Here is a 110,757-nt window from a genome sequence, read left to right on the forward strand (position 1 = left end):
GTTGCTTTAAAATTCAAACTTCAAAGAGCTTTTTTTTCCACACCAGGAACAGATGTGGGCAATCATGCATCATTACAGTACAGTCTTTTTCTCAAGAAGCACAGCATCTGTGTTCACAGCCTTGTGAGGTGAAGACAGTCTTTGTTTGACTTGATGAAAAGTAGGACTGTTTCTGTGTTAAACCCCAAACTGCTCGTTATTCAGCTAACCCAATCACACTTTTTCTCTATGTTCACCGCCACCACCATTAACCAGAAGTGAATCCAAACTGTAGTTTTGCCAAGTGGCCCAAAGTAACAGTAAATCTTCCAGGCAACAGTTTATGGATCCTTACAGGAAATTAGTTTAGCAGACCCAGAATTTGCTGATTCTGGTGCTGCTAATTAAAAACATGTCCTAACTCCGCTGCGTCTCACTGCACTCACAGCTCGCTGCCTCCACGGGAGCCTGCCGAAACCCCTCCTCACACCAGCCCGATGACTCAAATTCAAAGGAAAGTCATTCCCGTAAAACCAGTGTTTTAGCACTAAAGCGCTGAGCAGATCCATGTGTTCGGTCAGAGCAGCTTCGCTCTTTGTTCTCAGTGTTACCGTACATGTAACAGCAAAATGCTTCGTGTTTCGGCTGTAGGGTGTGTTTCTGTTTTCACAATCAGTTATGTCATTTCAATTGTCTCAGTATGTGACAACGACACATTTAGACTGAATTAATTTCCATCAAATGATTTACTCTGCAGTATGCAAACTATCACAGTGGTTTGGTTAGCAATTTGCAGGCAGCATGTGGGGAGAATTCGGCCCTCCAGCAAAAATACTGGCCCCTTGACTAAAGCTGAAGTTTTCGGTGAGATAGTTTACAGTTTTTATAGTTTAAATCATTTTTCAACGCTCGTGTACATCCTTGTAGCACCCACATTTGAATATGCTAGCTGCGCTAAGTCAATTACAATAACGTTCATTCAGCCATTACTGAAGCAGGCCAGTCTTTATCATGTGTGGATATTCTGCCAGCTACAGTTCTAAGCTTGTACTTAAACAATTTTTGCATATATAAGTTGTATTTTGTGCAAACATAAGCGGCTAACTCTGTTAGTCCAAACTTTCTGATGGAAGCAGTCTTTGTCAGGCTTGGAGCTAAATGCTAGCATCGTCATGCTAACATGTTCACAGTGACAACTATAACATGCAGGTGTTTACCAGGTATAATGTTCACCATCTTAATTTAGTTTGTTAGCATGCTAGCATTTTGCAAATTGTGCTAAACACAAAGTACAGCTGAGGTGATGGAATTATCCTTAGCTTTTGCAGGTATTTGGTCATAAATCAAAATGACACATTAGTAAAGATTTTGACCTGATGATGGCGCTAGATTAAATGTTCAGGAACCACCAAAAGTATTTGTTCATGTGAGGGGAACAAGAGCATTTGTACAAATCCATCCAAAAGCTGTCAAGATATTACACTCACAACTAGAGGAAAAGTCGGATCTGTAAAATCAACCATGAATGTCTGCACAAAGTGGTGGATGATAGACTGGCCGACAGACGCTACGATCAAATGATTGCCTTCTAAGACAAACAAATTTTATTTTGAATTCAAACGTTTCACGTGTCTGTGTTTCCACTGCACTGCCGAGAAACTGGTGCATGTTTGAACATTATTGCTGACCCCTGTATTACACAAAACAAAGTCCTGCTCCAAGGCTTCACCCTGTTTGTGTTCTGTTTTCTCTTCTCCCACAGAGATTAGACTCGATGGACCGTGAGCTCACGCTGGTACGCCATCTCCACTCCTGGCGCGGCTCCGGTCCATTCGGGGTCGCTGCTGCACGATAACAGCGAAAACATGTTTGCATTGGCCTGAATTCAAAGGAGCTGCGAGATGTAACCAGCTCAAGTTTGGCTTCCTTGCCAAGAAGATATTAAGACCTCTTGCTTTATCAACTTAACACTGCTGCTGAAGGATTACAGAGCAAAGAGGATTACTGTCAGACAGCGCTGCCTGAGTGGAAGACTGTTATAAGTAGATGCTGTCTGGATGGAGCATCATCTTGGAGGCAGATAATGAAACTCACAGAGAGGAGAATATATTAATGTGTTTGTCTTTATGTTAGTTGATACCTGTATTTGTCTCTCTCCACTTTTCTTTCTTGGCTTTGCGGTGTTTTAGTGTAATAAAGTGAGGAGGACTCTTTTTCAGCTGCAGTGACACTTGCCTTTTCGGGCCACAGCCCTCTGAACTCTCTGTGGTTGTATCTTGGAGAGTTTCCCAAAAACTGTTATGCAATCGCCCAAACATTCCTCCATTTGTCATCCTCCCCATAACTTTTCTCTTCCTTTTCAAAATCCCCATCCCTCATATCGATTTTGTCACAGTTTTGTCTCGCAGTTGGATATTTCTCTTTTATTTGTGCTGGATAAACATCAAATATTTTCCTCTGTATCCTCCCTGTTCTCTCTCTCTTCCACCCTCGTCTCCTCCTCTCCCACCCACCCCAGTTTCTAATTGGATTTCATTACCACTTCCTCTCAGTTTTTCCCAGCCAGACTCTCTGGTTGGGAGGAACGGCTTTCACTGGATTCCCATCGACACAGAGCAGCAGCTCTCAGAGACTGCACCACCATCATCTGGTAGGTTTTGTTTTCCTTCGTGAACTGTGAGTAAAAGCTGCTGTTCAGGGCTTCAGGCCACTCAGGTGAAACCTACACATGCATTGTCTGTGTGCAGGGCGGAGGTGCGTCTGATGGCTTCGGCGTTGAGAACAGAAGTACTGGCGTGCTTTTTTCCTTCAGACCACCAAAGTGCATCATTGTGTGTGGTGTAGATATGACTGTTGAGCTGGATTACATAAAGAACTTTAAAGCAGTGGAGGAGGAAGTACTCAGATCCTGTATTTACAGTTAAAGCCCTGCATTCAAAATCTTACTTAAGTAAAAGTACAGAAGTATTTTCAGCAAAATGTGATCATTATGTAACAGAGCTATTATATATCAAATGGACAGATTATCATCACTGATGCATTCAAGTTTAAGCAGTATTTTAATGTGGTGGCTGTTCAATGTGGAGCCGATTTTAACTACTAATAATCCTAATTTACTAATACTTTTAACTGATAAAGAAAATCTTAATCTGTGAAGTAAGGGGTAAAGATATGAGATTAGTGTAGTTGGGTAAAAAGTACAATAATTACCACAGACATGTAGAAGACTATATATTTATAATATATATACAAGCATCTCAAAATTGTACTTAAAACATGACTTTAGGAAATGTACATGGCTACAGTACTTTCCACCGTCTGGTAAGCGTATTATTGAGCAGTACAGGGTTAAAGTAAATGGGCAGCTTTGCCTTTAACAGCCTGATATTGAGTTACAGTAAATGCGGATGATATCAGTGAACTCCAGCCGGTCTCTAGGCTAAATACCAAACTTCTCCAAGTGGCTGCCGGGGCTCTTTGATTTATGTCTTACAGAGAAATCAGATCTTTGAACGACCTGTAAGAGCTCATCCAGGTGCCACAGAGTCTGCTGGTTGAATCAAAATCACTGAATTAATCCCAAAACTCCAGCCTGGTGATTGGGTTCATTTGTTATTTTAACAGTGGACTCATCTTATTTTGCGGCCATCGAAAACATGTTTCTAATCATCGGAGGGCTACTGAGGAGTGGTGGCGGACAGCTGTTCAGACTCAGTGTTTGTCCTCTTGTCTGCTCTCCTCTTCTGCCAGGAATGCTGACATGCATTTCTTTCTCCCTCCTCTTTTTTTCTCACTGTTTCTTTCTTTCTGTTGCTACTCTCCCCTCCTTCTCCCCCTCCTCTTCCTCCTCCTCCATCTCTCACTCTCTCTTTTTTGTGGATGTGAGCACTCAGATCCAATTAGAGGACCTGCACATAAATGACAATAACTCATTCTCACCTCTTTCATGCACCACAAACAGCAAGTTTTCATTAGTAAACCAGGAAGCTGGAGTCCCACAAGAAGCTGGTATCCTGCTCAGCTCATCAGCTCAGTTTATGGTCCTGTGACGCCTGTCCGGCTCTCAGACAGACGGCCAAACAGGCGAGACGAGCTGGTGTCTCCCGACCAAAAGCCCTGCAGGGGCTGCAAAACAAACATACTCGATTTTATGCAGGTTGCACAGCAGAAGTCTACAATTTGAAACCTTTCATACAGTTCAAGCAGGCTCAACTGAGGATTAAGGCTCTTGATTTGGGTTCACACACAAACAGCAAACAGACGTGGACAGAAAGAGACAGTGAGTTTGAGGAGGAACTTTTAACTTTTAGGTGTGACTGTTCGGGGTCGTAGTTCTGGTATTCAGCGTCTCCTCAAGCTTTTATTGGACACACCTGTTTAGAAACCAAGAGGGCCGTGTTTTGTTTTGAAGAAATGATTCATCATTAATTCAGGAATTTGTCTTATTTTCAGCCTCCTGAATTGAGTTTTTTTTTTCCTCGCAGAGAAACTTGAAACCATCATAAGTGTGTGTTAGAAACAGATGCTTGTGTACACGGATTTCTGATGTTTGGCAGAAAAGAGCCAAACCCTTTCGTGCTTGCCGCTGGTTGTTCATAGAATTTTCTTTTATTTATGGTCACTTTTTCCCATCACGTGTCTTCCCCGAAACAGAGCATGCTGTTCTTTGTACCACGACTCTCAACCCATTATTTCAGGACGCTGAATCACCGGCTGGAACCAAAAACTGCACCTGTGTTAATAAAACATAAGCTCCACGTTGGCGTTTACATTACAGTCAAATCTCAGTAAAAATCTTTGCTCAGGCATGTTTATAATATTTGTAAAGCCAGTGGATTTGAGACAGATATCTACCTTTCAAACACTACGTTCTTAATCTCTCCTAAATTGCTGGTTCTTTTCTTCCACTTCTGGCAGTGCTGACATCTAATGCGCAGTGCCAACTCAGTCATGTAATATGGATATTTCCAAGTGAGGAATTTGCTAGAAAAACATGAGTTTTATTATAATTAATATTTTTCTCTGTTAATACACATGAAGTGCCTGATTAAATAGGTTGAAAATGATAGATACTCAGTTTTTTAGAATTAGCCCATTTTTCCTGGCAGTTTTGAGACTAAATGTCAGTGTGCTTGACTCCAGTGACGGTCTGGTATTGCAGCACGTCTGCCTGGGAAGACAATAGTCCTTAAATTCATTTGAAGCTGAAGCGTTTGTAAGCCTGCGACACAGTATGTTTGATAGGAAAAGGTTAACTGAATATAAGACTGCAAGTTCTTAAATTATTTTGTAAAACGCTGAAGTCAGTGTGTTTATATAAGCTTCTTTCTGCTTCTATAATCTGATCACGCTGGATTGGAAGTGATGTTTATAGGGGCATTTGTGGTGCACTTTTGTTTAATCTGATCACTGTTATCCCATCATAAGCGGTTCAGTTCAAACTGTGGTGTTACTCCGCCACAGACTTGTTTGTAAACCGTAATGTCTCCATGTTTCTGTCTTCTCTCTCAGCCGTGACACTGCAATGACTTCGCTCAGGCTGTTGCCCCTGCTGCACTCAATCCTCCTCCTCCAAGTCCGTCTTTCCAGCCCGTTAGAAGACAACAAGATCCCTCCCAGTCTGTGCACTGGTCACCCTGGTATCCCGGGCTCTCCTGGAGCTCATGGCAGTCCTGGTCAGCCAGGGAGAGACGGGCGGGATGGGAGAGATGCTGCTGCGGGGGAGAAAGGACAGAAGGGGGACAGGGGAGACCCAGGTGCTCTATTTGACTTGTTCACGTGTGAATATGTGATAATTGTCCGCAGTGGATGCTCATGTCTGTGCTCCTCTTCCTCTCCAGGTGAGACAGGAGTGCGAGGTCTGACCGGGGACAGAGGTGACCCAGGAGAGAAAGGGGAGAGGGGCCAGCCAGGAGAGTGTGCAGTGGCCCCCAAATCAGCCTTCAGCGCCAAACTCTCCGAGGGCCACTCTTTACCCCTCACTGTCGGCGACGTGGTCCGCTTTGACAAGATCATGCTCAACGAACAGGGCGACTACAACACAGAGACGGGACGCTTCACCTGCAAAGTCCCTGGAGTTTACTACTTTGCCGTTCACGCCACAGTCTACCGCGCCAGCCTGCAGTTTGACCTGATGAAAAACGCTCACACGGTGGCATCTTATTTTCAGTTCTACGGCAACTGGCCCAAACCGGCGTCTCTGTCAGGTGGCTCCCTGCTCCACCTCATCCCTGGTGACCAGGTGTGGGTCCAGATGGCTCTGTCAGAGTACAACGGATTTTACTCCAGCACCAAGACAGACAGCACCTTCACCGGCTTCCTGGTGTACTCAGACTGGAAAAACTCTGCTGTGTTTGCATGACATGCGCTTCTGAACAAAACAAAGTCATATCCCACTTTGGGAAATGAACCAAAACCTTTTTCTTTTTGTTTTCTAATTGAGAAGTTCTGGATAAAGACACACGAATAAGACGTGACATGGTACATCTGTGTTTATATAAGTAGAAAACACAGCAGGCAATGTTACTTGAATGGCACATACCGTCCTGGTGAGGTGTGAGGTACACACACGGAGCACTAATGTTTATTCAGTGTCTGTTCTTCAGTTGCAGCCTTGAAACTGTGACACTTCATTATTGTAACAGATGTTGTGACAACGGCCTGCAGCCAACTCCAGGCCGCAAATTCAAACAGCTTCTATGAGATTATTGCACTGTTGTTTCCCATCACTTTCTGCACAGTGAACATGAAAAAATGAATAAATCACCGTGGTTTTGGAAAACACGCGACTGATATGTTCTCGGCCATATTCATGTAGGATGCTGACAAACGTGAGGAGATCGCTTTTAATAATCGTTGCAATGTGTCAGCTTTAAGCTTCAGTCTCCAAACATGATATTTGTGACACTTTCTCACAGCACACCAGACTGTGCACACAGCTGACATGTAGCAGCAGAGGTGGAGGAAGTAGGAAGGACTCGCAGCAAACTGTGCTAAAAGTGTTTAAAATACTCATTCTGCAAAAAAAAAACAAAAACACAAAAGAACGGTGCCTTTGAGTGAATCATTGTTGTATATAATATTGTTAGATATACAGTTTGGTATTTCAATCCAGTGATGCCAATGTAGGGATCATCCCCCTTTAGAGTGTCACAGGACAAATCTGAAGGGCCGTGAGATGATAAATGAGGCAGTTTCTTACTTTTCTCTACTTCTGTTCCTTTAATTTAATCATTTTATCTTAATTTTTAACTATCTAAGATGTTTAGAGGGGAAATAACTCTATATAACATCATATTTTATAAGCATACATGTTGTTTAAATGTAAAATCCTTATCTGAAAAGTAACAAGCAGCTGTTGAATCAGTGTTGTGTAGTAAAACTGCAATATTTCCCTCCAAAATGTAGAGAAATAGAAGAATAAAGCTTAAAATGGAAATACTTGAGTAAAGCACAAGTACCTCCAAATAAGTGAGAAAATGTTCTAAGTCACTTTCCATCTCTCCCTGATTTATTAACTTCTACGTGGCAATTTAATCAATAAAACTGAACACCCTACGCTCTGGTTTTTATGCCCAAAGGCAAAGCACGACCAAAGTAAATACCTTAACGAAAAAGGCTGGAAAATATTCATTTTCCACTGGATTTACTCTGTTTACTTCTTGCCTGATGATTTCACCAAACGCTGTAAGTACCTCGACAGACTCTCCAGCTACATTTCAACGCTGTGAGCTGGTTCAGACAGGTCATCTCCTTCTTCCCATCAGTGACGACACTTTAAAACAATAACGACATGTATTATTTAACCGAGCCGAGTCTCTCCCAGTGTGCCTTGACATTTTTCTCGAGGCTGGGCTGTTTATTTAGGAGGATAAACACTTTGACGAGGCCAGAATCCAAGAAAGTCCTTCTCTGCCTGCTGCCTCACACATGAGGAAATGTTATTTTCCCTTCGCTCCCTGAGACTCCTACACATAATTAAGCTTTAAATATATCCTCATAACTTTTCCCTCAAGGGAAGAATGAGAGAAGCAGGGAGTTAATCAATCTTCCCCTGGCATCAATGAGTTATTTCCATTAGTTCATGGCTTGTAAATCGCTCTCTAACTGCTTGATGGCCGAGCAGACAGTGACATCATCCTGAAAGACAGAGCTGTCATTGGTGGACGGGCGTCTGTGTGGGTGAAGGAGAGGAAGAGTTTACGTCTGGATTAAAGCATTGATGCAGACACAATGTAGTCAAGACAATATGACAGATTAGAGCGTGTACAAATACTCTATAGAGGGCAGGGCCATACATTTGGAGGATTTTAGAAAATACTAATAAATTCTCCCAGTATGAAAGCCAAGAATGGCCGCGCTTGCAATTATTGTTTTTTTAATGACGTTACCTCAAGATCACAAGTTAATTATTATCACAAACTTCGTTGTCTCAAGATCGTGAGAAATCAGAATCAGCACAGGAAAACAGAAGGCCGTTTCATTTCATGTTTATCTGGAGTGCCATGCCAGCATGCACAGAGGGTGTCAACTGTAGCAACTGATTTAAGTTGAAAATGTGAGATTACCCATTATTGATCAATGGATCTGAAGTTAACTTTAGTGTCATCATTTAACTTACATCATCAATCTTTAGCAGCTTTCATCTGTTCATCTTTTCAGTGGGTGTGATCAGTTTTCATTTGAGTACACATGCCATACATTTGTTGATAGAAGTGTGGGCTCCCAGTCAGCAGATGCTGTGAGATGTACAGTGGGACGGCCTCTGCCATTATAACAGGCTTCATTTGAGCAGCTGCTAGCTGAACCAGAGATAAATGATCTTATCTGGAGAAATCCACCTTTTATCCTCACGATAACAAAGTAAGCAGCTGTCACGAGAAAACGATCTTTGTTAACTCGAGATAACGAAATGATTCACTCCTGATCGCGAGATAACGGCATTAAACAAACAACTACGACCCCAGCCTTTCTCGGCTTCCGTACACCAGCAACCGCGCCGCTGAGAGATACGTTTGATTCAGCACCAAAAGTGGCTGTTTTGAGGGCATTTCGTTTTTTTGTATTTAAATCGTGTTTTTTGTACAGTTTACGTCTCTACATTAAGGTCTAAAGGCTGTTTTGAAGAAATACTTCGACATTTCAACTCAAAATTGACTTTTCAACATTCCCGTCATCGCCAGTGGAGAAACCAGGAAGTCGCTACCAACGTAAAATCCATCTTTTCCGGTGAGCAAGCGCGGGACTGTTGCAAAAAGTTCAGGTTACTGCGAAATACAGAGAGATTTACTTGGTGATGGTAGCCGTAATCCGCATTGTGTGAACTTGTTTGGCAAGAGCTTGTAACGTAACGGATATTCATATATATGTAAAGTCTCTTTAACCTCTCCTGGAAATGATCCTTGAAAAGTTAATGTAGGATTTTATGTGTTTTACAAGACATAAGGGCAGAAATTTAGAGGAAAATGTTGGCTTGATTGATTAGTAAGTCGTGTTGGTTTTCTCATCTAACTCTCAGTTAAAAAACCAAACTAAGTACGGTCTGACCAACTGCATTATTGTCAGTTTTTTGGCTTCATCAAAGATGGTCCATGTGTATGTGGCGGTACTGTTTTTCACCAGCAGGGGGCACTGTTGTATCACTGTTCTGCAGCTATAACACTACCCGCAGGCACATCTGCACAAGAGGATGTCAAGCAGCATCAGTTTGTTCTTGAGAGTTTCTGGGCAGGACTCATCATTTCAGCCACCTGTATCAACAGTCTCTGAGTCCTGAGGTGCCTCTATGATGTGTGCAGCAGTGGCTGTGCACACAGGAATGTATAGTGGATCAGGATTTTATTATTCAACACCTGTTCCAGTAGACATAATATTGCCATTACGTGACAAAAGGACTCCATTATTTATTGATCATAATCTTCCTTCAACATAATTTACTTGATAGAATAAGAAATTAAGGCGTGTCTGTCAAAAACACATTTACCATTTGAAACATAACAAATTCTAGATAAAAAATATGTAAATTTAAGAATTTACTGTATCCTTTTTATTTATATTGGCTCTTATATCGACAAAATCCTCAATAAATGCTGAACCAGAGGAGGGCGAAGCACCTCAGATGTACAATAGGCTGTTCTCTGTTCATTATAAATGTATGAACGCTAGTGCAACATTAAGACACTTACTTTGAAAATCTGACAACACTAAGTAGAGTTTTGAACTGTCAGCAGATCAGTGTGTAATGAAACTTGATATAGCCACTGCGAGAGGAGCTTTTATTCTCCACTGATAACAACTACGACTGTGACTTCAGATTACATATTAAGGACTATTTTATATGCATTGAAGCTAAAATTTATTCTCATTCATTTGTCCCCTTATGGGTTTTCCCATAGCCTTTTTTCCACTTCCTTCCCAAGTAATTTCTTCTGAGATTGAGGGCATTTGCATTTTAATTAAGACTAAACTTTAGGACTAGAATTTAAGAACTGTATATAAAAATCTATTTTTGATGAAATATTATACTGAACAATTATTGGCCAGTAGACTACAGTTATGCTGTTGTGGCACAATCAGGAGGAAATCCCACAGAACTTCAAACCTTGTTTCCCTTTTAAATGAATCTCTGAGACTTTTTTTTAGAAAGAAAAGATGCACAGTTCAGTCTTTGGAGGGTGTCATTGAATCAGATACTTACTGGAGTAGCTTTCTTCAAGCTGCACATGAAATTTTATTTCATAGTGTAAAGTAGTTTTCGCCACACTGCCGACTCTGTCCTGATGTCTAAATACAGGGTTATTTATACTATAATCAACTTAAGCCCCTTCAGTAGACACAGGTGATCTCCATTTAGCCACCTATGTGACTTCTAAAACCAACTGGCCGCACCAGGCATGATTTGGGTATTAAAAGGGGTGAATACTTTCACAAAGATGTATTTTGTGTGTTATATTTGCCAGTCATTTAAATTACTTTGTAGAGATCTGCTCGTGTTGACATTAAAGGGTCTGTCTTTGTTAATCAGTGTCAAGAAAGTTATATTACATAACTTTTAATTCAGTGTTATGAAGCAATAAAACATGAAACCTTCCAAGGGGCTGAATAGCTTTTATAGGCACTGTATTTAACTCAGTAGCAGAACATTTATGCGAGTAGTTTTTAAGCGCTCTCTTAGCACTGGCCATCCTTCTTTTTGTGTAGGAACAGCAGCTCTTTTGATTTCTCTCTCAGTTGGAAGGTTAAAGTTCAAGTACCATCGGGGGCCCCCTATAATGTGCCCTCTGACCTGATGGCTATCATCCAGCTTCCTACATTAGGAGTCACCAGCTTTAATCTCTGCGTGGCCAATACATCACACTCTATTTATTCAAGGTTATCAGGATTATCTGGATTAATTACAACAAACCTCTTAATTACAATTGAGTCAGGGTTGGATGGGGGCCAGGGCTAATGAGCTGCCTGTCTCCTCTTCATCTCTACACATTACTGTCAGTGATGTTTAACATTTTAATTCAGTGACACGGTTTTCTCCCTGTTTTGTCTTATCCGGTGGTGGATATTCAGTATTCAGATCCTTTACTTCAGTAGTACAAATACCACACTGTAAACATACTCCTGTTACAAGTATAAGTCTTGTATTGAAAATGTTACTTAAGCAAAACTCTAAGTATAATCAGGAAAATGCAAACTATAATATATCATGAGGTTATTATTAATACTCATGCATTCATGTAAAAGCTAGAAAAGATTTTGCTGTAGTAGTTGGTTGAGATGGAGCTCATTTTGAACAATTTTGTCTACACGTGCAACTAATGATTACTTTCATTATGGATTAATCTGCATTTTATCTTCTCCGTGAATCGATTGATTGTTTGGTTAGTAAAAATTCTGAAAATAGTAAGAAATGCTGTGACAATTACCCAAAGTGACGCCTTCGCAATGTTTGCATTGGTTGACCAACAGTCCGGCTATAAAAATGTAAAACAATTAAAGGGAAAACCTGGAAAAACTTTTACATGAAAAAATACCTAAACAATCATCAAAATATGCCTGTGAATATTCTCATTCATCCAGGTCATTGTAAGCTTTAGGGCATTCAATCGTTCGCAACTGGACCTCGTCAGTTTGTCTGACGAGGTCCAGAAGTGATAATTGACAAAATAGTTGCCAATTCATTTTCTGTCAATTAACTTATTGATCAATTGACTAATTATTTCAGATGTACTTTTATACACTGCTGGGTAGTTTAATTTGTGACAAAACATAATTTATAGGATCCTTGTGATGCTTAGTTGTCATACTAATGTAGTGCAGTAAAAAGTACAATATATTCCCCCTGAGATGTAGTGGAGTAGAAGTGGCTGAAGTACAGTCCTAGAATGAATACACTTGGTTGTATTCCATCACTGGTCTCATTTGACCTTTTTATTATGAGGCTTTGCTCTCTTTTGAACTGTTACTGTATTTGTCTTTGCATCGTGACGGAGGCATATGGCGGGTCATGTCAGGTAATTAGAAACAGACACATAAACATAACTCCTGACCCCTCCCATAGCTCATCTATTAAGGGAAATGCTCTTGTTGTTCACGAGTCCCCACAGGGAGGTCAGAGGTCAGGGTCGACCCCTGATCAGCGCCATTTCTCTTGGATATTTTAGCAGGGTAGATGCTCTCTGCTATGATGGCTCGGACCGTTCTGGTGTTGAAGAGGTTTTCCCACCCATTAAGACACAGAGATTTAAGCACACACTTTAGAGATGATGGAGAACTATGGAGTCAGAGCAAGAGATAGAGACAGTGATCATAAACAGAAAAAGCAGCCTGAATGAGGCAGGGAAGAGCACACCAGAGGCTGACATTTTCCCACGCTGCTCCCCGGCCAGGACCACCGGGGTCAGAAGGAAGAGGTCGAATCCCCGGAGTATGAAGCGCTCCGTTGGTTTACTCCTCCCTGCTCTTCCCCTGACATTGAACTTCCTCTCCTCTGTTAACACCACCCTCATTTACAACTAACACGTAAACACTGCTGAGGCTGGGCTCGCCGGTCAGGAGACAATGAAACAGCCCCTGGATTAGTTTTCAGATCTCTGGCAGAGTGTTTAGTTCAGGGTCATCCGGTAGAAACCTGCGAACACCTCTCAGTTGTAAAGATGATAAGATTTCATGTCTCCTTTTGAGATACAGATCACTTCAGTAAATGAGAATCAATCAACAGTGAAAGGTGCCAATGTGATGTTCAGGGACAAATTCATTAATAACAAACTTAAATCTGCAAAAAAAAACCAAAAAAAACCCAACACAATTTAACTACACTGTAGATTAATGTCATTGAGTGCATTCTTTTATCTTAGTAGATGCCTGGTATGGAGCTGGGGATATTTTTAGAGGCCACATTGGGAACAGAACTGAAGCTATAAACCACAAGGCTCCCGTGAATTGTCATATGGTGGTGGAAGTGGTCCCATATGGCCGTTCAGGGCTCCCCCTCTTAACCCCACAACCCTTCTGCAGCCTCCAAACACTCCCTTTATCTTCACAGATGCAAGACATGAAAGATCTCTGCAATCAACTGTTAAGCTTATAACTCATGTGCTCCAGATGCAACAAGTTAAAGTAAACTTGTTTGTCCAGCCCCCGTGGAAGGACTTCCCGCTGTATCCCCTGTCAAAAATCTGCATCACTCAAAGCATATGAAGGCCTGGGGGGGGGGCGCACTGCAAGCTGTGTGGAAGAGATGGTGAAATCATTAAAACCAAACCTGGTCAAAGATACAGAGGGCCAAAGCTTAAATCATGTGTGTTTGAGTAAAGTATGTTGGTAGTAAGATGAAAATGTCATGACTTCTACACAGGCCACTTTCACAGAGGACATTTGGCTGGAAAAGCACAGGTGTTACTAATAACATTAACGATGGCTCATTTCTATTCAGGTGTCCCAGTGAGCCATGACCGTGTGACAGAAGCAGCTAAATGGAATTTAGCCATCATTCATTTTATTACTTACACCTGTGGTTATTCCTACTGTCAAAATGTGTCTGTGAGAAAAGGCCTTTTGTGATGGCGTGCTGCTCTGTTGGGCTGCACCTGAAGGCAGCACAGTCACAGTGCTGCTCATCCTGCAAAACACTCACTCGTCTACACCTTACACCAGCGGTTCCCAGCCTTGTGTGTGCGATGCATCAGATGAGCTCTAGTGCCTGTTAATCAACAATAACTGGATGTTATTTAACATTATTAGTTATATAAAAGTGGATGTTTCAATATTTCTTTTCATTCAAAACAGATTGATCCTGGAAACCTGTAGTGTTCAGGCTTGGTTTCTTTTTTTTTTGGCATTACTTACATTTATACTGCCGGTCACAGAGGATGTGCATTTACACCATTTACTAAGCTATCTCAATGTCTACATTTTTTCCTCAAGAAACTTTTTGGACGTTTCTGCATGCCTGTTTGCTAGCTAGTTGACTCAGATTGGTCAAATTGGTCGAAGCTGTGTCCCGTGTCGTCAGCTTATTGTAGCTAATAGTGTATTCTTACAATAAACGTCTTGAAGATATATTTTAGATATTGTACTAGATGCTTGTTTCATTTTTGCTCCTAAACACAAATATTGTGTGCAATGTTATTCTTTCTTTACCAAATCCTTTTTTTTTTCTTTTCCAAATTAGCTGTGCAACTCCACTGTCCTCCCATGTGCCCCTGGGGTTGGGAATCTTTGCCCTACACTGATATTAGAGTTTACCCACGTATTTCTACCATTTTTTGTACTGTTGGTGGGAAAAGACAAGACATGTGAAGACTTTCAAATTCTTGGATGTTGTGATGAGAATTTTCTGACGATAATCAACAGACTAAATTAGTAATTGATTAAACAAGATAATCTGTATGTGCTGAATATTAAACCCATGTATCTCCTGTGTTTGTCACAGTCTAAGAGTCCGGCTGTAATGACATTTCTAAGGATTATGTGCTGGACTGATCAAAAGAGACAGATTCATATTTTTTTGTTTTATTACGAACAGAAGACTTGCCTGTTATGTGGCAGCCATAGCATTTAAAAAAGTTACATTCACTTCTTCAAATCACATTGTCTTACACTGTGTCATACAAACTGCAGGCAGCAATAGATGATGGTCATGTGGGCTGCTTTCAGTCAATTGCAACCTTGGAGGAGTCGTCTATAATGACTACAGTCTGGTCTCCACAAAAATCCTTTACAAACTTATCAAAACCTGACATTTGGACCACTTTCATTAATGATATCTGTGAAGTGTAGCAGGGAACATAATAATGCCAATCACTGGTATAACAGCTCCAGTCACATAAACAATGCAGGAATCTAATTTCTTCAAATCATACAAATGACTTTAAGAAAAAACAAAAACAAATGATGACCACCATCAATAATAATACAAAAGGAAGTGGTGTCACAAAAGTGGCCTGTAAACTTTAAAGACTGATCAATATCAACACTTTAGCTTTGACAGCAACAAATGAGAAACAAAAGCAAATGAAATTGTCAAATGTTATTAGTTTACGGTGCTTTTATACAACAGAGATCTGTTTTAGTACAATGACATAGGAAAGGGAAAACCTTTTATGGATTATGTGTTGGTGGTGACTGTAATATGCCTGTGATGGAAGACTGGAATACGCCCTATCAATAGAACAAATAAATGGAATAAAGCCATATTTTATCAGGCCTGACTGGAAAATTATAAATCACTTTTCCTCCCCCCCTTTTTTTGTACATGGCTCTGCGTGAAGTGGTCATCATTTACAGAGGTATATTTAAATGGTAAAAGCTTTAACAACAGAACAAAAGGTCGTGTTGCATGGAATACACTGTTATACACACATCATTCACACGTACAGCATGTGTGGAATCATTTGTACACTCATGCATTAACAGTCTAAGTTTTACTTCTTCACAGCTTGGCCCACTTTGAATGCAAAACATTTTAAGACATGAGTGGTGGTAAACATTTCAGCATCGGGGAGGGCACTGATGGGTTACCATGGCTACGAGACCTGAGACTCAACATGGCAATACTGGAATATTTAAACGGGTGCATCTAGCTGTGTCCCAAATCCATACGACAGACTAATTCTGAGCGGGATTTGAGTATGAGGAGCCACAAAATAAGGTACACTCGGACCAGTCAGCGCGCATCCTGATTCCCACAATCCCATAATGCAATGCACAAAGCAAATGGAGGCAATGCTCGCAGCTGGAAAGAATAAGAACTGATTGTGGATGGTGGTAAAACAGAAAAGTTACATTTATGGAAATACTCTTTGCTGTCTCCTTGTTTGAGACAGTTAAATATGTTTAATTCTTGAACACTAACTGTAAAACCACTATACTATAAAGATTATAGTGCGTGCTGTATGCAGTTGATATGTAGTATGGAACTGGGACACAGCATGTGTTTTCCTAAGCATTTCTTTTCTAAAATCTTTTCAAAAAGGTGCACAGATCTGAAACCAAATTCTATAAGTCTGGTGATACCCTCTATTTTTGCACTGTCAGTAAATCCCAAAAAAAATACAGACCCTACTTGCTGTTTACTCCCGTTTGAGTAACATTTAAATTTACAAAGCCCAGTAGTTTATTTTTAAAAATAAAACTACATATTTGTCACCTGTTTTAAAGACTTGCAACATCACTAAAACAGAATGGGCTTGCGGCTGAGTGCCACTGTCAGCGTAGAGAAGTGGGAAAGTATTAAGAGATGGAATGATGTGTTGATTTTATTTTTTTTTGATGATAGCAGGAAAAATGTAGAATATTACCAGACTTATCCTTTCGCACATCCTAGTAAAAGCTTTATACAACATCATGTCAGTGGTGGTAAAACCTAAAGCACACACAGTGTCCCATGTGGTCAGATCCACTTCCATTGGTCCCTCATAGATACACATCCATGGTGTTGAGGATCATGTGCCGACAGAGCGGGCAGTTCTGTTGGTAGATAGGCTGCCTCAACAGGATGTTCGTACAGTCTGTGCACAAGCAGAGGTGCCTGCATGGCAGCAGCACCACCGTCTTGGTACAGTCTTGACAGATCACACATTTCTTCCTGTCCTCCTGCTCCTTCAGTAGAGTCAGCAGATTCTCTGCAGGCAGAGCTTTAGCGTCTTTACCTGAAGACGACTGCTTCTTTAGCGGTCTGTCCGTGCTTGATGAGGGGAAAACTAAATCCAGCAGCTCCTGGTGGGCTCCATCTCCAGCTCTTCCATCTGGTGGGTCCCGCCTCTCCTCTCCGGGATCACCGTCGCCACGTATTCTGTTGTTGTTGTCTCTGTGGAGCTGTGTCCTCAGAGCCAGGCCTAACTGGCTGCTGAGTCGAGACAGCTGCCGCCAAAGTCCTCTCTCTAACAGGTAGAAGTGATGGAGTATCCTGGGTAGGCGCTGCATGGCACCACGTACAAAACGCGGGGCGCTCCGCAAGGCTGAAGCAAGGCGGTGGAGAGCCAGATGAAGTCTGCGAAGGGAAGGAAAGGAGCTCAGGTAATCCACAATTCGCACGGCGGCCTGTCGGGTCAGCTCTGGGTTCAGGTAGGCGGTGGTCGTTAGAGCAATAGCGGCAGTGAGCAGGAGGCCGTAGATGTTCAGTATGAAGATGCTGATGAACATATGAACCAGCGAGACCAGAAAGTCCAACACCAGTTTACAGGGTGACCACAGGAAAGCCGAAGTCCCCACCAGGCTGCTGTACAGAAAGGTGAAGGACGTCAGCGTGAGCTCCAGCACCTTCTGCAGTGGGCTGGAGACCGTCTGCCACACACTGACCACCGCCAGGTAAACATTCTGAGTGGCGATGAGTGCAAAGTTGACCACAGTGTTGGCGAAATAGACCACAAGGCTGACGGCGATGCCACAGCCCTCCAGCAGGGACAGCAGGCCTCGACACAGGTGCTCCTTCCCACGAAGCAGGACGTGCATGGACAGATAACCCACCATCTTCAGGCTCTCCAGCAGCCCCTCCAAAGCCAGCACCAAGCTCCCCAGCATGGTGACAGTCCCGTGGGCGACGTTTGATGTTGCTTCTGCCATGGAAATCAAGCCACACACCATCATGTTTCCCAGCTGCACCACTGAGTTGAGGAGGAGGGTCGGCAGGCTGGTTATAAAGGTGATAACCGCCAGAACAGTCCGCACCACGGTGTGGACGATGATAAAATTCAGGTCCAGCAGTAAGCAGACGGCGTCCAGGCATTTTCCTACAGTGGATATTACAAAGTTCACCAAACCCATGGTATTATATCGTTACCGTGTCTATGTTCACCTCTCAGGTTGTCTCCAAGTCCATTTCCTGTCGATCTGATCGCGGTTGGATATCGAGACGTTAGCTACATTTTACAGAGTGTTAGCTGTCCTGTGTCACGCGAAGCAGGAAGTCACAGCATTCCTCGTTCCGTTAACATTGCTTCTCATATTTTCCTCACGTTTGTTCGGCTGAAACGACGAGCTAACATAGTAAACACATGCGTTACGCTGGCGGATGTTTAGGTTCAAACGCGAGGCAGGCACTTCCGTTGATTTTCCGGGTTTCGTTTTGGCTTTCTGTTCAGGACACGGTCCAGACACATTTGATTAGTGAAACGGTCACTTTACAAAATGTGTAATCCGTAAAACGAGCAGGTGAAACCAAGTGAGACGAAGAAAAACACGGCGGTATGTGCGATATATTCACCATCGTTAGTGCGGTCACCATATTTGTTTTGGTCATGTCAGCTGACTCCGGCTACTTCCGGTAAGTTTGCGCAACGTCACAGACCCGTTAGCGACTCATATATGAAACAATATACAAGATTTTTTTGGTAAAAAAAAACGAACGTACATATTATTTTCACTATTTTATTCTGTCGATTAATCAAAATATAAAAATTCAAATCCTTATTTTTGTTAACATTCCTCATTAATGAAATTGGATCATCTCCTTTTTAGTCATTAAGAAAGGAGTTGAAACCATGGAAATGGTGGCCTCTGTCGTTAATGACTTACCTTTCTGAATAAAACTGAGAGGGGGGAGAAAAACTCATTTCAATTAGCTCACTCTATTCTCTTTTTTGTTTGTTTTGTGTGTGTGCGTGTGTGTGTGTGTGTGTGTGTGTGAAAGAGAGAGACCTTTCATGCATCACACAGGTTTTCCAATGTCCTGAACCCATTCCATTTACATTAGCATGATCTTACTTGTTGAGCCATCCTCTCCCATTACCTCAGCCACTTACAGTGACAAGGAAACACAAAAGCTGTGCAATCCTGAACAATATCAAGTATTTCCTTCCTTGCCTTGTGCATCATCCTCCCCATCTGAGCTGTTCAGCACTGAACATTTTTTTTCCTTGCAAAGGGAAACTGCCTGATACGATCATGGGAAATCCTGTTCTGAAGCATTTGTTTAAGCATTTAATGGCACAACAGGGATATGTAGGAGCACTGCAAGAAGCTATAAAAGGTCTTGTGCATTACTTTGTCTCGGGCAGAGAGCTTCTAGACCTGCTCCTTTTATGGTAGCTAACCTTCCCTCTGGTCCTTTAGCAGGCCAGTAGTCAGCTTCCTTTGTTTGTTTTCTGGTCAACCGAATCCTTCCTCTCTAAATGACAAGGGGTTACAAAAGGCTCGCTTTCATCTGAAACCTTCTGCAGCCTTTCTTTAAAGTGTTCTTAAGGGACTTTACACAATGTTTACTATAGTTCATTTTCTTGGCCTCCTGCAAAGATGTTGCAAGCTATTTAGTAAAACTGAGATAACTGTTTCCTTTTAAGACTGCTGATAAATCTAGAAGCTGCACCCTTTGAGGCAGCCATGGATGTTGTGCGCCAGCAAAAAATGAATGTTGCTTGCGTCACATTCACTCAACAGTGAGCAGAGAGATCCAACCCAGCAATCTCCGAGCACCATTACAGCTGAAACAAAGACTGATTTCTACATCGTCTATTTGTCAATGATGACAAACCATCATCACTAATCCATCTTAAACTCAAAACTGGAAGCAGTCTATTCAGAGCTGTCTTAGTTAAAACAAGCAAACAACCAAAAAAATTACAAAAAAATTACACAAGAGCACCAACACGGGAAACGTGAGAAGCTTGAACAGGATGATAAAGAGACAGCAGGACAAACCAACCCCTTATTGTGCTTCCTACAAGGAGCCAAGGGCCAATGGATGACTAGTCTGCAGCAGTCGGGCTTCTCACCCGCCGGGTCATTTCCACTCTTTAAAGAAATGTGGTCATCTGACCCACCCTTCCACTCCTTTGTCTGCTCTTCCGCTATCCAGAAACCACTCTTTACCCCTCTGTGTCAGCACTATGGGAAGTTAAATTAAATGTCCAGTGTGTAGGAAGGTGAGGGAGCTATTGGTTGAAATGGAATATAATATTCAGAATTGTTTTCATCAGTGTATAATAACCTGAAACTAAAAATCACTGTGTTTTTGCCATCATAGAAGGAGCTCTTTGATATCTACAGAGGGAGCAGGTCTGTTACTGCCTGATCTGTACATCCTGCCTGATTGTGCATGTGTGTATTTTAGGTCCTAACACCTGACAGAGGGTTTTTCTAACCATAACTGGTGCACAATTAATTGCGTTTTTGGGCTGCATTTTCACACATGTGTGGAACAAATCAGGATTCGGGTATGGATCTTTTACATTTTAAATGTTAACTATAAAGAGAGTAATTGAGAGTAATCACCACCTGTACAGTGCGGAAGTGGTTCAAACATCCAGTATTAGACTTTTAAAAGACTGACCCTCCAGACAAGAGTGCTGATCTTCCACAACGCCCTGGATTATTTTGAAAAAGTTGGCAGTGGAGACTCCAGGAAGTTACTGGTCCCATCTGAAAAACTTTCATTTTTACACATTTTTACAAACAAAATATACTATAATGTGTTAATTACTGAGCTATAGAGGTGCTGGTAGTCAGATTTTGTTACCTTTGGACCTCAGAATTCATCTAACTTTCTGACAGGAAGCTTATAAGCATATTACCACAAAAAAAGTCAAAAAGTTACCTGCAGGTTTGTGAAGGGACACAAACTCTGGTCACCTGCATGAAAGTCATGCATGCATTCAGATTTCAGAGTTAAACCAGCTTTAAACTATTGGATGATGTTCAGATTTTTCCAGATTACAGTTATGCAAATGGATGATGTTTAATAGAATGGGATCTCTTGAAGTCAACACACTGTCAGCTGTCCATGGTGCCCGACCCTTTTTGGACAGACAAATCTCCCCACAGTCTTGAAAATCCGACGGCGTGATCATGACTTCAGATTATGCATTCTGTTCCCAGGTTTAGTGGTTTATTTTGGGACTTAAGAGTTCAGATCCTCTGATTCAATGCTGACTTTGGCTGCCAGCCAGTACACTGGACTCACATAAATTTACATTCAGAATACATCTCTGTGTGTGTATGTGTGTGTTTTAGAAGGAGGACAGGGGGTAGGCGGCAGACCAGAAGCTTCTCTGGGAAAACACAAACTCCAAACAGTAGAAATCACTGGAGTGCAGACTGGTCGAGACCCGGAGCAGGACCCCGCATTCCACAGAAACCCTCCGCCTCAAGTCTGCTGCCTCCACTGCAGGCGGGGCAGGCGAGAGAGGGACTGATGGAAAACTGAGAAAAAAGGTAGAAAAATGAGGAGCGGGATAAAAGACTCATTGTGGATAAAGACAAAGTGATGATGTGACTCGGAGAGAGACGCTGAATGAATGGGATGACTAAGACCGTGAAGGTCCCTTAGCGTGACTTTCCTGCTCCCTGAGCTGTCTTCTCAGGACCTTGTCTGAGCATCTGCAGGATGTTCATAAGTTTGCAGCCTCCTGCTCCATGACTCATTATTCTGCATCTGCTCCAAAGGAAAAAAAAAGACAGAGAAAAGCAGGAAGATCCTTTGTAAAATCATTATAAATCACCAAAGCCAACAGTGATGTCTGAAATTCCTAACTTAGTTTGTGTATCAGCCAGAACAAATCCAAAACAAAAAGGTCTGCAAATAACAATTATCTGCATTAGCAATTAATCTGCCAGTTATTTTCTCAATTAATCGAAAAGTCATTTCAGAAAAAAGTGAAAAAAGTTTCCCAGATGTCTTCAGTCAACAGTCTAAAACCAACATATTCACTTCACTATCTTATTTTAAAAAGAAAAGCAGCAAATTCTCACACCAAAAGCTGAAGCCTTCAAACATTTGGCATTTTAGCTTTAAAAATGATGAAACGATTATCAGAAATAGATGCAGATTAATTTTCTGTCTTCTTAAACTTGACAATGAATTGACTGTTTCAGAGAGCGACTCTAAGCCTCCAAAGTTCATGCAGCTTTGCAACAACTGAAAAATTCATTCAAATAATTTCCTGTCACTGAATTTGATGAGTTGAATAACAATAAATCACAAGCACTTATGTATGATGATGCTTCCAACGTAGCATCGTGCTTTTATATTAGATTTTACTCAGTTGTTTTAGACATAATTACCCCTGGCAGAGATAGCAAGTTGCACTATGAGACTGAAGTCATTAACCTTTTTTATCCATCTTGCTTTAATCTTCTTCTTAATACCAAAATCTTCCCACTGTGAAACACTGAAGAAACATGTCAGTGGGTGGATTTATTATGATTAATTACCCCTAATACATATAATCACCATGGAGAAGCGATGTTCAATTCTTGGCCCATGCAGTTATCAAAGTGTCTCTTTGTCACAATCCCTGCTGTTGTGACGTAGTTTAGCAGAAATTCAAATTTCTCTCCCACTCTTCCCCTGAGCCCCCTCACCATACCAGCGTATGCTCAAAAGCCCCCCGTCCTCTGGAGCGGCTCGGACAATGGCCGTCTCTCATGCCGGTCAGACTACCCCCCAAAACAACTTGCTCTCGGGTCTGGCCTCGGTGGCTCGGAAAGAATGACTTCTTTTCCTCTCTTTCCTTCCTTCAGGCTTTCCTTAGCCCATGAGCAGAGCGCCGTGAGCCCTGCTGAGATAAACAGAAGTCGTGTGTATTCATCAATCACAAAGGAATGACACACACAGCGGTGCATGGTAAGGACACTCTAGTCAGGGCATCAGGAGTGGAAATCTTAAAGAAGTTCAAAGGTAAAATCAGGGGTGAATACTCCCAGTAAGAGATAAAGATGATTATCAGATGAGCCAGAGGATTGCAAAAAGTACTCATATCTTTTACTTGAGTAAAAGTAGCAACACTCCTCTGTTACAAGTAAAAGTCCTGCATTTAAGATTGCAACTTAAGTAAAAGTATCGGAGTATTAACTGCAAAATGTACGTAAACTAGAAGAAGTACTTGTTGGGTCCCTTTCATAGAGTTATATTATTATTTATATCACTGGAATATATTTACTGATGTTTTTTTGATCATTTTATTGTTACAGCTGGTAGAGGTAGAGCACATGTTAACTCCATTATATACTGCTGCATGCTTTAATCTATGGTACAGTATCATATTTACATTAATCATGTGTTTTTGTAACTAACTCTGTCTGTCAGCTGTCAGATAAATGTACTGGAGTAAAAGTACAATATTTCCCCCGATAGTCAAAAAGTAGCATAAAATTGAAATACTGAAGTAAAGTAAAAGTATCTCAAGTATAGTACTTGAATGTACTTACTTACTTTCCATTGCTGCTTACACTACAATGAAATACTTGTGCAACTGCTCACTTTATTTGTAGAAATAATTTGATATTTTGGGAAATACTGTATGCTTATTCACTTTCTTGGCACGAGTTAGATGAGATGATGAATACCACTTTCTCATGTGAATGATAAGTTAATACAAAAACCCACGGGGAGGCTGCATTCAGCCATTACGGCCCTCGACTATGGAATAGCCTGCCAGAGAGCATCAGGCTCAAGACTCACCTTTTTGGTTTGGCTTTTAACTGATCTCTTTTAAACTTTGAATTCTTCTATTATGTTATTTTTACTTCTTATATTTCTTATGACTTGTTCTTAGTTATGCACTTTATCAGTATTACATCTTAAAATCTTATTACTATTATTTATTATTTACTATTTATTAGTTATTTATTTGTCTATTTTATCTCTACATTTTTAACTTTCTAAAAGCTTTTAATTTTTATGCATTATACCTGCTTCTATTTATTTATTTATTCTTTCTTTCTTTCTTTCTTTTAGTTTTTAGTTTCAGTGTTTCCTCATGGGGGGCCTCCACACTGGGGTGTATGCCTGATCTGCCCACGGGGGCCGTTGCCTTGGAGGCCGCCTGGGCCCGAGGGACTTGGGTGGCTCTGCATTAAGTGCAGAGTCTGCCCCTGTCCATCGGCGTCTGGGTGGTCTCTGTCGCGGCGCCCCCGGTGGCCGCAGGCTGTGGCGCTTCCCAGTGTGGATGGCTCCCATAGGTGTTTCCTCACATGGTTCCTCAGTGCCCTGCCATGTCTCAGCACTGTGTGTGTGTGTGTGTGTGTGTGTGTATGTGTGTGTGTGTTTTGTGAGTGTGTGTGTGTGAGCGCATGTGTGTATATCTGGAAGTGGGATATTGTCTGTCATATTATGCTTTTATTCTCTCTGTTGTTGTATTCTTTTATCTTGTGAAGCACTTTGTGTTGCATTTTAAATGGATGAAAAGTGCTATATAAATTAAGTTTGATTGATTGATTGATTGAAGTACAGAGCTACAGCCAGCAGCTGTATAGCTTAGCTTAGCATAAAGACTGGAAGCAGAGGGAAACAGCTAGCCTGGCTCTGTCCAGAGGTAAAATGAATTCACCTCTAAGGACATCTAAGGCTGCTTACTGATGTATTTTACTGCCCACTATAGGGTAAACTATATTTCTGCTCACAGCCAAGAAAGATGAAAAGATTTAATGTGTCTAGTAGGCTTTTTTAAAATTTTGTTATCTTTGCCAGACTAGCTGTTTCCTCCTGTTTCTAATCTTTATGCTAAGCTAAGCTAACTGGCTGCTGTGCTTCATACTGAATGGTCAATATACTGAACTATTCCTTTAAAAGTGCCAAGTGCAAGGGTGAAATCAAGGGCGAATACTTGCAGCCCAGAGAGAGGAAATACTTGATTATGTGTGCTAAGCTAATTCAACCACTAGGGGAAGAACAGGTCAGAGGTTGCATTTGGCTTGACTTGATTTTGTTTTGTAGTTGATAGCTGGAGGTTTTCCCCTGTCAGCAGGTTGTGAAACATGCTCGTACTGTACAGCATGCTTCAGGGCCTTGCAGTCTCTGGGAACTCTGTGGGGGAGGGGATGGTGCTTTCCTCCTTCTGTTTTCCTTTTTCACTCTCATTCCCAAAACCATTGCCCCTGATATTCCCAAATGCCCTGTCCAGGATGTATCACATTAAATAAAGGGTGAAAAGGGGACATTCTTGCAATTTGTCCACAAGGAATTTTAAGAGGCCTCTTGAAAGACAATTTCCCCAAATTTTATGTCCAGTTATAGGCCCAAATACGTTGAGCCACGCCCAAGTCACATAACAGCCTTGAAGATTTGGTCATAATTTACTGACCTTGAGTGGCTGAACAATGTTGTTGTTTAGAGAGCAGTTAGCGCTCCGCTATCGCTATGAACCACGAGGACTGTACCAAATTACAAAGGAAATGAATCAACATGGTGCTTCACACCCTCATATACATTCACATATGATCTCTTATAAAAGCATGAAATCCAGCATGCATTGACTTGCCTTGTTTTCTGTAGGTTACACTGTGATTTATTTTCAACACGTACCAAAATCTAGACTCATACTGCATCTTTCACAGGAAGTTCATTAAACAACATGAAACTTCTCGTGTGTGAAGCACATTGTGAGGGGTCAAACAATCCCAATTGTTGCCCCTTCTGTGGCAGCAATGCATCAATCCAGAGAGGATGTTGTGTTGATTTTCCTTCAACCCGAGACCCAATTAACAGTACGTCACAGCAGGGAGAGACATGTTTGGCTGTGTTATCAGTATTGGCCTCACATTTCCATCAAAACAGAGCAACAGCACTTGTACAGGAAGAGCACCAGCAGGTCCCTGATGATAGCTTTAGGATGGAGGGAAAAAAACAGAACACCAGTGATATCTGGTGAGCAGAGGCTGTTTTCTGTCTGCTGTTCACCCGCTTTGAACATTTAGAAACAGCCGACTTCCAAAAGTAAAGAACTGCACAGAGACCACGAGTGCAATCATTTCTAGTTTTTAATGTTGTGCCATTATAAGTTAATTAAAGGAATAGTATTACATTTTTGGAAATATACCTACTTGCTTTCTTGTAGAGAGCTACTCCCATGACTGCATGGTGACAAAGCTACCGCCAGCAGCTGGTTAGCTTAGCGTAGCATAAAGAGAAGCTTCCAGTTCTCGCACGCCGCATATTCAATCAACAGCAGATCTTACACTTAATTTGCCATTTTTCAGACAATTATCTCTGATTTCACACAGAGGTAGATTGCTAATGTTGTCGGCTGAAATGACACCTGGCAGGTTGCATCAGCTCCACCTGGCTAATTAATGTTAACTTCCTGAGTTTTAATTTTTTATTTAAAACACTGGCTGCGCTCCAAATTGAATACTTACTTTCAGTACGTACTGCAGCTGCATCTACACCTTAAGGGGCCAGTATATCCCTTAGAAATGCTTGTCAGATGGTGGAATAGCTTTGGAAACCCCCTCCTCTCGCATCTGTCTGACCTCAGATGATGAAGTTCTTTCTCTAGCCATTTCTGTGACTTTCTGACATTCATCTGTCACTTTTTCACGTCAACTACTGAGTTGACAACATATGATTGACTTCTATGAGAGACGGCCTGAACATTTCTGTCTCCTGCACCTTCAGTCTATACGTGTGTCCTCCAAGGCCTGTGGCAGGATGAGGACTCTTGATCAGACTTAATTGTTTCATAGAGTGGATGTCAGTGTGCTTTCTATTGCCTTAACTGAAATCTACTGCTCTGCCTCACTCAGAGGGCTTTCACATTCACTACGCAAGAGTTCGGCTAAGAAATACACAGACAAAAAAAGCTCCCTGGGTCTCTCTCAAGGCCTCTTTATTTGGTTACCACTAAATGAAAACAAATAAAAAAAACATATCTAAGTTGAAACAGAGCAGTGAAATGGCTGAGACCACCTGAAACTAATATTCTTTAAATATAAAGTGTCCTGATCCAACCAGAATGAAATAAATCACATAACAAATCACATAAGACAAATGACCCATTCTGTGCTGACCAGCGTCCTCATAATGTGGAAAAAAAGCTCTAACGAAACCAGCCTCATCTGCTCCATACTTCTGGAAAACTGTATCCTCCTCTGAGGACTTTCACTGTCCAGAAGCGGACCTCGTCTCCGCTGTGGACTCTTTCGCAGGAGTGAGTTTGGTATCACAGCCTGCTCCTTCCTGTGTGGCTGTGACCTGCACGCAGAGGCAATCCACTTGGCAGGCACAGATGGCAGACACAGCGGTGTTTTCCAGCAGCGAATGTTACAGAGATCAGCGTGCGTGCAACGTCCCACCATTCATTGATCTGTGTCCAACACTGGACACACTGTTATAGCTCACACAGGATCAAATAATAGCAACATTTAACGATTGTTGTAATTGTACTGACAGTTTGAAGTTTTATCACTGTCTGTGCAAAGTTTGTGGAAGTGTTGTATTGTCAGTAACACACACTGGTCCCTCAGGTCTTCTGATCAGGTGATTGCGGCTGCGCCAAACACCAGGGTTGAGCTAAGGACTATTTTTACTACTGCAGCTCCAGACAGCGTAATTTTTCTTTTTCTTTTTTTTGTGCAATTTCTTTGGTTTTTGTGTCTGGGTCCATGGTTTGGTACAGCCTTTAAAAATGTAGTATTAGATTAGATTTTGCCTTTAAAAGTGATTTTAAATCAACTTAAATTTCCATCAACTCTTTTGACAATATTAATGAGATATAGACAGATATAGACAACTTTAGTCTATATCTGTCTATATCTCAGCCAATAAATGACGAGAAATTGCAGTTCAGATATATGTCAAAGATATTACATGCTTTTTTTAAACTGTAAAAAGTCCTGCTCAGTACATGTTTGGTCACAATTCTTAAATAATAGATTTATTGGTCAATACATCATCACAAGAGTTTGTTACTGTCAAATATGGATATCAGTCTCAGGAATCTATAAGCTTAACTTAACCTGTTATTGACCCATTAGTCCCTGGTTGAGTTTGACTCATTTAATGTAATTACTGAGAGGCCAAAGCCCCTGTGTTTATGTACTGTGCTACTCTCCAGTCTGGGCAAATTAAATATTTAAATCATGTTGACTTGGATGAAGAAAGCCGCAGCAGCCTGCTATCTGACCAGAGTGTTAACAGCACAGTATTATGTGTCATTTTCCCGCAGCCTTCTGTTACTCTGAGAATTCGTTTTCGTTGTGCACACACAGTAATGCATGGGTGCTTTCTTACAGTTTGGCAAACATCACAGTTATCCATCCCAGACAGTCAAAACCATGTATACGGTAAAACCGCTTTACTTATCAGAGACTGGAGTCCTAGTGCAGGAGGTCAGCATCATGTAAATGATCCTCTGGCAGGCACCAGGCTTTTACATGGCTTGTTTAGGGAGTCAGTCTGATTCACTCCCTTAGTATGTCCATATTAAGCTTGGCATCTAGCACAGTGGGGGAGTCATATTCACAGTTTTTATGAGGGACTGGATGTAGATAAAAATTATCTTTCTAATGGTTATTGACGGAGAGCAAAATTCAGCCAAATAGTGAGTACTGTAAGTGTTGTAACATGAGTGAGCTAATTTGTTCTTCTTAAATCGTCTTAGAGTCCCTGAAAAGTAGCCAAGAATTACTCCGATCTTCTACTAATTTAAGTAAAAGTAGCAATAGCACAGAGTAAAATGCTCTGTTAGTAACAGTAGTAAGTGCATGTCCTGTATTCAAAGTTTAAAATGTATTTGCAGCACCAAAAGTAAAAGTACTCATTATGCAGAATTACCCTTTTCAGAATAATATATATTGATATTTTATATCACTTGATTAGAATTAGTGCTGCATTAGCAACACTAATGTTGCAAAGATGGAGCTAATATGACTTACGTTATATACTACTTGATTTAGATTTTGTATTAATAATCTCTCTCTATCTCTCTCTCTCTACACACACACACACACACACACACACACACACACACACATATGAGTATATATATATACATACACTCACGTTTCTGTGGATTGAACTAATGTATTTAGATGATACAATACTGTATGCATAGATTCTTAATATGTACTCAGTCTGGTACACGGTCCCAAAGACACAGCAGTGCTATATCACAAAGGTCACAAAGGTGACTGGTGGTGAGCGGGAGGATGAAGATGCCCTGCAGCTGCATCACTGCACTGTGGAGCAGGTTTTGTCCAGGATGGAGGCTCAGCTCTACCACATGTCCTGTCTCTTGTTGATCCTGCCTGCATGCAATGACACACCAACACAACACTGCAGACAAAAGAAATCATCATCAGACAGAGCTCACCACACACACACACAAACACACACCACATGGTATAAATGCTAAATGCTGGAGTCCTGTTATGCAGAAGAGGGACTACATCTTTTCCTCTGGAGAAACGTGAGAAACTGGTTGAGACACACAAGTGACAGTATTCTTGGTGAGGAAATGCATCATGTTGGAGTCTTGGAAACACAGAAGCTGTAAATTATAACTTCTCGCTGTACCTCGCTCCAGACCTCCGCCCTCCTGCTGCTCTCAAGTTCCTCCTTTTTTTTTGCACACTGCAAAAAATATCCAGCTCAAGAATCCATTTGCACACGATCACTGGACTCCTGCTGAGCGATCATATAAATAAACAAGCTACAAAAGAGCTGGGCCCGAGCTGTAAAGATTGTATGATACAGTTTATATTATCATGAAGGATCAGATTGAGTGCGCGCCTGGATGACTCGTTCAGACGGACATTTTTTACAGCGCAGACCCTCCGCTCCCTGCCCCTCCTGCATCACTTACCTCCCCGCGTTGCACCGCCGCTCCTCTCTCTCTCTCTCTGTCTGTACACTTTCCCAAGAGGACCAGTCCCTGTCAGACTCCGTCCACACACACACATACGCACACACACACTCACACACTCGCACCCCAGCACGGACGCTGCAGGACCGACCAAACAAACCATGGCTGTACGGGACGCTGGCTCTCTGCTCGTCGGACTTCTGGTCCTCTTTCACACCTGGGGAGGTGAGTGTGCGGGAAACGTCTGGCTCTGGATCCGTGCAACACGAGGATTTGCGCTGCCGGTGGGATATACGCGCTGGTGTATGCGTTCAAACTCTTTCTACATCACAGAAACAGCTTAGAAGAAGTTTGTCACCAAACTAGGATCACGGCACTGCATTGTGGGTGATGTGAGCAACAGTTCAGCTCTATCTTGCATCTTCATAGAAGTTCAGCTTTTCATCATTTACAGGAACCATTCAAGAGGCGTTTGGGAGCTGAAGGGGTCCTAGTTCAGCTGATGTCTGCACAGAAACTTAAGCTCCTTGCAACATGCTCTGCATAGAGTCTTCACTTGCTTACATTACTTTTCAGCACAGATCTATTCAGTTTAACCTACGATCTACGCTGTTTAATGCTTTATGTGCACAACTGATTCCTCCAGTCCCTTATCTAAGTAGAGTCCTCACAGAAAGTAGGTTTTACGATGAGACACTTCTGTTTATCAAGAAATGAAACCGCCACCCAATTAAAGGCTGTGGCTGGATGCATCTCCTTTGCATGGTGGGTGTGTTTGCAGGTGGTGTAGTGCATCAAAATGGAGGAATTTAAACTCTTTTTGTGGGAAACCGATTGCTGCTTTATTGTGAAGAAACTCAAGTTGAAATGAGCATAATGAGACGTCGCACTTTGCTCATTCCCATGGCACATGAACTTGTACTTTGCATAGTTTGCTGCATGTATTTTTAGCCACCAGCCATCCACAGAGGTCCGCCTGTACTCCCCTTCTGCTTTCTGTCAGCTCTTGCCCAGTTCGGTGAGTGGCTGGAGTGTCTGTGCTTCACAGGTTGGGAGCGAGATATTCGCTTCTGAGTGAAGCCGAAGGAAAGAAACGTGTTCACCTGTGCAGTTTATCGTCTCGGTTGGCCTTTAAATCAGCAGTGGGAGGCTAGAAGAGAGCGTGTGAGTGTAGATTTATACGTGTGGTGTTATGTGGATGTGAAGGGCACGCTCTCTCTGCCTCTTTTCAAAACACTTTCTGCGTTGGAGTGTCGGCTTTACTTGTTTGTTTAAACAAGACAGGTCAGTGTGTGTTTGGCCCCTCCACCCCTTCCTCTGTGGGAGCTTGACTTCCCTCTTCGCTTGCCCCGCCACTCTCCCCACGTTTTTACCTTGACACGTGAACCTCTCCCTCCCTCGTCCCTGTATTGTGCTTATCTCCTGTTTAACTTCGGCCTCGCCATTGTCCGTGATCTCTTCCAACCCTCGCTGCTCTTATTAAGTCCACTTCCTCTTCTTCTCCTTCTCTGGCTTTCTTCACGTCTGTGCTGGTACCCTTTGTCTCCAGCCCAAATCCACCCCACCATTCATCATGTTACATTTTTTTTTTTAAATAACTGAAGCACAGCTGTTTGACCAGACAACGATATTTACATCTCAGTGAGGAATTTGGCGTTAGATCATCTCTGCAGAGCTGTTTGCACTGTGCTGGATTTCAAACAGTAAAGATTGATGTGAATCTTTTCCACCTGTCAACAGTAAAGCCAGTGCACCGGCCATTCAGTTCTAGTCTATAAAAAAAAATACAATACCCACCACAATTTCTCAAAGTCAAATTTATAGTTTTTGCCAGAACAACCGCCCCAAACCCAAAGATTAGGTTACCATCATACCAGACAAAGAAAATCAGAATATGTTCACATTTGAGAGGCTGGAACCAGCAAATATTTGGCAATTTAGCTTGAAAAGTGACTTCATCAGTCGGAAAGGTCAAAGTGCTGCAGATTAGGCTGTCATCAACTTCACACCGGATTATTTGTTCACGATTGGAAAAAAACAAGCTGTTTGTGGTCAGGTTTTCTCCCCCTCTGAGTGTTCAATGGCTATTATGTTGAGCATGATGTTGGTTCACACCCCTCAGGGCTGCTTTATCTTTATGCACATGCAGCACGGATGGGTGCCAGATCTCCGTCTCTAGAACCCACTGACATCAGAGGACATGCTGTTGGTCTGTATTGGTGACCCCAGATAAGGATACAATTCACTTCCTGTGACATCTACCAATCAAGCCGGGTCAAAGAGCGGCTCACATTAGACCTCGCTCACTTTCTGCTGGGCCGAGGCGCCGTGCTTCGGTTTCATGCGCTCGGAACAACTGCCGCTCTTCAGACATGCACAATCAGTGGCCTTGTTGTGCCTCGACCACAGCATAGAAAATTGAGGCCAGGCAATCTGGCAGAGGATCAGGAGAGTTTGAAATGGAAGTCCCTAACTTCAGACCTCTCTTCTGGCCGGGACTGTGATGTGTCCATGCACATGTTTGTGGAGCAGGTTGGACATTGTTAAAAAATGGTGGAGTTTTGAGGTCCTGCATCTCTCACTCTCACATTCACTTGTATTCATCTAAGCACATTGTTGGAGGACACATCAGTGTGTATCAATGGAAATAATCACGATGCGCAAAAATCAGGTCCTTGTGTGGAGAAAGTTTGCAATGGGCACATGGTGTCTTATCTCTGTCCTGAAATAAAGCCGTGAGCTGTTCGAGCTCTCTGTTTATATGTTCCCATGCAACAGACTCAGAAAAGGAGCCGTCCACCACTGTTCTCTGGCCATGACAGAGCAGCATCAATCTGGAGATGTCTGAAATTGTTTTGGTGAATTTACTGCTGTTAGGATTAGTGAAACATAATCCAGATCCCCAGTGAAACATGGAAAGGAAACAGTATGAAGTCGAGAGAATACCAGTCCCACAGAAACTGAAAATACAGAGGACTTTAACAGAAAGGCAACCGACAGCAGATCTGAAAACAGCAGGAAATCCAATGCATATATCTTGACAATTGTTATCAAACATGCACACAGGTTTTGATTTTATCAGACTCAGACTGCTGGAAGTGCAAGTTAGTTTGTTTTTCCCTTTCTTACCATCAAACCAAAGCAAAGATGCTAGCGAGCGTCAGATCTTTCTTGTACTACTGAAAATGTGAATATCTGAGCAGCTGCAGGCATCTTCAGCTCTTATTTAGTCGGGTGCAACTCGTTTGGAGACTTCTCTCCTCGTGCTGCTGTTACACTCTGTTTCAGCACGTGACATAAACATTTCAGGGGATTTATTCCTCGCTAAAAGACGCTGTTGTTTCCTGCTCATGGTCTGGTTTGACCTGCTCTCAGTCAGGTTGGCCAGTGATGACATCAATTGTCTTTAAGCGAATATAGGGACATTTAGCGTGCCGTCATCCAGTAATCCGTACAGTAATTACCACTTGTGTCCACAGCTGTTGCTGTTCAGCAGAACTTACAAAAGCTGGCTCCAAAGGATTACTGTGAGATTATTACTGTAACTCTGTAGTAATTCCATTACCTTATATTAGACATTGGCAGCAATGTCCAGCTCTCGGAACTAAAATCAGAACCAGGAAAATGAAAATGATTGAGTGACCAGATAATGAAAACAAATCCTATTGTCTGAACCACTCGCCATTAAATATGAAGCATAAACATTGCAAACCACGTAGAATTAAACAAGTGTTTGGTGTAACGGTCTGATGAGGACAGAGACTACAGTTTCACTCAGAGGTCGTGGCTGCAGACTGTCGTCACACCAGACTCTGTTCATTTTTCATGCCATTAAGGTTTGTGTGCGAAAGTGTTACGGAGAAAGCATTTGCTGACTCATTTGTTGGTAAGGGTACAGGATTGCATGTGTCTGTTTATGGTGTGTTCTTGTTTGACTCTCGGCCTGTCTGCTGCAGGTCCACTGTCAGACTGAGGACTGAGGACTCCTCCCTCTCTCTGTGTCTGTTGTGTACACTTCTAGTCATTTTCCAAAAAGAGTTCTTGGCCTTGAATAAATCCTCAAAACCTTGTTGCATTGTTGTTGGCACTGTAAGGTTTTAAGTGTGTGAAATGTGAAGAAAATGAAAGCCAATGAACGCTGCGTTTGTTTTCAGGTGTTTTTTGCGGAAACAGAAGCGTGTTTCCCCGCTGAACCATTTAATGGGTTGAAGCTTTGCACTTGGGAGCATGAATTGTAGAAGCAAAAGGTTTCCTTTTACTGTTTGATCTTCCCATTGATGTGAATAACATCCATTATCACCATTACCTGGGTCAATAGCAAACCAGTGATGGAGAGGGTGCGGGGCTGTTACTGGTGGAGAAAGCTCCCAGGACTTTGTGCTGCTGTCATCGGGACCATTTTGTGTGTGCGCTTCACGGAGTAGCAGCAAATGATTGTTTGTATAATGTAGCTCAAGCAAAGAAACAATCTGCAGCCAAGCCGTGTTGATGGATATCTTGTTATCAACACTTTTTGTTGCCAAAGCGAGTGGTCTGACACTTGTTTACTGTGTAAAAGGAAGGAAGGGGGTTAATATTCCACTTTGTTCAGTCTTCGCTTATCAGAACAATGGCAAAATACACTTTTTGTTCATTTTTCCTCCAAGGGAAAATCATTTTTGTTGTATCCATGTTGGCTTGGAATGGACAAACATCTGTGACGGAAGGGATTTTGCAATAGCCACCAAATAATCGCCTTCAGACAATGGCGATTTTCCTGATTTGTTCAGTTTCAGTGCCTCTTGTGACATTTTTCAACACAGTTTGGTTTTTCTAAGAAGCACACCATCAGTGATGAAAGCTTTAACACAATATTGGCCTTGTCTGCAGATGTGCAATGTGGCATTTCATCTGTGAGTCATATTGGAAGGATCAACACACACCGGACAGCTTTAGCCTACTCTGATGTATTGCTCCATATGTGGCTGCAGGGCAAATCCATTCATATCTCGCAGTTTAGAGCTCACCTTTAGTGAGCGCAGCATCTGCAGAGCCATTTCTCCTCCGACTGTGACCACTTACCGCCGCTCTGACGGCCTTTGAAGTCCCTGATCAGACGGACAGCTGCGTACACCTGGCGCCCTTGCAGTCCCCCAAAGACTCAAAGACACATATAAACACACACACACACAAAACATGTACCCACTCAGGTCAGCTCACTGCCACTGCTTAATGACCTGTTGTCATCGTATGTTATTTTAGTTAAAGTGGGGTTACTGTTTCGCCGCTGGTGACACAGACAAGCTGTAGAGCCCGACTGTCTAAATTCATTTTTACTTGGGAAGGTGCTGTCAGCGTTACGGCTCCGCCATCATTACGGCACCTCAGGCCTCACTTTCTATTGTTTTATAAACTTTACACCATCCCAGTCGCACAAAAGGAAAGGCATCTTTTAATGTGTTGGATCGTGATGAGGCTTCTGCAGTATGTCATCTTAAAAGTACAATCTCTACCCATATAGAGAGAAGTGTCATCTCATGCTTAAGATATTTATAAATTCACTAATTTCATTCATAGCAAATAAATGGGATGTTATTGACAGCATTTTAATGTATCTATGAATATGTATTTTTCTGAAAATGCCCAAACTGTGTTGTCGTCTGTAGAGTTTTGTGGGTCCCTGTGGAAACAGTTTCATTAACACAAGGCTAATGAGCACAGAGTGTAAAAGCCTCAGCACTGAGGAAGGTGTTTGGCTTTGACAGGAGCTGCTACCTGATCCCTGAGGCAACCGGAAAGCCAGAAGCTCACCGTTAAACCAATGTGTAGCCTGGAACATAAACCATATTAAAAGCCTCTCGTGTTTTTCTGACACTTGGAAAGCAGTAGAATTGTAAAATTCCCCAAAATGGCCTATCTCGTGAATTTCTTTGAATGACCTAGACCTTTCTTTATTGCAGTGAGAGAGGTTAAGAGGTCAGGGTGGGGCCTTCAAAGCCACTTGAGTCAAAATGAATGAAACTACAAACAGGATGAAGGGTTATTTTTGCATCTCGAGTGTTTTGCAGGTCTGAGCCTTGTGCGCTCTGTCGGAAAGCAGGATGTAGGCCTGTTCTCTCTGGCATTGTGTTCACAGCACAATTCACTTGTCAACTATTACAGGACTGTTTATGTGATCCCTCCATTTGGAAGTCATTTAAAAGTCATGAGCTGCTTTTATGAAGCTGGCAAGTTGAAGAAGCTGATCTGCTGTCCCTATCAAGCTGTCAGGTCCTGCTTGAGCAAGGCACTAAACCTCAAACTGCTCTCGTGGTTCAACACGGTGGGATTACATACTACTGAATACAAGATGAAGAGCAGATATACAGGGAACTACCATCAATGTATTTCGGCATCATCAACCTTATCTTCTCATCACTTCTTATCCTGTTCATTCAATATGAATAATTGCTCTTTTATCCTTCCAGATTTTGTGCAAGACGAGTGCACTGAGGTTACTGTAATAAATGTAACTCTACTCTGTGGGATGGCTTGCTAAGTTAAACTAGGGTCACGGTTGGAACAACAAACCAAAGCAAACTGCACAGTGTTGTATCAGCCCTGAAATAAACTCTAAACCTCCAGTGGGTTTTTTTTTCTTTAGACGAAATGAGAAAACTCTCATTAGCCAAAAACATCAGCATTGCTGAGGTCACCGAGGAGACGTCTGATTATGTAAGACGTGTTGAAGAGGTGCAGTGTGCTAGTGTTAGGTCGAGGCCTGAGTAGATAACTCTCAAAGTTAAATTGATTTATGCCCATATTTTAATTTCTTATTGAAATAGTCTCTGCAAACGTCTCTGAAAACGGTAGAAAAATATGCTTCCAACTTTGTGTTTTTCTTCCCCACAAGAATGCTGTTTGGATTTTCGGTATGCTGTTTTGGCTTACTTTGATACACAAAAGTAATAATTGCGGTTTGTATTTGGCCACGGAGGTTTGTGTCACTTTTTATAGCGTCTGAATGGGGACGGATCAGCCGTTTGTGAAGGGATAAATGTGAAGAAAACGAAGCTGCTGTTTTGATCACAGAGGAAGGGCTGTGATCTGTGCTGTAGCTTGTGACTCTGTGTCATTTCTATTAAGTTTTTTACAAAGTCATATTCACTCCAAACCAAAGCCGTCTCTTTGTTGCAGACTGGAGCCAAATGCAGCACTCTCAACATACAAGAATGATCAATATAGGACGATTCCGCGTAATCCCAGATTACGTCCAATAACGCCATAATGTTTTCAACTAGATGTTTTTTAAAAAGACTTTCTGCAATATCTGTGCAAAATAACTACAGACAAAGATGGTTATGGCCAATAAACTATATATTTTTAGGGTTGGACAACTAAAAGTTTTGGTCAGAGGTTATGGAAACATTGTGGTTACTGTTATAGGCTCCTACATGGAAGTCAGACGTGTATATCCACCACCCGACCTCCACACTCTAACTTTTCACCTTGTTACATGCTTCCTGCATCTGAACGTTGGCATTAGACGTAAATTATGGCATGCAGAACGGTTGTACAGCAATTCCTGTGGTGGATGGACTGTCAAAATCATAAAACATGTAGATGAAATTAGACTTTAAGTTCCACAGAGATACACAATTAAACAAGCAACCGGCCCGAAAAGCTAAATACAGTCTGTGGGTCTGAATGGGTAATAAAAGCTGCAATTATGGAAAAAGATGCTTGTTGTCTGTTTACCACGGCAACCAAGAGTAGAAACCATTCAAATGGTATTTGCTCTGTGTGCATATTAAATCACTGTGTCATTAATGAATTTCTATAGTGCATCTATGTATGGTTACAGCTCACTGGTTCAATATTAAAAGATAACATTTCCTTTAGTAAATGTTTAGATTTTATGAGCAGTTCATGCCAGTTTCAGTCTGTGGGGCACAAATGTTTGAGATCTGGCATTTTTGTCTCGGAAATGCTCCAATTAACTTTCTTCACTGTGGTTCAAAGGTTGTTTAGTGGCCCCAAGTCGAGCCAGCTGTTCCTTCTTGTCAGTCACACTGACTCCGATGTCAAAATGATGGTTTCTACATGGTGGTTTGGCTTTAAGAAATAGTGATCATTCTTAGGCGTTGCACGGGCGTGGAGTTTTACCAAAATGTTGAAATCGACACCAGTTCCGCTGTCACATGGGATAAGGGATGTGTGATATATGGGAAATGCAGGCAAAAATTCATCAGCTCCTCTGACATTGCAAAACTCCCACTTTGCTTAATTTGCAAGAAAATTGAGTAATTTATGCCCATCGAAACCAACAGCACTCTGCTGTTGTTAGTTGTCTGAGGTGTGCAGTGTATTTGATAGAATACAGTTGTTTTAATACGCATATTTTGTTTTTTTTTAACAACAACTTAACTAGACATTGTTAGAGCAAGAGAGACATGAAAGATTGCGGTTTCTTTTAGCTTCTAAAAGAAACTAAGAGTTTTTTTTTTATCCACTATGAGATTTTTCTCTAAACTTATATAAAAGGAGAGAAGCTTTTAACATGAGCATCCGCAGAGCTGCAAGACATCCTGCAAGCAAATGTGTGATCCTGGAAAGCGTCAATTAGCGACAGTAATGCAAACACGATGTTAAAGCAAAGCCGGTATCTGAGGAAATGGTATCTGATGCTGATAAGATGGCAACAGATGTGGCTACAAAGACAGATTTTTTTAAAACAAGTACCTCTATGGTACCTGCTCTCAGCTCTCGGAGGTGTTTTATTTTTACTTTGGTGGTCAGAATACCATATAGACATTTAAATACCTGGTAGACGTCCCATAAAGTGTTATTTTGTTGGTGTGAATAAAGATTATTGATTAGCAGCAGAGGAATGCAGAATCATCTCATTCATAGACATCTAGTCCATCGCTGCTTGCTGCGCTTTGATTTCTGGCAGAGAAGTCGTCTCTTTTTCATTCTGACGCTGTGACTTAAACGCGTCCTCGCCTCTCGTCTCTGCTCCGAGGTCAAACACACACAGAGCCCTCTCTGTCCCACTGTTAAGTATGGCCAATGTGTGGAAAACGCTCCCTGCTCGGCTGAGGGGCCTCTCCTTTTGCCCTCTGGTCTTTTTTGTGCGTTTTTTTTGTGCTGGAGATGAGACTCCAGTGCTGCTTGTTTACTGGGAACTGCAGCTAATTGCTGAAAAGGATCTAGCGTCTGTGCTACTGTCAACTGAAAGTTATATTACTAATAAATCCATCATGTGTCCTCCCGGGCCTCCTTTTGTGGGAAGTCACCAAATAAATGTGGCTAGAAGGTCCAGTTAAGGCAGGATGATTTAGACTGTGGTGCCATGACGGGTCTTAGACATCAGTCTGTCCTTGAATGTGGTCTTTATTTGGTGGATATCCACTGTGGACAACTTGAGATCCTAGCCTCAATGAGCATACGAACGGCTCAAATGCCAGACTTAAAAAAACACAATCGACAACACATTGTGGCATTTAGAAAAAAGCGAAAAAGACTAAAAACAAACATTCGATAACGTATCTAGCATAACAACAGACACTCCAAATACAGAAAACTTAAAGTTCCAAAACAGAGTTTCCAGGGGACACTAAAAGCTGGTGAACATGCTGGGACACAAGTTGTTGCCATGCTCTGTGGCTCATGGAGTTAGCCTACTTATGAAGCATGATGTAGCCTAACATTGCTTGTATCATGCTTCGTCATGGAGTTAGCCTACTTAGTGTCAAGGACTTAGCCTACTTGCTAAGCATGATGTAGAGTAACATTGCTTGTATCATGCTTCGTCATGGAGTTAGCCTACTTAGTGTCAAGGACTTAGCCTACTTGCTAAGCATGATGTAGGCTAACATTGCTTGTATCATGCTACTTCATGGAGTTAGCCTACTTGCTAAGCATGATGTAGACTGACATTGCTTGTATCATGCTAACTCATGGAGTTAACCTATTTAGTGTCATGGAGTTAGCCTGCTTACTTTGTGTCAAGTCATGGCGTAAGTCTGCTTACTAAGCATGATACAGGCTATGATAGTCTCCTTAAGGCTAATTCATGGAGGTAGCCTACCTAGTGCAAAGTCTTGCACTAAAGAGTTAGCCTGGTTTAGCTTGATGCAGGCTAACATCCTCAAACTGCAGCGTGCTGAGCTCAGTGCCGCCATAGAAAGAGAAGTAGCCGAGATTTGAGCTGCAGAAGCATAAAGCCTGAGATGTTCAGGCTCTGGCTGATCCTTGGATCTGAAGTTATCCTCTGGGAGCTGCACAGGCACAAGTGGAGACTAGAGGCATGTCAGGATCTCTGTCTATTCTCTGATGGTTCAACACCCTGCTTAATAATGGATGTTGTTTTCCTGAAATAATGCTCTGTGCTGATCTAATGCACATTAGGAGCCTTTTAACCTAATGCAACCTACCAGCCCTCAGCCACGACACTGTGCTGCTGACTCCAGCCAGCAGACCGATGTGTTTGCTGTGGCTTCATAGTGTTTAGTTACAGTGGATCACTGTTAGTAGTTAAATTTTACAGTTTGCCCTTCTCTCAGGCTTTAGTGTTTGTCTATGGAATTATTAAGGCTTGAATTTATAGTGTTTTCTGTCATCTCAGAGTATATCTCACAGCTTTAGTTATGCGTCAGTTTTTTTTTCTGTCTCTTCTAAAGAAACAGTGATTACTGAGATAATTTTCTCTATGTAGGTCACACCAGACTTTCAGTAGGAAGTGGTCTGATATGATTTGATTCATTCATTTCACTTTTGTCTGCCTTCTCCAAGTAGAAACAGCTGATGCAGTCAAAAGGGATCATTGTTTGCCTCATCATGCGGCACCCGCAACCTCAGATCACAACATGTGAGAAATTTTAAATCCATCTTTTTATTTGCCCTGTGCTAAACAGGCAAAGCTTATTGGCAAGTAAAGCATGTGAGCAAGAGATGAGTTTACGTCAACACTCATGCTGTATTTTGCAAGGACCTGAGATGACGTTTATTGGGGCAGTTTTCACAAATTATCATTTTATTTTTTACTTGTACTGCCCAAGGGATTTTAACTTCTGCAGCTATAGTGTCTCAAACAGACTTAAATGGTATATTTACCTCCAAGCATGTGATGCATTACCCACATAAAGATTAAAGTGTGCGACTGTTTTAGGGGATTTTGTAATTATTAGTGCATATATACAGAAAGTTACAGTCTTCCATGAAGTTGAAGCCTCGATTTCACAAGGCCTTTACAGGTTCTGTGGAATGGTGTCATTTGACAAAGTTTAAGAGTACTGCAATTAGAAGAGTGAACATGAACATCTTTGTCATGGCTGCGACTTTTTCTGAAAGCTCTGATATATCCGACTTGGTGCTTAATAATAAGGAAGCCTCTGCAAATCAAGAAAATAGGGACGCCCCAAGTCGGCCAACGTTCCAATTTTAGTGGATATGTGTTATACTGTTAGTGCAAATACTTTTTAACCCTCACTCGACCAACTCTGTAATCATGCAACCATCTTCAGCGGTTATGTTGCATGAAAGCTTGCAAGTGGTAAACAAGAATCTTTCCCTTCTCTACCATCCATCCCACATAGCTTGAATGCTGCTGTAGGTCACCACTGAGGATGCACCGTTTCCCAGGAAGCGACAGATTTCCAGGACGTTAAAGTGCCCATTTCTTGGGATCTTAAACTCTTCTAACTGATGATATATGTTCACAGGAAAGCATTTGATTTTTGTCAGGGTTTTTTATTTTTAAACGGCAGATTGCCATATTACATATGAGAAGCACTTAAGGCTGACACATACTGATGGTGTATGATGTGTGTAAATGCAGTGTAACCTTTTACATACTTACTGTTATTAGAGTAATAATTGATCTCTGTTCACTTTAGATTTGCACTTTTCACTGAACTCATGATATTTACTGGATGTTCTCATTTAATCAACAATGTCACAGTTTAGTTTGATAAGCAGGCCTCTCTAATCCATCATGTTAGGTTTGTTGCAATAGATACACGCCCCAATGACAACATTGACTCATCTTTTATATCACTTTTCAGTATGTTCACATGAACAGTGATTGGCCTGTTCATGTCAGAGATAACTGGCCAATGAGACTCGGTCCGTGCGGGTCCAGCCTCTGTACGGGGCAGTACCAGCCCAAGAACATCACTGTGAACCACACCCGGAAATCGGTGCTCCTTCTGTCACTCTGAGCCCAGCGCTGCCTTACTTTACCTGTGACCTAAATAAATTCTACATCTGTGAACTGATGATGTCTTCTGCTTGTTCTTGAGCTTTCAACTAAAGAATCGGGCTAACAGTAGCAAACGGATGTTCTGTCATGAAGGAGCAGTGAATGATTTTGCGATTCATTAATGCCACTTGCAGCTTCCACCAAAAAAGGAGAGAGCTGCAGCTCTCCTGTGAGTCGATTGGGGGAAATGCTTTCAGTGTGTGTGTGTGCGTGTGTGTGTTTGTGTGTGCAATCTATCTTTAGCCATAATATGCCAGCAGCAAGCAACGTACATCTCATACTTGTGAAGCCATGTCATGGGACCCCTCTCTCTCTCTCTGTGTTTCTGTATCATCACAATCAGCATCGTACAAAAATACCGTCCCTGTTGGCCTTTCCCATACTTCCAGGCAGCCTGTGTTATTTTATTTCTGCCGGCTCACAGAGTGGCTGATATGGAGACCATTTTGTCTGGGACGTGGGAAAGAGGATGGAGGGGGCGTTTGTACCACCATGGGAGCAGGCATGAGGAAATGGCCCACTGAGATACACTCAAACACACGCACACACACAGACGTAGAAATGCAAGTAGGCATAGACTTGTGAGATTGTGAGAATAATTTCACTGTCGTTTTTTTTAATTATGGGAGTCGTGGGTTTGGACATGGGAAGATGACTGCAGCCCACATGAAGTCAGAAGTCACGCTGTATATTTAACACATACTTTATATGTATCTCTGGGTGTGTGTAGGCATATCAAAATAGCTGAGTGTGGAAACTTTGAGTAAAGGGCAGAAGGCCCTGTCTTGTTGCCAAGTAGTTATCAAAGGCAGGGGAACAGAGTGAACTCTCTTTGGAGTAACTGCTGAGGGAAGACCAAAGAGATCCTTGCTGAAGAGGGATTAGCCTCAGGTCAGTGAACCTGTGCTGCTCCTCGCAGTTGAAGGCCTGAGGTTGTATCTTCACAGCTGTGTTCTGCCACTGCTTTGAAATTATTTTGATGCGAGTCCAAGAGGCTTCACTATCTGTAGGTTAAGTGTGCAGCTTTGGCACAAAATGCCCCAAAATGTGGAGTGAAACAAGTTGAGTCAACCTTTTTCACTGCTGATATTTTTTTTACTTGTTCAGGTGCAACTCGTTGTTGTTCTTATCAGTTCCAGCTGTGCTTTTGCTTTTTCTTTCGAAATGTCTGCTCTAAGTTGGCATCCAGAGAAGCTGTACTGTAAATCTTTTTAAAGCAATACTTTGGGTTTTTGAGTTGTGGGTTTTTTAAATGATGATTAGCGACTAAAGTCACGTCTTATACAACAACAAATTAGCCTTTTAAGACTTAAGTTTTTGTATGATTGAAGAAACGAGACTGTACTTGATAACATAATAACATGCTTTAGAGGTGATGCTAGATGGGTTTTGTTACCTTTGGAAAGAGCCAGGCTAGCTGTTTCCCTCGGTTTCCAGCCTTTATGCTAAGCTATGCTAACCAGCTGTTGGCTGTTAGCTGTTTCCCGCCCGCCTCTAGCCATGCAGACGGTATCGGCTTTATTTGCCAGACGTTTAAGAGATTCATCTCTCTAATTCAGTGAGACACAGACAGAATTTCACTCTCATGCGTTATATTGTGGTGTCAGCAGAGACCTGATGTTTTGGTGAACTTCATTTCTTCACTGGATTGTTCTCCTGGTGGTCACTGAGCTGCTCTGCTGCGCCCACTGGGCACTAATTACCTTGCTCGATGGCACCTTGATTCTAGTTGTTGACGAAAGCAAGTCTGCCACTGCACCCCTGTTAGCAGTGACCTCATATGAGACCCATTCAAAGCTGTATTACTGTACTGTTGTAACAGTTGTGAGTCAGCAGAGCCCCCCTAAAAGATGGACTGGAGTCAGGCGTGCTGAGAACCGAGCCAGGTCTAGCCTGGACTGATCTCTGCAACAGGTGGTCTGTTGAAATGGAAACTAGCGTCAGATCACCAGGAGAAATCAGAGAGCGATGTGACTCCCCTCCCATCCTCCCCTGTTGTGTGGTCCTCTCTGATCCACTGTATTTACATTCTTTGTATCCTTCGTCTCCTCTGCCTTTTGGAAATCGTTAATTCTGATGGCATGTTGAGTGGATACTGCCTGCGCTCGGCTCCAGCACCCTGGGGATCTGTGTGTGTGAGTGTGTGTGTTAAGGAAAGTGTCTGGCAGGTCAGTATGACAAGTTGACCTTGTTTTCTCGCAGGCATCGTGGGAATGTGCAGTTTGGTTGCTGCAGCTGCCGCTGTCCATCTCATTGTCTCTGCACAGTCATTAAAATGATCACCTGAACCCCACACAAACAGAGGAACACTCTGTACTTGCAACTGTGTGCAATGTATAACAGTCATATCTAATGATTATTTGCATTATCAATTCATTATTAAGTTTAGTTTGTCTTTGTCAGTCTGCAAGACATCAAAAAGTGTTCAGAGGCCCAACTGGTTAAGATGCACACCGTATAATTGCAGCATGCATTCCATTACCCTTTGTCTCTCTGCAGGTTTCCTGTCTGTCTACATACAGTCAGCTGTCTATTAAAAGCAAATAACAGGAACTCCATGTTTCCATCGTTTCCCTCGTGATCGTCATGTCTAGAGCTGCAACAATTAATTGCTCCATCGATTAGTTGTCAGCTATTAAACTAATCGCCAACTAATTTGATCTTCTGAAATGTAGTTTCTTTACGGCTGTAAGACAGTACACTGAATATCTTTGGGTTGTGGACAAAACAAGACATTTAAGGACGTCATCTTGGGCAAACACTGACATTATTCATCATTTTCTGACATTTTATTGACCAAACAACCAATCGATTAATTGAGAAAATAATCCACAGATGATTCAACTATGAAAATAATCATTAGTTGTCGCCCTAGTCGTGTCAAAAGATTAGACATTATCTGCTGTGACCACTTCCCAGAGTTGTGAAGTCCTGTCAGGCAGTATGGTAAAGTAGTATTTAAGTAATTATTCTAAATTGTTTTGCTGTCTGCTGAGCCTTCAAATGTGTAAATCTGAAACTCCAACTGGACTTCCTGAATCAGAGAACATCTTCACTGTGGAGTTTCCTTGTAAATAAGAAAAGTTTGCAACAAAATGGGGACCCACTCTTAAAAAACGTTGCCCTACAGTGCCTCTAGTGGTCAAAAATCCAACAGGATCTGTGACATTTTCTGGAATAGCTGACTTAAATGAAGTGAACGAAATGCTCTTAACTAGAGCTGCAACAATTAGTGGATTAATCGCTTGACAGAAAATTAATTGCCAACTACTTTGATAAATGATGAATAATTTCAGTCATTTTTCAAGTAAAAATGTTAAACAAGTGTTGGTTCTAGCATCTTAAATGTAAAGTTTTGCCGCTTTTCTTTGTCATTTATGATCCTAAATGAAGAGTCTTTGGGTTTAGGACTGTTGGCTGGAGAAAAGAAAGAAATTTGAATGACTATGACTGATTATGAAAATAATCAGTGGATCGATAATGAGAATACTCATTATTTGCAGCCCTACAGCTAGTAACAGCGGTAACAATATACCTGAGGTGTGTTCGCTCAGATCTGTTCCCTCATACATTAAACATTATTACAACGTGATACTGATCAACTACATCTAGTTCACAAATCTGCACCTCTCAATATCTTGATCCATTCACACCTAAAATTCCTCCGGAGTCTAGTTTCTAGCTGCTATTTCTGTTTGCTGCTGTTGGCCACGCCTCTCACGTCAGCAGAGTTACTGTGTGCAGCCAACATACTGGGAACGGAGCCACCCCCCCAACCCAAGGTCGCGGCAACAAGACCAGCTTTAGAAATGCCTTCTCTTGATGTAACCTTAATAAGATCACTGGAGTCCTCATTAATACATGAACGACTCGCTAACTGGTAACAACTAATGCAAAAAAGAAGCATGCATATTTATGAAGAAAGAGTAAAACACACTTGGGTCAAAGAGCCGGATGTCGGGGGGTTTCTGGAAAGATCCCTAACGAGCACCGTCATTAACTGTGGATCAAAGAAGCTTTGAATTCTCTGCACAATTAAAGCTTGCAGGATTGTTAGATGGATCTGCAAAATGGTGTTACAAAATATTTAGTATTTAAAAAAATAAAAGTAAAGGCTACGCGCATCATGTATATTTATTAGGCATCCTTTTATTTGAGTGGCTTAGTTATGGCATTATAAAACCTGCTGCACGTTTATGGAGAAACGCGTCCGCTGTGCCAGGAGCTGTGCGGGGGATTCATGAGTCGGTGAGAGTCCCGCTTGTTCTGAATGCCTGAATAAAGCCGAGAGCCCTGTGTGGTGTTTGTTAAAATGCCCTGTGGTGCGTCACAGGACCGGTGTGATTGATGAACGAGTGACGAGGCCTTTAGTGTTTACGTTTTCAAGAGTTTCTCATAACATCCTTTTGCGTCGTGTAGAAAGCTGAGCTGACCCGAGATAAGTGGGGCTACTGTGCTGGTAATGGATCTGAGGAGGGGGTTACATCTGCCCATCATTCAAACATGTCTGTGAGGATTCTCAGTCTTTCAGGAGGCAGGATTTGCTGTATTTACTATTAAAGTTCCAAAATCACTGGATCTTATAACTCCCCCTCTGCAACCTGGGCCATCCTCTGCTAGATCCCCCTGACCTGATAAATGCCCCACGGGTTTGTAACACAGGATTAGGTAACTCTGATGACATCATCAGGGTCATTTTCTCAGAGCTCTCCAGCTTACACAACTGTTTTCACAGGCGGAGTGGTACTGCCCATGATACCCCAAAATCCTGTGCTGTGTGTGAGACAGATGTCCTTTAAGCTCCAGGCACACCTGAGAGGTTCGTTGTGCAGCTTAAAGCAGGTTGTGGATGGAGAGTAGACCAAGAGAGAGATGGAGAGAAAAGGGAAAGGTTCATGCTGCCACCCTCTGAAGTCCAGCCAGTCTCCAGTTAATTTGTTTTTGAATATGCAGACACGCTGGTGTCTTTAGAGTTATGCCGACATGGTTTTGACTAAGCGAACATGCATATTTGATGTACTGTTTCATGCATTATGTATGTGCATAACTTGTATACAGAGCTGTTTGTCGTCTTTCTCTATTTAGATAGGATTCCTATGAGTCCCCACTCTCTTACATTGAGATAAATATCTTGGGCTCTGTGGAAATCTGCAAATTAGGCTTTTTTTAATAATCAAAGGTTATCAATTTGAACTTGAGGATAATAATGTAGAGACTAATGGTTTTGGTTTTATGAAACATGAAGGGATGATACCTTTTTTTTAGGAAAAATCATGAACTTGCTTGATAAGGGCTATCTAAAAGATAACAACTCAACATTTGTAAGGCCATAACTGCTCCAGTGCCTCTTATCACCAGATCTCTAACAGCAGTTATGCATATCTCTGGCATGAATCAGAGAGCTGCTTAGACGAATGATTCCGACCAAGTAAAAAAATGCCTTTGAATGACATGACTTAAATAAACTTCCAATCCTGCAGCTAATCAGGAGAAATAAAAGTGGAAGGTCAGGGAGGGAGCACTGGAGCTCTGAACCTCTCTCTGCGTTTCTCCTATCACCGCGCTGAGTGAGAGTTGTTATCTTCAGCTTGATAACATTTTCCTTCTCTCCGCAAGATAGTTCAAGTGTGCCATTGAGGGATTAGCGTGATAAATGTCAGAGGCCGCAGCAGCTCGCGGAGAACCGAACACCCACTTCATCACGCGTCTCCGTCTGCCACCTTGATTTCTCCTCACGCCCACCTCCATCTTTTTTATTTTCTGTCCCCTCTCGCTCGTCTGTTACCTGTTTTCTCCTGTAAACTCTCTATTCAGCCGTCTCAGATCTATTTACATCCATACAAAGAGCAGCTCGACTGAGGCCGTTTTCCCATGCTCCCTCTCTCTGTCTCACCCTGTCCTGAAGCAGGGCTGCTGCTATTTCTGGTGCCAGTCGGGTCAGTGCACTCTAATTCTGCTGTATCATGTAAGCAAACAAGCTTGATAGGCCATTGTTATTCTTAGACGTGACAGCGCTGGAAACATGTCCCCGAGCTGTCGCTTCATTTTACTGCCGCGTTTGAGGGGAAATGTTTGGTTCCAGGCGACGTGCGCTGTGGCATGCGTGCTGTGTTTCGGCACAAACCAGCCAGAACGCAAATTTAACATGTAATTATTTTGTTATTTTGAAGCTATTTATAATTATGCTTTCACGTGGCGCCTGTTTTTTGACAGGATAAGCTAGTGGGTCATGGCAAGCAGTTAAAAGTAGACTCATGACCAGACACACACACACACACACACACTGACACACACAGAGAAGCTGTCTGTCCTCCCCTTTTAATATAATATTCATACTTGTTGTTTAATATCTTCACTCAGTGGAGCCTCAGCCTTTTCTGCCAGACATAAATTAAACATGAATTAGAGTCCAAGCCGGGGAAATCCTCGGTATGTAAATATTAATACACTACCTTAAAATCCAACCTCGTGGCAGAAGAAACATGTTATATAAGGACTCTGTAATGCAAACAGAACTGCATGCTCTCTCTTTCTACATTAATGGATTCTGGTCTACATAGTTCCTTTTAGAGAGAGCAGAGAGGTGGTTGTTCATCACAGAATTAGGTGTTGGGGAACTGGCGAATGAAGCATAGAAACATAGATAAGGATGTGTGTCATGTGCTAGTTGTGGTCTGAGACATTTGCAAACCATGAAATAATGTGTTCAGTGCTGGTGGTTAGTCTCATGTTCAGGTGTGTGTTTGTTTGTGTGTGTGTGTGTGTGTGTGTGTGTGTGTGTGTGTGTGTGTGTGTGTGTGCGCGCGTCCTACCTCACAGCTTCCAGACAGACAGGCTGAAAGATCTCAGGTTGTGTGTGTGTGTGTGTGTGTGTGTGTGTGTGTGTGTGTGTGTGTGTGTGTGTGTGTGACCTCAGCGGTCATCCTGTCAGTCGCTGCTGCTGCTGCTTTGATCTGAATCTTTCTTTTTTGTTTCACAGATTTGAGGAAGTGCTTTCTTGAGATTTTCCTCCCCACAGGCAGTGGAGCCTGAGCACATCAGTGCCAGTCTGTCCGTCCATATGAAAGCTGTCTTGACAGCTAGTGGCCAGCCTGACCTAATCTTTGTTATGGATATTTGATTGATTTTGGCGACCTCCTGACCTTTCCTCCAGCACCACCATCAGGCTCGATTTTCCACTTTTACACAAGAACAAATCTAATATTACCAACAGATTGTCCTGACATTTATTCAGTATACTCATGGTGCACAGAGGGTGAAATCAGCTTTCCTATCACCCCCCCAGGTCAAAATGTTTGCAGGCAAGATGCTTCTTATGCTGCTATTAAATTCACAGAGCATGTTCATGCTCTTACAGTTCTGAACCATTTTAATTTCCTGTCCTGTTGCACCACCCACCCTGTATCTCGTTGATTCTGTCCATCATCTTTGCACAGTTTTTGTCTTGTCTCTTGGCACGGCTGGCCTAGCTTTAAGCTTTCCTCCTTGTTGCAGCCACGTCTCTTGAAAAATCTGTTTAAAACCTAATTTGCAACAGCAAATAGGTTTAGAAAGAATCACAATGCCTTTTAGAGTACACCTTTCAGTAACACAGTGAGGAAACATTGTTACGGACTTATCTGTCCTGTCAGTAAATGTTGATACTGAACATACCAGCAAAATATGCACTGACAACACATGTTTGTTCTCCATCAACGTGCCCTCTAGCACTAGCACTGCTCTCAGTGATTAAAGCATGGTAGCAGTTATTTCATGTTCATGTTTAGCGCTCAGTTAAGGCGCGGGAAAAACAGGATGTGATTGCTTTGTTGACGTTCAACCCAAACCACAATCTTCTTTCCCGGAGCTTAACCAGAGGGATTCTGTTGTCTAAAGCCCCGTCTCCGGTGTCACAGTCCTGTGCTTTGTTTCCTGCAAAGACACAAATGGAAAAACAAACTCTCAGTGACTTTATGCCACTTTTTGCCACTTCCCCTAAAAGAGACTTTTGTTTTCTTTTGTTTTTTGAATTTTTATTATATTTTCATTTATATTTTGAGGGTAGAAAGCTCATCAGTGCAGTGTTTTTATGCATATGCAGCACATGCATCTTCTATATGGACTAGATAAAGAGAAAAAAGCGGAATCATTGTGGGAGCATGTTCTGCACCTGAGTCACGTTTCTGCCACCCAGTTAGATTAATGTCAAAAAGAGTCCAGGCCGGTAATCTGGTCTGAATGTCAGTTAACGTGCCGAAGGTGGACGTCCTCTCCTCTCCCTCGCTGATGACCATCTGTGGTCTGGGCCAGTTGCCAGAGCAGACAGAGGGAGGCTGGTCGACTGCAGCCCGTCAGACCAGATTCCAGCCTTTGAACCACCACATGTGAGGGAGGACTGTGAAGTGTCTGTTTTACGGTTGGGGTGCTGATCACCTGGCAACAGTTGTCTTTGTAGGAGGTTTTCTCTACACGTTCTTATAGCAGGAGATCTAAATGAAGAGATTTTATCGGTGTGGATATGCAGCCACAGAAGCTCAGAGCCTGGCAGGAAGCTTTGTTATCACAGCTCTCCACTGACACAAAGCGATTGTGTATCCTGACAAAAGCCTCTGACTTCATTGTAGACATAACAATGTGTTTGATATGACTCCCCCCCGGAGATTATCTTATCCTCTCTGCCTCTGCTCGCCTTTATAAGGGGTGTTTTGTGGGGCTTATTTTCTCTTATCTTTAAGGGCACCTCATTTTGCAGCACCTTTGAATACAATCCACCCTCTTTGTGGGATGAGCTGTGTTTTGGGGGAGAACAGCTGAACCGAGACGTTTATGCCTGTTGAGACATCACCTGCAGCCCCGACCGGGGCTCTTTGATGCTCCGATTATCAGCGCTGACATACTAATTGAGACGTGTGTGTGTGCATGTGTGTGTATGCGTGTGACCTAGACTCAATTAGTGTCGTAAATCAAAGCAAAATATGCCTTTTAAGTGCAATGTTTCTCTGATATGTCTTCTGTGTGTCTGCGGGAGTATAAACAGTGCTGTTCTTGTGAGGGGGTTTTCTTCTTTCTGTGCTGTGGGAATCCTTTGAATGCATTCTTGCTCACTTGAGTCTTCATTTGAAGTTTGCATTATGGTTTTCGTCTGTCTTGCAGAAAAAAAAATTCACATCGTATTTTTCACATGCACTGTATGTTCTATATCTGCTTTTTTATGGCCTGAAACATTCAAACTTGTTTGAAGGAACAGTTCAACATTTTGGCAAATGAAATATCTGCAAGGGAAATACAGTACTAATAAGATACAGATGACACGCTACTAGGTTAGCTTAGCATAATGACTGGACCACAGGGGAAACAGCTAGCCTTGCTCTGTCTAAAAGCAGTCTTGTCATCATAGTGAGGCTGAGTCTTCAGGAAGGCTAACTGTTTCCCCCTGCCTCCAGTCTTTATGATAAGCTAATCACCTGCTGGCTCCAGCTCCATATTTAGTGTACAGCCTGAAGTGATAGTGATCTTCTCCGCTGCACCTTCACACAAAGTGAAAAAATTCTACGTTATTTGTTCACAAAGTCTGAAATTATTAGTTGATGAAAGCCACTATTTTGGCAAACATTCACATGTTCCAGCTCCATTGTTGCTGTTAATGTGTTGCTTCTCTTGGACGTAATGAACATCTTTGGGTTTTGGACTGCTGGTCAGTTGGCCTGTTGGTTTTATAGAGCAAGATTAATCATTAGATGAAAAAGTAGTTGACAGATGAATCGCTGATGGAAATGTGCATTGTCTGTTTCTTATGGTTTCTTATAGACATATTTTGATCATTACAATAATGTTTTGTTGGCTTGAACACTGAGTGTGACTCAGTAGCGGCGTCTAACAGAATACATCTGTTTCCAAACATGTTATACCCTTTTAATATACGGCTATATAATATACTTCCACATGTAACAGCACCACAACATGGTTGCAGTGATGCCACTTTGTAGGTTCCTACAGTATTGCATTTTCTATTATGTTCTGAAATTGGCGTCAGCAGAGGATATTTATTATAGCGGACAGAGCACATTCCCCTTTCTTGTGGAAGTCACACGCTCAGCACATCGAATTGTTGTCTCAGGGTCAAACACTGTCTTCAGGAGAAAACATATAGTTTGCTGAGGGGAGCTCATAAAACTGGAGAGGCCCAGCTTTCCCACTGCGCTGCTATCAGAGGGGATGCTTAGCTTGATTCTGTCATACTGATTTAGGACTATTATCCAATGTGCGCGGCCTCCAATATCTGCTCTCTCATCATCAGAGAGGATCGATCCGAGGCCTCGGAGTGCCAGCCTCTCTGATTGATGCGCTGTGGAGATGAAAACTGGTCAAATTACTAATGAGGTTTGATTGAGATCCCCACGAGCAAACAGACTCCAGCCTTCAGACAGGATGGGAAAGACTTTGTGGAACATTCGGTCCGATGCCAACAAGAATCAGAATATTCACCCCTTCATGAATCCCACTTCTTACTGTGGGTAAGTCCTCAGGTGGGGGATGGGAGGCTGCGAGTGAGTCAGCGTTGTCCTTCCATCGCTAATGGCCAGGAAATGTCTATGTTTGAGAGTCTAATTGAATTTCTTTAACAGGAAAGCATCCGTCCAGCTCCATTAGCCATAAACAGCAACACACAGCAGAGGGAGAGACAGGTGGGAGGGAAAAGAGGGGAGAATATCAAGGAGGGAGAGTGAGAGGTGGGCAGAGGGAGGAAGAGGTGAAGAGGTGAGGAAGACAAGGGGGATTCACGAAGAAATGAAATGTTGGTCATGCAGATGATGATGGAATGAAATAGCAGATGTGTGTGTGTGTGTGTGTGTGTGTGATAAGCTCATCAGCGAGCAGCTCTGGTGTTATGGTGATTCACTTAACTTCACATCTGATCATTTTCCCTGGACGTAGCATCTTCAGAATCCAGATGCAGTATAACACTGCCCCGATTCTGTCAAGCTTCTCCATCTGAAACATTTGTCTAACAGTTCCCCCATTTTTTAAGCAAATGAAATGTAAAACAATTAAGCGTTTTATAGAATTTCCCTCGTTTAGAGGAGACGGTGGGTTTGGCAGGGCTGTGCTCCACACTCCTGGCTGGAACCTCAGCAGATTCATTTTTCAGGTCAGAGGACTGAAACACTGACCTTCTGCTGTCTAACTTTAAAAAATGATTTTGACAAAAAGAAAAAAACTTCTAAAAGTGAGAAGTAGCTTTTGCTGAACAGCAGCCACTGTGGCCACAATTGGCAGTCATTAAAAAATGATAGAACAAAGAGTAACAGGAGTACAGGTAGAGGAGGGGCGTACAGTAGATTATACAGCCTGAAGTTTGCTAACATTAGCCACCAAAGGTCCTGCTCATACCATAACAAGTAAGGCTGAAGAGGCAAACCCAGAGGAAGAACATTTTCAGAGCTCTCAGTCTTCCTCAGTGGATGCACTGGCCCGAGTTTAGAACTAGTCACATGATGACTGCCACCGTGGCTCAGGTCATGTGATGACAACTGAACCGACTCCACGACAAGCACACTCGATGTGCTAAAGAAGAGCATGAGATGCGGTAGAAAGCCCTGGAAAAAGGTCAAAAATGAACTCAGTAAATTACTTAGGATGGAAATGTTTCTGGTGTATGCATGTTTATGGACCATAAGACTAAATGGTGCACTGTGTGTTCTGTTGTGTATTGTCTGTTGTGCTTCTCGGAGCTCAAATGAATGTGTAAAAAAAGGTCAACGCAGGACACAGATGAAGCACATTTACATTCCTCTGAGCAACGCTTGATGTGAACTCAGACATTTCCTGCCGACGCTTCTTTCTCCACCACGAGAAGAGCTTCACCAACACAATGAACAGACACTCAGGAAAGGCTAAATCAAACCTGGCAGCCTCGTTACCTCCAGGCTACAAGCTCGCATTGGCATCTCATACATCTACTGAAATACTGATGTAAAGGGTGACCAGGAGTCCCTCCTAGTAGGATGCGCCACAGCGAGAGACCCTGGAAGGGGGAAAAACCACTCGTTCTACAGAGACAGATCATGGAGGAACAGTGGAGCTACTATGCTGCCTGTAAATTGAGCCTTTCTTCCTGTGAGAGGGTGACATGGTGGAATGCAGCACATTAATGTGGACATGGGTGGGCTCCTCATTCCTGTCATAGCATCTCTCTCATCCCTTTGACCCACCATGACTTTCTTCTCTTGTTTTTTTGCCTTCATGCCTCCTTTGAGTTTGAGTCAACAGGGTGTGGATGCAGAAGTGCTGCGCTTCTTCAGCATTATTCAGGTTTTTGTGAGGGTAATAATCAGTCAGCTATTAACCATCCTGTTCATTTCAGGATCAGTTCAGCAAAGATTTATTGGCATTATATTTTTGATGTTGTTATACTGTATAGGGCAATATTAGCGTATCATATTGGTATTGTTATGCATTTAGGTTGATAAATAAATAAGAAAGTTTGAGGTAATTGAGGTCTTGTTGACACGTAACCTGAGGCATGCTGTAGTTACATAGTTTGTCCACTAGAGAGCACTTTAAGGAATCCTAATCAGAACTATTTATGTTTTTTGTCAAAGTTCACTATTTAACATCGGCTATATCATTATAAGACGTTTTTGGGATTCTCAAATATCGACATCAGTGTATTGTCAGTAATGGTGGTGGAAACTGCACACTCAGAGGCTTGAAGGCTACAGGAGCACTTCTGTTACGTCAGCAAAGATCTTTAATCAAACACCCTTGATGGAAAATATGAAGAATACTTGTAAAAGTAATGGCAACGACTAATGCTGACAGCAGTTGAAAATCGGTGATAAAAAATTTGTCTGACCTTTCTCTTTTTCAGCGTGGGCTGCTGTGGAGGTCAACATGGAGGACAGAGTGGAGGTGTTCAGGGGGGAAACAGCTTCGATCGCCTGCATGTTCACATCGTCTGAAGGCATCGGCGCCATGATCATACAGTGGTTCTATGTGAGTTTCACCGAGCCCGATGCACAGATGCACACAGAGGTATGGTGTGTCTACGCGCCAGGTGTTCAATGTGTGATCTCTTACCTTTAGGTGACACGGGGGGGTGAGAGGCAGAACATCTACTACCAAGACGCCACCACGAAGATTGTAGCCCGAGGCACACCGTTCACAGACCGGATCAGTGTGAACGGTACCGGAGCCACCGGAGATGTGGTGTTGACTATCAGCAACGTGCAGCTGCAAGACGAGCTGGAATTTATCTGTCTCATCGGAAGTGTAACGGGGGAAGCTGGGGAGGGACGAACAAAGCTCAGGGTGTTTGGTAAGATTCAACCTGAGATGGCATGAAACATGATATGACTTTCAACCGATCTCCACCTTTTGTACTTCGCTTCAACTGCTTTCACACATTACATTCCCAAGAACAGACAATGCACCCAACTGCTCTAAACCGAAAATTAGCTGCCAGGACACTTTGCCTTTTCTAGTTGATGATCCAGTCCTTCATTCCTATGCAGAAACACCAGACCTCCCTACCATTGAGAGTGTGCAGACAGGGATCTCAGTCAGTGAAGACAGCCTATCTAAGGTAAAGAAGCTTTGAATCATGAACGTCAGAGTATAAAAGTGATGAAATGACTCTTAGGCTGCGCTCTACTTCTTTGAAAGTGGTTCTCTCTCCTCTCCTACAGATTGGGACGTGTGAGGTCAAAAATGGCTTCCCCAAGCCAAACATCACTTGGTACAGAAACAACACGCCACTACGCACTGCTCAGGATGGTGAGCGGATCAACATCTGCAGTGCACTTCTACAGCATCTTAGTTTGTGCTTGATGGGATTTAACGTCTTCACTGTCTTGTGTTTGGTGTCTTCCAGTGGTGAAAGTAGTGCCCAGCATCACGAGTGAATCCAGCGGCCTGTTCTCAGTGAAGAGTGAACTGAGCATGAAGGTGGTGAAGGAGGACAAAGATGATGTGTTCTACTGCGAGGTCACCTACTTTGTTCCTGGCGGAACCAGGATGACCGAGACCAACCGTGTCAACATCACCGTGTACTGTGAGTTTTACACATAGTCTGACTCGAGTTAGAAACGACCACCGGCCCGCACTGTGATCCGATCACCCGGGCCTGGCCCACAGTCGGCTTTCTGTTTCATCCCAGAGGTGTTGGATGGAGTTGAGGTTAGGGCTCTGTGCAGCTGGTGAATTCCTCTCTCTGTTTCAGACCCCTCCACAGCTGTAAGCATTTGGGTGGAGTCACCAAAGGGCAAAATCAAGGAAGGGGACTCGATCGAGCTTCACTGTCGTGGCAACGGGAATACTCCATCCTCAATTATTTCAATCAAGCATACCAAGGTAAGAAATACCTTTTCGTGCTTGTTATTCATGCACCAAACGCAGCAGCATAGCTTTGGCCTCAGCAACCCTCCTCAGCAGACGGAGTTAACTATTTTAAGGACTTGTTACCAATGTTGAGTCAAAAGTTGTATGTTGAAGTGGTAATCAGATTACTCTGGCTTTTTGTAGACTGATCAGACTTGGGAGGGCAATGTGTTGGTGCTAAGGAACGTGACCCGTCTAAACACTGGAGATTACACGTGCACCTCTATGGACACGGACACCTTTGAGGAGATCACAGACTACACCACTGTGTTTGTCAACTGTAAGGAATCTGCACTCATATGATTTGTGACCATGACAACACGTACATCACTTACCAGCAGTACGACTTGAATCCTGTCTCCATGCCGTGCAGATCTGAAACCTGCTGTGGTGATACCTGAAAACACTACTGTGGTGGTCCAAGGGGATGAGCTGAAGGCCACCTGCAACGCCCTCTCTCCTCTGCAGACACACACAGCCTGGTTTAAGGTCACATCCATACATACAGCACAGTACACTTACACAAGCAGCAACGTTTTGTCTCAGAAACGTACAAACGCCCAAATTAAACTTTAATGTACCATTATGAAGTAAACACGCTGGTGTGAATGCTTCATATCTACATGTGCATGTCAGCGTGTGTGTTAAATGTGCTTTTTGTGTCTTGGCGTGTGCAGGACGGAGTGGAGGTTTCAACGGGCCACACTTTGATCCTCCAGGACGCTACGTTTGACACAGCAGGGGCGTATGTTTGTGTGGTGACTGTTCCTGAGATCGAGGGAATGGAAACCAGAAAAACACTTGTTGTTCAAGTCCAAGGTAAATCTGATCAGAGAAACTGTACACAGTGTAACATCATGCAGTGTATAATGTATAATGTAATGTTAGTTAGCAGGTGCTGTTGTTAGTTATAGTAGTTGGTTATGGAAGAACTTTTCATGGTTATTATTTCTCCTCCCTGCAGGCCCACCAGAGATCATGGAGAAGGACCACACAGAGATGGAGCAGATTTTTGAAAAGACAGTCGAGCTGAGCTGCCATGCCAGAGGCTTCCCTGCTCCCAGCATCACCTGGACCACCTCTGACGGGAAGGTAGCGCAGAGGGAAGCCTCACATTAGCTACAGCTGTAACAGAAGTGCACGGTTTTCCAAAATGTGTTCTAACTAGATTAGACCCTTATCTCTTCAATCCTGATGGCTTAATCTCGCTCAAACCCTACAGAGGTTTACAGTGTATGATCCATAGTGGTACAGTACAGGAAGAAGTCTCATTTAACTCGAAACTTTGATTTGACATTCAAGATAAAGGTCTTTAGCAATTGGTGGATGGCAATGTCAGTCAAAACTTTTGTCCAGACTAAAATTGGATGGATTGTTATGAGCTTCTGTACAGATATTCATGGCGCCAAGCGATGCATCCTAATGACTAATAGCAGGTCAAAAGTCCGTTATCCGGTGAAATATTTCAGCATCTGCTGGTTGGATTGTACTTTTGCGCTAATTAGCAAAACGTAGCATGCTAATATGCTAAACTAAAGGCATTAAACATTATATCCGCTCAACAGTAGAGTAGGTAGTAATGTCACTGTGAGCTTGCTGCCATGCTAGCATTAGCATATAGCTAACATATAGCCTTACAGGCTCGCTAGCATAGCTGCAGACTCAGTCTTGAAATGTTCAACACTACAAGTCTGATTCCGATAAAACGTGTTTCTGCACTTTTCAAATCTCACCTGTGCAAAAGGAAGAGAAACCTTTCGTGCTTTACTTTGCGTCTTTAACTGTGTGTTTTTGTGTCAGGTCCTCAAGACAGCATCCCAAGAAGACACTGAGGAGGGCGTCCAGAGTGTGGTCACTATCAAGGTCGACTCTGACATCACTGCTTTCTGCAATGCCTCCAACGAGCACGGCACTGCCGCGGTGACCTTCAACATCAAAGCCAGTGAGTTCCTCCTGCTGCTCGTTTCCTGTCTCTGCTCTTTGTGTTTATATGCGTGTGCGTCTCTATTTGTTGTCCTCCTCGCTCCCCCTCCCTCCCTTTCCTTGTGTTCCAGCCCTTCTTGTCTGTCACTTCGTTGTTTATGTTCACTTCGTCTGAAGGCCTCGAGCTCTGCCATGTGCTGTAACGTGTTGCCTGTGATTCTGGACATTTCAATCGCTGTTGTTGTTGTTGTTGTTTCTGACGAGACGCTGCAAAGCTGTGCGGCTGTTCAATGTGCTCCCCTCCTTCCCCAGTGTGTTAACAGGGAGTGTCCTCCCTTCTGTGCCTCTAACTGTTTTCAGTTACACACACCACCACACCAGCCACCACCACCACCACTACAACAACTAGCAATCCCATTTCCTCCACCACAGGTAAGACCACAGTCACTCTGCACGGCCCACCAAGCGCCACTTGAGTCAAATCAGCTGAAAAAGTTTAGAAGATGACTGTATCAAAGAAAATCCCATGAAATGGACTTGACAACTTCAGTTGTCAGTAAAGGTTATTATCTGCCTGCTCAGTATTAGGTAGTTTACAGGCTTCCATTCATTCAGGGCCTGGCTGTGCCATTTTTCTGTGAGTCAGACATAAAGAATGAGAGCATGAACACTAGAAAGCACCTGAAGGCTGCAGTAATTACCACACTGGCATGACTGAAAGGTCATTACAGAAGTGTTGGTTAGTGATCACGCTGATTGCGTAAAATTGTAGTTTCCACAAGGTATTTATTGTTTCAAATAGGTGATATTACTGCGGTCTGATATCGCAGCAAGGTGTCTTATTGGCGAATTTGTTGGCACAGCTCTTATTTTCTGCTTGTTACTATGTAATTAAACTTTATTTGCTTATATGTGGTCTTTTAATGAGTTCCACTAATAATGTCAAAACATTGCAGTGTGAGAGGAGGTTTCTATTCCAGAACAATAGTCAGTCAAGGTCATAAATATGACCGACTGACAAGGTTTATCCTCTGCAGGGTTACAAGGATTGCATTCCTGTTAGCATTATGCTGTGCAGATGCACACACAGTACACAACCGCAAACGCACACATGCTTGAGTGTGACTCTAGAAAGCAGCTGATGCTTTAAATGCACTCAGAGCGAGTCTCCTGACTCCCATTACGGGTGCTGCCTTGTGTTTTCTCTCCTTCTGCCTCCCGTCTCTCTTGTACGTCATGCCAGGAAATTTCCAGCCCCTCAGAGGAAAACTGTTCTGGGTTGTCGTTTCTGGAAAAGCTCTGGTTAAATGAGATTAAACAGGGCTGCTCTGGGAGATGACTGTTGTGCTACTGACCACAGTCGGCCTGTCAGGCTAGATGTTTAGCTTCAAGTCAGGGATAAAGATCCTCTCAAATTAAACATTTGTTGTATTTAGTCCAGGTCTGTGCTGCCTGTGTTTGTGTGTGTGTGTGTGTCAGGCCTGCTGATGTGAGTTATTTAATGCTTCGAGCCACCCACTGATAATTGTACTCATGTGGTTTTTCTCAGTCAAAGCCCAAACAGCTAATCCACCAGAGAAAGTCAAGAAAGGTTTGTATGTCACAATGCTGAAGACTCTCCCCCACTGCTCTTCCTCAAAGACGAAAAGCTTCCATCCACCTCTCCTCCACAGCACCTCCCTCTCTCAACTCCCAGCATTCATCACACCCTTCCTCTCTTCTGATGCACAAAACATCAAACCGTTACTGAGCTGTTCATCTTCACCTCTTCCTGTGCATGCTATCATGTTGTATGAGCGCACCTCTCTAGCACTCCTGAATGACTTTGCACCTTCCTTTCTTTAGGTTGCCAGGTTTAGTCCACCTGAATGATGCTAGAACTGCACTCTCTTTAGACGCACTGTTACATGCTATCTACACACTGTGGAATGCTGCACAGCCTGCCTGGTGAAATCTTGTCTCTGATGCCTCGTACCGTCGTCTCATTCTCGATCCAGTTCCAGTGAGTAACCCTGTCGTTGTCCTTGTGCTTCCTCTCCACCAGAGGGCAGCGGTGTTATCATTGCAGTCATCATCATCTGCATCCTGCTGCTGGCCATCCTGGGGAGTGTGCTCTACTTCCTCTACAAAAAGGGCAAAATCTGTGGCCGATCCGGCAAGCAAGACCTGTAAGTGCAAAGAGAGCCACCTGAGGTTGGAGGGTAAAGCTGGAATGTGTGTTAACCCCTTTAGACCCAGCATCAATTGTAATGAACAATGAATATTTATAACAGATTGTCCTAGTAACTGAATGGACTCTAACTAGCTTTTGGGAACAGAATAAGACATGTCAGAAGGCTAGAGGCTGAGTAAGACAAATTGTCTTAATTCATCATATAAAAACTTAATTTTCTTTAATGTGGAAAGCAAAATTAAATGTCCATCATTATGAGCATCATATCTGGAGATGATGGTTCATGAAGTCAGAAAACTGGAGTCGGTGGAGCTAAAAGGAGAGTGAACAAACACATCTCCAAATAAATGATCATGTTGCTCCATAACTGCTGGATGTGTAAATATGCAACTGTTTGTTAACAAGTTCTGAACTTAAAAGGTGATTATAGATGTACGTCAGTGTCTTTACAGCTCGCTTCCACTTCTGCCAAAGAGCCGATCGAAACAATCAACTAATCGTTATGGTTGTCCAGAAGAGCAGTCTATTGCATTGTGTATGCATCTGACTTTAAGGTTTGGTCTTGCAGCACCAAAGAGAAGTCCAACAAAGATAACATTGTGGTGGAGATGAAGAGCGACAACACAGAGGAAGCTGTGCTCCTCGGGGTCAACGGAGAAAAGCAACCCCCCAGCGACCAGGTAGATATCTGCTGTTGAACCGAGAGGATGCTGTTTTTCTGTTGGTCTGATTCGACCATTAACATGTTTACACACCCTCCCCCTTGTCTTTGCTTGTGTTTTAATGTGTGTTTGCCCTCTGGAGTAAAGAGCGGCGAGTACCTGGACGTGCAGAAGTGAGGAGGTCACTGCAGATGCACCAACGGCTGCTCCCGTTCTTCCCTCTCAGGCTCAGACCCGCCGATGCCTTCAAGCTTCCACCACAACTCCTTATCCCAAAGTTGCGTCATGGAAAAGCTAAGCTGTCTGTCAGTTAACGTCACGATGGACGACCGAGACTCAAATTATTCCTAGCTGCAGCTTTTGCTTGCCGCCCCGTATGTCCCAGAACATTTCTTTTGGAATACAGCTTGAGCTTTAATGAGAAATGAGCTGAGCGCTCCGTGACGAAACTCTGCTAATAAATTGTCCACCTGCAAACCAAGGACTGTCCATAGCCTATAGTGCTCATTACTATGAGCCTTGTATACTGCTGATTGTCCGTAGAACAATAATTAGAGCACAACATTGACCAGGGACTGTTTTTATACACGACTACGCATCACCTCAGGCAAAGCCATCACTGAAGAGCGGCCTGAAACAGCTCTTTATCAAGTGTGCATATTATAATCTATGTATATATTTCTTTATTTAAAATAACACCATTGGGAAAAAAAAACAAAAACAAAAAAACCAACCAAAAATAAATGACCAGATCATGTTTTATTTTGTTCGGGAGCTGAGGTAGTTTAGGTAGATGTCTTGTTTTGATTTTTATTGTCTGTTTCCTGTTTTGCTTCCAGTAAGTCTGTACACTGAAATCTTTGTGGACGCGACGATGCTTCCTCCTACAGCCAGTTACAGCCTCACCAAAAACGTTTCCTCTTAGCTCTGAAAACAAGCTCAGAGGTCATTTAACCCCTTAACGCTGATTGTCGCGAATTTGCATCATACCCCTTTAATCCACATTGCAGCCGAATTGTGCATGCATTCGGTTTGTGCATATTCAACACACATCTAGGAACCTTTTGCAAGCACTGGTTTCTCGTCGGACCGGTCAAAGTGAAAACTACATCCGTTGTGTTGTTGTTACAATGTAATGGTTGTAAGCCAATTTTGTGGCTTTTATGATGCACATTTATGAATTTTGAAAAAAAAGTACTTTTATGCAAATTAGCGACAACAGGCGTTAATGCTTAAATACTAGCATTAATGCCTGTTGTCGCTAATTTGCATCATACCTAAATTTCTATCTATTGTATGTGCTACAGAAAAATTAACAAACTCCTCTTAATTTAGGATCAATTTGAAAGCAAAAACACAAAGAATTAATTTTTTTATATAATTCTAAATAAATTCAGGCGTCAAGGGGTTAATCACAGATCATTCACATTTGCAGCCTTTTCTTCTGTACCGCTAACACTCTCGTCTTTACGCTCCCCAGTTCGTACATAATGAAGAAAATATTTTTGCCAGATGGGTGAATAAGCCGCTCAGCGTTTGACATAGAGGCGTTTGCGCTATTCGTAGTTCTCTGATATTTTGCGTGTGTGAGTTCAAGCATTGCCAACAGTCGAGTCAAAAGGCTACAGACGCCTTAGAAATTCAATCAAAGCCGACAGAAATATAAGCAAACCCAACATTTTGTATTGTTTGTTGTTTATATTTAATGTTCAGTGCACTGATTTCTTTGTGGTTTTTCAAGCAGTTGTGTTTCTCTAATGTGAAACAGTTTTGTTTATTGCGACTGTATGTGAATGATAGTTCTGCAGCTGTTTGTATTTCTTTTTTTAAGAGGAAGGATGAGGGTAGAACAGATTATTGGTCCATGGTAAGTGTGGTTCATGGCATGAAGTTGCCCTCCTTAGAAGTAAAAGACATGTTTCTGTTTAATGAATTCATTAATTCATGTGTTGAGTGAATCTTGGAATAATCTGTTAGACTCCTGAGACACAGAAATGCCCTCAGACATGACCACTATGAAATGAAATGGTAACCACAGTAAATGACTACTTAGGAGGGGGAACGACTGTGACTCCACATATGCAAATTAAAGGTTGTAGACAATCCAGGCGCTCTGTGCTGAGTTACATGTAGAGATCATCCATACTTAGTCTGTTGTTTTCTGCTGTTTGGAAGAACTACCACTGTTAAATTGTTTTGGATGTTTTAAATCTGTAAAATGCTTTTTAATGCCTCGGAGTTGTAAAATGTAAAATCAATGTCATTGATGACGTTCAAACCATTTTACCAACAAATTCATTGTTTGTAGTTTTTGAAAATTATACCAAATAAATATTGACTGTTACATGAGGGGGAGGACTGAAAATGTGTCTAAATTAAACAACAAGCTGCCAGCGTTTAACAAAACTAAGACTGTTTAAGATCGGATTCCTCTTCCATGGATTTACACATAGAGCTCCTGTATAAACAGAAACTGTTCAGTTTGAACACTTCCAGTTAATTCCAATCATTGTTAGCTTAATCAATATAAAATTTGTCTACAGGCAAAATACACACAGAATTAAGTTCCTGATGTTAAACTATGAATAATTACTTGGGTTTAAATAAAGCAGTTCTTAAAAACAACAACTTTATTTTCCCTTTAATTAGCTTCTGCAGTTGGAGGAAATGATGTGCCTGTAAATAAAGTGTAACTTATTCTGTTATTGTGCAGACAACTAAAGCCGGACTGATTGTCTCTGTCCTGCAGACATAAATTACACATTATATCTTTAGCAGTCGGTTGGTACACAGAAGGCTTTATTAAGTTACTGAGGAGTTTTATAAATGGATCAGATATGATGCAGATTTGATCAACTGGCCAGGCAGTCAAATCAGATTTTGGTTTTTAATGCAGTCACCAAATGCATTAGTGAACTTTTGAGACTATAGGCTACAAAGCAGAGGCAGAAATAGCACTGAAGTATTGAACCTGTCTGCAGTTCTGACCGCTCGGCAAAGTCCTCATCCTGCTACTGTCAAGCACACTTAGTTCATTTTGAAAACCTAGAGTTTCATCAGATCTGTGCCTTCATGCTGCTTTCACGCTAATTTATAATCCAGTTTCTCTCCTCTCCTGCCCGACTTCGATAGATCCTCTTCACAGCAGACATTTTGACTTGTCCAAGCAGAAAAAGCACAGCTGTAAATAATAAGATTAATGATGGCTCCGTCAAGCGTCCCAGAGAGCGATGTTAGTGAGTGAGGGTGCATGAGACCTGGGCCCTGGATCCAGTGTGCTTTTCCTGCTTCAACAAGTCAAAAAGTCTGCTGTGAAAAGAGTCTGTATCACAGTGGATACTGATCCATTTAAACCTCTGCAATCCAAACTCCACCTTAGCATAGCTGTCATAATGTTTTTCAATTTCACATTATTAATGCATTAAAAGGTCAGTCTCTATGGAGACAGTACATCGATGAGGTCTCTGGACTAAAGCTTGGTATTTGAAAAATGTGTTTTGACACCTGTCCAGACTAAATGAATAAATTAATTCAACTTCAAAGTCTATCAGACGACCGTGTAATCAATAATGGAATGTGTATCCTGATTTTAAGATATGCTGTATAGGAAATGGTTTTTACCTCTCACCTCACAGGTTTGTAAATGTTGCTTCTGAACTTCGTCTGCATGTGAGATTTGTCAGTGTACTGGCACCTACAAGATAAACATGTTTGAGCGTGTGTGTAGAGAAGAGCGATGGCTTTTGCTTATCATTTTATTAACAGCACTGTGCATACTTCCAAAGTGATATGAGCTTTAAAAACCATCAAAAAGTTAATGAATGCCTTTTTACCGACGAGAAGCGACACGTCTACATGGAACAACGGCTCCCTCTTCTGGCAGAAAGTTGAAGTACCCCAACACAGGGAGTGAGGGTAACAGGGGATTTGGGGGGGGGGGGCGGGGGCGCTGGTGCGCATCTGGCATCTCTGAGGCTGGCACTGATCTGGGACCTGGTTTATCTTGAGACCTTTTACAGATCAGCACTCAGATGAGGCCTGATGCGGCCAACAAGGCAGAGAGGACATATTAATACAAGCAATACTGCACAATCTTGCCTTCAGAGATCAGCAGGTACAGATCAATACCTGCAAGCTCTCTTCAAACACAAGGCCTTATTCTAAACATGGTGAGGGTCTCTAAACATATGGCACTGCTTACTGAATTATTCACACAAGTAAACAAAACCTTTGGAACAAAATACATGTACAGGAATGCAAAATGAAATAAAACAGCCATTTTTTTTCTTTTCATATCACTAACTTTATACAATTTGTTTTTCTTTAGAGTGACAGTATCAAAGCACAAATTGGTATACTGTGCGAAAACAAAATTAAAATGGTAAATAATACAATGACATGCTGTCCTCGAAACATCAACAAAACATTGGTACAGTATTGAGGATTGGGGACCTCCCCGTCCATTACCCATCATTCAAGAAGTTTCTCAAGGCAACTAGGAACAGAAAAAGAGAAAGAACTAGAGGATGGCCAAACAGCGCGCAGATAGCTTCCAGTCAACAGACAGCGTTACCCAGAATAAGCTAGGGCTGATTAGCTAGTGACATGATTTAGACCCTAAAAACAAACAAGCAAAAACATTCTTCTTCATATGCTGGGAGAAGTTCAAGTCAATGTACCTAAAAGCTCCTTGCATTTGTTTGTCTTATTCATTCATAGTACCTGGAAATGAAGCTGCTGTCTCTAGTCCTGCGAACATCAGAAATAATACGAAAAATGTGCAAGTGTGATTAAAAAAAAAAAAAAAAAGGCAATAGGCTACTTGTGTGACTTCATTATGCGGATACTTTTGGCTACATGTCACCTGGACGAAGAGACGGCAGGTGAGTCTGCTCTGGTTTTTGACAGCCAGGGTCAACGCCACTTGTTTAGATAAACACAATTCCTGAGTTAGTTATTACAGTTGGCCCAAATACTGATTTTAATGTAGACTTGGGGGTGGGCCAGCAAACCCATGAGCCTACTTACTTTTTCTTAAAAAAAAAAAAAAAAAAAAAAAGCCTCAGCAATCACTCCTCTTCAGTGGGGTGAACTCTCGTGGAGAAAGGAAATCAGAGAGAAACTTGAATCTGTTACAAAATGGCTGGTTTCCATACCAAAAGCATTTTGTTTGCTTTATCACTGGTGCTATACAGAGTCTACCTGTAGATAATCATAGAGAATATATCTGTAAAAAACAAAAGGTTTAAAACACTGAAGAGTCGACAGCTCGAGGGGGCTGCAGGCTCACAAGCCGCTTGTACTTTCAAGTATGCTACATCACGGACTGGAGGAACACGGGTGATACTGTCACTTTAAAGAAACAGGATGACGGTTAAACACAATATTCACAAATGTACATTTAAGGCGTAATTGTTTAGCACTAACAACAGTAGCAGCAGTGAAGCACTTCTGAATTAATTATAATAACAATATTTATGATCATATTACAATAATATATTACCAAAGTAAATCAAAGACTTTTTTTTGTTTCATAACACTGGACTGCGCTGGAGACAGAAATCCGAACCAGTCAGCCAATGACGTTAGACGAAGACAGAACGGAAACGTTTCAGCCACCACGGAGCACACAACACTAGCCTGTCTGATACTGCAGGGTCGTCAACATTAGCACGTCCTCTAATAATCTCACTGCCAGGCTCTACAGCTACACTAGGCCCTGCCATTTGAGTTAGAGCAGTAGTACGTTTACAGAGCACGAGTCTGAGTTCACTGACTGGAATTCCACATTCATGTTGTACAGGAACAGGGGTTCATTTAAGAGCAGGTCATGAGGAGGAGAGTCTGGCAGACACGCACGCATGCTCACATACACGCACACACATATATATAGACACACGCTGCCAGACAACAGTCCAGACCTAAAACCATCGTCATGCTACTTTGAAAAATACAACACGACAAAACGAGCATGTTTTTCTAAAATAAAAAAAACAAGGAAACAAACAAAAAAGTACCAAAGCAACGTTGTTAATCGAAGGCCATAACAGACTGAATTCATCATGTCTAAGCTGCTGCTGACCGACACATCCCGGTGAGGAAGACACCTCGACTATTCCTCTTCCTCGCATGTGTTTCCGCACATTCCTCAGTCCGCCAGAAAGGGCCACACCCCCCTTTAATCTGGTCCCTGTCTACCCATATCGCTTGTACCAACAGCGACCCTCAAAGCTGAAATCATTTTTACATACTGTATATGCACGTACTGTATATATTACACACATTTAATATTTACTCATATATTAAATTTTCATATAGACATACATTTTTAGTTTTATTTGTGAGGTGTTGGTTACATTTTCAGCAAGAGGCTTCAACATGAAAGGTCAGAATCTGTCTTCCTCAGGATTACTGTGAACGTCTCGCGTCTCGTGGCGTCCCGTCACTGTTTCCGCATGCGCTCGGTCAGTCCCGTGGAGATGTCCTGCTGTAACAGTTCAAAGGAGGAGAGACACTGTTGAAAGCGCATGGAGTGCAGGGCGCGGAGCCCCAGGGATGCTGTGAGCTCGCTGGAGTAAAATCCACAGGGGCGTAGGGCGTCAGCCAGCACCGGAGGTAGTGCTGCAGGCAATGGGCTTTGGGCTTTGGGCTGGGCCGTGCCAACCTAAACCCAACCAGGCTGGGCCAAGCTAGGGCAAGAGAGCAAACACGAGAGAGAGGCACAAGGAGTGTGCTATGTAAGAACATGCGCGGTGGAGGGAATGGAGACAAACTCGCGCAGGATATTCTTGGCCATTTCGATATTGTTCTGTGCAATCATCAGTGCTTTCTGGATGTCCTGATAAGAGTATCCCTGACTCATGAGGTGCTCGATCTCGCTACTGATTTGAGGGTTGGCTTCTCCTCCTGTTGCCCCACTGCTGGGTGGAGCAGGGACGGGCGGGACGGGGCTGGGGCGGCGCTCCGAGTTGATTCGTCTGGGCAGGGGCTTTGGTGGTCTCTCTGGCGCTTCCACCGGCTCTGAGAAGGCTGAACAAACGGGGGGAAAGAGAATGTGTATACGCCTTTCAAGCCAAAAGGTCCGGAAAACTCTAGTTTACTCTAGTCAACGTAAACTGCTTTCAAATATCCTAAAGGTCAATATCAGATCATGTGAATGAGAATTAAGTTTACTGGAAATAATTTAGATGAAAGACAAAGATGCTGACCACTATAATTAGACACTTGTAGCAAGACAGCACACTGAGTATATATCTGAAGCAAGCGACGTCATTTATCATCCTGTATATATGATGAACTGGCTGACCTTTCCGATGCAGCCACTTTTAATAAAGCACTCAAAGAGTCTAATTATGATCGGGGAGCGTGTCAGCATGTCTGAGAGCCACTTAACTGCCCCTCAGATACAAAGATTTAGGTCTTTAGTGGACCACTCAGACACCCGGTAATCATCATAGGTAGTAAATGTCAGCTCACTGCCGAGACAAAGAGATTACTCTGACAGATAAACGGCCGTCTGATAAAATCAAAAAGCTAAAAACCACCAAAAGGCTTCATATTAGCACCACCGGCGAGGAGATGTTGTCCCTCGTTCATCAAGCTTCTCAGTGTCTCAACCAAAATCCTCTAAAGGACGCTCTGCTCCAGCTGCCTGTGGTCTGTTCCTCCTGCGCCTCCCATCCTTCTTCTACAGAAGGAGACAGGTCTGCTAACGCATTAGCTGCAGACAAACCTCCACACAGCCTCGTCTTTGTGTGTGTGTCTCAGTGATTCCGATGATAAGTTCATTCCACCATCAGGGACGTCCAACATCCTGGAGGCATCCCTTATTGTTTTTCTGCTGTAAAGGTCACTGATGTAACTGAACAGCTCTGTATAATTATTGGTCTTTACCCTCCTTTGCACTCTGATTGCAGACACTGGAGCAAATGATGAACAGCGATCGATTCAGGGAGATCTATCGAAGTCCGAAGTTGAGGCTAACATCAGCTTCAGAGAGCTTCTGGAAAATCTGTGTTATGTCTGGCCTCATACTGGGTAGCAGCAAAACGCCTGAGTCAACTTTTCAGGCTGCCCTTCAGGTCACAGGACTTTTGTATTACCTCAAGATATTGATTCATCAGCACTTTTAATTGCTTTTTGGCCAGGAAGGACCAGCGCAAAGATGCTTCTGTTCTACATTTTTACATCCAAGTGATTTTAGAAAACATCTTTATCTTCCAGTTACCGTCACTGCAAATCACAGAAATTTCCGACTTACTCTAATGGTATCTAGATATTTAGGACCAGCAGTTTCATTTTTATTTAATTTTTATGGCAGTCAGAGGTGGAGCTTTTCATAACATGGCTTGTTGTAAAGTACCCCATAATTTTGGTGGTATTTTTACATTGCATTACTCATTGCTCAAAAATGTTAGAACTACGACAGGCTGTATATTTATCACAATCAGCAAGCAACTTTTTTTGTTAGGTTATATATTAAAACAATCTTGAGCTAAACAGGGAACAAGTATACTTACGTGCTGCAGCTCCAGCGTCCGAATCTAGTGAAAAGCGACTGAAAGCAGCAGTGGAGGATGAGCACGATGAGGATGATGAAGAGGAGGAAGACGAACCACCAAGTTCTGAAAGGGTCCGTCGGGCGGGGGGCATGGGCAGCCAGGGTTTCGGGAAGTCGTAGCCATTTTCCTCCTCTTCCCTGTCCTCGGCTGCATGGTCTCTGGGACCATTGGTCATCGCTAGAGGGGGCAGCTCTGAGTAGTCTGAGAAGGATTGATGTTTGTTAGCACTGCAGTACCTGAACTACATAAAGATGAATACAGATTTAGCATACGCCTGGTTACATCCAAATACACAGATAATTACCCTCTAAAACAGCTTCAGATGAGTCACAACAATAGCCAAAATATAATTTACATTCAAGCCAGAACAATGAGAGGGCGCATTTTTTCCAGGTGGTGAGGAGCTTGTTTCAGAGTGAAAATAATATTCAGATATTCAAATTACCTGGATAGAATGAGTACTGTGACACCAGCAGTTCACTTTAAAGCAGAGATAACACAAATACATCTTTGCAGGGTGGTAGACAGGAAGGTCTGCATGGAGGCATGATACAGGTTTAAAACAGTATGCAAAATACCTGAATCTCTGGCTTGTTGTGATCTGGACTGGATGTTATACATGGCTTCATACATTTGTGGTCCATCCTCTAGGTCAGCCAGTGTGAGCCTACAACAACAAACAATAAAACTGCAATCACTAAAGTCACTTCATTTAGATGTGCTGCTGGAAGTGGATCCATTGAGTGTTTACCGTGAGTTGAGTGTGGAGGCTTGGGTCTGCGTCTGGAGTGCCGACAGAGACTGTGGCTGTGGGTGCCTCGGGACTGGTGGGGTCTCCCCTACTGGTGGTGCCGTGATGGGGGGCAGGACAGGGCGAGAGGAGGGGATCATGTACTCTGACTCCTCCTCACTGTCACGTGCCTCCTCTCCTGTCGCCGGCCTCAGAGCTGGAGAAGGTCTGGGAAGCAACAAGCCAGGAATATTTATACTAGAACTGTAAAAATGGACGAATGAAATATGACCACTAAAAGGCTAAATGGTTTGAGAGGACACAAGCCTCCGAAAATCTGTTTTGCATGGCCTTTGTGATTTGCAAGTAAGCAAAAATCATGTCAGTCCTTAAAAGATGAGAAGCTCCACTCCTCTAATGTCATTACAGTGCAAGAACTACGCACCTAACTGCCAGTGAATAGATGGCGTTGGCTGAGGATGAGGGCTTGACTTTGGGGTTGTCATAATCTTGACTGGCTATAGCTGCAAAATTCTGAAAAGGAAGCAGAAGGTGAAACTCAGAAACCTTAAAACTGAAGAGAATTATATAAATCAAATATTACTCACATTAAAGGTATGGCTTGGCATTTAGGAAAATACGCTTATTCAGTTTGAGATTCATGCCACTCTCATGTGTGTACTGTAAATATGAAGCTTCTGCCAGCAGCCGGCTAGCTTAGCTTAGCTTAGCTTAAAGACTGGAGACGGGGAAAGCCAGCCCTGCTCTGCAAAAACCCAGATGTAAAAATAAAAAGTTGTGGTTTCATAAGGAGTTGTGCACTGGACTATTTTTTGGCTGTGCTCAGTGACTTCCTGGAGTCTCCACCGGATGTCTTGCAACCTCACTGTGACAACAAGACTCCAGGAAGTCACGGCACATACCACAATTTTTTATTTTTACGTTTCACTTTTGATTAAACAAGCCAAACATAATGTGATAGTGAGCTTTATAGGCGCTGGTAGGTGGACATTTGGAGAGAGCCAGGCTAGCTCTTTCCCTCCGCTTTCAGTCTTTATGCTAAGCTAAAGGCTGCAGCTTTATATTTAACATTCAAACTCTCGCTTTGCAAGAGAGCATAAACTCACATTTCCCAAAATGTTGAACAGAAATGTAATTGCTATTGACACAGCAGAGAAACCCATGTGAAGTACAAATATTAACAGAGGTAATAAATACATCTTTAATTTCATTTCCCTGCTGTAAATGATCAAACATTGACTATGTGACTGAGCTGAAAAGCCACACTTGCTCTAACCCACATACGCAGTACAATATAGTGGATTTTTAGAAGCTGGGGCTAGATTTATCTCTTCAGTTCGCTTACTTGGACGGTTACTGCTAAAATGTTGCGTGTTTGTAATTGTAACCAATGAATACACATCAAATGATGGTGAAGTGTGTGGTGTTTTGCGTCTTCTCTGACCAGCTGGTGGTCCAGACTGAGGGAGCTGTTGTTCTTCTGCGAGTCTGAGCGTGTGTCCAGTGCGGACGGCAGCGCCAACGGGAGGGAGTGCCGGTTGGACAGTTCCTTGACACCTGCTCGGATGTCCCCTCCAAGACTGGATACTTGGGTGCATGAGGAAGATGAGGAGGATGAGGAGGAGGAGGAGGAGGTGGGCGCCTTGGGAACAGGCCGGGAGTTCCAGTCAGTCAGGGGACGGTTTGGGGGTGCAGGAGGGAGCTTATCTCGAGGTGGCTCCCCAGGAGTGCAGGGTAATGGCCGTCTCTGCAGCCGTCCGTCGGGGGCGGCTCCGGCTGGGTGGGGGCGATCTGGGGGAGGAGGAGGGGGGAGATCCCTCAGCGCTGGGGGAAGGGGGAGAGGCTTGTCTTTGTGATGAGATGCTGCCTGAAGGGGGGCAAACAAAGACGGAGGGAGCTCATTTAGGCTACATACAATATTGATGTGAAATCAAAGAAAACTCAGTGCAGTTATCTTCTGCAGGGGAAATAATGCATTTAGCAACAAGACCTCTGTGTATGCATTTATCATCAAAATCAACAATATACATAACTTAGATGAATAACACCAAGGAACACCAAGAAATAATGTTCATCTGCAGACAATTCCAGCTTCCTATCTACAGTTTCCATTTATCTACATTCAGTGGTAATATCAATGTGTGAGTGCGTGGAAATGCACTCCGAAATTAGATACATGCACAATATAAAACACAATGAGTGTTGTGGCTGTCATTTAAATATCTTCCCAGTATCAAGGAGATAATGAGACTGAGCACAATTTCAATAACAGAGCTGGGTTACAAGTAAAATTCTTCTTCTTCTTCTGGTTTTGTTCTCTGCTTCAACTGTAAAACCATAAAAGTCAAGCTATGAACCAGCTGCACAGCAGAATGCTTAAGTAGGTAGTTACCAAAAAACAGAAGTTGAATTTTGGGGCAACAATGAATGGCTTTTATGTTACAACAAACATGGCAAGTAACAGAAATGGCATTAAAATGATGTGTAAATTCCATCTAGGCAACAATGTCCCCTCATTTTCCTATGACAGCACTACTTCCTGTTAACCTGTAGGCTATGACACAAACTTTCAGGTGTGAACTGGACAATCGAACCACAAACTGTGGATGTGTGACTGTGAAACACATAAAAGCCTTGACCAAGCTTAGTTACCTTAGTGGTGACCCCAGGGCTGGAGGCACCAGGGGGGTTGGAAGGTCTGTGTGGTAGCAGGTCTAGTCTGGGCGGCACAGGGGGAAGAGAGGACTGAGGAGCCATGGACAAGGGTGACGGGGGGCGCTCCACCTGGATCCCACACACAAAACAGCCACGTTGAGCACAAGACTAGATTTGTCTGATGGCAGCTTTCCATGATGCAACTGATCCACAAACGCTGCTGTGAATCTGACTTCTGTCAACGTCAGCCAGAACCTTTCAGCTGCCTTGCTGTTTAAGACACACTGCGCCACAGTTCTCATATCATTCCTCCTTAAATTGTTCGGTCCAGAGATATCAACATCTAGAGCTGGATGACATGGCTGAAAATGTTTTAAAAAAAAATCCATATCATGCAATTTCTTATAGTAGGTGCGATGAATGAATAAATAAGTAAATACGATGTAGAAGATGTAATGTTTCGTGTCCTTGAAAAGTTTTCAGAATTGTCCACAGCTTGACAGCTTATTTGTGGTTTTCAAGAACTAATTACATATGCAAAAATATATGCAACATATTGTTATACACTGAAATTTCATGCAAACAGTACACATTTAAGCTGCACTCTACAATGGTAGAGGTCTATTTTGTGGTTACCTAAGAAAGGCAAACAAACCAAAAAATAAAGACCTCTTTTGCTTCAACACAAACCAGATGAGACAAACACTAAGCAACACAACAGCCGAGTACTTCGCAGACTTCAAGTACATTTAAAGAAATGGTCAAAGATGAGAAAGAGGCTGGGTCAGCAATCAAAGCCAAAGAAATTCCAGGGACCACATCAAAGTGTGTGTGATCTCAGGTACTCTCTTACTCTATATAAGCAGACTAATACACATTTCTCAGAGGCACATAAAAGATGGAGGATAGGAGAATGCCTTACATATCAAATACCGAGAGGTACAAAAAAAAAGCTGCTACCTTGGCACCATGAAAGAGATGAAAGACTTTAGATATGTGCTGTGAGCTTGAAGCTCACAAAAAGTGAAAAGGGAAAGACAGGGAGTGTTTCATCTATACAAAGACGGGTCTCTCAGAAAAACAGAGTAGAGAAGAGGACAGTAGGAACCCATGAGGTGCAACCAGAGCCTCAGACCAGCCAAGTGCCTCAATGTTTCATCAATGGAATATAACAAGACAGTGTGCCCAGTCAAGACTTTAAACTTTGAGCCAACTTTTCTCTCAATCAAGTCGTTCATCAATCTCACCTTTGCACAGGCAAGTTTGCTCATCATGAGGTGGGGGTCTTCAAGTCTGTCATCATCATCATCGTCATAGCTGGGTGAGGGAGCACCCTCAGCCCCAAATGTGGGCCTGCAGGAGCCCCCACTGCTATCCTTGGGGTCCTTGGGGTCAAAAGGATCCACAACGATGGGCTCCGTACCCTTAATCTCACAGCGACAGAAGGGACATCCCGTTCCCTGACCCTCTGATTCCTGCAACACAGGCAGAGAGGCACAGCACACAGAGTACAGATGAAAGGAGGTTACGTGTTTGCATATGTTGATTACGTCTGCAGAGAAGAGCACTTTAACAGCGAGCTCTCCTCTCAACAAGCATGAGTTATGACACTTAACTTGGAGCAGCCAACCCACACAGAAACCCCTCCATCCACCCACATCTCCTACCTGCCAGGCAGTGAGACAGGAGGTGCACATGAGATGACCGCAGGGCTCGATCTTCACATCCTTGTCATTCTCGGCACAGATCTTACACAGCTGGAAAGTGGAGCCCATCTCACAGTACAGCTCATATTGCTCCTGAGGGGGGAAACAAATGAGACATCTATGAGCTCTCAGTGCCTCAACACAGAGTAACATCATACGGCAGTAACACCACCTGAGATCATTTCAAAAAAGAGCCTGGAAGGATCTGGAGCAGAGTTAAAATGTGGGGGCGTACTTTGAGTTTCGGTCCTGTGCTCAAGCAAAATTAGTCTGTTCATAAACACACTCAAACCCTGAGAAGATATCCAAGCCTGACAAGACAGAGACTGGTTAGCTTACACCAAGGTGGATATTATTGATCAATATCTCACAATATACAGTTATATATCTTGCTCATTCAACCCGTCCTTCAATGTGATGACAGTATGAAATAGTGCAGCACAGATGGGCTTTCTTATAACGCTCAACAACTGAGGAAGCCTGCAGTGACAAAGGACCAACTTGCTTTAAGTAAAACTATTATATTCAGAAATGCATCGCTTTATTTTCAACTAACTGAGCTCAAAAGGCATGTTCAACATAGTGTCTGACATTTTAATTGAGGAACAAAACACTGTTTCAGTGAGGATGATGACTCAGCATTAAAGACAAACTATCCAGTATTCAAATACAGCTATATATATTTGAATATACATAGTCAAATATACTGGTATTCAAATATACCTCTATTAGAACGTTCTACATGAACACTTAGTGCATTTTTTTTGTACCTTCAATGTCTTCAGCAGCTTACCTTACTTATCAAATATTAATGTCAGACAGAAAAAACTAAATTGGTTCGAATCTTTCCGTTAGTCAGCGACTTAACACTGACTAACTCAGTTCCTGTGTAGTGTTTTATCACATCTTCTACTTCTGCTTCCTTTTCATGCACTGCAATGTATCTGTGTCCACAAATAAAAAAATTTAAAGGTCAAAAGATTTTTTTTTAAATGCTGTAGACCAGAAAGAATGTATGAGACTCATGACTGAGGACGCAGCCCAAGAAGCACACTGCTCTGACCTGTGTGACTTTGATGTGGTCTTGAGGCGAAGGCTCACACAGTCCTGTCAGGTCTGGGTTTTGGGTCCGGCCATCAGGGAATAAATAGCTGGAGATGCAAAGGCACATAAAATTAGAAGGCATGCACAGAACTCCCCTTACAGTATCCTCGGGTATGTAGACAGCCATTTTCATTTCAAAGTTATCATCATCATTAGCTAATGTGATTATACTGCGTGTATACCTAACAGGCTGTGGTAATGAAAACATCTGTTCAGTCCATTCATTCAAACTGGAAATGTGTTTAATATCATCACAGAGTTGATGCATGTACAGCATGAGCCTATTTTACAATTATTATTTGATAAATGTTCTGTGTACAGGCTACTGTATAGGCTTCCCCAATCTAAAATCTGGATTTGATTACAGGTTGGGGCAGACCAACCGTTGCTTTCATTAAACAAAGAGATCAACGTTGGCATAAAAAGATGTGATTCACGCCAGCCAGCTAAACCACTGAGTGAGCTGCACATTAGAAACCAACAGTTCTTTTTTGGTTATGATAACACAGGAATGATGGGGAAAGGCAATATGATATGGCTGGATTGGTTTAGAGCTGAAAGGCAGATTCAGTGGTGGGTTTACACAGAGATGCATGCTTTGTGGCAGAGAAGAGGAATGAAAAAGGAGAAAGGCAGAAAAAGAGAAGCCCTGCATATGACAGGGAGCTTGACTTATGGATCGTTTATTAAAACTGCATCAAATGAAGACCCAGCTGCAGAGACACAGAGCAGAGGCCTCAATGAAACCCCCCAAGAAAATCACAGATTTAAGTGAGCCAAACAAAATGCCAGCAGACTTACAATCCTTCCCTGAAGCCATCAATGAGGGCCTGGAAGAGGGGTTTGTTGTGGGGAATGGTCTGGAGTATGTTTCCATCTGCTGTCACGTAGCCGATGGCCCACTGGCCCAACCGTGTACAGCTAAGTCGGAAGATGTAACTGAGGAGAGAGACAAGAGAAATAAGACATGCTGGAGTTGTGTCACTCCTTGTTAGACTAAAAAAAGAAAGTGATCAAATAGAGGAGGGTGCAAACAGTCTTTCACAACTGTGCACACTAAGACACATGTTCTTCAAGTGTGCATGTACTATATATATAATAAAATAAGTCCAAATGCAAATACGCTGAACTATGCATGGACATATTCTCTTGGCAACAGAACAGAACTTTAACTAATGTGCATGATTACCAAAAAAGGTCTGAACACACTTCACATGAAATACTGAAAAGATTAATTATCCAATTCAAACATAAACAAACACATTAAATACACAGTACATTACATAAAATGCAGTCAACATAAATGCTATATAGATCCACAGACAACAATCCAAAGACACATGATAGGCAAGCCATGCACAGTCCTGCCAATGATTTCACACTATTCCACTAATCTACAGGTGGACACCAACATATGCAGCCAAGTGCCAACACAAACTGCAAGCTAGTTAACATGGATGTAAACAATGTTGGATTTGAAATACAAAGCAAATATTTTATGAGAAATGTGCATTCAACACATTCGTTAGACCGCAACGATATACACAATGTGTGTTGGTGTGTAAAATGGACTGTAAATGGAACTTTTTTTATGTACAAGAAAACACCACAGGGCACCTTTGAGTAAGTGGACGCACCACCAACATCACCACCAGGGGCCTTGTCACCCCCTGCTATGCCAGCTGGTGCAACTGTTCAAAGTCAGGCAAACTGGTTTGTCTCATGGGCGCAAGCAGCTGTACTTAACCTATTCCAGAGTGGAAAAGTAGCGATGGCCGCACAAGCCTCGAAAGACCTGCAGCCCCTCCTCCCAATATGCAACATTTCCTGTCTGCTTGTTTCTTTGTACAAGTTGAGTTACTTGTATCAGGAAATGACCAAGTTCAAAATTAAGGGTATTGAATACCCGTACAAAGAGGCCCGTCTTTGTTAGTACTCTAGCTGCAGCATTCAGGCAAAGCTGTAGACCACTGGTATGCGACTGAGGTAGGCTGAGAAAGGGCATTACATTAATCCATCCAAGGCTGCATGTATTAAGAGTTCATGAGTTCCTAACGTCAAAGGATTGAGTTTGGAGATACTACACAAGTGGAAGAAAGTAGTCTTGGCCTCGATGTTTAGCTTAGAAGTGGAACAACTGCTGTACCCATTATACAAACAGAACGCTTGTGACTGTAAGCTGTAATTTATAGTTTCACATTGACCAATGACTGCTCGGATGTCAGTGTGGCTCTACACAAGCCAGGCCTAAACAGTGACATCAGCTTTCAGTGTACAATCAAGCCATTGATACTAGGTACCAGTGCCATGCTGCCCTGGATCCTTCACACACAAGCCCATACACACACTCGCAGGCAGGCAGGCAATAACTGGTATGTGAAACTGGCATCAAGACTGAACATGTGCCCTGTCCGTCTTTGTATTAATTTGCATTTATCCATGTGTGTTTGTGTGCAGAGCTATAGCATTAGTCACTTAAGTAACAATGATGATTTTATCTAACTGTACACACACTCACACACTAATTTATTTAGATCGCATTACAAGGTGTGTGTCTGTGTGCATGCAAATGTGTTTCTGCCTTACCTGCCAGGCTTGTGGATGAACTTCTGCAGCCGAGCTTTGACCTCATCGTAGGTGAGGAAGGCCATGTACCCCGGGTGAGTAACTGCCAAGCTGTTCCAGTTCCGCAGCAGGGACGACCATGGCTACACACACACACACACGCACGCACGCACGCACGCACGCACGCACGCACGCACGCACACATTCACACATTCACACATTCACACACACACACGAGAAAAAGAGAGAGTGACTCATCTGATGTGTGAGTGAATGGACACAGCAATAACAGTACGAGCAGAGTAATGGAGAAATATACCGCATCATGAATGACGCTAAAACAGCTGTTTAGTGAGCTTAAGTGTGATTTACAATGGGCATCTCAGCCTGGGTCAAGCTATGTAAAAAGGTCCTTTAAGCAGAATCTGCAACACTTATAACAGCATGCAACTCATTTGGCACCATCTGGAGGCACAGAATGAGGACGTTAAATGGACATGACCAGACTGCTTTCCATACTGTATATAAAGCAGGTAAAAGTCAACTTGACAGGTGCTAGCATCTCTGACTTTAAAGACTACATGACGCACACCAATTCAAGGCACCCTATCAATATCAGGTAAATACTTCAACAAATATAAAAGAATTCGTGCTACTCCATAGCTGATTGAGTGCAGTAGTGAGTAGGTGGTTCCGCAATTGCTCTCACCAGTCTGTCTGGTGTGTGAAAGGAAGTAGAATTAACACATACAGCACTGAGAATGAGCTGCAAAAGTCACAGCCATGGTTCAATATGTGCAATGGTTATTATGTAAAAACGCACTTGCTTTTATTAGGCTAAATCACACGGAGGGACTGTCCCGTCTCCCTGTGGCTTCACCGTATTTTTCCAAATGAAAAACTGATGGTTACTGACGGTTGGTTATTCATTCTTTTTATACACAGGAAGTGACAAGTCAAAACTCTGCTGGACTCATGTTATCTCGTCTCTCCTGAACCCTGAACCACTGTAATGTGATCGCAGACTGGCAGGGCTAGTAGACAAAAAGTGTGGTTTACTAACTTCATGTTACATTGCATCTACCAATTGTACATTTATGCTTCAGTTACACTTAACTTAGAAGAACAAGTTAACTTTTCACTATATATTGGTTAAAAATCACCAACACATGGCTCAGCCAAAAGACACTAAATGAAACATTTGAAAGGCATTTGATAGCAATAATAATAATAAAACAGCGTATCACCCCCAGTCTACTGCATATCAAGGACAGAGCTCAAAATGGCCACAGGCTCACTTCCTCTTCTGAGTTTGAGGACATTTAGAGGAGGGCTTTTTCTGTATGAGGGAGTGTCATAGGAAATGTCTGTAATCTGTTTAGGCTTCATTAAGCTGGTCTGTGCCTGCATACAAGTAGCAAGGGATAATGTCACTGAGGGAATAAACAACATACAATACTGCATATAAGATATGTGCAAAGGATTTTATATCATGTAAATAAAAACGCTGTGACTTAGGTTTACATATTATGCAGTATAAAAGTCAGTGGTACGGTGTTAATTACAATGTTGATACAGCACAACATGTTGTAGATAAACTCTGAAGATGTTGCCTGATAAACCCACCCTCCTCCTCTATCCTTTCTATTTCTTCTTTTTAAACGGCCCTCTTTTCTCCTGCTGCTTCATTCTACGCTGACAGGACAAGGAGTTTCTGAAGTGCTGTGCTGCACCTGCACCTACATAAATATACACTAAAAGAATCCAAAAAGCTGCCTTGTGTCTATAATTGCAAAATATAAATGGTTGGCTACATTTAGCCCTTTACCTCACCACAAGTCCCTGCGCATGAGCAGTATGTCAGTACTGTGGTCTATCAATTACAAAGTTGAGTCAGGGTTTGGCAAAGGAAAACAACTCATAAACTGACACTGTACCAACTCTCTACAGCCTGCAAGTGCATGCTTAGTTAGATTCCTATCCAGGGAATTATTCTGAAAATGTTCATTATTGCTGTTTATTATTCATCTAGCAGTAAGAAAGAACAACCCTAAGGCAGCACATCTAGTATAATGATGACTGTCCTTGAGAAGGATGTCAGTGTGACTCTATCTTTGGGGGGTCACAAAAAACAAAACAATGAAAAAAAACAAACACAGACCTGTCTGGGCAACAACAGACACCCCATGAAGAGGACAAAATCATTGCAAAACACAGTGGGGGGAAGTTTCAACTTCAATCCCGTCTGACAGTGTGAACGAGTCAGCAGGCATCCTGCTAACGAGTTCATTGAGTTAGCTGAAAAAAGATGTGTTACGTTAGTTTAAGTTCATTATGTGCTGCTCAAATGAGATTTGTTTCCTACACCAAGGCTAAGAGACTGCTACGAATTACCCTCTATCACTCTCTTCCTGTGTATATTTCTCCTCTCATTAACTCACAAGGCAAGGAGAAAGGTGCAGTGTTTGTGTGTGTGTTTGTGTGTGTGCTTCCTACCTGGAATAGCCTGGTGAAGATGTCAAACTCAAAGACAGAGATGTAGTCGTTGCAGGTGAGGTCTATGGTGGACTTGAGGGCCATGGCCTCTAGTCCGGAGCTGATGGGATGAAACTCATGGAGAGACTGACGGAACACCTTCCAAGGCACAATGGTCCTGTAACACACAAAACAAAACAGATGATAACACATCACCTTGTATAAACCCAATGACTAATGTAACTGACCGCATGTTGCCTTGTTGCATAACTTCTGTGCACGAAAGGTGAGGTGACAGCTTTGATTCTAATTTTGGCTTACTTGTCACTGGTGCCTGCATCTAATACACCACCACAACGTGTAAATACAGACGTGAACTGCACTTCCTGTGAAGAACTAGAATTCTAATGATTCATAGATGTTAAAGAGGAAATCTTATTTTGCACAAGCACAATTTTAGGACTCACAAATTGAGCTTTAAAGGTCATTGGTCGTGAATGCTAACCTGATGCGATCTTTTTAAGAGACAGCAGCCAGATGTACAAACACATACATTTCAATGCACTGAGACCAATGGTTGCAAAATACAGTACTTTCCCAAATCGCAGCCAAATTATCGGTGAGTTCCTGCTGAAGATGTCAGACATATAAACCATACAGCTATCTGATAATTGGGGGAAGTGAATGGGTGGTTATTGGTATTGGGAAAACCCAACTATTAAAATGCTTTTGTAGTTCCACCTGTCTGGATGATTTTGTACTGTCTACACTTTCTTACAATCTGACTTATCTGTCTTCACCTGGGGACTGATGAGCTGTGTGATCACATAGAACAGTGGTTCCAATCTTTTTTTCCTTTTCTATCATTGAGGAAATGACCAGGTGACATATTTCATGTATATTTCATATTATTCAATCCATTACAATAACAGTACAGAACGACTTGGACCACTGAGGCAACATTATACTTTGTCCATAAAGGTAATACAAAATTGGGCTCACTTGTCCCCAAAGGCGCGCCTCCAGAAGTCTGCAGCATCTGCCTTCGTGATGCGGAAGTTGTCACCCTGAAACAAACCATTGGGGAAGATGGCCTTCAGCTCAGCCAGCATGTGGCTGAAGATCAACGACAGCTTCGTGAGGTTCCGCCTACGGAGGTCAAGAGCAGAGGGGAGAGAGTGAGATTTCATGTCTTGATCAGTCCATATATGACAGTGAGAGAGGAACGTATTCGTATTATCTGTGCTCATTTTAAATTAAATGACCGAAAACATCCTGTGTACTGATGGGGGGTATCTGATGTATTCTGATCATGCTTAAGAACTTTGTGTTATTAATCACTGAAAACTACAAAACATAATGTTCTGCTAACATTTGTTAGTTTACATGATGATAAGGAAGAACCAACCTTTTTTTACTGTGTGTGAAATAGTGATTAACATTAAATGAAATATTCAAATGTGCATCAAACACGCAATTTCCTCTATAAACAGTAACCATACCATTCTTGTTGGATTAGCCATCTGTGACAATGCAAAAAATGCAGTGATGCGATGTGGCTTTCAAGTCAACTTCCTAAAAAAAAGCCTTGCACGCTAACATGTGTTTTATTAGATTTCTTCTTACTTTCACATGTTTTCCAAAACATTCAGTGAAGCAGAGGTGACAGTGAGATCAGAAAACAGCTAATTTGCCAATAAATACAGCAACATTCACTCTTGTATCGATGGTGGGTGATGAAGATATGTGAATCTAAATGTGCTGAAGGAACACATCAGCAAATAGAACGAGGGCTGTAGTTAAACATGGACTCCCTACAGCTCTCTCTTTGTGTGTGTTTTTGGACTACAAGCCTCTTCTCTCTTATGTTTGTTAGCCTGCATCTTCATTTCCTCCAGCAGGGAATTAGTCTTGACGCTAGTACCATATAACTGTCAGGGCTGATGTTCTCTAAAATAGATCACTTTAGTCGTGAAGCTTTGGGACAATGTTCAAGCTTCGTCTGTGACTAAAAAAAACTGTGTTCAGACTGACATCCAATCCAACAAATAGTTTATTCTCCCCGTATCGAGCTGATCAACATGACAAAGGAAGACAAATGTCCGGCTGTCAACAGTCACTGGCCACAAACATGACACATCAAGAAGTTGCAGAGGAAATTGTGATCCATAAATTGAGGTTTCCTGGCGATACACAATCATTTTCATTAAAAACAAAAAAAGAATAAAACAAACAGTTGAGAACAATGCATGTAGATCTGCAGCCACCACTGTTGGGTAAAATGATGGGTGATGGTGGTTTTACATTATTGTTCTTCTGGATGGTATTATCCTAGCCTTGGTGTGGAGAATTGTTGCACATTTTCAACAAGCAAGTGACTAGGTTTCATACTTGGTATACTGGTCAACTTCCCAGAGAAGAGAAAAACAAACAAACAAACAAACACGTGTGACAAGCTTGACGGTAACACTAAATTAGTTTGTTTCTTGTTTTTCCACAAGGCAAACTCAGTGACTCTTCAATTTAGTTCTGGCACACACGTGAGGAGGCAACGTGAATGCCTTGCCTCTTAAAAAAACATGAGCTTCAAATCTAGACTGTGCACTTCCATATGAATAATAGGTCGTAGTTTCTAAAATATGCAGTAAAAAGGACGGTAGTTGAGAGAGGAGGCTCGACAGTGGAAGTATTGGAGTAGGAAATTTTCCTCAAGGTCGGGTTTCTGCTTGGTGTTTTCTCCCACTGAGAATTGTCCTTAGCTGCTTCCACAATACAGGAATAGTCACAGGCCCAGGGAGACAACACAGCAGTGTTCACAGACACGCATGCACGCTCACAGAGTGACTTAGATGGGCATCCTAGTGTACAGCTCTGATTCTCCTTGCAAAAGCCTGGCCGACAAGCACAGAAGAGAGGAAAACATAAAGATGACAGAATAAGGAAGATGAGGAGAAGAGTATAATTGAAGCAGGCAAAAGTGAGAAGGGAGGGTCGCAAAAAAGGAGAGCGAAGCCGCACAATGTCACCCCATCACAGCATTAGAAGTGTTACACTGAGAAAGCCATGATTTATGAGGCAGCACAGAGGGAGATTGTGCTTGGCTGTCGGGCAGGCTGAATTGACATGCACAAGAGAGACAGCAATGAAAGCGTGGCTACACTGCAGCTGCTCCACACTACACTACACACCCTATGAGTGGAGAGCGAGGGGGGAGTGGAAAGAGTGAATGAGGAAGGAGGACAGTCACCGAAGATGGATGAATAAGATTAGTGTACGTTGAGAACCTGCCAAAATAGACCAGCGCTTGTTAGGATGACAGTTTACCTCAGAGGGAGCAGACAAGAATCCGAAAGAGAAAGTGCAATGCTCGCAAACTGCAATAAAGCGTCATATTTACAGCCTCTCAGCAGTAAATGATCCTCCAACAGTCAACACTCTTGTAGCTGGATGTCTGATCTGTTGAACTGCTCTGCCCACTTAAAATCTACAGCAGATTTGAAGCCAGATGCCAGCAACTGTATGTCTTTGAAGTCAGGGCAAGCCCTCATCAGTGATGCGATGTGGAAAATGAGACGTTCAACTACTCTCGGCATCTCCCTGAGGAGCTCATCACCATCGTGAATGTCTTCCCTTTCCAGTGTCATCTCAGGGAAGGCAGGCGTTTCTGGAAGTGCATCTGTGTGTTTTCCTCAGCAGCTATCATCTCAGTGGGAGGTCTCCTCTGTTTCTTCTGCCTCCTAACCCTACTGGCCTACTGAGCCTTGGAGCTGCAGTCTCTATCCATTCTCCTGTCAGCCTCTCTCTACCCTGCGCTTTCATCCAAGTTATAACAAACCCCCTCCTGCTCTACTTTCAACTACACGTAATCATATGAGGACAGTTATCCTCTTTCTAGTTTATGTGTGGAATTAATCTCTCCTCACTCAAAGTTTTCATTTCCATATCTAGGCTAGTTTACCGTCTTATGAATCCACTTACCCACTCCTCTCATCTCTGAACTTGAAACATTCATGGAGGCTACTTCAGAATTCCAGCTTAGAAATTCGTCTCTTCAAACCCACCATTAAAAATCATTTTTAATTCACCAGCAAATGATACTGATATGTCTGGAGATTTTGACTTGGGGTTTCTATGGTGATCAAATTTCACTTTCAATTACGGCTTTGGCTTCCAACAACTATGACAACAGGACAATGGAGATAAAATAATTACTGTGCTGCATTCCACACTGCCGCCATTGTTGCCAGAGGTTCTAAAAATGTGAATCTGTATAGCATTACACCACCCCTCCTTTTTTGTAGACAATTTCTCAATATTTGCAACATACATTTTAAACGACATTCTTGTTTATGATTTATGCCATTTTAACAGTGTTATGCTCGACAAAAGATATTTTTGAGTTCTCCCTTCTTCCATCTATGAAGTGCAGGACTTATCCACTGCTGTGAAAAACAAGCCCACAGGGAGTAAAAATGTGACAGCAAAAAACACCCAGAAAGTGCTTGGGGTTCAGTGGGTTATATGAGATTTATTTTTTTCTCTGTTCTTCAGCTGAAGTTCAAGGAAATCCTCTGTTAAAAAGACAGTCATTTTAAACAAGTTCAATAAATGCACAACGTTTTGAAAGTCTAATGTTGAGTAATCTTGTAAAAACTGACCACAATAATCGTGATTATGATTTTTGCCATTATTGAGCAGTCCTAGACGCAATATGCACTGAAATTTTGCAATCTGCAGCGGTTAAGCTTGGCTGCATTTCACATGTATAGAACAGACAATAGGGCAATCCATTTTAGGTCTGTCTAAAAATGTCTACGGGCAACAGTCAGTAAGCTGTAGCTCTGTGAGCAGCAACCATTTCCACTCAGTTCAGCCAATCAAACTGTGATCTAAAGATGAGTTGAATACAAAGGGAAATTTAGGGAAAAAATACAAACAGAGAGGCATTATTGCTGGGTGGGCCAAAGTGAGGTGAAGTGAGTTCAAATTTGTGCTTATCCCCAGATGCAGGACTGCATGAATGTACAGCAGATACTAGGGCAGTACAGCCTTAGCTAGCCACTGCCGCTAAAACCACTAAAAACATGGCTTTTAAAAAGACTGTTCTGTCTACCCTGTTGCTCAAAGCTTTTTCAGAGTTTTTAGAAAATGGGTTCACCTGGCATGTTAAAAATGGCTGGAGCCATGTATCAGTGCTGTGAGACTTTAGAACACAAATCAAAATCACTCAATCGCTTAAGGTGCAAAATGTCAGAAAACTGTGAGGGGAAAAAAGCCATGACAATTTCTCAGACCATAAGGTTACGTTTTCAAATATCTTGTTTTGTTTGACTGAGAGTCCAAAACCCAAAAAGACACAATGAGGAAAGCAGCAAATTATCACTGTGGGAAAGCAGTAAACTAGTAAATGATTGTTTGATTAGTTTTTCAGGGCTTTTATAGCACATATAAAAACCACGGTGATAAAACGGTTGAGTTTGATGCACGCAGGAGGAGCTGTTTAGGCAAAAGACAGAGCTACCATACCTGGAAGAGCACAGGAAGTTTCATATGAAATGACATACATAATTGCTCAGTCTAAAAATCCCCTAACATGTGACTGTGCACTTCGAGGCTTTTCTACACACATACCCTACTCACACAGTAAATGTACAGCCAACATCCGTATCGTATGTGTGACTCAGAGACTGAGAGAAAGAATGAATGTGAGAATGAACACTGGTCTGACTGGCATCAAGCTCACAGGGTGGCACAGCTGTCTCTGGCACGAGATTTGCACTGTGAATGAGACTTTGTTGAGTCTGTTTGTCTGTACGATAGAGAGTGCTTTACCATAGGCAGGGTGAATATTATTTTGAAACTCTAAGATATCCTTCAAATTTAGGTAGTCGGACAAGATTATATACATTTTAGCATCTCTCTGTCTCTCTCTGTCCATGTCCCTCTCCATCCTACAATAAAAGCTCTGTACTGTGTGTGTGTGTGTGTGTGTGTGTGTGTGTGTGTGTACTGGGCATTAGCCAGGGCTTCTACAACTGTTCCTGCTTTTTAAACTGCTGTGCCAACACAGACAATGCCGAGTCAGTGGCCTACAGACGTACGGGGAATGGTTTGCTGACCTACTCTGGATTGTCATATGTCTACAGTGTTTTCTTTTTCCGTCTCTCACTCATTCTTAACCACGACCACAGGAACAAGCTAAACCTTTTTTTTCTGAACACTAGGTTTTTGTCCACCATCCCCCCCTCATGCTATAGATTGACCTCTGACCTTGCAGCTGGCTGCTCCCTTCCTGTTTCCTGCTGGCTGTGATAAAGTAGCGCAGCTAGCCAGCAAGCACCGCACTGCGCTAATACACCACAGCACAGCCAGCAAGGGTCAGTCTTACAGAATGAGAGCCTGTCTGGATTGGCAAGAGTCACAAGTAGCTGTAATATCATCGTGCAGCTGTATTATCTTTTCTGCTCGAGGCTAAAAGGGAAAAGCACATCAAACACAAACTGAGCCCTGTAACAAAGCTACCAAAAGCTATTTACAACAATTTATAAGATGAACTAAGCTGGATCAGGACTAAGTACCTTGAGGGCAAGTATACTTCGAGACCAGCAAAATAAAAACCCATGTTCATTACCCTTTTGGACCACTACGGACATAATGGAAACCTGGATATATCAGAAGTCAATAAATTAATTGCAATAAATTCCATAACAGGCCTGCACAGCTCTGCTTGAACTACTTTCAGGAAACATGGACACCAGCTTAACCATCAGTCATATTTACACCTATAAACGTGATGTCTTCAAAAACATATGGACATTTTTCATCTCTTTTTGTCAATGGATCAGTTTTAAATATTGCAGAGAGGAATGATAAGAGATGAAACAGTCACAGTATGCCGATAAGATCAAGAGGAGCGTGTAAAAGGGCATCTACTCCAGGTGAGATCACACTTCCAACACGTCCGCACAGTAAGCGCCACTTTTTACTGTGCCACTGCAGTCATATGCAAAGCACTCACCCTGTGCCTGCCGTCACAGGCTCTGATCACAGACCTTACTCATGGTACAGTAGAGTTATTCCATCTGAATAGAAACATGGCATACGACGGATGCATATTATGAAGATAAATCAGAAACGACCAGCATTTCGCCCCAAAGCAAATTACTTCCCAGAGTCAGACCTGTCCTATCACTCCAGTGTCAACAACAAAAAAAAAGGAAAAGTACCGTAACACCCTTATTTGGTGATGCTCTGCAGATCATGCCCTTTTCAGTGTCCATCAGATCATGTTTAGGCGCATTCTTCTGTTAACAAGGAAGCAAGAAGGAAGAAATAAAGCTGTAGTTGGATGCACCTGTTTATATCATGGCACAAAGGGGAAAGGGAGCATCCGCTTTTGTAGGGCTAGTATTAATACTACTGTGTACTATCTACACTGAAAATAATAATGTGGTGAATGCTAATGCAAAAAATATACACAGGCTAGGAAAGGATGGATTATGTGTTTAAATGCTGAGTTACCATTTTGCTCTAGTCATCACTTTATAAATTTAACTCTCCGGAACTGGCTTTACTCCAGATCTCCATCAGGAAACAGCCATGACAACACACAACACACACACTACACTGCACTTAAGCAATGATCCAAACACACTTGACTGCTTCCTTACACATGCTCCTGAATAATAAAACCCGATATAACAGCTATGCACCTCTGCAAAATCCAGAACAATTTCTCCAAATATGCATTTATTTTTATTTCATCGCTCTTTCAAAGCTTTTATAACTGTAGTCATTCAAACAGGTTTAACCTCAGATTATTGTGAAGGAGAAAATTAAGATTGTAAAAAACAACAGCACTGTTTTAGCATAATCCTCTCTACACAGTTAAATAGCCATATCTCAGTGCATATCTGAGCTCTTCTCTATCTCTATGTGCATAAGCAGCAAGTGCTTGTTGTATCCTGCAGGGTAGAGAAGCTATGGGGTTGTGTCATGCTAATCACCATAATCTAATAGTGTGAGGACAACATGAGTCAGCTGCTCACTGATACTGAAGTGACATAAATAACCATGGTGTTCTGCTATTTGTGTGCATTTGCGTGTGTGTGTCCGTCTGGCCACAGAACCCCAAGCTACACGTGCAGGCACGAGTAACTAAAGCTGAAACACCTGCAGCTTCTGGACTGTGAGAGCTGCTTTTTCCATTCCCAGCACTGATAGCCATTTGGCTGCTAGGCTAATAACTAAAAGCTTCCCTTACTTCACTCCCAACTCCATCACAACCAGGCTAGCTAACTGCTAAGACTCCCCGCTGCAGTGGAACGAAGAGAGACAACGCGTTGTTTTTCTTAATTCATCTCGGTTAGTACAGAGAGATGAGCCAAAAGGCAGCACATTCAGTTTGACTCATAAGAGTGAATGCAGCAGAGAACAGCAGTGGTGTGGAAGAGCACTGTGGCTGGCTTCGATATGAGACCCAAACTCCAACAATGAGACACTGACAGTAAAACTGAGTTAAGACACATAAGTATTCACAAGGTCTAAACCTTGTTTAGTAAACCTGTGCAACATTAGGCTGAAGGTTTCAGGGCGATATTTTGTGGCGTTGGGTGAAAGTTTGAATTGGAGATTATAGGCTTCGATTCTTACTCATTTCTTTACTGGTGGAGTGCACACACCAACACCAGACGAGTAACTAGTGAAGAAAGAGTTATTTAGGAAAACAGATTGTTTCACTTCCGTGGGAAACAACACATTACCTATAGCACTTTTACCACTGTTTATTTAGACAGTGGAATAGCAGGGGACTGAGTCAAAAGAGTTCAGGTAAAATCCAATCCTAGACCAGCAGGGTAACACGTACAGCAGACCACAATGCAGGACTATCAGTTCAGTGTAGCATGTTTCAAACTGGAAGTTTAGTATCACACAACCATGACGTGTTTTTCTGGTTTTAAAGCTGTAGTGGGAGTAACTAAATCTTTCAACTAAACTAAGCCCTGCAGCTACTGATAAAAGAGGAATGAATGATATTCATGCAAACTTTCTCCTGTAATCAGTTTGATCTGACACCATTGTAAAGCACAGCTGCATTTCCTCATGGCTCCATCCAAAACTGCAAACACAGACCTTTCCCATACAATATCATCGCTGTCGTGATAAGATGGGTGGTCAGATATTCAAAGTCAGGAGCTGAGCTCTCAGACACAGACCTTTGTTTCACATGGATGTCAAGTAAGTTTACAGAAAATAGGAAGTCATGTTTTTGGACAGGGCTCTGTTGGTGATCCAAAATAGGAATGGGTGCAATTGACATTTGCAAATACCAGAGGTACTGCACCATACAATTACATGTTTTTCTCTCTGTAAAGGCTTGACTGCATCAATCACTGATGGAGCTGAGGCACTTTACTGTAAACAGCAGAATTAATTTAATGCTGTGGTCTTTTTTGTCTTGGATTGATAACATTAACAAAATCTGACCAGAGCAACAACCACAAATAAAAACTTTAAAACTAAGAATTATATCCAAAACACAAATGTACAGGTCAGGTGCTGTGACAAGTAGCAACAGCAGCCAGTATCTGTGTGGTGGCATGAGACACAACAGCACCAAGCACCTGTCCTGACCCCCTGAAAGACAGGTCTCATGCAAAGAGTGCTAGTTTCACAAATGCTGTATTTCAGATACATCAACACTCACATCTTTGTAACATAAAGAAACAAACAATACTGATGAATGCTTGGGGGTAGGCATGCCTGAATGTTTTATATAATTATCAATTTTGCACAAAAATATAATGGATTTAAACATTTTTGTTATGCTCTCAAATCTCTTTTTTTACACAGCAGGAGCTACTGAAACATTTATATAACAACTTAATGTTGTCACAATGGGTACAAAGAGATGGATCCTATCATTATTGAGTGAAAGGCTCTTCAGAGCACCTGCCATTGAAGCCTGAACAGTAGTTCAGCTGCAGAGAAGGCTGAATGGGTAGAAGCTGGAGGAAGTTGTTCCACCGACTATTGTAAAAATAGTCATGAAGCATGTCTGGAATGCATTTTTCTATTGTGCAAAGGACTGAAGCATTACACTGTCAGTAAAGAAAGGTAGGGATGATGGAAGCCAGTACAGAAAGAGAGGTAGCAGTGAAGTGCAGGGCTAAAAGATGTGTAGATTCAATTGTTAATAATAAACTGTGTGCTATTCGCACGGGACAAGCATTATCTGGGGACCTCTAGTAATTTGGAACAACTGCAGAGGTTGTCTGGATCTTAATCCTGTACGAATCCGCCATGTCCGTAATTTGTAAAGTAAAAATTCCATCGCAAATTACCTACCATATTTTGCCAAATACAGAGATCATGTGATGAATTAGTCCGAATCTCTGAATTATATAGTCTTCTGGGAAATACTAGTCATTATCAATTAATCTACCTATCATGGTCTTCATTAATTGATTAAACAAACATGTTTAGTTAATGTCAAATGTCATGAAATAGTCAAAATTGAGATCCCAATGTCTTTGTGTGGTCCGACCGACAGTCCAAAAGTCAAAGCTGTTCAGTTTACAGTTCTAGAAAACATAGAGAAGCAGCCAATTTTCATAAATCAGAGACCCCAATTAGAAAAACGATGATGTCAATGTGTACAACACTGGGCAGAGAGAGGCAACATCACATTAATACTGGCAGCTGCAAAGCTGAAATATGGCCAAACAGGCTGTTTTGCCCTTTTTTTGTTTTAAATGGCAGTGCCATTTGTTAATGTCTGCTTCGGACAAGGCTCTGAGCAAAGGTCTGAGAAACACCATCCTCAAATATTACAAACTCACAGTTCATTGTGATATCTCCAATATTAAAAGTTAGCTGATTTACCCTGTTAACATCACAAATTTTGTCAGGAGTGCTTACAGGGTTTTAAAATCTAGCCAATAAGCATATCACCTTTCACCAGCAACAAAGTTTGCAAAGTTTTTTTTTTTGATTACCTTCAGACTACCTACCTACCTACCAACCTAACTGAGCTGATTCGTTCGTTACTTACAATAAGTGGACTGCAGACGGACTGCAGATCTACATCAGCAAACAGAGACAATGCAGAAATATTAAAAAGTTCAACAACTGTGTCTCATTTGTTATCATCATTAAATTGCTGTTATTACATCAGCTCTATAAACATCACCATCGGCCATTTGAAACCCATGTTGGTTGATAACTAATTATCAGCCTCCAGGTGAATCATTTTGTGCAGTGTAGACTGTCCCACAGTGCAGTTGCATCACCCTGCAGCCTATAAGCCCACCACTTCCTGTGACCAGCTGGACCTATCAACGGTGGTCAGGATGCAATGGCAGCGTAGCCCAGGAAGATGATCAAACAGACTCACAGAAAGGTCAAAGCAGTATCCGGTTAGACCCATGGAGAAGGGGGGTTCTGAGGACACACTGATCAACCCATCTACAGTATTACTCTGCTCAGGGACAGCAGAATGTGTAATTTTAACATATAAGTTTCCTATCTGACCATAACTCAATTAATACACTAGCTGCAGACAACGCAGCTCTGTTAAAACCAAGAGGAAACTCAGAAAAGGGAAACACACTCATTTCTCAAAAAAGAACAATTAACCAAACCTAATTAGCTCAACTTTTCTTCAAGAGACCACAGCCATTCACTCACTTCTGTCACAACCTGCTAGCTTTTGGTTTTTGACCTGTGGCAACCCCGAGGCCAGAAAATGTCTCGTCTATGCTGCGCATAGGCAGAAGAGGAAGTAAGTGAAGCAAACAAGGAGGAAGTGCTGACTGTGTTCTGTTGATTCTGAGTGAATATGGGCTGTCAGTGTTAATAAATAAGTCTCACTCACAGCAGACTCACTTTCACCTATTCTCTTCCACTGTGGACAACATCAAACTCTTTCTCTCCAACATAATTACATGAAAACATAATACACGGCATCCCTTACTCACACAACTCGGCTTTCACATAGGTCAAGACCAAACTTAGCAAACTGTTGCTCAACAAAAAAACAAACTCGGGCTTTTACTGCATCACCTCAACTGTACTTCATCTCTATGGCTAAACAATCTGTGTGGGATATATGGAAGTGGGGTGTTAGATAAATAAGAGGGTCTAAATCTCTGGGGAGACATTGTGGAGAAGTCTGTGAGCCATCACAACATAGCATGTCCACCCACGCTGCATTCAGGGCTCTCATGAAACACTCTGATCCTTCACTCTGATTTGAAAAAAAGCTATTCTGCCACCGTGGAGTCCCGTTCATTGTCATTTAAGTCAAGAGCTATCAAGTGCAGATGCTGATTAAAGTCACAGTGGTGGAATAATAAGTGTGAGTCTTCTTATATTTTTTAATTAAGGATGACTTGACGAACACGGTGAAAGCAGCGCGTTATCAAACCACTCTTTCTGCATTCAGGCAGTGAGATTATCTTCATCCTCACAGTTCGACTTTTCGGTCTAAGCCATGTGCTGAGCTCGGCTGCAGCCTAGCCACATACTAGTCTCTCTAGCTGCTCAACATCATTGGTTGATTCTATAGCATTCTTAAGTGGGCTGATACCCATTGGTTAGTGTCACTGCCACTGCCTTCTGCACACAAACAATAGCAGTCTTTGTGTGTAATGCCTGGCTACTGTGTGTGTGTGTGTGTGTGTGTGTGTGTGTGTGTGTGTGTGTGTGTGTGTGTGTGTGTGTGTGTTTCCTTCCCCTGCTTTAACCAGGGATTTCTTTCTACGCAACCGTTTGGTGCAATGAAGTGCCGTATTTCACATAGAAATGAACAACTTTTATCAGCTCATGGTAAACGCAGCGGTGGTTGAGATAGAAGCTTCCTCTTCTCTCTGGTTGCCTTTGTGGGGTTTTTCTGTCTGCAAGATTACCGTCATGGTAGCAGAGAGAGAACAATCTCACTGAGGAACTGTGCAACAAGATGAGGATGTATTGCTTAGGGCTGGCTAGATAAAACTATTACTCAACTTTCTCAAAAACAAGAAACAATTTAAATAAGAGACAGCAGGTTAACATGTGAAGAAACTCTTCGAACCAAATATCTCTGATATGTCTCCCGAGCCTGTAAGTCAGCCGGCATTTCGGACAAATTCAGAGAAAGCAACTATATTTCCAGTTTTGGTGGCCCTTAAAAAAGTGATGTTACACTCCAATAACTTCATGGTGATAATTAAAAAAGTTAAGGTGCTATACGATTTAAAGGAGTCACTACCACACAAAACATTCACCTGCCAATATGATCCCCGTCACTTTTTCCTGACTGTTCAATTCAAACCAGAAAATTCTCAAACTAGCTTTGCAGACTGAATCTGAATAACCCCCTAAAGCCTCCCTCTCCCAAGTATGCAGCGCAGGCACTTAGATGCTTTCTTGCAAAGATACATCTACAAGTCATGACAAGAGCTCGTAAGAGGACACAACACCAGAAAGACAGTGAACTACGGGGGGCTGTTTTGTGCATGCTGACTCTGCTCTAGAGTTCAGTTCGTCACAAAGTTAAAGGTCTAGAGTTTTCTAAACTAAGCTAGAGGTCCACGGTCATCTCCTTCAATGATTCGCTCTCCCTGCTTGACCAACTGATGCTCTGACATCTGCCTTTTAGTGTCTTGCCTGCTCACAGGTCTACAATTCCAGTCTTGACTAAGTGTTACACCTTTAGATGATGAAGAAAGATTATTATTTCTGTTTACTAAAGCACAAATGACATACAGGCCTTACGATGACCAAAGTTTCTGGTGATGAAATGGAAATATCCAGAATGCACTGAAGGGACAGAGGAGGTGGAAAAAAGCTCCACCCTACTGTCACTCTGTAGTTTCACTGCTAAACATCAACTCTCCGCTCATGACAAATGACCTTCCCTACAGGGATGGAGTGGATCACCTCTTAAATCCTAATGTTAAATTCAAAAAACACAAACTTTCACTCAGCCCAGTATGCATCAGCATTAATTTATCCATGAGCAGTACCAAAGATCACAGTAACAACATGTTGAAAGTTAGATACTTGCTCTTTTATTCAAAAGTAAGAAAACTGCTGTATCACTGTAATATGCTGAAAATATATATGGCATGCAGCTGTGTTAACTGCTTTTGGTCAGGTTTTCTAAGGATGATAGAACAGAAAGTACGTGAATGAATTAAGCCAATCTCCCTTATTTTACTAATAAGTACTTGGCTCAGGCGACGGTTTCTGCCCAACCATTTCCACATCCACTTTGTCAGACACACATTGTCTGACTGACCAATCCAAAAGCTCCTGAAGACAGCAGCTACCGCAGCCGGACTTAAGAACAAGCCTGGACAACACAAAAGTGTTTTCAAATTATTTTCTTCATTGCCAGCAAGAGAAGCACCAACCCTGGAGGCAGACCTGGAGAAAATGTTTGCCCAAAGCAAATGTTGGATCAAAAGGCATCTGATACAAGTGAAGAGGTAACAGCTCTGTCCAGCAGAGAGCCCACTCATTAAAACAACAATAACTTGGTGCTTATAAGGAGCTCCATATTGTCTTTAATTTCTTCTGTAGGCATCTTTTGTCTTCAAAAGAATGCCCTTTCTCATTTGATAGCTTTTAAACAAGGGAAACAAGGAATATCTCAGTAATTACACACGTAAAAACAGGACAAATGCTTAAATTATATTGTATACAAACAGTGCACTTGTCATGCACTTGTGTCTTTGTTCAGAGGAACAGAGGCAGATTATTGAATGTAAGAGGAAAGAAATAGGAAGAGGGAGGTACTCTGTGACTTGAAAAAAGAAAGCATTACAGTATGTCAGAAACATGAAGCAAAAATGTTCAAGAAGATGGTAGAGATAGAGAGGCACAAAAACAAGGTGACAAGCAGGCAGGCAGCTGTAGATTAAGTGCCACTGCGACCACAGATGCTCACGTGTTCAAACCACAGCGCGTATTCTTCTCTTGTTTTGAGACATCTTGAGCTGCAACCACCTTGGGGGCTGGGTGCAAATGTTCACTCTGTGCCTGCGCATTCGTAATTATTTAGAAGGAATGAATGAACCTGAGGTGTGATACAACAGCTATCACGAAGACTTCACACCTCATATTCCCTGCTTCAGATGGGCCTATGAAAGAGAACCAACACAGTGGCTCAGCAATACGGTTTGAGAAGAGAACAATGGAGCCATTTTCACACTGTTCACCTCTAGAGTCATATCTACTCAATTACTATGGAGCTGGGTGCCATACTTTATCCACTTTACTCACCTGGGTTGTGAGTTCTCCTCATACATGCGTTCCTTGCCCTCCTTAAACAAGCTGATGGTCTGCTTCGTCTTCTTTGTGAGGTTCTCCATGAAGACCCGGAAGTACTCGTTGTCCCCTAAAGTCTCCATTTTGCCCTCATAGCGAGACAAGATGGTGCGCAGGTGCTGGTAGGTGTCTGGCAGCAGGTCCAGGATGTAAGGGGGGCTGTTCTTCAGGGCCAATTTGGGGTTTTGGCACAGGCGCACCACCTGCAGAAAGGGAGGATGTGAGGGGGAAGATACGATACAGTTAGAGACGAGCAGTGTGTGCAAAAAAGAAGGTAGATGAGAGACAAGCAAGACTGAAGATGTGTTAGAAGAGGGGTGACAAAAAAGAGGTTAAAGAAGAGAGAGAAAGAAAATCTGCCACTGCACATTTTCATTGTGTACATCAGTAAGGCATTATTTATATCATATAGTCAGAGTCTTGCATAATATAGCTCTTTTCTGTATTAGAGCCTGAGTCAGTGAGTCCAGATAGAAGACATGCAGAATAGAAAATGCCAACAAAGTCAAAGACTGAGAGAAAGGCCCTTAAAAGCCCTGTCAGAGTCAATCCTGGAGCTTTCAGAGTGTGGCAAGTCTACATGTTATATAATGGAATACACAGACATCACTGATCTAATCCCTTATGGCATCACAAGTTAGTTCACCAAAAAAAAAAAAAGATGAAAGATAAAGGTGGAACAGGACAAAGGCACGTCTGCATTCATCCATGCATAGTTTCTGTTCACAGCATGAAGCTAATTATCTCCATTTCTTATTCATTTATCTTACAGACGTCTTTTTGTAGACATGCACGGCAATGCTCGCACCTCATCATGTGACTGTTATATCAATAATCAGCAGTCAGTCTGATTCGTCATTTCTTCAGCATATTTGCAGAAGTTGTTGATGTGTTTGCATTTCCTCATTTCTGCCTTACAAATACCAATTCTCTTCACTCAAAATTTGAGCATGATAGCCTTGCAAATAGGGCTGAACTAATAATCGAAATATGATCAAAATCAAAATATGGCCAAGTGAAATATCCAAATCACAAGAACTGCATTTTTTTTGATAAAGGTAAAATGCGTCACAACAACATACCACTATAAATGAAGCATTTTGGTGCTACTGAGACATCCCAGCCTACATATTCTCCAGACGAAAGGGAACATGCTTGTTTGGCACAGAACGCAGCAAAAACCGTCATCGTCATCATTTTTAGATTCAGTGAAAATACAATGTAAAAACTACCACTCCCACCAAAGTCATGGCACATAATCAAAGTGTGTGTCAAAATAATACCAATATGATTTCTTTTGCATATCGTTCAGCTCTCCTAGCAAATTTGAACATCTGAAGCACTGTGATACTGCCACTGTGGCTCTAAACCAACTACAGTGACACGTCATGAAATAAAGACTAAAAAGCTTTAAAAAACTGACATAAACTTCAAGTTGAACGACTTGACTGACATCAATCATTGACACAACAGAGGCAGAGTTATGTAATGGGTGAACAGGGAGAAAATCTTCTATTAGATGGCTTTAATAGAACATGGAAATTTAGGGAATCAACAACGTGGATGAGTGAAGCATGTTCACTGGACTGCATGAATGCATGTTTCATCCTCACTAATGTTCAACCTTTCCTCACCCATCTCACTGTACTGCTGCACTGTGTCTGAGTCACTTCGTTGACCATTACAAAGACACTGGCCGGCAGCCTAGAACACTCTGCGTGGACGTGGTTGCGGTCATATTTACCGCTGCATTCAAGTCAAACTTGTGAGATCGCAGAGGCACACACTACACTTCCATTCAAAAATTCAGGGTCTCATGTCCTGATCTGAACCAGCGCTGATGCAGAGCTGGGCTGTCAGCCTCAGTGGTGACTGAACAATTGCATGTCAACAACAGGACATTGCTCATTCTTTTGTAGACCAGGCCAAATTATTGTCTACTAATCATGAGCGAGTGTTAGAAAGAAATATGGTAGGAATAGCATTGCAAGAATGTCGGTTTGAATTTCCTTGCCTCTTCTTTTTGAAAGCCATCGGTTTGTCATTATGGGAAAATGAGACTTCAAAAGACTTAGCAGGACAACTTAGAATCAATTAGCTTATAACTGAAGTAGGCCTGGAACCACACAGATTTATCAATTATGAGTAGAAAAACAGCTTTGGCTTAACATTATATTTCATGGTAGTGGCTTTTCTGCATTTACTTTTACTCAAATGGTTTAAATGTGATCTGATTACTGGTATACGTTAATATACACATCTTTGGTATCTGAATTAAAACAGACATCTCATGAATCCACAAACCAAATGAGCCGTGCTTCATATCCTAAGTGTGTCGCATCTTAGGAATATTTGATGTCAGTTTGTAAATAGGCCACTGCGCTCAGACCAGTCGGTTCATCATCACTGTATCAAATGCCTCTCAAAAAGAATGAGGTCATGCTTGACCAGTAGGGTATTTTAAGCAGTACTGATTCCTCAACGTGAAAAATGTTTTTAGCCATGTGGGCCTACAGTTGTGTCTGGACATTAAAGGTCACCTTCCTACTGAGCGTAAATGGACCACAGTTAACATATTTCAGTGCAATAGCATCATGTCCACACCTATTATCTTTAGCTGTTCATTTACAGATACATACTAAAAATCCATAGTGGTTCTCAACAGAGATCATGGAGCACCAGGGTGCATAAAGCATTGTTGAGCTGGATAATACAAGCCCTATATGGAGGTTTTAAGCACCAGGAACTGCAACTAGCACAACAGTCTTAATTAAGATTAGTCATGAGTACTATCCACCTTACATTCAACATTAGACTGAACAGAGAAAACTGCCAATGCCCTGATAATGTGATCCATTTAAATAATTTCCGTTACCAAACTGAGATGAAACTGAGGGAGAAAGAAGATCTTAAAGACACCTCACAACAACTTCTACTGAATGGTATATAGCACACTAGAAGGATCCTCTGTGTATTTTGGATTCTTTGCTTGTGGTTGATATCTGGGTGAGAACCAGTTTTTCATTGGACTACATGAACAACTGAACTGAAAGCTAGTATGCCTTCAGTATCATTACCAACACTGTGCCCTCATTCCTTTAACCCTTCTCCAGGCCTCCAAGCGAAAGCCTGCACTGGTTATGCTTGAGACCAGATAAGACTGTTGCCAATGTTACACCTCTAACACTATCATCTACCATGCTAACACTTGCATCCATAACTCAGCCAAACACACATGCAGGTACATGTACACGTACATGTACAAGGCCACGACAAGTGCTCTCGTACATCAACGCCAATCAAAGCTACTGTCCTGAAGTAAAATGTTGGCTGCCTCAGAGCTAAACTGCATTCCACTCATCTTTTTCTCTCTGTCTCAGTCTCTCCTGGCTCATTCTACATCTGGCATAGACCTGGGAGTTTTTGCACATCAAGTTCAAGTTGTTTAAAGTTTAACCAGCTTGAGGAAAAGTTGGCTATGGTTGAATTTTTGTTAGACTTTAGCTGTAAACAGGCAATTTTGTGCTTCCTTGTTTCTGCAGAGCTTACTCCTGGAAAACATGTTGCATCCTGAGTCTAGGAAACTGAAGCAAAGAGACTATGTTAATTCCCTGAAAGTTTTCGATTTCACAATATGGATGTTTGTCTGGCGACAAACTGTGGTGTGCAAATGAGTTATCTATTTATCTCACAGAAACTTTAGAACTGCATGAGACCACCGAGTTGTGTTCGATGTCTACACTCAAAAAAGCATAACTCGATGGATAAATGCTATGTTGCTGTCTCACTACACTTATTTTAAGGGTATACTATGCAGGATTTGCATAGCACAATGCACAGACTCCTACAAATGTAATCCCTCTCAATCATCACTTGCTACCCACTAGAAGTGTGTAGCCATGTATTATCTGCAGAGTAGTTGTATTTTCTCCTTTTTTTCCCTTTTTTTGGCAGTGTTTAAGACATTTTTGTGCTGCAGTCTTTGGTCAGTGGATGTGTAGCCCCCGGCCACTAACAGCACACAGGTGGGTTTGGGACTTTGTCAAGGTAGCGAACAACTACGCATTCCAAGAGGAAATGTTTAGTTTACAAATTGTAACAGACAATTCTTTAAGCATGAAAAGCCTGAGAAAACCCAACCAAAAAATAAATCAATATGCGACACACAACAACATAGCAGACACTGTAACTGGTACAACACAAAATTACACAGTAACTTTCTAATTTTGATTGTTAGAAGCAACAGGGAGAAATCAAATATAACACTTTCCTCCATACACCTCCAGATGAACATGAAGATAATGTGACAAAAAGACTACTGGTGAATTCAGATAACACAAATTTTAAGAAAATGTCATCAGTATGCACATAATGTTCAACGGGCAAAGGTGTAGTCTTTCACCCAACTATAACAGTCAGACAAGCTCAGAAATGTGTCACTGAGCTGCACTAGAACAAGCCTGACACCATGATATCCATATTGTCTCTGAGCAGCATATGACCTGAAATACACTGGCGGTTAGCTGCCTATGCATCTGGTTAAATAAGCAACTTCTGTTTAATGAACAGCTAATTAGCCTGAAGCGTGTAACAATGCAAGAGAGACAGTAAAGCAACACCACATGGGTAAACTTTTAACGTCTTAAACTTTCACTATAAACTTTATGCAGGTAGTCCAGCTAAGAACACATCTTTGGTCACATCAACACAAATGCAGTGTTTAAATCTAAAGCTCAAACAAAAGAATTCAATACTTAAGGTTCTTTATGCCGAACGCTTTCAATGTAGGCAACTTGAAAGAGAGAAATTAGCCTCGTGCTTTTGATAAAATTTAACTTCTATGCGGGAGGTGTGTTTCGGAGAGAAACTGCATTGTTATTGTGCAGATGTTGGTCTACAGTATAAGGTGAGCTGTTGTTTTCCATTAGACAGCGCTGAACAATACTTCTGCTGCTATCTTAAACAATCTGGTGGAGTAAATATACTGTTGGTCTTACAGCCTCCTTAAAAAAGGCAAGATACGTGTGTTTTTCGACTCGCTGGTGCTGTCCCTCGACTGCTTGACTGGTTCAGATGAATATGGTAAATTATTCTCATACTGTAAACTGAAAAAGCTAACCTGGTTGAGTGGTGTGAGGTCAGCTGTCCAGCACTTGTCTGGATGTACAGACAAAAAAATTCTATAGTGTGTTGAACATTTACTGAGAACAAAAAAAAATAAAATAAAAGACTGATGTTGCAGTGTTACTTCTGTTTTCTTATTTGTGTTAGGTACAGTACCCCCACAAATGTGGAGAACAGCCCAGCAAGACACAGATGTTAATGGGGCAAAATAAACTGGAATGTGGTTTCTTAATAATAGCTTTGTAAAAAGGACTTGGTCTCTGAACATCAGAGCTCTAAACTAAGGACTCAAAGAGGAAGAGGAGACACAAAAGAGTGTCTTGTCTTCCTCTTCACTCTAATATTGCTGTGTTAATCTCACAGGAAACTGGGGGTCAAACTGCTGCAGACTTTTCCGAGAAGTGAAGCTGTGAAATGAGTCTCCCCTGTGAAAGAGCATAATTGGCCGAGTTAAATAGACACACTTCTTTTGTTCTTTTTCCTCCGTTAGTTTGTTGCAGTTTTCAAGGGCTGACAAGACAGCTGACATGCAGACACTTCAACAACAATGTACAGGAGACTGTTGCTAGCAGCCCCTGTACTCTCGGTAAATTCGCTAAATTCAACTCCTGTGAGGCATCTTTTCACGCCCACGCTGCCTTCTTTGTTAACAACTGCTGATGTTTACGATACACCTTAATCCTTAAACGTGGCCAAACAAGCTAAGTTAGATGTGCCACTGCATGACAACTAGTTAGCTGAGTGGCACAGCACTAACAGATGTGTAGTAGGAGCCCTTGCTCTGTACGTGGGCTAAGTTGGTGTTAGGCTGCTTTAAAAGTCTCTTTTTTAAAGTGGTGCGAGGGAGCATGGCATATAGTGTACAAAGCAATACAGTTTAAGATAGCAAATTAGCTAACGCTAGCTAACCATGTCTTCTCCCAGCTGACTAGCTAACTTAGCGTTAGCGACGCCAGACCTGCAGCAGACGAAGATTAGCTAGCTTATCGCTAGTTAGCTGCGGTTAGCTAGCAGTCGCCTTAGGCACCCAAGGCGCTAGCTAACGTTAACGGCTAGTTACCGTTGATCATTAACTCACGAACCTTATCCATCAGCTTCCAGCATTTCTCCACCGTCTTTTTGTCCACGGCCCCGGGCTGGTGATGGGAGTGGAGGTGGTGATGGTGTGGCTGGAAGGCATCCTTCATCATTCCGATGAGCCCCCCGCCTTTCTTCAGGTTCCCTGCCATGTTCGGGCTCGGCTAGGGTCGGCCAGAGCGGCAGACAGGCGAGGCAGCGCAGGGGTCAGGGGGACCGAACCGCCGCCTGGAGCTAGCTGGACCGGGCGATGGTGATCCGGCACCCCCCGGCGAGGACAGCGCCCGACTGGCGAATCCGAGCCAGGGTCCGACGGGGGGTAGAGGGAGGGACGGATGACTATCGGGTAAAGGACCCCATCAGTAAACCTAACACCAGTTTGTCAGCTAAATGTCCCGATTGTGACTAAAAGAAGCCCCCAGTCACTCACACCCTGTGCAAGCCGCTGTGTGCTGCAGCTAGCTGCGCTGTCTCTCTCTCTGCAAGGACCCACGCAGGCTAATTAGCAGAGCACCAGACCTGTCTCTGCTCGCCCTCAGCTGGAGGACAATGGCACCGTTTCTCTGCCCAGGAGCCTTGTAGACTGCGTCCTCTCCTCTTGACAAACCCCGTTGTCGTTCCCCTTTTTTGTGAGCGGCAGCAGCTCCTCTCGCCTTGTCTTGACGGGAAGTTCAGCGGCTGTGTGACAGCGTCAGCCCTCCTCTGCGGGCTGTGAGGCTGACGACAGGCAACACTCACCGATGACTGGGAGAGGAAGTTGCACTGAAAACTGCGAAAGCCTCACGGACACACACGGGAACGGGGGCGAATAAATAAATGTGGGAATTAAACATTGCCCAGCATTTTTCTGTTTCCCCCCGTGACGTGTATGTGCGGCCCTTTCCTTTCCTGTACGTCCCCTTCCGTTCGCCCCCCCTCAAAACCCCAACTCCACGCCTTCCTCGTGCGCGTTCACGAGCCATGAATGTAGTCGGGTGCGCGCCCCTGCCTGTACAGCATTCATGAAACGTTCAAGGGATGCTGAATGCAGCCCTGAATGCTCGCAGCGCTGGCCTTGGTCACCCCTGACAACAAAGGACGCTTTGACATGTCTCACTAAAAGCGCGGATCCAATTACATGGCCTGTGTGCACGAGCTAAAAAGGCAACGGTGCACCAGCCAAGTTGTGATTGGCTGTTATTAAAGTCAATCAGCTATCAATCAAGCCTGACAGCTGGTGCCATGGCAACTCACTCCGCAACGAGAGCCCAGCAACAAAGGCTCATCCCTGTATGTTGTCAGTGTATGCCCAGTGAGTGTATAGTTAGTGTGCTCTTAGGTCTCAACAGGCAGCCTCGCAGCAAGAAATCATGCCTCCAAAGAAAAAAACAAAAAAGACCACAAAGAAGAATCCAGAAAAAAGTAACCTTGCTTATTAGATTAGATTTTTTCCACTTTCTGGTGCAAAATCATGCATTTTTTTTTACAAGTATTATTGTCTTGTTGCAGGTGAAAATGACTTGGAGGCAAAGTATAGGCGCAGTGTGCTGGATATAGCCATCCTACAAGATCACATCGGTGAGCAGCAGTTTTAAGTTGCTTTATGTAATGCAGGCGATGTTTAGGCCAAAGTACCTACATGTTACTCACAGACCTTTGTTATTCATGTGTTCTGTATTATATCCAGGGGCAAACGAACAAATAACATACTCTGTCTTACTCTGTGCCCTGCTACAGTAATGTCTGATGTACCATATTTCATTACTGATTACCTGATTGATTAGTTTTGAGTTTATTGGTACATCATTTAATCAATTCAGTGTAAGAAAATGGTGAAAAATATCCCTAACAATTTCTCCAGAGTCCAGAACTCAAACAAACTGAAAGTACAAATGTAGAGAACTAAGAAACACAGAAAACCATCACATTTAATAAGCTGGAACCAGCAAACGTTTGACCTTTTTGCTTTGATATGTGACTTTTACAGTTACTCACTTACCAAAGTGATAGTTGGTGATTAATTATCTGTTGATCAGCTAATTGATTAATTGACTTATCATTATAACACTACATATATTATATACTCATGTTTAGAAATTAATTAATTAATTAATTACTTAATTCGCTTGTCTGATATTTCCATTTAGCGAGACCGGATTGAGACTAATGTTTCACATTGGAAAATATATGATTTTCTAATTTTAAATTCTGATGTTATAATTATTATTTATTTTTCGTGACAGTGATATCATAATGTAGTCCAATCAAAGCAGCCATGTTTCTGCATCAGTACTTTTATTTGACTTTGTTGATAATACTTTTGTTAAGCTAAGTTTCTGAATGCTTGGAATGGAGTACCTGAATACTTCACCCACCAGTGGAAGCTCGACTAGCGCCGTCTGTACCACCTGCAGCAGTAAATTATATGCTAAAGCATTATTGGATACTTGAGTTTAGTGAAGTATTGACAGAGCTGTAATTTGAGTATTTTTACAAATGGTTATTGCCACTTCTGATTAAGAAAAAAAAAATCAGCCACAGGGCTACACATTCATACATGCATGTGTTTGTGTGATTACCACAGCCTTCCAGCGTGAGTCAGTAATAAACGTCCAGTCTGATAGAGCTGCCTTAAGGAGACACATGAGAGACGTGGAGCAGAAGCTGCAGCACGAGAGACAAGACCACAGGGACATCAACTCTGGTACGGTAGGGACGGGGCATGAATCAACAATTAGTCTCTCTTTTAATAACCTGAAATAATGCGTGGATCCCTCTGGGAGTGAGGACAAGGGGCGTGTTTGCCAAGGTTAGGGTAATTTCTGGGGAACAAAAAGTCTAATTAGCTGGGTGCCTAAGCTGATTGCTGCATTAGCCTTTCAAAGTGATTCAGCAATGAAGGCTAAGTCTGACATCCCTGACACAAATGTCATTTTAGACCTCAGTCGCCAGTACAAAACCATGCAGATGGAGCTGACCAACAGGGTGAAGAGGCTGGAGAAGGAGGTCAGCCAGCTGAAGGAGGAACTTGGTATGAATACATATACATTTCTGTACTGAAATGAATAAAGACATAGGCAGTTAGTCCCAAATTAAGAGTGATGGCACGTCAGTATGCATTTGTCGGTCTAGTCCTGTGTCAGGAGGAACTGGGGAGAGAGAAAAGACAGCGTGAGCAGGTGGAGCAGGAGAAGGACGTCACCATAGCTGACCTCCAACACAAGCTGGACAACATGGAAACCAACTACGAGAAGATCCTCCACGTGAGTTACAACATGGGCCAGTTCAAATGAAAGCTAATACAAACTCATTAAAGAAAGATCAGGAGAGGCCTCTGAAGGTCTGACCAGACATCCTTGAGGCCTCACGCACTGCAAACCTGCATGCACAGGTAAGCGCCAAGCCAATTAGGGTGAACACACCATGCCCTGGTAAAGGGCAGCATTGTCCACATCTCTCATACACTTTTCTGTGGTGACTTAATGTGGTTTGGAGTTTCCCCTCATCTGCGCAGTGAGATCCGCCTTGTGTGAGCTCCACCGCTGGTTTGGCTCAGCAGAAATGAAACAATGGGCAGGGAGTGGCACTTCTCAGTAATATTCAGGTCAAGATTAGCGCATGGGGTCTCAGAGAGCAGCGGTCCAGCCTGAGACCAGCTACTCGATGGGACTTGAAGTTGTCATGCTGGAGCCACCATGTGTATAACTTTCAAACTGTTGTGAGGGGAACTTTTTTGATACTAATCTACAACCCTACATAGAGGCTTTAAGGGCACAGCAGGGTGTCATCGGGTTTTGCTCTTAAGCTCCTTTAAAAGGCAAAGCCTGTGTTAAACAGAAAGATTACAATGCATTATAGCGGTTGCAGCACCGTAATCAGCTTTTCTACTACTGCTCTGCTACTCACATGAAAGAGAGACATTTTTTTTACAAAATGGGTCTCGTTGTCATAGTTTTGTCCAACAGACCCAAAGGTTAACACACCACCATCACAGAAAGCGCTCTGTGGGAAACAGCTTGACGAAAGCTTCAGTTTACAAACAGTCCAGCCTTCACCCAACTGTCAGCATGTGACAGGTAAGCAAAGGTGAACATTAAAAGTGTGTTCTTGGAGGCAAGTCACTGCTTTGATCTGCTGTTGGCTTGAGGATTTTTGGTCCTACTGGGCTCAGCTGTTTCAGGTTTACAATACAGACGAATAGTATTATGCTAAAGTATATTACTTCAAACCCGGACTATAAGGTTCAGGTTGTATCATAGCAGAATTTTGACAGTACATGCACGTTTTCAGTGTGTAGATCTTCAAAGATAAGTGGTCAAGCCTGGAGCCCTGCGAGCGCTCAGCCTGTGATTATGGAACAAAGATTTTAATATGTAATTATCATTATTTTTCTCTTTCCCAGTGTGACACAGAATCTAATTACAGCAGGCCTGTTCTCATCAGCTCGCTCCTGAAACTCATCAGAGTTAAAGGTGGCTGAGGGGAGGGAGGCACGTCAGGTTAGACAACTGCGTGATTTCAGGGGAAAATTTCAGTTTGCATCTCATTTTCTCTGATGTTTTTCCACAGGAGACTCTGGACGGCCTGACCTCCCAGCTGTGTGTGGCTCGACAGAGATGGCAGGACAAGAGCACAACCCTTCACCAAAATTACAAGGAGCTGCTCTCTGAATTTGGCCTGAATACGCTGGATGTCTAAAAATCAGGCACCTTACAAACGCAAGCAGCTGCTCCTCTCAGTGAGACACGTTTGTTTCATTTTGTATCTTCGACTTGCTTCTACTGGATCAGACTGTTGCATCCGTGTTTGGCTCAAATGAAAGTGACGTCTGCAACAGCTCCAATTTGCAGCTCATTATTTAGTGCGCCCAATGCACAGATGGATGTTGCTATTATAGATTATTTTATCACCAGAGTACAAAACAGGCTGAGTTATCTATGCGTGCATTCAGCAGTTCACCCCGTAGTGTCTGTAATGTTGTGTAATGCCCACTAGATGTAGCAAATGACTGTTTATGGTTGGGGAGATGGTGGCCAGAATATTTTAGACGTCCAGAGACCTGTGTTTTCTGTATCTTATATGTATAAATACATGGTATGCTTTGTTCTTTTTGAGACATAATATTCCTTAAGTCAAGTAAAAGTATGTGAGGACTACTCTACCATGTATAATACTGGGTGAGAGTATACTGCACTGTACACAAACAACAGTAAAGACTATCATGATCTTACAACAGGTGGGCGTCTGAGCAAAGATGGCAGTGTAGATACAATTTTCAAGCTGTTTTATGCTGAGTCAGTGGACCAGAGGCCAAATGTGGTAACAGGCAAGAAAGCGTAAGATGAAACCGGCCACATGAACCACAGTCAGAGGAGACTACGTCACCACCACTGCTACACTATAATATAGCTAGACTGCAGTGTTTTTCATTCAGCCCACATCTTCGACAAAACAGCAATCATGAGAGATGACAGTATAAAAAGTGAACAAAAAGTAATGTTCAATATGTGGTGGGCTAGCGATTGACAATAACAAGAAAAAGGCAAAATAACAGTTAATGATGCAGGAAATATGATTTAGCTGGGCAGCATCGATAAAAACCGACTTCCCCTGCGGGGAGCCAGATAAACAGATTTTATTTCCAGGGCTGTCATTTGTGCGCCTTTTTCATGGCCCAGTGCAATTTTTTTAGCCTCTCATTTGTGGGGTAATGAATCATTTAGTCGGGGATTAAGATAATTCTGTGTTCTAACGACCAATTAACACAGGAACTCAAGAGGCCTTTATCTGAAAGCCAATATTTTCTCCTCGAACCACAAGGAGCAGCTGCCATCAAAGAGTGTGTGTTCCTGTTTGTTTAGGGTTTAATGGAGTTGACTGCCATCGTCCCACTGTTCAAAATGAGATGAGCATCATGCACCTGTTAGGGGGGGAATACCAAAAAAAACCCCAAAACTGTGCCTTATAGTAATGTTCCCCTTGTGGAAATGCTACTCTATAAATGCTCCACAGTAGTCAGTGGTAGAAGTACTTACGTAAAAGTGACAGTGCACCAAGATCAAATGCTCCATTTCAAAAGTCCTGCATTCAGTCTAAAGAAGTAAAGTACATAAGTATTATCAGCCAAATGTATTCTGAGTATTAAAAGTAAAAAGTAATTGTTCTGCAGAAAAATGCCCACTGTGACTGATATATTTTACACTGTCACTGATGCATCAGTGCATATGTAGCATGTTATTGCAGCTGGTTGAGGTGGAGTTAGTTTTGACCAGTAATGTATATATAAAGGTATTTTAGTCCAGTGGATTCCTACCCAGGGTTCAGGCCCCCTCCAAAGGGTCACAGGATAAATCTGAGGGGTCGTGACATGATAGAGAAAAGACAGGAAAAATAAAGTCCTGCAACTCAAATTTTCTAATTATATTCCTGACTTTCTCTAATTTTTGCTTTTCTTGTGAAATATTGCGTAACTTTACCTCTTTGGGTCTGCAACAGTCATTTGAATGAAACCATCTGAGGAGTTATGGGAAAGTGTGTCTTTTTGGTGGAAGTGCTAACAACACAAAAACTCACACAAAAATGTTACAAGGGGCTCCAACTAGGCACTGCCTGTTTGTGCTTTAACCATCAACAATTTCTAAGCTTATTATGTTTGTATGTTACATATGTATGTGACTACAGCTGTCAGTAAAATGGAGTAAATCACATGGTAACACTTTATATTAAGTTACACATATTCACCATTAACTAGTTGCTTATTAGCATGCATAATAACAGCATATTGGCTCTATATGAGCCATTATAAAACATTTATTAATGCTTTATTCTGCATGACCATATTCTACAACTACTAGTCCATTAAGAGTTTTCCCTCAATAACTTCCTAATTACTGCTTATTGATACTAAGTACGCAAGTTATTGTACATGAATTATGATCTGAATAGCCTCACCCTTAATAGCCCTAAAGACATTAATAAGTGCTTTATAGTGACTGATAATGAGCCAGTATGCCACCAATATGAATATTAATGAGCAACTAGTTAATGTGAATGTGTGTGTATCTTAACCCAACGTCTTCCCTCACACAGCTAGCAGGCCGTAAAATAAATGAGACGCCATTCGAGATGAATGAAGTGATTCTAATCTGAACCCTGCTAATGCTTGGCTGCTGTCATTGATGCATGTGCTCAGAGATAAATGATGCTGAGAGTGGAGGCATTATGGAAAGTGGCTGATGGGTACTTCAATCTTTGGAACTTTAATCCAAGGTCAACAAAGACTTTTACCAACATTGGACACAGCTGAGTTCTGTGACTGTTTTATCTACTGAAGAAGTGGATTTATTATGCCTCAAACCCAGCTGACTGATTGACGCTCTAAAGGCTGCTTTCATTTTTCTGATGAATACCTGACAATGAGCGGTGGCTGCTGCACTTCCACTGGAATTTGACTTGGCTCTCTCCAATCTTTGTTGAACGCTTGGGTAATGATGCAACAAGATGGCCTCCAGCCGATGAATCAAGATGCCCACACTATGATTTCCCATGGAGGCAAGTGCACGAGAGAGATCACATACAAATACACCCACACACGCACACACACACACACTCACTCTAAACCCCACCACACACACGCAACCAAGTAATCAATGCTTCCCCCTCTGTGAGCCATCGATCAAGGCAGGAATGAATAGCGAGGGAACGAAACACAAAGTAAATGAAGCTCCATTTTATTTCTCTGAAAGACAAACAATGCCAAGATGTTTTGGTCAATATGTTCAACAACAACTGTCAGCAAACAAAAGGCTGTATAACAGCCTTGACAGCATCTCACCTTGGAGAGAATTCTTGCACTCTGAAATCCTTTGCTTTGAGCACACGACAACAACAACAAACATTTTCGCAATTAATTGCCAGCAAATCAATAGGAAAGCTCTCACTTAAAAATGTGCACCAGTCTCGCTGTGAATAGGTAGTTTCCACTGATAGCCTGTTATTTCTTTCAGGTGGTGTTCTTAGGTCCAGTGCTCATTAATGGCTGTTAAGGGGCGGATGTATACATGCATGCTGTTAACCTTGGGAAATCTGCCACTGGAGCAGAGAAAGCCATTGTCTGGCA

At 42.3% G+C, this 110,757-nt stretch overlaps 5 protein-coding genes across 8 annotated transcripts; 3 read left to right on the plus strand and 2 right to left on the minus strand.

Moving 5' to 3' along the window:
- Positions 1-2,496: 2,496 nt before the first annotated feature.
- Positions 2,497-7,265, plus strand: c1qtnf5 (C1q and TNF related 5). The gene is made up of 3 exons (XM_041940910.1): positions 2,497-2,629; positions 5,491-5,735; positions 5,820-7,265. Exons 2-3 carry the CDS (start codon positions 5,504-5,506, stop codon positions 6,338-6,340), a joined length of 753 nt encoding a protein of 250 aa, XP_041796844.1. The 5' UTR covers positions 2,497-2,629; positions 5,491-5,503; the 3' UTR covers positions 6,341-7,265.
- Positions 7,266-14,988: 7,723 nt separating this feature from the next.
- Positions 14,989-18,722, minus strand: rnf26 (ring finger protein 26). The gene has a single exon (XM_041940981.1). It carries the CDS (start codon positions 18,235-18,237, stop codon positions 16,888-16,890), a length of 1,350 nt encoding a protein of 449 aa, XP_041796915.1. The 5' UTR covers positions 18,238-18,722; the 3' UTR covers positions 14,989-16,887.
- Positions 18,723-30,042: 11,320 nt separating this feature from the next.
- On the plus strand, positions 30,043-62,079 carry mcamb (melanoma cell adhesion molecule b). Of its 4 annotated transcripts, none has more exons than XM_041939963.1 (17): positions 30,043-30,215; positions 55,064-55,188; positions 55,279-55,510; positions 55,707-55,777; positions 55,881-55,968; positions 56,066-56,245; positions 56,414-56,544; positions 56,716-56,851; positions 56,945-57,060; positions 57,249-57,390; positions 57,536-57,663; positions 58,372-58,513; positions 58,855-58,926; positions 60,044-60,085; positions 60,539-60,662; positions 61,236-61,347; positions 61,472-62,079. In XM_041939963.1, exons 1-17 carry the CDS (start codon positions 30,152-30,154, stop codon positions 61,472-61,474), a joined length of 1,908 nt encoding a protein of 635 aa, XP_041795897.1. In that variant the 5' UTR covers positions 30,043-30,151; the 3' UTR covers positions 61,475-62,079. The 4 variants fall into 4 exon arrangements, with proteins under 4 accessions (XP_041795897.1, XP_041795896.1, XP_041795898.1 ...); XM_041939962.1 differs by having other exon boundaries at positions 61,477-62,079; XM_041939964.1 differs by lacking the exon at positions 58,855-58,926 and having other exon boundaries at positions 61,477-62,079.
- A 2,052-nt stretch (positions 62,080-64,131) lies between these two features.
- cbl (Cbl proto-oncogene, E3 ubiquitin protein ligase) lies at positions 64,132-103,517 on the minus strand. Its single transcript, XM_041939961.1, has 16 exons — positions 102,665-103,517; positions 96,414-96,661; positions 82,149-82,295; positions 81,168-81,324; positions 78,693-78,814; positions 76,908-77,045; positions 76,066-76,153; positions 74,964-75,095; positions 74,544-74,771; positions 73,294-73,425; positions 72,086-72,508; positions 71,066-71,154; positions 70,642-70,848; positions 70,469-70,557; positions 69,849-70,091; positions 64,132-68,358 (listed from the first exon to the last, which is right to left on the minus strand). Exons 1-16 carry the CDS (start codon positions 102,809-102,811, stop codon positions 68,063-68,065), a joined length of 2,886 nt encoding a protein of 961 aa, XP_041795895.1. The 5' UTR covers positions 102,812-103,517; the 3' UTR covers positions 64,132-68,062.
- A 363-nt stretch (positions 103,518-103,880) lies between these two features.
- Positions 103,881-107,336, plus strand: ccdc153 (coiled-coil domain containing 153). Its single transcript, XM_041941436.1, has 7 exons — positions 103,881-103,956; positions 103,992-104,060; positions 104,148-104,216; positions 105,223-105,342; positions 105,577-105,669; positions 105,771-105,901; positions 107,208-107,336. Exons 1-7 carry the CDS (start codon positions 103,881-103,883, stop codon positions 107,334-107,336), a joined length of 687 nt encoding a protein of 228 aa, XP_041797370.1.
- Positions 107,337-110,757: the final 3,421 nt, after the last annotated feature.

Source organism: Chelmon rostratus, chromosome 7 (assembly GCF_017976325.1).
Source record: "Chelmon rostratus isolate fCheRos1 chromosome 7, fCheRos1.pri, whole genome shotgun sequence".
NCBI lineage: Eukaryota > Metazoa > Chordata > Actinopteri > Chaetodontiformes > Chaetodontidae > Chelmon > Chelmon rostratus.

Coding starts and splice junctions, on each gene's coding strand:
- c1qtnf5 (XM_041940910.1), top strand. CDS start 5,504: ATGACTTCGCTCAGGCTGTTGCCCCTGCTGCACTCAATCCTCCTCCTC. Junction 5,736..5,819: donor GGGGGACAGGGGAGACCCAG/GTGCTCTATTTG, acceptor CTTCCTCTCCAG/GTGAGACAGGAGTGCGAGGT.
- rnf26 (XM_041940981.1), bottom strand. CDS start 18,237: ATGGGTTTGGTGAACTTTGTAATATCCACTGTAGGAAAATGCCTGGAC.
- mcamb (XM_041939962.1), top strand. CDS start 30,152: ATGGCTGTACGGGACGCTGGCTCTCTGCTCGTCGGACTTCTGGTCCTC. Junction 56,852..56,944: donor CACCACTGTGTTTGTCAACT/GTAAGGAATCTG, acceptor CATGCCGTGCAG/ATCTGAAACCTGCTGTGGTG. Junction 57,391..57,535: donor ACTTGTTGTTCAAGTCCAAG/GTAAATCTGATC, acceptor TCCTCCCTGCAG/GCCCACCAGAGATCATGGAG.
- cbl (XM_041939961.1), bottom strand. CDS start 102,811: ATGGCAGGGAACCTGAAGAAAGGCGGGGGGCTCATCGGAATGATGAAG. Junction 75,096..76,065: donor ACCACATCAAAGTCACACAG/GTCAGAGCAGTG, acceptor TTCCCCCCTCAG/GAGCAATATGAGCTGTACTG. Junction 68,359..69,848: donor GGACGCTGGAGCTGCAGCAC/GTAAGTATACTT, acceptor CCGTTTGTTCAG/CCTTCTCAGAGCCGGTGGAA.
- ccdc153 (XM_041941436.1), top strand. CDS start 103,881: ATGGCAACTCACTCCGCAACGAGAGCCCAGCAACAAAGGCTCATCCCT. Junction 105,670..105,770: donor CCAGCTGAAGGAGGAACTTG/GTATGAATACAT, acceptor TTGTCGGTCTAG/TCCTGTGTCAGGAGGAACTG. Junction 105,902..107,207: donor ACTACGAGAAGATCCTCCAC/GTGAGTTACAAC, acceptor GTTTTTCCACAG/GAGACTCTGGACGGCCTGAC.